Here is a 118,332-nt window from a genome sequence, read left to right on the forward strand (position 1 = left end):
ACACTCAATATTTAACTGCTAGACTCGCAGTATATTTTGTGACATCCTCAACAAGTCCCAAACTCCAGCAGAACCATGAGATCAGTAGTACAGTAATCTTTGCATAAATGTCACATTTTCTGAAGTACAAGTAGTTTAGGTGATATTTAGCAACTAAATGTAACTGGAACACTCGCAATGTGTCTCATGACGCATAAGTAAACATTCTTATCAAATATCAACTTTGTCTAGTCAAATGCTGTTCTGTGCACTTTCTTGTTACTTATCCTAAGTGCTCAGGGGAATGTATAATTGTAACATTACCATAAGACATGTAAAGAGAGAGAAGCAAACACATGAACTTTGAGAGATCAGTTGAAGTGTAGTCCAACAGAACTGGTGACATAAATAGCATTAAAATGCATAAAACAGTGCGGTTGGCTACAGAACTGCTTGTTTCCAGACTTCCAGAAGATGACACAGCAACCTGCAAAATACTTTTACAGAAAATTGATCTTTTTTTAAAAGAAACCTAAAGGCAACCGTTTCCAATAATAACTACTAAGTCTTAAAAGAATTCAAGAAACATTCTTTAACTTGAAGGCAAATTGTTTTGTTGTCATTATCATGTCCACAGTGTGTTGAGGACTATGATGTCAGATATCTATACTTTGAAAATGAGTACATGCATGTGTTCAAACACCTACAGGCTGTATTAAAGTGTGGTTCTGTACTGTAAAGCTGCAGAAGTGGCTGCACTAAGTGGTATTAATGACCCTGTGGAGTGTGTACCCAGCGGGACTTGTGTGTAAGGAGCGTGCGTACGTGTGTGTTTTGAATGGTGCCAGAGGTCAGAGCAGAATCCAGTTAAACAAGCTTGCTTCTTGCTGGAGATTACCTCCACGTTCCTGCTCTGTATACTCCTCTTATTCTCAGCTTTTTACTGTTTATTAGTGAGATTGACCAGCTGCAAGTGAGGATGTCCTAAATGACATTGCAGGTCTTGTCACATACTGCTGTGTGTTTCATTAGCACGGTTGTGCTTGGGGCCTTTGACAGAGTGTGAAAAAGAATACCTTGTTTGGATACTTTGTGTGCTTATATTAAAAATGACTTGTCACTCGCGGCTCATTTCCATCACTGCCATTGGGGACTCTCAGAATGGGTGCCATTGGCAGAAACTGGTCAGTAAGTTTCTGATATGATGGTGGTTGGTGTCTCAGTGCACAATTAAAATGACTGAGTATAGAGGTGGTCTCAGTCATGAAAGCTGCTTCTCTTGTCTTTTACAGATATTAACAGGCATGAAAACTCTACTTACCCTCATTTTGCAATATATGTCTGCCTCTTGGCGTGACTCTGTTTTTCTATAAACACAGTTGTGTTGCTCAACAGCTTGCTGACATTGTTAACAGTTAATGCCACACCAGGTCACAGCTAAACTATAAACTACTACTGTATGATATGTGTTCTTATGCGTTGTCATGGCTGCTATATTTCTGTTACAAGTAATTGTTTCTGTAAGGTGTTGTGAGTTAGTGTTGCTGTTTGTTTAACTGTTAATTATTTCTCCCTGGCTGTTTTCAATTCCTGTTTTGTCCTTCTTTTCACCTGCAAATTCTAAGCATACAGTATCTCTCACTTTGGAATACATGATTCATTGACAGAATGAGTTAATGCCTAGATAGGACTCAATCATTGGATTTAATTATCTGAGAATTAAGACTTCTAAGAAATACGTTTTGTTAATACTCATTCCATCTCTGTCCATATTTTTCAAACCTCTGCTTCCTTTGAAACCTGTATTCTCACTCTTTTACATCTAGTATTTTACTCCATTACCGTGGTTGTTCCTCGCACCAGGTGTTTGTGTTGGCTTTGTAACACAGGTGTAATTTACTGAGATGTTTAATTTAAATTCAAAGGCCCTGAACGATTCAGAGTGCTGGGTTAGGGATGTTGCCACATTGTCAGCAAGTCTCCCTTGTCAGTGGCTGCATACTGCTCAGCAGCCTAAATAGAGCTGTCTCCTCTTTACTCTGCTACCTCTGCACCAGAGCTGTTATTTAAAGGCCATGAGTCATAAAATTTGATTTCAAATGAAACACTGTTTATGGAAATATATGATGAGAAATGGGCATATTTACAAAAAAATGTGCAGGGGGGAATATTGGCTTTTTTCTTGAAATAGTGCTAGTCGTTCTCATTGTAGCTTGCAGATGAAGATACCCAGTGTAATAACTGTATGCATTGCTGATAGTTTTATAGTTTCATAGCATGGTCATAATCTGCACTGGCGTAGTTTCACACAGCAGTCATTTGAATAATGTACAAGTGGCACTAAAATTGCCGTGATGTATTGCACACGGTTTTATTTGGTTGTTTGTTTTTGAAATCTAATGAGACTTATACGTTTCAAAGCTTTTTGACATGTTGTCTACAGTTTTACTGTCGGTTTTCAACCGGTTTGTCCACTGTTATATGAATTACTAAGGCACACCACAGCAGTAGAACCTTGTTAACCCCACATTATAATTGTGGGAGGGACTATAGTGTGGCTTGTCTGCCCATCAATCTGTCACACACATAGCTGACATAGTGGTAATCAAATTTAAAGACACCTTTAGGGAATACCGCATGCCATTATTCATTTCTGGCATTCTCTAAATTACACTGATTGGCCTAAGGGGGCACTGCAATGCTTGTTTAATTGTCTATATGTCATGCTCAATATATTGGATGCTGCTGTTTAGATCTAAATGCAGTGTTTGGAAGCAGAGGCCCATAGTATTTATTCAGTTTGGTTTTTCATATCTCAATGTATATTTTACTCCATATCAATTTAATTTCGACCACAATATATGTATTATTGTCAGCACAATACAACATGTTGGATACCACTGAATGAGAACTCACATACACTTCCCCTGTCACACTAATGCTGACACCTTTTGTACTGTCTTTCCCTCTATACAGCTGCGTCCTTGTATACCATTTACTTCATGTGAGCTGACGGGTGACTCTGTTATTCCATAGTGGGACATTTTTCCTTTTTATGTTGTAACTCATTTGTCTGGACATAAACCACAATTCAATACACGCTTGACCATTTGGAAGGTTGATAGATGTGAGAAAAAGATTTGTCTAACATGCATATGGTCCCTGACTGTAAGGCTACACAAGCACAGAGACAGACAGCAAGCAGTAAACAATATTGCAGGCACTTGGACCGCCATTGGATGTGTTGGACTTGTCTTCTCTATGGTCTCAGATAGTCTGTCTCCAGCTTCTTTCCCATTCAAGGTCAAAGACGATCTGCAAAGGAGAGTGTTTTCTCTCTGTCAGCACTCTTCTCTTCTCTTCTCTTCTCTTCTCTTCTCTTCTCTTCTCTTCTCTTCTCTTCTCTTCTCTTTTCTTCTCTTCTCCTTCCTCTTCCTCTCTGTCTCTGCCTGTCTGTCCTGCAGTGGAGAGAGCTGGCAATCGTTCAGTGTAACAACTTGGCTCTGATTAACTGGCTGTTAAAAAAACAAACAAAAAAACTCCAAAACATGGTCCTTGAAAAGTTCCTCGCACTTTAAAGCAACTAATTTTAGATGGAGTTTGAAGTGCGAAAGTGCATTCGTGTTTATTCTTGGATAGTGAGCACAGTCAGTTCTCCTGTTAATTGTATTGGACACTGAGGTTGAGGCAATTCCAAAGTGTCGTACTCTGTCTGTACTGAACATACTCTTTTAAACCTCCTCGCTGTCAACTGTATTAGGACACTCTAGAGATGATTTACAAAATGCTGTTCCCTATTTAATCAAACCCCAACCACCGTGGTGTCAGTTAAACAACGGCGTTTAACTAAAAGGTGGGTTCCTTTCACAAGCCCTTAGTTTTGTCATGCCACCTGTGCATTTTTTTTTTTTTTTTTTTTTTTTTTTTGTTATTTTATTTTTCTTCTGTTTTGGTTAATTTATATATATATATATATATATATTTACAAAATGCATTCTGCATCGTATTTTAAGATGCATCGCCTCACAGATAAAGCAAGTGACCAGTTGTCCTTTTTAGAGATGACAAAGTTAAGACAAGGGTATTAAGATTGCCTATATTGTCATTGAGCATGGACATGTCAACGAAATTTGCATTGCAACCCCTGTGTTAGAAACAAGATAATAAGAAAGATAAGAAAGATAATGAAATAAAATAAAGATAATAAAATAAAATAAACATGCAGTAAAAAATCTGCGTAAATGCAATAAAAATATGCCAGAAATAAAAATATACAAAGACAATAAAAATATACAAAGACAATAAAAATAAACTAAAACAATAACATATACCAACAACAGCTGAAATATACTAAAATGTATATATTGAGTGCAGCTGACAATTTAGGTAAGCGTGTGTATACTTAAATGTTAACTACACAGAAGGTGCAGGTGAAGGTGGAGGTTAAGGTGGTTAAAGTGGCTCATAGTTCTCACAGTCTCTCACTGCAGTGAGGGGTTGCTGGGGGTGAAGCTGTTCCTCAGTCTGTTGGTGGTGGTGCGGATGTTCCTGTACCGCTTTCCTGATGGAAGTGGTACAAACAGTCTGTGGCCCGGATGGTTGGGGTCTGTGGTGATGGATCTTGCCCTCTTCCTGAACCGCCCTGCATATATAGAGTCTAAGTCAGGGGGGGGCAGCCCACGATGCCCTGTGCAGTTTTAACCACCCGTGCCAGTTGTTTCCTCTCCTGTGCCGTGCAGCTGCCATACCACACTGTCACACTAAGGCAAAGGATACTTTCAATTGTGGCCCTGTAGAAGTTGACGAGCAACTGAGAGGAGAGTCCAGCCCGTTTCAGTTTCCTGAGGAAGAAGAGCCTTTGTTGTGCCTTCTTCACCAGGATGGAGGTGTTCATGGACCAGGAGAGATCAGATGAGATGTGGAGGCCCAGGAACATGATGTTGTCAACACGCTCCACCACTTCTCTATCCATGAGGAGGGGGGCGTGATCTGTCTTTCTGGACCTCCTGAAGTCCACAATGACCTCCTTGGTCTTCCCTGTGTTCAGCACCAGGTTGTTGGCTGAACACCACTGGGTGAGCTGGTGTATCTCCTCTCTGTCGTGGGTCTCGTTGTTATCTGATATGAGACCCACTACTGTAGTGTCGTCCGCAAACTTCACGACTGTGTTGGTGGGGTGGATGGCAGCACAGTCATGAGTGAACAGGGTAAAGAGGGCTGGGCTGAGCACACAACCCTGTGGCGTGCCTGTGCTGAGGACCAGAGGGGATGATGTTGCGGCCCCTATTCTCACCACCTGAGGCTTGTTAGTGAGAAAGTCTCTGATCCAGTGGCACAGTGACGCAGGCAGACCCGCTGCGTGTAACTTCAGCGCCAGCTTGTCTGGCTCTGCACATATTCTCAAAGTCTTGCCTGACACCTTATCCGGTCCTGTAGCTTTGCAGGTGTTGATCCTCCTCAGGATGTCACCTGGTGCAGGAGGAGGGGCTGTTGCTGCTCCTCCTGCCAGGGTAGGTGTATGGCTTCTCTGCTGCCTGATGTATCGAAGCGGGCAAAGAAGCTGTTTAAGTAGTTGAAACTATTGAAGCTGTATCTCAGTAGTTGAAACTATCAAACAAGCAGACTCATTACTGTTTATGTTTTTGTATTCCAATGGCAAGAGTCTCAACTCAAGAAGTTATTGCTAGCTGATGAAAGCTTATGGTTAAGGATCCAACTGGTGGCTCTAACTGTCCATGTAAAGAATGGGATCTGGCTGAGCTGAACTGGCCTGAACTGATTACATAATGTAAGTATTTTCAGTTGCTTTAATGATTTAACAGACCTAACAGAATAGTCTACTGCCATACTGTGTCTGCCATGTCTATGAGGCTATACTCTCACCATGTTCAGCAGATATAATGTTAACCAGGTTCACCATGTTATTTTAGCATGCTAACATTTGTTAATTTCACTAGACACTGAGACTGATGCTGATGAGGATATCATTAGTTTTGACGTATTGACTTGATCATGGTGCTCGATGAAAAGTCATGGAATCACCAAAATTATTATAATTCATTAAGAGGGGTCCATGAATGTTTGTACCAAATATAATGGTAATCTATCCAATGGTTGTCGAGTCATTACACTCACACTCCAAATGTCACTCCCACGGGGGCGTTAGAGGAAAAGTCATGGCATAGACAAAGTCATTAGGATACACTGTGTGTAAACAAGGAATATCTATGTAAACTTTGACCTGCTGTTGGCACTGGATAAAAAGTCAGAGGACCGCCAAAGTCATTAAAGTGGGGTGATGTAGTGAAAAGCTCACTGAGAATATGAATATGTTGGCCAACAGTAGAAAAATTAGAGTAGTATAAAATGCAGAGTTCAATGTGTTTTCTCTCGTCTATGAAAAAAGGAAGTCAGAGTGCACATTTTGCTGCATGAATCTGACACAGGAGGTGGTAGATATTTATTGCAGATGGCTCTACTGTAGGTTCATGGATTAAACCCTGACTTGCAGTCTAGTATTCACTGAAGGGTGAAAGACAAGCTGATGAAGGTAAAGCTATGACCAGTATATTGTAGCCAGTTTCAAACTCTTTCGTTGCTTTAATTTTGGCATGGCGACGAAGTGACTTGATAGAATTTACTTTGCCATGTATTTGCATAGTAAATTACTTCCTTATTTGCCTCCAGCTAAACTGACAGACCATGCTCAATATGGACTGAAACATAATCATAGTGTGGTCAGATTCCACACTGCCTCAGAAAACCTGTCACTGCTGACCTCAACAGAACCGAGTTGTGTTATAAAATGTAGAGGGACGGCACCTTGAACCTGACACCTTTAAGGGAAATGATGACTGTTACTCTTAAGAGGCGCTAAGTCATAATCACCTTAACTTACCAAATGGTCTTGTGAGTGTGTCAATGTCATTATCTGACAACCTGTTTTAATATTAATTTAACAAGAAAGTTATGTAATTACACCTTATGATGAAAATAATAAGCACTCCATAAAAATGTATTTAAAAGACAGTACATGTCCCGTCTTGTCCCGAGAAGACTATTGTATTCCACTGTAAATTAACTATATTCACTTAAAATTGGCTGTATCTATTCATACGTATGTTCTAGTCTTTTTATAAACTATGGAATTGTCCAGCTTACAGACATGCAAGACTGATTAATCCTCTGCCACAGCTTAATCCTCACACCTCACCTCAACCAGGCATTAATTTCCCCTGGAAATGGGGGAATAAGAACTCAATATATGGCTATTTAGGAGGGAGTGTATGTGTCGAGAGGGAGAGGAGATAAATGAAAAAGAGGGAGGGCGAGGAAGCCAGGGTAGATTAATGGCTTTGGACACCCAGCTTTTCTCGTCTGTACCTCACTGAATCCCCTACCAGCCGAACAGATTTTAGAGGCAGGCAGCTTTGTTAGATTAACAGTACAACAATGTGTTTTTTTAAAGAATCAGCTCTTCTCCCAGGGGTCAGCCAATCAGGAACAAAGACCCCCACCAGCAAGGTTGATGGGTATCCCCTGCCAGCATTGGGGGGGGGGTTCTATGTGCTTCCATCTAAACCTACACGTAAGGATCGCTTGGAGAAATAAAATTAAAATCACCCCTTTTCTTATCTCCTGTCTGCACCTGACTAGAATAGTAAAAGCTCTACGTTGTAATGACTGTAGTTCTGAGAAAATAAATCAGATTTAAAAATACTGTTAGATCATAACTGACTTTTAATTATCTAAAATTAGGAAAAGAGAAGTTACGTGTTTTTGGTTTCTTTTGGTCAGTCTACTCTTGTTTAAACACTAGAATTTTAATGCCAGGTGTCAGTAGAGAGCAAAGCTAATCCAATCACACCTTCCATGTGCAATTTAACTGTGTCAGTCAATTACCGACACAAGGAAGAGGAAAAGTAAAAGCCCTGTTTGACATGGATGTCTCAACAGTGAGCCTTAGTCCTCCACCCACACATACAATTATTCCTCACCAGACTCTTTACAACCTTCTAAAACCTCTGCGTTTGCACTTGTTGTTAGGTGATATGAATGGACCATGTGGTCATTCATTAATATTTCAGCACCATCACAAATGCAGAGCCACCAACCTCTCTGCACAGTTTCTTCGCTGCTGCTCAGCCCGTTAACATTTTGTTCAGATTTAACAAGGGACATTCTGGTGAGATACAAAAAAGGTGCTCTTACTGAATCCAGTGAAGTAAGGATTAGGTAATTATTGCATTTATATAGCTACATTAGCCTTGTGACGTCTGAGTTCTGGCTGTCAGTACCACTTAGAAATCTATCCAACCTGCAGTATCCTGTGTGCTGGTCCAAGCAGACACGTGAAACATTTTATTTGAATTTAAGTTACTGTATCTCATATGAATAGTGGACCAGGAAGAAAAATTATTTATTTATTTGTTATGATTTAATTGGACCTGTACGCAACAAAAATCAGAATCTATTAAAATCACACTTAATAATCACATATTTGCCATCAGTGTGATTTAATGCTAATTTGTGCAGTGCCAGTGGGATAAAATCAGTAGTTACGGTGCATACGGTACTAATGTTTTTTCCTCACCCTTATATAAATAGCCCAGTGTGTTAAATTAATTTGTAAGTCCAGTCGTTACCTGGCCGTTTGCCCAGGTAGTCTCCAGTCATTATCCTTTTGTCCCCTGGAAGCATAAAAGCATATTTTTTTTGTCATGTAATCAATGTGCTGTCCCTGCCATCTATGACATTTCATCTCCTCTACAGAACATGTCTGCTTGTACTGTAACAACACAAATTGTTTGAATGCTCCCTGTTTATATTTTGAAGCATCTCGCTGCATTTATTTTAATATGTAAAAAAAAAATCCTGAGGCTACTGTGATTTCCTCTTACCTTGAGTTTGTGTCAAAAACGAATTGTGTGTTATGAATACAAATATTTTGACACAAATAGCATTAATCGTAAACTTATTTGAGGTTGACGTTATGACTGCGACAACAGCGTGAAGCACTTGTTCTTCATCTCCTTTGTGGATTGCAAACCAACCAACTTTAAACATGCTTACTGCCACCTACTGTATCTGAGTGTGTAGATTCTGCACTTAATAAGTCAATGAAAACAATTTGGCATGTTAGTTCATATTATTGGCTCTATTGCTGAGCAGTAAAAAACAAGCAGAAACACTCGGTAAAAAGGGAGGGTTTGACAACAGTACCATATGGGACCATGGACCGCTGGCACATATGACTGCACAAATTCAACCGTCTAACAAAACTCCTATATTTGACAGCCTCAATTGAAAAAGGTAGAGTGCCGCTGTTATATGTACTGCCTGCACTGTCTGTCATTGTGTAATATCCCCTTCTCCTCTGTTTACCCTTGCCTCTGGGTTTGGTATGCAGGAAGCTTAGCTAAAGAGAATTTGACTGAGTTCACCCCAACTGTCGGACGATGTCTCCCTGTCTGCTGGCTCTGTGTGTGGGTGTGTGTACGTGGATGTACGCACAGGTGTCTGAGTCCTTTTGCGACTATCAGGCTTGTGTGTGTGTGTGTGTCAGTGTGTTTGTGTGTGTGTGTTTCCATTAGTCTTATGGCTTATGGCTGTCCTTGGGGAGTTTGATGAAGCTCTCCATCACTCTCAGAACAAGGACTAAGAAAAGAGAAAAAGGGACATAGCAGTGTAGAGATGTATAAGAGAAGAAAATCGGATGGGATGATGAGGCCGTCATAGTAGCGTATTGCCTGTTGTGGTGGTTGTGATTGTATGAGTCACAGTATGATTGCCCACATATTAAATAACCAGATTCTTTTGTTTTCTTTGTTTCAAAGCAACAGGGAGACACAGGAGTGTTGCATGAATTTTTGAGTGGAATGGTGCTCAGTATTTACCAACAAATTTAACATACATGCATCATATTCTCAAGTAGAGCTCAAGCAACCAATTGATCAACAGAAATTTAATTGGCAATTCTTTAGTAATTGATTGCTTGTATTTCTCTTACATGATGGTGAACAGAATATCTTTCGGTTTTGTACTATTGGTCAGACGAAACAAACAATTTGAAGATGTGCCCTTGTGCTCTCAGATATTGTAATGGACATTTTTCATTATTCTGTATTCTATTGCTCAATTGACTAATCGATTTATTGAGAAAATAATTTGTAAATTACTCAATAATGAAATAATCATCAGTGTCCGGGGCCCTAACCTGGAAGTGGATCGGTACAGTTAATGCAGAATATGATTGTGCAGCGTTGTAAGGAAAGCCCTGTATTTATGGTTAGATATGGTCTTTATCTTCCTTTTTTTTATTTTAGTAATAAATTGTTCGCTCTTCTTTCTGTACAGTGTATAAAGCTCAACTAAAGGCATAGCTGTGAATGACTGATTTTGGAGCACAAATAAAACTTATTTACTGCAGGTAGGAGAAGGGCAGCAAAAAATATGATTGGATTTGAGATTTACATGATGGAGACATGTTAACATGTTAGTTTTGAGTCTTAGTTTTGATCTTATTCGGGATATATTGTTTACATGAAATATGAGAAACCTGGTTATTTATATCCCTTTTTACATGATTCTAACATTATCCAGGTTTCGGATTATCTTTGAGCAGTTGTGTTTCCATTTCTCACCATCTCAGCCACTATGTTCTATACCAATGAAGGATGTCCATAAACCTGAATTAGGTGTTTACATGCCACAGCATCCTGGTTTCTCCAGGTAGCATATAAGTGTTTCTCAAAACCAGGATAAGATGTCTACATGCCCTACACATAACCGGGAACCTGATCATTACTGAGATGCTAGTGCACATGTGAACTAATTTTTAATTCTTTAGTCATTTAGACATTCTTGTGTTTCAGGGGCTCTTTTCGCAAGTTACACATTAACTTATGTGTTCTACATTTGGCACTTGTCTTGATTAGTGAAACATGTGAAAGAAAACGATCTCATGTTGCACACTGCGTGTTGCAGGCCCCACACTCTTGACACACAGTTTTAGAATTGGCACTGGGCTTTCACTCTTCATTACTGTCTGAGATTATTGCTACGAGGAAGTACAGACATGCAGTGTGTGAGTAATATATTAGATAAGAAGGATCGTGTGTGATGGTGACCTCTCAGAGAAGGGTTAGAGACCTTTTCGGAGCCATCTCATTAGCTGCATGTCTGCATGCAGACACTGTGCGTGGTCTTATTTTACTGCAGCACTCAGGAGATGATCTAAGGCTTCCACAATTAATAAAGCTAATGGTTATTGGCTGGTGGCTAGTGACCAGGATATGAGATCTCTGATTGACCTGAGGTAAACATGGCACTTTATGGGTTAACAGATCCCTCCTGGAAGGAAATGGAGCTTTTATGGAAAGGAGGGAAGAGGCCATTTATAGAGAGGAGGACAAAGAGGATGAGGAGCCTTATACTAATGTGTCTAATAAGCTTCTTGAATGACTGTCATTTAATTAAGATGGATGGCATGATTTTTTTCTTAAGCTGAATATATGTGCGTGTGTTTTCTTGATTGTGAAGGCGTGCCTGCAGCATCTATTTAAAATTGGCCTACCTGTAGGGTTTGGGGGGGGGGGGCTGACTTTCATGTTAATGAGACAAGTACTATAATTTTTTCCCACAACAACAAAAAAAGAGGTGCTGCATTCTACTTTTTAGCAGGAAAGCTGTACAGCAGTATCTATCTGAACATCTGAGTTCACAAACTTTTTCAACTATCCTTTTATTTAAACCTATGTGACAGTTTTACATGTGAAATCAGCGGATGTCACATTGGTGTTATAAGTCATGGGTGTGGAGCAGCATGGTGATTTTGTATGGGTGGTCTTAACTGTGCAGGAGTGATACCTCCAGCTCTGGCTCTGGCATGCTCTTTCTCCCAGGTTTTGGTGCACTGCAGCCCTGAATTCTCTCTGACGTGCTGCATTGATATTCAGGGCCTGTTTCTGATCCCGATCACTGCTCTCTCTCTCTTTTTCTCTCTCTCTTCTCTCTCTCCCGCTGTATGGCTTCCTCCATCAGAAGCTCTCTCTCTCTCTCTCTCTCTGTTTCCCTACCTGTCCAATTGTCTTAGCACTTGTTCTTGAATACTTTTTGTCCAAACGCCACTGTAGGCTTCCTCACTAAACACAATCATTATATATGAACTAAAATGCTCAGAGTTGGTACAAAGTTATCCAGTGTCACCACAATAATGTAAAGGCCTATTTCAGGCCTGCCAAACATCTGCACGTTTGTTTTATTCTGTTCTGTTCAACTCTATTACACTTAGCTTCACCTGCATTGCTGCAGCTACTGTGGCAACTCTCTCCTGGTGATGCTAGAGTCAAGGTCTTGCTTTGCTTCACTAAACTGATTGTGATTTGAAGTTTTATCTTATCAGATTAATTCAAAAATATGCATAATGTCCTGAAATAGACTGATTCACCTGCACAACATATATGAACGAATTATATAATATTTATCTCTGTACAAAAATCCAAAGAGCAACATCAAACTACTTTAAAATTAACAACTCAAGTATGCTGGTTGGAGTCTAAGTTTCTTTGAAGTGATCCTCTGCAGTGAAAGTTCAGTGCAAGAAGTGGTATCTCAGATTAACGCCAGCTACAGTGGGGTGTTTGCAGTAGTTGAGGCTTGCTAAGCGAGCAAGCAAGCCTGATATCTTGACATTAACCATGGCAGTCTGTCTTTGAACAGCCACACTGTAGCCCCGTTTTTCTTTTTGTGCTGAATGCTTCATTTTGTGACTCAAAACTTGTCAGAGAACTGGGGATGGACTTCAAGTGGAACAATCCTGCAGCAGCAGTACTACAGTACAGCAAGCGAAAAACTGAGACCTCTACAATACTGTAGGTTTGTCAGCACATGCTGTGTATTGTTTCAGCTGTCCCAGCCCAGCTTAGATATGCACCGCTCAGCTCTGCGTAACATGCCTTCATCTTAGTGGGAATAACCTAAAGTGGGGGGATGCTACTAGTGATGCTGGTACTGTTGAAAATCTGATATTTATATAATACACCTATGGCACAACATGGTAGAGAGAGGGAAAGTGTGCTACACAGTGAGAGAAACCTGGAAAAAAAAAGACACGAAGAGAAAGAAATAAACAAGACGAATAAGAGAGAGAGGGATAGCATCGTGACACAGTAAAGCTCTGGCTCCCCTTCTCCCCCCCTTCTCTCCCTGCAACCTGTGACAGGATGGGATGTGGGATAGTGACGTGACGGCAACATGACACAAAGCTGTTATCCTCTCCTGTCGTGGCTGGCTTGCTGGATAGCCAGATGACTGGCTTGGGCAGAACAGGTGTGTTTGTGCGTATGTGTGTGTGTCGTGGAAGAGCCACACACACAGACACACTCACACACTCACTGGCACAGGCACAGCAAGGCATTATGCCCTGCAGCCATCATGTACACTGGGGTGGGCTGTCGTCGTATGGGTATCCCGATCTACAGAGACAAGAATGAGCCTGAAAATGATCTATGCCCTTGAAAGTTACTCTGCCCTCCTCTTCTTCACTCCCCTCCATCTTTTCTAATGCACATGCTCCTATTTTACCTCAACATCTGTCATTCTTGTTGCTGCTTTCACTGCCTCCCCAGTGTTCTCCATTTAGGACCTCTTTCTGTCGCTCTCTCTCTGCTCCTTTCACCTTTTCTTGCTCCAGTGTTACTCTTCCCCTTATCCTCTTCAACATCTATCTAGTCTATCTATCTCCCTCTTTTTTCTCCATCTTTCTTCCTTCGCCAGTCATTTCTGAATCCAGGTTGCGTGCATGTCTGCAGTGGGCCTCCTGCTCTGCTGTGAGGCAAAAATGTCACACAGAGGGAATAAGAAAGAGCAACAGAGAAGGAGAGATGTAGAGAATATCTGTCATATCTGTTCCTTCTTTATTTTCTCACCCCATGCTGCCAGCCTCTCATCCCTCTCTATCCTCATCAGTCCATCAATTTAACTTTCCATCTGTCCATCTGTATTCCTCTATGCAGTTAAAGGACAGCTTTGTCAAGTGAAGAGCAGCCTCTCTGCTATGCAGCACCGTTTACACACACACACACACACACACACCCACACAGGCAGTGACACACACACGCCCACCCCTGCTGCCTGCCGACATGGTACAGGCTGTGCATTGAGACAGCCCCAGCTGAGGCAGTAGCGGTGAGTGTGCAGCTTTGCGAGTCTCCACACACACACGCACACCTACACTCACTCACACACACATACACACACACACACACCGGACACGGCTGTGGTGGTTAGTCCACTGCTGCATGTGCCGTTGCAATATCATTTTTAGGTGGGAGGATTTTCACGTAACAGTGATGGTGGTGATAACCCTGCTGCCATGTAAGTATACATTCTCTGTGGGAGTGAATGAACAGCGTGTCTGTGTTTGCGGGTTTCGTTAGTCACTTTTGATCCTGTTGCCGTAAATCATCTGCATGTCGGGAGGCTCTGATGTGTGAATATGAATGTGTACGCATTGTTCCATGTGTATCTGTGTTTGATGGATACAGAATATGGATAGTGTTGTAGCCCAGTGTTCTGTGTGTAGGCAAGGTAGTCAAGAAGCAGGTGATCTGTTGGAGATGTAGAGGAGAGATGAGAATGATCTGTGGTAGAAGTAATTCTCCTGCAGAATGGATTTATGTTTGGCGATCTGTTTGATCTCCGTGCATCTATTTAAGTATGCATGATATCTTTTTCCAAGCATCAGAATATGCATATATCTGCATGCACATACTGTACATATCGTACATGTTGTGTAGGTCCATTTTTTGGAGAAATCAAATCCCCTCGTCTTTGAATTTCTGAAGATGAAGATGTTTCAGGCCATCTGTTGGCAGATTGTCTGCAGTCTCTCTTCTCCGTCACACTTACTGACTGGTTCTGTTATAGCAGCAGCCTTCACTGCCGTAACTAATCATGTGTGTTTGCTGGCCAGCTGTCTTCGCTGCATTAGGTGACTGACTGCTTAGCATGGTGACTGGATTAATAAGGAATGTTATCACCTCTCCTCCTTGATCTGTCTGATTTCTGGATGCCTGATTGTCTAGCTGATTACAGTCAGTGGCCAATGAATTGGTAATTTCACTCGCTGGTTAGTTGAATGTTTTCGTGCTTGTCCGATCAGATGACGGATCATGACACCAAGTGACTGACGGGGTCACAGGCTTGTTGTCTGGTTGGCTGACTTGTCAAGTCTGTTCAGTAGACAGCCAGTTAGTCAGTGTGTGTACCAAAAACAAAAAAGAAATCCATTCACATCAGTACTGCTCGGCAGTCAGTCAAACAACCAGTCAGCCATTTGCCTCGCCACCAGCTCGTTCAGTCATTCATGCATTCATTCACTCATGCATTTAGTCAGTCAGGCACACTGTTAGACAGGCTGTCATAGGAAATTGATTGTGCCTCTGTTGGGGCTGGGATGACTGTGTGACCTCGACCATCAGCTACACTGCACCAAGACAGCCAGACAGCTCACAAGAAGAGTGTCAGCCCTCTTTTTCCCCCCTTTCTCTCTTATTCTTTCTCTCAGTCTTTTTCTTTATGTCCCATAATATGTCTAAGCACACAAAACATATCAGTGATGAGACATTCATGAATAAAAGTAGATACTAATGTGCAAGACGGAAAGAAAGAGCATTTTGAGCAAGGGAGAAGTGAAAAGAATGATGTCCCGGCATTGTCCTCTAAACTTCATGCTCTTAAACACTATTTTATACATCTAAACCGCACATTGGATGACAATGCGGGATAGTAGTAGCAGAACAGGTCAAGCTGCAATCATACAGTGACATATTCCACCAGTCTTTTTAACTTAAGAGTAGATAATACAGGCATAAAAATTTTTAAATGTTAAAGTTTCCATTTCCACATCAGCTCAAGAGTAAACCCTATGAATACAGTATAATGGACTTCAACCAAAATGCCATGGTTCCTTTTACCTGTTAAGGCATAAAAAGCATTAAAGTATACATATATACAGAATTTAAAGTATTTCTTTATGCTCCTGAAATCTGTCATGATATTTTAAATGTGAGTTAACTATCATTAAGAATAACAACAAATGTTTACAAGAAAAACAAACAGCTTACAGAGAAAATCCATACCTTGCTCTGCTCTGTCATGTCTCATATAGTCAAGAGAGAATCTGTTAGCGTCGCAGTGCATTACATTTTGCTGTGTCATCATCACCTCTTTGTAGCATAGGGAGAAACACGGTGCTAAAGCAGACTTGACAGTTGTTTTTTCTCAAAAAAAGTCTTAAATTGGAGACTTGAGCCAAGGGCAGGTACAATTATTAATAATTTGTTTCTTCTTGTCTTGTTAATAATAGCAAGAAATGATAGATGGTGCTTGGTAGCATTATGAATGGCTCATTTTGATTTTGTAAGCTTGTCAACCAGTGGAAGAATTCGTAGAAAACACAGGAAAGTAAATAAAAGGAGCGGTGTGAAGAACGAGAGGTGAGATTAACAACTGAGAGGGAGAAGTCCGTCATGCTACTTGAGGACAGTTTAAATTCAATTTTCACTCCTAATTCAGCCTCATGTTCAAATGCAATGAGTCGGGCCTCAATTTTTTTTTTTTAAGAACTGACTAAACTGTTTAACTGTTTAAGGATAGAGGGCAGTCATATGTTTTGCAGATTATAATGCTCTTTGAGGGCAATTTGAGATTTTGGGCGATATAAATAAAACTGACTCAAAACATGTCTTATGCTTACTAATATAGTCATTTAGATGTTTTCTTTCTGCATTATTCCCCCTAGTTTTGCCCTAACACTAGGCACAGTTTTATGTAAAACCTGGGCCAAAGCTAGATTTACCATGCTATATGTGCATCTTACAAACACCTAGTGTCAATATCCACGGTTAACAGACATGTTTCCTGGGATGAAAAACGTCTTTTGGATTTTGAGAATCTGATAGCATGGAGTGTGTTTCTGGACATAAACGTGTTGGTGATGTAGATACACTGACTTTTGCTCTCGCTATTCTATCTTTCGTCTATTTTTGGTGTGTTGGCTCGTGATTGGTTGATGAGGTTTTTTAGAAAGTCTCCCAGTGATTGAGAAGTTATTTCACACTCTTTTAGCTTCCATATGTTTGAGATGCTCCTTGCCATATTTAGACTGTATGAGGGTAAATACACTTTTTTTTTTACAAGTTTGTTCAAAATGTTTTTTCCTTTCTTGATCACATCAGTATGATGGGGGAAACTGTGGGGGATTAACCTTATTGGACACTTTTGTTGAGCAGGTGCAGATATATCAGAGTCAAAGTTGAAATGCTATTTTTGGTGATTTGGTAACACAGAGTATCATTGGCAGAGTGCAACTCTGATACTCGTTTTCATCATGGAACGGCACCTGCAGTTCTACCTGCTTAGACCACCTCTCATTCAAATTATTCTTCAAAGAGCAGTTTTCTTGGCTTTACTTGGTGGATGTGCGTGCATCTCTATCACTTTGATATGCATTTTTATCTATAAACATTTAAATGCACATGAAGTCCAATTTTTAATGAGATTAAGGGGGTGTTACAGTTGAGGATTAGCATCTTGCATTGGTGTCTGCCACAGTGTCTTTTTTGATACTACCACTGGGGGCAGCAAAGTCAGAAATTTTTAAATAAATTATCATTTCCAACATTTTGGGTCTGCTAGTATTAGCTTGTTGATCAAACAGAGGAGCATATGGTAAAGCTGTAAATCCTGTAAAAGTGGTGATATCAGCTTGTATCAAGTCATCACCAGTGCACATTTTGATGACATATGCCACTATAAGCCTTTACCACCATGTGGTAGACTCTGCCCAGGAGCTGTTTGTACTTGTTAGGTATTTGTTAGAACCCAGTATATCTAGAGAAGTAGTACATATTTTTGCACTTGGGATGTTATTGGCAAACTGTCTTAAATATATCTAAGATTGAAGATAAAAAGGTAGATAAATTCTCCGCTTAACTATCTGTGCTACAACATGAGCTGATAATATGACAGTGTGATGATGTGTGGAATGAAATGCACTCTATGGAGATAAAATAATACCATTAATCTTAAGCCTGTTTTGCAGAATTTCCTATCTTCATGTTATGCGCAGCAAAGACAAGTGTTACTTGTTCACTTAAATCTGAAATTATTTTTTTGTATTTTTTCTCTCCTGTCTCCTCTCTTTAGTCCCCTTCTACACACTTAGCCTGTATGTGTTGAATTTAATTAGACCAATAACTCCCTCATGATTTCTACAGGCTCATCTTGAGCAAGGAGAGGGCAACAGCAGCCTTTTTTTTTTCTTTCTGTCTTCCAGTGACCTTGCAGCAGGAAGTTTGTGTGTGTGTGTGTGTGTTGGGGGGCATAGGAATGCCCATGTGACTGGACAGGTGTATTGAAAGGCATGAGGTGTGTGATCACGCTTTGTGAATAGTTATAAATACATAAATGTACTGTATGGATGGATAAATACATAATATAATCTTTATCTGTATACTGCATCCCCTACAAATACAAAAAGTCAGGTTGTGCTGTCTTTTTGTCTTCAGAATGTCTCATTTCTGGTATGGATGATACTTAATTTAAAATTTACAAAGAGTGTTATATTGTAATATGCTTTTTCAGTTCGTTTGAAATGTCTGAGTGTGTGAGTGTAGCTGGTGCTAATTCAGGATAAAAATGGCATAAATGTTTTCTGCTGGACTAAAATGGCTACTGGTGAGTCTTTTGTAAGCCCTCTCTTTTGTTCTGTTAACACTTAGATAGACGTGCTCTACTGCGTGCATACTGCAGCCAATGTTACACCATTTCAGTTCCTCCTTATCCCCCTGTAGACAGCTGAATTCAAAGCTAGTCTATCTTTCTAGGCCTTATGCCTGTTGTCCTATTTTTCAGTGAAACCTGGAACACCAGTATCAGGCCTTTCATTCCCGTGCCTGAACCAATGGTTTTCCTTACAAAACAATTCCACAAATGCATCACCAGAGGCAGATGTTTTGTGTGATTGTTGCAGAAGTTAGTCCTGCATGCTCGATCCCACAGATTGTTTACAGATACCAATCCCTCACATGCACATGTCAACCCCCACCCAGTATAGGATCCTTACCGACTCCAACTGTCCTCCTGTAGGAAGACTCGGGCATTATATAATGAACCGCTTGCAGGCAAAGAGGCAGGCAGGAGGCAAAGCACAAGTTCAAAGCAAGAACAGGCAGACAGGCAGGGTTGTGTATAGAAATGCAAGTAGGGAAAGTGGTAGAAATTAAAACATATGTAAAGTAGTTGCAGACAGACAAGAGTGGGACACAAACAGATCATTGAGAAAAAATAACACAAAAGCGTCAAGTAAGAATGATGAAAAATGTCTTGCTGATTTAGTGGCCATCCGCCTGGGATGAGTGATGTTGTTAACAAAGCAGACATTGTAAATGTTATCTGATTTGTTAGCCCAATTCTAGCGACATTTTGCTTATTATGACGTGTTTAGGATGTTTAGGATCAGACTGAGCCTACAATAGTTTGGAATGGTGGCAGGCAGTTGGCACAAATTAACTCGTTATTTGGAGGATTAAAGGACCAGTGTGTAGGATTTAGAGGTATCTATTCTAAGAAATGGAATATTATGTTCACAGTTGCGTTTTCATTTACGTATAGTCGAATCGTGTTTTCGTTATCTTTGTCTATCCTATGTCTACAGAGGAAGCAGGTCCCCTTCCACAGAGTCCACCACGTTGCACTGTCATGTTCCTACAGTATCCCAGAACGACAAACCACACACTGACTCTAGAGAGGGCCTTTTGCTTGCTTCATGTTTGGACCGGCCACCGTAGGGGAGGGGAGTTTCAGTTGGTTGCAGTCTGCAGCTTCACAGCTAGAGGCCACTAAATCCTAAACACTAGTCCTTTAATATCTTTATTTACTTGCTCTCCAGTTCATCTGAAAGCATCAATGTTATTTCAAACATTTCATTTTTACAACTTGATGCAGGGCAAGTCCTAAAGTCTTAGTATAATGATACTTAAGATTTCAAATCTAAAAGGAGACTGGCTGGGAACAGTCAAGGAGAGTGACTGTGTGAAAAACAAAACAGAGCAGACATGTTTCACTTCCATGTTTGTTGTTGTTGTTGTTGTTGTAGCTGCAACACAAAAGTGTGTTTTTCTGAAATTTGGGAGATGATCCTCACCTTGTAATCAAATGTATCCCCAACACATCAAAATTATCTGTAAGTGTTGCTGTGTTTGCTTATGTTTTGCACTGAAAAAATTGTAAGCGCCTGTTCAAAAGTGTAAAATTAGAAGCACGTCACCCAATCTTTCCAGTCAACTTAACTTGGGTACTCTGTTTCATTGTTTCACGCTAAAAATAAATATGCTACTGAATTCTATTTCTTAAAAATGATAAAGCAATCAACAGCCTTACTGTTTCACCTATCCATGTAGTTGCACAAGAAGAAGTAAGAAGCTGCATCATCCTTGTTGATCCCCGGGTGTTTTCTAGACACAGATTATGCAGCTTGTCATGCTGAACAGAGTGCTTCCTTGAAAAGGTTTACAAATCTAGGAACAGATGAGTAATCTGAGGTCAGGATCCTGGCCCACAGGGAAGCAAATGGAAGAAGACGGAGGGCTCAAACTCATTTCATTTTAACAACAGGGTTTTGTTTTTGTTGACACAGACAATTGCTCCAACTAATTAGCGTACATCATAAGCAGTCTTGCTATACCTATTTGTAAGCGAATAAATGCTCTCGACACCGGAAATATCATCACCATCATTACAATAAGTGATGCTCAGGCACTTGACATCGGACTGTGGTCTGAAAACACGTGTTCTGTTTTGTTTTGCATGCAAATGTCTGGGCTGGTGCATGCCAGTACTCTCATGTATGACTATGCTATGACTGTGCAGATTTATTTTTCTGTGACATTTACAGAGGTGAGTGTTGTTGCAGTCCTCCCCTCTCCTTTCATGAGAACATACTGTTGATAACCTCTTATGAAATGCCATTTTTATCAGCTGGTAACAAGATTGAAACAAAACTGACTTGGTTTTGACATAAACCAATTTTCATGTAAACCCCAGTGTACATGCTATGCTTCTCCTGGACTTTAGTGGCATTACTGATAAAGAAATACAGGATTTCAGTCTGTGTCTATGCACATGCTCACATGAGTATTCAGAGTCTCAGGTATACTATTACTGTCACGGATTTAACCCAAAACATCTACATTAAATTCACAGTCTCTGCCTCATTACACACAAGCTTTAAGCATTCAACCTTGGGAATGATGATGACTCAGTGTGTTTTGCAGGACCTTTCTTGGTTAGAAACCCTCTTAAGCAAGTGTCAGACTGAGTGCCTTACTATTCTGTGAAACATATTACATGTGGACTGCACCATGTGTCACACTGTGTGTGGATTAGTAAAATCCCCATGAGCACATTTGTCATCCACTTGTTTGATTCTGTGAATGGTGGTGAAACAGATTTAAAGAGACTCATTCTAGGTTCGACTAAGTTCAAGTGGGTCAGGTTATGATACAGAGGCTGGATGGGAGCATGAAACATGAGGGGCATCAAAGTTATAGTCATTACAAAGGGCACATTTCATGACAATCTATCAAATAGTCGTTAAAATAAATCGAGGTTTAAGCAGTGAACCATGCTTTCACCATGCCTTTTTAGCAGCTAGTGTGGCTAAAAAACATACAGTTCTCCAACTTTATGTATTTTGATATGTGTCATATCGCATTGTTTTCTGTAAGAGTAGAGAGCATGGCGTCCCATCCATTAAGTTTTCTTTGAACTAAAGTTAAAAAACTTGCTTATTTCCCTGAAACTGTCACATGCTTGGCTCTGAGCCATGAATGCTGAACTGCACTGTTTGGTCTGGTGTCATTTTACTGTTTGAAGCCTTGGCTCTAGTTACAGAAGTTACAGGAAAGAGTTCACCTATAGCAGGGTGATACCATACCACACTGACTACCCAGAACTGGATCTGAGTGAGATCAATATTAATGATAGACTTTCTGAAAAGATACTCTTGAGCCTGCAGTTTCTGATACCAGCTTTAATTCCTCCTTTTTTCCAAAAATCAGGTTGAAATGAATTTGAAATAACACGCAGTTCACATCAGATCCACCCCCTACCACCAAATAATGCTGTTGAAAACATCAAATTTACATTACATCCGTCTAACATCACATTTTTCAGGCAATTAAATGTTATTAACTTTTTTTTAACACAGGTATAAATACATAATAATGACAATAATAATAGTATATTTTATTTGTTCCTTCAAATTTTACATGGTATATCATGATATCCTGAAACCATTGTCCCTGCATATCTTTGCATTTTTCTTGCATTTAAATCTTGCATCTTATTGGTCATGATATTTTTATGACTTTCTGGCAAGGAGGCTGCTAAAACTGAGTGTGCCAAATAGTAGGCTGTCAGATGAGGTTATACACTTGGTGTTGCTTGTCGTCCCCCGCTGCCTTACTTGGGTGACAAGCTTGCAGGTGAATCTGCAAATTTTGTTGTTGTTGGAGAGTAAGGCAGCTGCTTTGTGCAAAGTCCTCCATTTTCATAGCAAACAACCTAACATCACTAGCTTCGTTTACTGGTAGGTCAACAGGGCATGCAATAGGTCAAACTGATCACAAGCCAAACTACTTCCAGTGGTCTGTTGCACTTGTAGACTGTAAATTTTGAATTCGAACAGGCCATTACTGCTCAAATATTAATCTTTTTCCCATGTTTAAACGAATGTTTAATGTGTAAATTTCAAATGAAAAGTGACAGCCCCACCTTTCTCACTGTTAATCATTTATTCTATCACCATACACTAGCCTCTGTTAATTAGAGAGGAAAATTAGAAAATTAGAAAAATACTACAGAATATCATTCCACTCCCCTGATTTCCTGTACCAGATGATTGAAGGCCCGATGCCATGCTCAGGTGGAACTGGTCTGGGAGTCTAGTTTGATTGGAGAATTCACCAGCAGATAGCAAAACTGCTACTCATTTACAGGATTTCCTCTTAAAGCACCTGAGTATCTTCAGCACTTTTAAACTAATGGTACACTACTATTCATTATTCAATCATTGTGACAATATTTGGTTTAGCTGGTTTTTCAATAATAATGACTTTCATGCTACATTTGTGTGCTGTCTTTCAGTATTCATGGTATAAAATGTAAGTATTTATTTGGTTACAGTTGTTATGTGCATCAACATTGCTGCTCCAGGCAGGATTACACTCTACATCTCCATATCTCCCTCCACAGCCTGACAGTGTGGCTTATGCTGTATAATGCCATTAGCTCATTAGGTATATCCAGGACATGGCATTCAGGTGGCCATGAATACAGCACAGCTCCTTCCAAGAGAAATAAGGACAAAGCCAACAAGTAATTTATTTGTTGCAAATTATCAGAGAACAAAGCAATGTTAATGAAAAGATGTTCCATTAAAAGAAGAAGAGAGAGGGTGGGAGCGAGCAGGCAGGTGGATATAAAGCAGTGGACCAAGGCGAGAGGAAAGGTGACATCTGTACACCAGCCAGAATCGGCATGTACACTGCAGGGGCATAAAAGCAAAGGAGGCTGGTGGAAGTAAGGAGGAGAGCGAAGGAGAGATGAGTCGCTCGCAGAGGCACAACTTAACGTATTGAGGCACTGCTTGTCCTCTTTAGGATGAGATATTTCATAGATGTAAAAGACTGGTTCCATTAGGGCTTCTCTATTTAGACTAAAGGCGTATATCGCTCAGTGCCTGGTCCTCCATCCTCTAACCCAGTCATCTCACAGCTACAGCATATCATCACCAGCTCTCACTTTCTCGCTTCTCAGTCTCACTCTGCAGTGACACACAGCAACCCCTGCAGCTATCGGGGTTGCCTGGCTTTTCTTCAAACCCCCTCACCATTTATAAGCCGACATAGGCTAAGCACACACATACACTTGGACGTACTTGTCTCTTTCTCTCTCTTTCTCACTCTGTCTCTCTCGCCTTCTCTCTGACTCATCCCCCTCTCTCTCTCCTTTATTCCTCTCCGCTTTATCTTCTCTTCAGCCTGATATGAGTTGGAGCTGCAGTCCTTTTTGAGCTCCTGCATTCGTTTCCAAAATAACCTTTTTCTTCTTTAGACTCTGTCTGCTGCGCTTAGTTAGCATGACAGCTGCTTTCAGCCCAATTACAGAGCACTGATGGTGGCTGAAAGGAGGCTCTCCATGTGGTTGTTATATAACAATTCACCTCAGAGACGATGTCAGTTGACGCGCCTTTGGATAATGCAGTGCAGTATTGCAATGCAGCTGCTATCTAATGTGAGTCTGCGTGTGTTTGGGGATTCCCTGAGTACATCCAACTGCTTCTGCTGCTTGGCTGATTTATTATTTTATGTCACAATTTTCTTTTAACTTAGACAAATTAAGTACATGAATGGTCCATTGCAGAAACAGTCTGTATAGTGCAGGTTATACCTAACATATGTTTACACAGAAAGAGAGTTTATTGACTTAATTTAACTTTGTACGGTGTACTGAAACATATATGTGCTTGAACCACTGTCGTTAGATCGTGCACAAAGTACACCTTCATTTTTGTGATCTCTGCCTTCCAAATTGTGACACCAAGAAACAATCAGCAAACATACACAAGCTGCAAGTCACCTTCTTTGTGTACTTTGTAACATACACGGACTTGATACAAATGTATCAGAACATTCACAATCTGATACAGTCCCATCCAGAAGTAGTGCTGTAAATGCTACCTTTGTGAAGCCATCATTGAAAAAAGGATTTGATCGGTGCTTTTGAACATGTTGTGAAATAATTCTCTTCCTGTCGTGATACAAACCCATGAACATTTGTAAACCTGTCATCTGAAATTATAATGTGATATTGACAGAGGTGCAGGTGTGCAGAGCAGCAGTGAAGTGTCCTGCACTATTTTTTGTCACAGGCAGGGGGGGCTGTATGCCAGTACCGGTGCTGGTGCAGTGGGCACAGCTCATGCCTCGGCTCTGCCTCACTTTGCTCAAGGACATTTCGAGGCAGACACGGAGAATGCGCATAGCTTCACTGTGGAGGACAGAAAGCTACCCACTGCTTGTCAGACCAGGAACTTTTCATCAAAGAGAAAGCAGCAATTATTCTAGAGTACCGTTTCATCATTAACACTTGTTCTTTATAATCACAGAGCAGAACAGAGAGACCCAGCAGATGAATCACTGGGCACAATACATAGAGGAATTCAAATTTAAGGTAAAATTGATGCCAAGAGAAAGACACATTATTATATTGCTCATAATGTGTGAATATGAACAAGTCCTGTCTCAAGCTGCATAGAGGGACTGTGATGATGATGTCATAAACATAATTACATAAAGCTGCCTGATGGGAGGATTTTGCTTAACAACATGATAAAACATAACCTCAAAAGTGAACCTTAGGTTGAATGGCTTAAAGTCATAACATTTGAAAATATTGATAAGACAGGACGACATCTTTTAGTCATGCATTAGTTGAGTGTACTGTATATACTTACGTTTTTAGAAATTATTGACTGAGGCTGCCAGTGTGATGCACTTAAAAGAAAACAGTGCCCCCGCAACAACACTAATAGAATAAGTACTGCAGGGTTGCTCTGTTGCTGCAGCACATTTGATTTATATTTATATTGTGCATTAACTCTAAAATGTGCCATTCAAATGAACATTGCAATCACTTTAAGTCAAAAATGTTAATAGATGGTTAAATAACTAAACAAGAAAGATGAAAAATGCATTTGTTACCACAAAAATACTACCTCTAGGTCACAATCATTGTACAACATATTTGCCCCAAGTTCTTGGCTGTATGGCGACTGGCCATTGTTCGACCGCCCATTATTCTGAAACCCCAGTCGTCAGAAAAATGTCCCATTGGACCGGGAGCCCATTTGTCCGACAGCCTGTTAACCCACAAACAAAAGCCTGCTGCACCGAAGGCCTGCTGTTGTGAAATGACATTCTCCTTGGTCCTTCATATTGTTGCTGTATTTGTTGGTGCAGCAAAAGACCAAGCCAGGTGATCAGGTAACCTGCATCCTCATGGTAAGAATAGTCTCGTGACCTTTGTTGTATAATCAAATGACTTGGTAACAATAATCAGCATGTGGTAAAAGTTTGGATAGGTTAACTTTGGCAATAGGCTCCAAAACTTCTTGGTTATGTTTAGGAAAAATTCAGGCTTTACATTTGTTACGTCAGTTAACTTATGCAGGTAAATTGGTGACACCACAGTGTGTATTTTCAGAGCCTAATGGGTGTTTGTTTTTGGGATAACGGGCTGTCAGATAAATGGGCTTTCAGTCCAACGGAACATTTTTCGGACTGTTGGGGTTTCGGAATAATGGGCCGTCGGAAAAATGGCATGACACGGGCTGTAGAGACAGCTGTTCGGTGATGCTGCGTTGGCTTTATGTAAATCAACCTTTTTGTTGATCCCTCTGTGTTTTTTCAGTAGTTTTGTCATACGGCAAACACTGTACAGTATGGTGGTCATATGGTCTTAGCATCTGGTCGTGGAGCTTCACATTTTAATGTGGATGGATCCCATATGGTGTTGAAGTTCATAAAGTCTAATTAAGTGTTCTCGCACTTCGGATAAAAAAAGCTGTTAATTATTGCAAAATCTACACTTTCTTCTTGAGTGTTTGATCATACAGTATGTTACTCATTACTCACTGTCAAGCCATGGGTAGCATGCCAACAATTATGCAGATAGACTGACAAGTAGGCAGGGAGGTAGACAGAAGAACAGCACAGCAGGGAAGTGTTTTAGTCAGCTACAGATAGACGGTTAAGCAGGATGACAACATCGAGACTGATGGGACGGTATACAGACAGACAGGTACAGAGACTAGAATGAGAGTGATGGTGATGGAAATATAGGAGATAGAAGGTATTTTGAGAGGTGCTTACAAAATCATGAAAAGACCCATATCCCCAACACTTGAGAAAAAGACATTTGCTCACCCTTTGAAGTTTAAATTATTTAACAGTGAGGAAGAACCATTTTAACACACTGCCTTCATAACGGTTTTATCTATGAGTGCATACAAAAAACCAACAATAGCTCCACTTACAGCTGCCCTCCTTTTCCAAGGAAAGAAGAAATCAATTCTTTGTGTACATTTATGCATGTTAGTGTGCCTGTCTGTGTGCACGTGTGTTTGCATTTCATAAAAACCAGAGCATTGTTTCCTTTGAAGTTACTCAGCTCAGGCTTCAGCAGTGCACTTCACCTCTATCTTACCCTTTCCCCAGCTCTTTCTTAGCTTCCCCCTGCTTTCGTCTCCGCCATCATCCATCTTTCAACTTTTGTCTTTTGCTATCTACATTCCCCCTCTCCCCCATCCTCTTTCTTTTCTAATTTTCCTCCCACATCTCCATCTCTCCCACTCCTGCGCATGTCATCGTAATTTAAAGATAGGCAGCGGCACGTCAGCAGAATATAACACCGCCGCCGCTGCTGCCAGTCACTTACATCACCAACATGATAATGTGAAGCTGGAAACACAGCGCCTTCCATAGTCTGTAGTGAACAGATGTTGTGGAGGGAGCTGTATCGACATTCTGCGTTAAATTAGTCATGAAATGTTGCATTTCTATCATTTTTTTTTCTTCGAACCAGAAAATATTGTAAAGGCTGAAACAGTGATATGCAGAGATGGTTATGAATTACATAGTGTAGCTGGCTGATGTTTCTGCTTTCCCTGATAGACTTGTGTGAAATTCATTTATGTCTTGAAGCCTGTATTACATTATAAACTATAGAGGGTAGACAGAATTAACCTTTCTGTGTTTAGAGTAATGGAAATCGATACTCAAGGTGGTGCCTTGGCATCTAATTATGTGTTTATTTAATTTTGTCTTTTTTACGATTGTTGGCAATATTGGTTTGCAAGTATGCTGACGATCTCTCTCTGTGCCTCTGTGCCATGCCAGCTCAAGTATTCAACAGCCTCAACCGTCAAGGCAGTGGGTTTTCAAACCAGTACGTGCAGGACCCAGAGCCCTGCTGGTTTCCATTTTGCCCAGTTATCTGACCGATTAAGTGATTAGCTGCAAAGGACAAGCTAGCGTGATGTAAAACCAGCATTACTCAGCACAGGTGTACCATTGTAACTAGTGATGGAGGCGGTGTTCCTCTGATGTAGTTTCTCTCCTCAACCAGACGCTTGATTAACCATTCAGGTGTACAAATACACACACACACACACATAATAATTTCCTGGGAGAGCATTTGTTTGCTTTCATTTGACAGTTTTGGAGGATCTGGCCGGCACAGATGTCTGCCTTGGCACGCAAAGAGTACCGCCAACATTGATTGGACCTGATCAGCAGGAAAGGGGGACAGAATAAAAGGTTGGAGAAAAAACAGAGAGGAAGATGCAGTCCTTCCCCGTGCTGTCCTTTTTTTTTTTTTTGTTTATTAAATAGAGAAACTAACTGAACTGAAATATGTAATGTCTTATTTAGCATATCATTATTATATTAATCTGTAGAAAAATTAACATTTGCCTTGCTTACCTTAATCCAGTTGCTGAAGACGTACTCAGATCGTTTACTTAAGTAAAATTAACATTACCATAGTGTAGAAACACACTGTTAGAAGTAAAAGTCCTGCGTTCAGAATTTGACTGAAGTGTCAAAATATATACAAATATACTCATTATATAGTAAATATAGTAAATATACTCAGTACTCATAATGTAGAATGGCCCATTTTCAGAATCATGTATGCTGTATCTTTGCATTATGGACAACTATGGATGCATTAACTTGGAAGCATTTAATGTTGCAGCCGGTAAAGGTGGGGCCAATTGTAACTACATTGTGGAGTGGAGCAGTAAAAGTATAAAGCAGCATTAAATGGAATTGCTCAAAGTAGAATTACCTCACAATTGTACTTAAATATAGTACTTGCATAAATGTACTTGGTGGTCCACCACTGCCTCAATCTGCTTTACATAAGTGTTTAGCAGGTTTGTTGGTTGCACTTGTTCAGGTGACTTTGCCAATGCTGTCTATGTTACTGCAATAAGGGTTGGAGCGCATTAGCAGCCAGGACTGGCTCCTGTGGAGTTACAGATGTGTATTCACATGTTGGCAGGGTCTCTCACCACCCTGCTGTGACAAGGTCGGTACCCCGCTGTTCCCGGGCTCACAGTTGTGTCTGGTGCTAGTCCCATCTGAATCATCACGCTTGATATTTGCAACGGGACATCATTGCTGATTGCTGTGTCAGTGAGCTCAATTTAAGCAGCTCGCGCCACCACCACCAAAAATCTGAGTGTTTATCAGCTGCCAAGTGAATGTTCTGTTTATTCCCATTGTTTTTTCCAAAGCAATGTATCTTCGAGGTAGGGTCCTATGTTCTATGAAATCCTATTTTATTTTTTCCACATTTCGCTTTATTTTTTCACAAATTCTGTTTTCCGCTTAAATTTTTCTGAATTCTGTTTTTTCATGATTGAACCGCATTTTGTCATCAGAAAGAATGTCTAATCTTGTGGTGGGTGAATAGAATTTCAACAATTCAATAAGACAGTATTTAAAATTTCATGAATATCAATGAATTTGACGTAACACAACATTGCTGCATTGTCTATCATTTGGATCTTCTGCAGGATGGCCTCCATATGCAGCTCAGACACACAGGGTGACGTGGTCTCACGGAGGCTACTCTCACAGGGCAGCGCTCCTCCATGATTACAGTGCTTGACCAGAAACAGATGTAGCTTTTTGATTTTTTCCAACAGAATATCAATGCGGTCTTCAAAAAACATAAGACTGGGTAGATCCATTATCTCTGCTCTACATATAGATTACAGTCACAGCAGCAGTCACAAGGGACATGCTTCAGCTAAACGTAAGCAATTCACAAGAATGTAGCTTTTTGCTCTATGCTAGTTTCACTTCTGATTTACTTGTTCCTATTCATACTAAACAAGATTATATTTTGTAGATTCAGTTATAGTGTATAAAGCAACCCTTTGGTGTGTTATGTAAAGCAAAGGTGAACCCTTCAAGGGCAGAATGTACATGAGGAGTCTTCACTTGCCACTTTTTTTGTTTTTTATTTTATTTTATTTTATTTTATTTTTTGCAGCTTTATACCTCCATTATGATTCCTTGGGGACCTCATAGAAGAATTCTTCAACAGTGTGAATTTCAGATGACAGAGTGCGTTAGTGTTAATTTACTGTAGCATTCAACTTGATGCAATACAGTGGCACTCAGGTCTCCCCCCTGAGTGGGTAGGTAGTGATGAAGGGCAGCTGTAAGCCAGAGGTTCACTTTGGGGGTCACTGATTTCATTGACTGAAAATGGATGTGCACAGGTAAAATATTGATGACAGATCAATAGTGTACTGTTTTGTGATATTAGGTGTTTTTGTATTTGTGTGGAGGTGGGTAGATTGTGAGGAAAACCACCATCAACAAATCTAATTGAAAGAGTAACAATGAGTTGATCCTATTAACAAGTTTTGTTTGTGTTGCTCATTCCTCTGTACCACCGACTTCTGTTGTTTTCCAAAGACGATTAAACACACAACGAGCCACACCATTTCACTGGGTGACACATGTGACTTTGTTACAATAAGCCTGAGCACTGTCGTTTACTTTGAGTCCTGGTGCTCAAAATACCCACCAGAGCACCAAATGTCTGTTCAACTGTTTGAGTAACCTGCTCTTAACCATAGTGCCCAACAGGTTTCTTGATCTTGAATGAACCCATCTCTTTTTGAATATATACAACTTCAGTAGGGGTGAATGTGCATGGGCCTGAATGCCACAGAGGGGTCCTGACGATAGCCGTGGACAGATGCAATGCGTTCTTGGGTTGTCCCTCTGTCCGTCCCATTCTTGTGAACGTGCCAGTTGTGAAATCTCAGGAACGCTTTGAGGGAATTTCATTAAATTTGGCACAAACATTCACTTGGACTCAAGGGTGAACAGGTTAGATTTTGATAGTCAAAGCTCACAGGTCACTCTAACCTCATAAAACACATTTTTGGCTATAACTCAAGAATTCATGCAGCAATTACGACAGAATTTTCCATAAATGTCTTATAGGATGAAATGATGAGGTAATGACATTTTATATCCGAAAGGTCAAAGGCTAACTTCACTGTGACATCATAATGTTCTGCAAAAACTATTTTCTGGAAATTATTCAACACACTCAGCAACAGAAGGAGAAATTGTGACCAAATTTCACCTGTGGTCAGATGCTGAATTGGTGGTACTAATCTTAGGGTCTAACTTGAAACTGTGACGATTGTAGAGATCTTCTGTGCTGTTTCTACATTTGTAGCTTCTTTGCAGCAACATCCATATTTGAGGCATTGTCTATTGTCCTGGCGACTAGTTTGTGTCCTATCAGAATTAGTTTTATTGGCCAAGCATGTGAACACACACACTGAATTTGACTCTGTTTTTAGTTTCTCTCGATGAACCTCCACGCTAATAGACATACAGCAATAGTTCACCAGAAGCTCATTGGTTTCGCTGATATTTAGCTTCAAGTGATTGTTGTTGCACAGTGTGATAACCCTTTCTGTCATTCCTCTGTACTCCTCTGTGAAAATAGTCTCTGTGAAGACAGCATGATTCTCACTGGAAATTATTCACTGGAATCATAAATATCAATATAGTGAGAACTTCTATTTTGCATATTACACATAATATCTTTTCTTCAGTTTCTTCCAAGTCATTTAATTCATCATTTAATGTATGTAATTATTTTTTTTTCTAAAACCAAATAATGTGGTGGCAATTTACTTTCAATTGATGTAAACTGGTCAGAGATTTCTTAACCCCGTAAATTGCAGTGTGGCACCTTAACAATGTAGACATGTCTTCTCTGAACTGAGCGTAGTCCTCAGGTGAGAGGGCGGGAGACATGGACCGAAATCATTGATGCTCGGCACTACAAGACAGCAGGCAGAGAGGAATGGATCAGTGGGATAAGGTGACTGCATAGGAGAGGTCACTTACTGTAGAATGAGAGAGAGCTAGTGGTGAGATAGCAGCAGCAGCAGCTCCACAGCTCAGCCCATCCTCCCCGTGACAGCGCAGCGTTACGTGCTGCCTCTCCGCTTTGTCGTCAGAGCAGCCCCAGCCTCCCGCCCGCGCACAACTCCTCTCTGCTCTGCAGCAGAAAGGAGCATCCTCTTCTCTTCGCCCTCCCTCTCTTTCGTATCCTCTCTCCCTCTCTCTCTTTCCCTCTGTCAGTCGGTGTGTCCTCAGAATGAGGTTAGCAGCAGCAGCAGTAGATAGAGACAGCAGAGCCACAGTTACTGCAGCAGCCAGGAGAGGCTGTCCTTCAGCCGTGCACCATCTACCACTGCATTCACCCCTGCCCTGAGAACGCAACGCTCATTCCTGTGCTCTTTTTCTCTGTCTCTCCCTCCTCCTCCCTCACCTTCTGTCCTCTTTGAATTCATCTCTCGGATTCGTCTCTCTCTCTCTCTCTCTCTCTCTCTCTCTCTCTCTCTCTTTTTCTCTCTCTGTAGCAGTGATGGGGAAGACCACCATGTAGAGACAGAGAGGCAGCGGAGGCAACAGCAGAATAGCAGCAATGGGAAGCCACACATGGAGCGGGTCTGGACTGCAGCCGTGGTGAGCCTGAGACCGACAGGACTTGTAACCACCATCATTGCCCTTCTCAGGACCTGACCACTGGGGCTGTCCAACGCTCACCTTGATGCTCCCCACTTGTGTTTCGTCATCCCCTCCTCTCCTTGTTCTCTGCTGCTTTTTCTCCTCTTCTGTTTCTTCTCTTTGACGGTTTTGGGTCGACTGATATCTGACAGTCTCTTCTAAAAGAGCGAAGCTCATCGATTTGTCCCTTCGGATTTTTCCCCCCTTTTTAATCTCTCTCTCTGCCTCCTTTACCTACAAGTGGCATTCTTTTTTCCCCCTTTTTGGGTTGTTGCTGCCTGCGTGATTCCTATTTTGGATTTTTTTTGGATGAGACTGAGCTCATCTTTCTGTTGTGCAAGTTTTTTGATTGACCTATAAGCAATAACAAACACTAATCTAACTGACTTGACAAGCTGACATCATGGGGGACATGTCCAACAGCGATTTTTATGCCAAGAACCAAAGAAACGAGGACAACCATGCAGCAGGCTTCGGCTGCTCGCTCATGGAGCTGCGCTCGCTCATGGAGCTGCGTGGCACAGAGGCGGTGGTCAAGCTCCAGGAGGACTACGGGGGCGTAGAGGGACTGTGCAAACGACTGAAAACCTCACCCACAGAAGGTGAGTCCACATGCTCAAATGTGTATGTGTTTGGATGTGAATGTGTGTGTACTGGTGTGTATCGCATGACGATCTCATGTTGAGGAATGTGCTCTGCCACTGTCTGTTGAGCCAATCATAAGACTGATGATGTATGGTAGATTTTGGTTGTATTTACTGTTGCATTGCATGCACAGCGCTTGTAATGCACCTGGAGAAATGCATACGCACAGCATCAGAACAGCAGACAGGAGGGAGTCCTGTTTGAAGAGACTAATGAAAATTCTTCTCAGCCAGCGAGTCTTAGACCTGTTTAGTATGCATAGAAATCTCTCTGGACAGTTTAGCCCCCCTATCACTCCCCCTTCTCCACACAAGCCCCCCACCCTCCCTTGTCATTCCCTTCTTCTCATCCTGTCAGCCAATCAGCCTTAGCTTTATTAAGGAGCGGGTCTCTGGGGCAACACGGTAGAGGTTTTGGCCACGTGGGATGTACTGTGGCTTCTGCAAATATGCACTGGGCATGAGTGGAATGAGAAAGCAAAAAACACAATAACAATAATAAATAACAGCTAAATAGGTGCAACACCGAACAATTGTCACAAACACTACATATATACCATTTCTGAAGTGCAAATACCAGATACTTTCTGTTTGTTTGTTTAGATGAAGGTTAGTTTTGCTATAAGACTTTTTTTCTTCATGTAGGGAATAAAAATGTGAGAATTTCATTCAAGCACAGCATGTGGTGCCAGAAAACCCCTTTTTATGCATTCTATCAGATACCTGTCTAGCTAGGTCGGTTAATCAAATATTTAACCAGGCATCTATTGTTAAAACAGCTCAGCCTTTACTTTATCTATAAATTACATAAACGTAGGATTTTGCATTTGCATTGCTACATCCCCAGCTACATTAAAGTGAGCATCCAAAAAACCAACCTCTCTAATGGCTTTATCTGTATATTGAATATTTATAACAGTGTTGAAATCATCCACCTGCCTTGATGTAGGGATCATTGATCAGTATTCACGCAGTGTCACCTGTGTGACATCAGAGGTAACCTGTAACCTTAGAGGCTGAAGATTGTGTTCCCTGGTCTTCTCATCCAGTAGCACCACTTCTAGGTCAGCTGGTGGTAAGACTTGCAGCCGGGCAGCACCAGAGTAAGATAGACAAATTCAGAGAATCACACAAGTCTCAGAGTTGAATTAAGACTGAATACAGAGCAAAACAAAATGGGATGGAATAGAATAAAAGCGCTGATGAACACTGAGTAAGATGTGGTGCTCGTCACCATATTTGCAGCATAAGTGCGAAACAATGCCTGCAGTGTTACAACGATACTGGAATGAAACCGAATTTCAACTAGCAATAAAATTATCATAACAGACATAAAATTTTAATTTCATTTCCCCATTCTCACGAGCATCTTGATTAGATGCACCAACATTACATTTCATCAGTTTGCTAAACACTAACCCAGGATCGCAGCCTGCAGACTTTCAATAAAACTAAAATTAAAGTAATTAAACGTGTGATATGTAAACAGGAATATTGTAATTATTAACATGCTTTCTGTTACTGGTAATCTGATTTGTTGAGCCTAACATTTCACCAGTGCCACTGTATGAGCAACACTTTTTCTGACACTAAGTGGAAAGCACATTTTACACTCTCTCATCTTACCTCAAAACATTAAAAAGACAAAAACAATAAAAAGTACATGAACGTTTGCCTTCTTTTCTTACAGGTTGAGTTATAATTGCATGATAGAACTTTAACATTGAAAATTGTCACATTAGAAGTGCATTAGTGCAAAAGTCGTATTTTGATTGACTTCCACTGTAACATTATTCTGGATCACAGTGCAAATTATACTTCCTCCTTGTTAATATGCCCAGTGGGTAAAATAGTAATCATAAAAAGACGAAAAGAAGCGAACAAAAGTTGCTCTGATGAGCAAATCAGAATGTATGTAAATGCAGTGCCCTAAGGCTGCAGTATTCAAAACACTACAATCTCACGTGTGTGTGTGTGTGCGTGTGTGTGCAATTAATTATTTGAGCATTTATTGGCTTTAAGAGAATGCACTCTGCAGTATTCTGGGTGAATCCGGTGCTTCCACGTCATAGTTTGTCAACATTATCAGTGGGTAAACCCATTTACCAAGTCCCTAGCTTATGGTTGAGATCTTGCCCCACTGCTAACAAGCAGGATGCTCCTCTTCTCTCATCCCTGGTTATAATTATTAATTGTTATAATTAATTATTTTCTCTCTCACTGGAACATTCACTAAGTAATGGTATCTGGTGCTATTCGCAAGTGATCCCCAGTGTTTCTATGTTTATGCTTGTGTGCTGTGTGGTTGCTCCAGAGAACATATGTTACCTCAGAAATATGATCATGGTAATTATCCTTGAAGGTATTCTGTATTGCTTACTGTCATCATGTGTGGTGTGTGTAATGTGTATGGGTCCCAGGGGCCTGCGCTTGATGGTAAGAGGCCCTGAGCACGGTTGACCTATTAGCCCCATATACTGTCGCCCATGCCTGCCCTTTCACATGATACCAACAGTTCATGAATGGCTATAGGCCATTATGCAGCATTAATGTATAATGGTTCTGTGACTATAGAAATGCAGTCAGTGAAGAGGTTGAGTTCATAACCGCATACACTGAGACACAGACAGCCGACTCCTTCTGCATTGTTACTACGTATGCCAGAGTATACAGCACTCAATGTATTTCCAAGTCGAGTAATTGGAGAACACATGAGAGATTTAGAACTGCTACAATAGCTCCTTCACATGATACACGTTAGCTATAAAGAAAACAGATTAACGTAATAGCTCTGTTTTGGGGAAACATCTCTGTTGTTAACAATCTAAACATTTCCAGAGCTAAAAGAAGCTTTAACATATTTTCATCAGGGATTGTGATTTTTATCAATTCTTGACAAAAACAAACAAAAAAGCAAAAATATGGAGGAAATATTACTTGAAATAAGCAAAATGATCAGGGTAATTCACCTCCCAAAATTATTTTTTAAAAAAAGTAAACCTTTTCTCATCTTAAAGAACCCACGGGTAGATGAAAAATGGTGTGTCCAGGCTAAAAACAAGTACATCTGTCTGCATACAAAGTAATTCTGACATCAGCGAAGCAGTTTTGTACCTGTTAGGTTCAAGTATTTATCCTCTGAGTGAGGCCAACCCCCAAAACCAATGATGGTATCACTCTATTGTGAGGCAAACAATCCCCCATTAAGGCGGGGTAGGGTGCAACCCTTGGGTGTCAACGACAGTAGACAGAGTCCAATTCTTGTCATTGGGAGGCTCCTTGAGCCATGTGTGTGGTCCTTGGTTTTGGGGTTTGGCCTCACTCAGAGGATAAATACTTGAACCTAACACCATTCCATTGGACTAGAGCTGTCCTATCTAGTCTGGTGCGCATGAACTGATGAAGCCTGCTCGGATGAGAGGCGAAACGTCTTCTAAGTAAAAACTGACGAGGTCCAGTTGCGAACGATTGAATGCCCTAAAGCTTACAATGACCTGGATGAATGAGAATATTCACAGGCATGTTTCTGAACTCAGTGAGAAGTTACAATATCTCATTAAGATAATTAAGGACAAAAAGCTTGAAACAAGTCAAACCCTCTAACATAAAAACTGCCTGGTTTTTACAGCGTGAGGGTTTCATGCCTCAAAGGAGGAAGAATTTTCTAAACCCATAGAGGAGGAATATAAAACATATATTGAGGTTAAAACATAAACGGGAAGTAAAATTCCTTTTTTCAAATCAAAATTGCATGAGATACCTGATGATGATGACGAGGATGAAATGAATGGTGATTCAGTGGTACACCTAATTCTGCAACATGCCTTGATCCTTGATTCTCTACTTCTTACCCTTCGGTTTTTTCAGCAACCTGCTTCCTTGTACTGTATACCTGTCCCCAGGATGTAGTTACCTATGTGTTGCCTTGTAGGTGACTGTGGGGTGAAGAAGCTAGCGTTTCCCTCAGGCAGCCAGCGGGTGAATGGCATGAGTCATTCAGGGGCCAGATGGGATGTCAGGCTACAGTTAAGTTTCTGAGTAGGGACGGCTGGAAGCTGCTCTGGGTATGGGAGAAAAGATGGCCGGTGGGTGCTCGCAGTCTAACTATTCTGGAGAGACTGTAGAAAGCTGCAGTACATGGGAAGGTCCTCCTGGGTCGGGGGGGTAAGGAATTGAGAGAGAGTGCTCAGGGCAGAGCCGTTCCTCAAGGGTCAGGAGGATGAAGAGGTGCTCAGGGCATCAATAGTCTTTGATGATGTCAGAAAGGGAGGGCAGGAGGGTGCTTATCGAGCTCATGTGGAAGAGGAGGAGTAAATATAGATACATGGGGAAACCACATTATAAACAAGCAGTCTTTCCAGTCACAAACCACTGTAAGCTCCTCATGCAATTTAGATATGACTGCACATTTGGATAAAGTAACATATCTTTAAAAAGGAAGCAGTGAACATTTTAAAATATGCATCACTACAAACTGACACTAAATTGTATGTAATACCAGTCAGCTCTGGCTAATATACATTGATCCAAAGCGAGAAGTCCACCAGAGCCCCTAAAAGATCTACCTCATAACATCTTTGGTCTTTTTTTTATAATTTCCACTTGCTATGTGGAGTATGACTTTACACACCAAGGTGATGGTATGAAGCGCTATCTCATGCATGCTGATGAGAGATAGCACTAAATACTAATTAATATCAGTAGGGCCTTTGAATAGGCAATGCGAATTCAATCTAAGAGTAAAATTCAGCAGTATCTAGGACTGAGCTATTTTGTTTTCAATGAAGATTTCCTCAATTTCATATCCTAACCCTTGCCCCTTTTCTGTTGAATATTTTTTAACAATATCTCCACATCTCATTACTGCCTCCGTCTTCTCTGCACCTCCCCTTGGCCTCCAGTTTCCCTGATCTGACTCCCACTGCACATACTGTACACACATTTTCACCACCACCTACAAATCTCCCTCGACATCACCTTCCCCCAACCTTAGAGACAGTTTAACACAAGTCCATACAAGAGCCTTACCGATATTATTACCACACCAAAACTATGCATATCTAGAATGTAACCTAATATAAAAATGTATATTTTAAATGTATATAATAATCTGTTTCCAGACTAAAATGGCAATGGTTCTCCATGTCTACAGGTAATTGTATTGATACTTCCACCTCCATCTGTCTCCCATCCACCATTTTCTCCTCTTCTTAACCCCACAGATTGTTAAATGGGAAGGATTATTTCAGGCTTGCATAGGAAGTCACATTAATTTTCTGCATAGTCAATGGCAGGTTATTCAGGCTTGGGCGTGCAGAAAAACTCATGCAGTTAAATGGTCAGTGCAAAAGATGTGTAACTGTGTTCAAAAATGTTTGGTCTGTGCACATACAAATGTATGAAGAGAGGTTAACTGTGACTCCCATGGTGCATTTTGCAAATGGGATGGACATTTTTGTAAAGGCTTTGTCGAAGCCAGGTAACGTTGTATTTTCGGTTCACTTTCACAGTTTGATGTTTCGTTCAAAATAGAAACAGCAAAGCATTTTGAATTTGCTACAGGTGTGATTCACGACTGACTGAGTTCGTCTGCGTAGCGATAGCAGCTTTGGTGTTTCAGTGTTTAGAAAGCAGAAGGAAACATGATTTCTCAGAAAAGTTGAAATAATTCAAACTAATGGCCATAAAGTGTTAAAATATTGCATATACAGATCAAATACTTCAAGATTTTAATCTAATTCATCTAATTCAGCTTCTTGCCAAAAGTTAGATGACAAGATTGATACAGAGTAAGTAAGAAATGGTTCAACAAATAAACCTTTGTTCCACTTCACAGCTCTATTATAGATGTACTCTCACTTAAACCACTTACCTACCTTTGTTTTGCCCAATGTCTCCTTCCTGTCCCCTCCAGACTTCCTCCTCATCAACCCTTCCACCTGCCCTTACTCTCTCCCTCTACGTCCCACTCCTCTGTCTCACCACACCTTACCTCTCCTCCTTTCTCTCCCCTCTGCTCCCATTTCTATTTCGGTGTGCTGGTCGGTCGCTGGCATCCCAGCGGGCCAGTGTACAGCATAGCCTAAATAGACCTGCTCCACATCTCTAACCTTCATCGTCTCTCTTTTACTCTCACTTCTTTTACTGAGTTAGTGACAATGTAACGGTGGTGCAAAAGTAGCACACCTTTTATGAACTTCTGTTTGTCCCTCAACTATTGAAAAATATATTACCATCAAGTGTAGACTTGATACAATACTTAACAATGAAGACGACAAATATAACACGACAGTTATTTTGGCATTAAACTGATGCACCTCGACCAACATAGGCTGCAGTGGGCTTTGACAAGCGTAAAAATAACGGCTTGCAGAAATGCCGGTGCCAATCAGTTGATTGAGGACAGTTGTGTTTATAGCAGATCCCTGAGGGGAATGCTCCTCCATTGCTTTTTGTGGCAGTAATGACAGGAGTGGATGGTCGCCAGATGATACATCAGACGCGCTGCCTGTATTGCTTATGGGAGGATGTTGTTGATGGTTCTTGTGTTAACAGTCCACTCACTGAGGTGAACACTTGACTTGTTTATCTAAATGTGATTTGATACCATACGCACACAGCGGACCCTGAATGCACACACAAACACACACACACGCACATCATAGTGTCTCACATACAGTATGACTATTGATTTGTAGCCTGTTATTTGGATGCTTGCATCTATTTTTCTTTAGTGACATTGCCTTGATGTCAAGGACACAGATGTAGTGACACGTGTGTGTGTGGTTGGCAGAATATATAGAAAGAGAACAAAAAGAAAAAATGGAGGTGTAGCAGGAGAAAGACAACATGGGATGAATGATGGATCTTGTTAGATGTATAAAGGTTAATAAACTAACAGGTAATTTTCTTACTTGTGTTTCTTTTCTAGTCTGCTGCTACCTTTTCTCTTTCTGATACAGCTGTCCATCTATTATCTACATATCATTGTAGTTTTCCTCTGTAATATCAAGACTTTGCTACTATTCCTCTTCTTATTCCTCCTACATATCTCAATCGCTATGTTCAGTACTGCTCCCATGACGAGGCCTTTATGAATTCTATACATAACTCAGGAAACTGGTTGCCCCACGCATCTGTCATCCGCCTCTTCCCACCTTCTCTCCATCTACTCCTCTTCTTCTTCTTCTACCCTATCTGTGACTGCAGAGTTTAGTTGAAACACCTCTGCTGCTCCTCCATTTCATCTTGTTTCTTTCTCATTTCCCTGCATTCTCACCCAGCTTCTGCCTGTTTCCCTTCTTATCTTTTTTTTTTCTCCCATGAAATAAAGTCCACATTTCAGTCTGGGTGCTGCTGCATTTCTTTACATTCCTCTTCTAATCTTCACCCTGTTGATCCTCCCTCCCCTCCCTTCTCCTCTCCTGTCATCTCCTCTCCTCCATTCTTCTCATCTGCTTGTCCCTCATCCCACCTCTCCTCCTTGCTCCCTTTTCTTTTCCTCCCTCCCTCCCTGATGATCATACTTATCGCGTCCTCCAGTCGCAGCACCACAAGCGCGTTCCCTTCTGACGCAGTCTATTTAATCTCTGTCCCACAAGGGATCTCTCCGTCTCTTTAAAAAAAGGACAATTTCTCCTGCTCTGCAACTCCTCTCCTCCTCCTCCTCCCTTCCTCCTCCTCTCCCTCTCTCTTCTCTGCCCTCCCCTCTCCTCTCCTCCCCTCCCGTAGTGGCTCTGTAAAAGGGATAGAAGAGGTAGAAAAAGAGAGAGAGTGAAATAGGAGGCAGTGAGGAAGAGAGAGGGAGATGGCTCTCGGAGGACAGATTATAAATGATACACAGCCATTTTGCTCCGTGAAGGAGCAAAACCACATCGTGGGCACTCACACACACACACACTCACACACACACACACACACACACACACACATACCACTACTCACACAGGTGTTCCTCTGCAGTGTAGTAGCAGTGACCTTGAGGCAAGCTTAAGCAGTGTTGTGGCACAGTGGTCAATCACTCTGCAGCAGCATTTTACATGCAATACTAAGAAGATTTAGTCGGGAAAGGAATGTGCTGAAGTCTCAAGGAGCCGTTCAGCTAATACATGTCTGTAAAGAAATTTAGCAATGGTCAGTTAATGTTTTATTGAAGCTTCTAGATCAGTAATAGGCACTAATCAAATGAAAATTTGACATTTTGAATTGCCAGAGTGTACACAAAAATGTAAAATAAGGATCTCTGGCTGACGTAGATCCTCTGCCAAAGGACCTTGCTTTATCTTTTTTTTCTTTATCTTTAAATCTGTAATCTGTAACACTAGATGACAAAGCATCTAGCGTTGTGTATGACTAGACAAACCTGCTCAGTATTTGATCTGTACGCTGTGTCTGTTTCATTGCAGTCAACCATAGAGGTGGATGTAGCATTCCAGTGCGTTGGTTAAAAAGCAATGCAGATTTTGGCATTAATTAGTCATAAAGAAGCAATGCCACAAACTGCAAACTTGATGTCTTACTGTAAAAAGCCCTCCACCCTTCATCAGTGACTTGCTAACAATTACAGCTGCAGAATTAATGTCTTGATGTAAAACAGGATGTTGCTCCAATCTGCAACCCAAAAGGTTTTTTTTTTTTTTTTTGCTGTTAAGCATTCACAAAAAATTAACCATTACTGAAGTTGTCAATGACAACTGGTTTAATGAACCATTTGTAGGCCTTACTACAAAGTGTGCCTTGTTGCAAAGCTGTGCCAATGTCTTAATAAAAAAAGATGGGCAGGTGTAGGGAGAAAATAATAATAATGGCTTGTGAACATTTCCGCTAGGACATGTTATGAAGTGCAATCACTTCTCGAATGCTTAGACTTTTAAATCAGGGTTTCATTGCTGTCTCTGGAGAAGTACACTGTGGGCTGGTTTCCCAGACAGGGATTGAACAAGGTCTAAAACAAAATGTATATCCATTAGATGTCCACTGCAATGCACCCCCAGTCTAGAACAAGCCTAATTTCTTTTTCAGAAATTGTCCTTCGGTGTACAAATGATTAGGAACCTGTACCACTTTTCATCAATAGCAGAGCATATTGGCTGAAAAGCCAGTATACCTATTGATTTCACTCATGACAAATATACGAGTTACAATGGGAGGGAGAATCAGATGAGCTAGAGAAGCATTTTTATGTGTTGACACAGTTTGCAGTGAAAAGAACAGCTGTCATTGTATTTTGTGTGCAGCACATTAAGTGTATTTATTTATTTTTCTGTCTTGTTTTAGAAGACATTGGTCAAAACAAAGCAAGTGAAAAAATTTGAGGGAGTGAAAACTCTCTTCTGTTAAATCATCTTGTCATAGAGACTGTCAGACAGATATGTAGACACGCACACATGCGTGCACACACACACACACAAACACACACACACGCAGATGCCGGACATGGCCGGCAGTGAAGTCAGCTGTCCCGAGAGATGCCTGACTGAATTAAGAGGACAGATGCCAAAAACCAGACTCTACTGGCCTGCTCCCATGGAGCCTGGTGCTGACTCACAACAGTATACAGTTTGTCTGCCTGTGTGAGTGGATACTATAGAGTACAGATTAGTATTCAGTAGAAATAACAAAAAATGTAAAAAATTTAATAATAATAAATGTGGTCATATGAGTATATTCCAGATATAAAACTGGCTGTAAAGAAAGCCAGTGCTGAAAAAAAAACAACTAACAATATTATGAAAGAATCCAGTATTCAGTTCGGCTGGTGGGTGAGGTTCCTGGAGGGTGTGGGCAGAGGGGCTGGGCCTTGGGCGGGGTTAGGGTTAGGCCTGGGTCTGCTGGAGTACTGTGTAGGCTGGCTATAGGCTAATGGGTTAAGAGTAAGGGCTGAGAGCAAGTGTAGCTATTTCACATCTGATCTCACATCTTACCTAATTATGATCTAATCTTGTTGTTATTGTCATTTTTTAAGCATGAGACAACACTGAATGACTGTCCAGTCTTTTTTTTTTTCCTGTCGGACTACATTGGCTTTGAAGTACTTTGTGATGTAAAGCATGTTATCAAGGCCTTGTTTTTCATACTTTGAATTTTAACCTATACGTTATAGCTGGTAGTCTTGTAATATGCAATGAGTGTACAGGTTGGGGTGTGGTGTCCTTGGATAAGTGAATCACTAAAAAATACAGTGCCAGACCATGACATCTCCAAATGCTTTTCTCTCCCAGGTTGCTGTCATACATCTAAATCCAGTTCTTGTCCTCTGAAATGTTCTGAATCTGAACTGGCTGCTGGAAGCCAGCAGTATGGATAACAAGTTGACAGGCGTGGTGATGCGTTTAGCTGAATATGCAGAGTCCCAGGCTATAACTGGCTTGTTTCTCTCCATGTCAGCTCTTTTCCTGAGTTGACCTCTCTCCTCTCTCTTCTCCCGCTGTGGGGCAAAACAAGGGTGGTACCACTGCTGCCAACACAGACAGACAGCATTTCCTTCTCAAGGGCACATATTCCACACAGTCTTGGACCGGATCCATCCTTGCCTTGCTCGAGGGTGCAAATCAGCTATCACTCAAATTTGAGTTTACACATACGGTAGAGGGAAATAATCCATAACATCCCAGCAGCAGCACAAAATGGGGGCAGGAACATGGATCCCTTCTTGCTTTATCTTAGAAATAAAACTTTAATATGTGTCCCTCCATGCTTTGCCCAGTGGCATAAAGGAAGCAGAAACTAAACCTGTTTAGTCTCAGAGTAATGGAGATACTGTCACAGAGATTTCCCAAGGGCACAAGATCAAATCACCAAAATCAGCATCTACACACCAACCACTTATTTTGTGTCAATTACATTTTTATCCTGTAATTCCATGTGCAACAGCAGGTTTGGATTTAACCCCTTAACGCTGATTGTCGCGAATTTGCATCATATCGCTTTAATCCACATTGCAGCCGAATCGTGCATGCATTCCTCCAATGACGGTTTGTGCATATTCAACACACACCTAGGAACCTTTTGCAAGCACCGGTTTCTCGTCGGACCGGCCAAAGTGAAAAGTGAAAACTGAGTTAACGTGTAACGCCTGTCGCTAATTTGCATCATACCTAAAATATGTGCTGCAGAAAAATTAACAAACTCCTCTTAATTTAGGATCAATTTGAAAGCAAAAACACAAAGAATTATTTTTTAATATAATTTTAAATAAATTCAGGTGTCAAGGGGTTAAATGACTTTTCATTCAGGAATGTTGTACATAACCTTAAATCAAACCGTCAGTGGTGGAAGAAGTAGTCAGATCCTTTAATTAAGAGCACCAGTACACTGCTGCTTTTCCCTGTTTTATATCATCATAAATATCTGCAAACATCTTTAGACTGTGGACTGCTGATCAACATCATGTCGGGCTCTGGGAACTTGTGAGGGACGTTTTTCTCTATTCTAATCTTTGCCAAATAATCTACTATTACAACTAGTGCTAGTATTGTAGTGTTTCTTTACAGCACATAAATATGACCCTGCCAACACCAAATGACGAGCCTTACATGAGCGGCATATGGAAAAATCAATTGTGCTGAATACCATGTAAGTGCATCTGTTTCATGTCAGGGATATTAAAGGAGATGCATCCATTTGTGCAGCAGATGGAACTTTTCAGACGGGTTTTCATGGGCTCAGTCGCATTCTGACTGAACCGTGATGCGACAGTGCAAGCACAGATCAATTCTCTTTCAACTTTGCACTGTAAAGTCCCTACAGTGTTAGTGTTTGGAAACTCCTGTAGCAAGAATAGGTGGAGTGTCTAAAAGCTTATACGTATATGCTTGTGAATCCATTGCACATATTTTTCATATTGATATACAAATATGTTTAAAAATTATATTGAATAATGCCTAATTACTGTTAGAATTATTAGTATATATTTAATTCAGTTGGCATTTGACCAACACAGTCAGCAGCACTTCTCTTGCTGTACCTCAAACAGTGTATTTTCCATGCAGTTCCAAGCAGCCAGATAATAAGGGGCACATTAGAGTGTGTAGATTTCCCTTACCTGTCATGACTATTTCATGACTCTCTCTGGTAGTTTGAATTTTAATAGCTGTCCCTATTGTGTCCGGAGCTTATCTGAGCCCCTGGGCGAAACCAGAGACTGACACCCAGATGGGAGACTGCAGATAGACCACTGTCACTCTCCCTTTCAGCCTCCTGGCCCTGGACACTCTCCCTTTTCACTCCCAAGGGGGGAGGGTTTGCTGATTTGTGTGAGTGTGCATCCACTGTGCAAATGTGTGTGTGTGAAAGAGTGTGTGTGTGTGTGTGTGTGTGCGTGTGTGTGTGTGTGTGTTTGTGTGAGTGAGCATGAGGGAAAATACAACAGCTTCTTATCGCCATGGTTGGCACAAGCCATGGAGTCAAAATTACAGTTTTGGGACTGTTTGAAATAGCATTCTTCAAATTAGATTTTTTTCTATGCAATGAATATTTCACTGGGAAATTATTTGAAATGAACCAGTATTTTTTGATTCAGACTTTTTGATTTGTAAATGGAAATGTACAGTATGTTCTAAAAATTTAGTAGTTTAAAGCTGTCAACATATTCCTGCATACTTGCAGTCAATAGTCCCTTTCTAAACATACTAACAGTCAAACATGAAGGAGTAGGAAACAGGTGTGTTTCCTCCACCTATGCATGTATGTGCAAAGAGGAAGTGAGAGACAAACAGATAAAAAACAATAGGTGCTGCATTGTTGCAGCTACTGACAGCTACTGCTCTTATTAATCACAGAGTCTGTGAGGTAAATCACAATTCAATACCAATGACATTACATCAATAGTCAGGAATTGACTGACTTTATGTTTACTTGATAATTAGCTGAATAACAGATGGATAGATTAATAAAAGACATTGTGATGATGGATGGATGTATGGATGGATATATGAATGGATGGAAGGCAGAATAGATTGATATATGGGTAGACTGACTGATTGAATGAATGGTTGAACAGTCTGGAATTACAGGATGAGGTAACTGACCCCGTTACACTTTACCCTTATCACTAAGCAGTTGTGTCTAAACATGCTCACACACTCTCACTATCTCTTTCTTTGCCACACGCACACCCACCAGCACACACGCACACTCACACACACACACACACACACACACACACACACACACACACACACACACATCATTCCTCCCCACACACAGAAGCTGTAAACAGATGTCTCATTAATGTTGTGTCCACATCTAGGGCAGTCGGGCCAGCTCACATTACAGTGTTTGAGGCTCAGATGGTGGAACAGATAACAATAAATGACTCATAAGTTCAGTTTTTTTCAGTTGTTTTTCACTTACAGCACATTAAATAAGTACAGTTCTACAGTCACATGGATGCGTGCACACCAGCTCTGCACAAGTCAGGTCAAAATGAGAATACATTTTTTTCCACAAATGTTTCTTGTGCAATGCTTAGTGACTCCGTCTCTTTTCAAGGCTTCCACTGTGGATGTTTTATTGGTCGGGTGACAGGAATTTTAACTTTTACCTGCAGCTTTTCTTGGTTTGATGAAGTGGATCTCCCCACCAATGCAAACACAGCAGAATCACACAAGAATGACATTGCACAGAGGTGCAATCTCAATATGATTAAACGTGCAACCCTAATTCCCATACGCATGATTTATTTAAATGTGGGTCGCATGCACCCGGGGTGGCACAGACCAGTGGGTGCATAATATGAACTGGACCTCACCCATGCACAGAATTTTAACACGATAATAACTGTTTCATGAATTTTGATGAGGACCATATGCACTGAAGCCTTCGTCCTACATGAGTCACTGTCAGCTTGTTTCTGTTTTTTCCCACTGTGCTGCTCTTGATGTGCTATTTGCCAGGTCTCCAAAAAAGATTCCTCAGAGGTGTAAATTAAACCTTTGGGTATTCAAAATCTGTGATATGAGCAGCATACACCAACCACATCTATGGGTTATTTTGTTGTTGCTTGTTTCTTGCATAACGTTACATAATCAGCTATTTTCACAACATTATAGAATTTTAAAAAACTACCAGAAGAATCGTCATAGAAACCGAAGAGCATGTGTACTTTGGGTCAGAACATCAGAACATAATAGCTAAAAAATAACGTGGGATGCAATATTCAGTCTTTTAGACGTAAAGACTTTCATGCAGCTGTCTTCGTCCAAGTCACCTCTGCGCAAGACTGCAACATTTGTGTGTGTGTGAGTGTGTGTGTATATAAAGTAGGAATTCTAAGTAATAATAAGTTATCCTATGGAGTGAGTGGCATGTGTGTTTGCGTGTTTGTGTGTATGTGTACGTGACAGTGAGAGAGAGAGAGAGAGCTGTGAGCTGTGTTCTCTCACTCCACTCTCGCATGAGTCAGACTCATGGAGCACAGTGCATGACAGCAAAACTCACCCACATGCACAGCTGCCCCCACAAACTCATGCACACACACACACACGCAATTGCATATTTTATTTTCAGCATTGCAACATACATTTCATTTGGGTTGTTGGGAGACCATTAAAACTGCCCTGGCATTTGTGCCTTTTTATAGAAAACACAAATTATGTGACATCAGAGAATAAATTAGATGCAGTGTCTTCTTTGTCTTAATATTGAAAGATCTGTAATACCAACCCAAAATATTTTTTTAGAGGTTGCATTACAGCGTTGTCACAATTAAACATAATTCAGCTTTGTAGGATGTGCAACGCCTCCAAAGGTGACAAAATTCACCTGCCAGCACCTCTAAAGCTCGCTAATTAACACACTATATCTGAAATAGGAAAACAATTTGCTGTTTAATAGGGGGTTATGTGCAAGACTATTTCTTGGCCAGGACCAGTAACTTCCTTGAGTCTCCGCTGGTTGCCTGGCAACTAGTCCCCCCGTCTCATCTAACTCTCAGCAGCAACACAAGTAAGTGTGTTTCCCAAAATGTCAAACTGTTGCTTTAAGTATTTTTCCAGTAAAAGCAGCAACTGTGAACAGAGCCTCTCTGAGCTCTCTGTTACCTGATAAACATGAAAATCTGCCACTGATCCTGTTCCCAGAGTTTGTTTCTCTTAGATGTAGCACAGTGCATCTGCAGTATTATCCTGATCTGTCATTTTGTCTGCACAGGCAGAAAGCGTAATAAGTTGTGGTATGGTGTCACACGCACACACGCACACTCACACACACACACATACTGCACATGTGTGATAGGAAAGACATGGTGTCAGAAATTGCTCAGTGACACTTTCCAGTCCATTACCTTTTAGATGGGCCTGTCCGTGGGGAAGTGGATGATAGATCTGCGTGTGTATTTGTGTTATCTTGACCCCGTGAAATGAGAGAATGTATTTTCTCAGTTGTTTGTTTACATACAGTATAGTATGTCTGCTTGCCTGTTTTGCGACACTGATGTCACATCAACTCGTCCTCACAGAGAGAGTGTGCCTCCCGTCGTGCGCTCTTACGCTCTCAATCCTGATAGGGTGTGCCGTACCGAGAACCAGCACGCAAGACCACATTTTAGGCTGAGCAAAGAGATTCATCTATAAAGTAAAGACAGCACCAAATAAGACAAATCAACACTCCTTTAAACTGGAGAAACCCACCCTGAACACAGGACAGGGGTTGAGACACCCCTCCCCTGCTGTTTTGATCACTGCACTAACATCAAGCCCCCGCTGTTTCCCCAAAAACATCCAGCCCCACCGTGATTAAGTGAGAAAAAGGGTTTCCTTTCTTTAATTATGTCTTCATTTCACAGTGGGTGGACCTGCTGTTCAATTTAGTTATATTCCCCACTGTCATCTTAAAGTAAAGAAGCTGTTTATATGAAAACAGTGTGTTGAAATGTCTTCAACCTAAAGTTCAATCCAGTGACTTGGACTTGGATTGCCCCACGTTCAACTGCAATGAAATGTGCGTAACATTGTGTATGATAGGATTGTATACTATCTGGCTTTCTTTCAATTAAATACCAATTTAGGTGAATCTCATGGTGTCCTCTATGCTGGAAGCAGAGACGGGGGGGAGGGGGGGGGTGGGGGGGGGGGTTGGCACATTTGACATGGGTCAGCACATCTAAACCTTTGCAGTTTACAAGATTATGCATAAATCAGGTTTTCCTACTTCTGTCTCTCTCCCAGCTGTGGTGAATACCTTGACATTTTTTTTGCTATGCTCCCTCACTACTGTGGAAAATGTATCACCCTAGGAACTGAACATTGTCCGTAAACCGTGAACCTTTTTGCAACACTGTTTGCACACATGTATTACACGGATTGGCCGAGTATTTTTAAGCATACAAGGACTTAGACTCTATCTCTCAGTGTACTTACATAGAGTGCAAAGAACAAATGTGCGGTGAGATACACATAGTCATACAGCTAAAAACAAGGACTGCAAGTAGAAGGCTAAAGCACCTAGTACTTGCCTCCCCTGAACTAGCACCACAGTAATAACGGACAGTATGTAGTGCTGTAATATCTTCCTATGTAACAGACACAAGCCCACCGCCTTCATAGCATAACCCCAAAAGCATACAGTGGTTATTGTTTTTGTGTTTCATTTTCCTTTGCTTGCCTTTGTGTGTACCTCCTGTTATTGTCTGAATCTTTTCACACTCCTCTCCATCCCACTCCCTCCTCCTATGTATGTCATTTACGTACACGTAACACAGTACATTGTTTTTTTTTACATCATCCTTGAGAACATCAGCCCTTTTGGATCTACTATATTCTGCCTTTGCACGCACAGCAACAAACCTCTGAGTCTTTTACAGCACAAAATGGTGTCATTATTATGGAGGTCATTCTCAAGGACACTGTGACACATTTCTCCATCACTCCATCTTCTAATAAGAGCACGATAATTATCCACCTTTTAGCCGCTGATGGGTTATTATTCATAGAGTTACTCTACATCCAGCCTACTCTCGTTCTCACTCTCTCTCTCTCTTTTTCTCACTCTCTTGTGCTCTCTGAGTCACACTTCAACCCTCTCTGTCTTCCCTCTTCATTCGCTCTCTTTTTAAAATGGTGAAAGCTGAGAATACATGTTGAAGCTATTGATTTGCTGCAGAAAAAAAAAGCATCAGTATTTGTACGTCGTTATGATCATTATCATCATAATCATAGGACCCTGTTGCCATGGTGACTTGTTTTGGACAGCGTAGCACACAGGATTGTGAGGAAAGAAAAAAAGTTCAGACAGATCCTGCGTAGATCTAGTCACACACGTTAAAATGCTGTTCACTCCATTATGTGAAGATTATTTTTCTAATATATGAATGTGATTTGTTTGCTGCTACACTATGACATGTCTGTTAAACAAGGTCATTTAGAGGTCATCACATCATTTCATCCGTTACTGTCTTTTCTTTGTTGAAACACATACCTGAGCACACACATAGACATGCATGCATTCTCTTGGACACAAAACACACATGCAAAACACATATACACACACACACACACACACACACACACACACACACACACACACACTTACTTACATATTCACACATGCTTCAAGGTTCAGAGTTGCGGGTATTTCCACTCAATGAGTGGGATGCATAGTGTTTCCATGGAGATCTATTTTAAGCCGCGGACAAAAAAGGGCCAACTGTTAAAATATGCCATCATGTTCCCTCTGACTGAAAAAAAAATCCCATTTCCTCTCATGCAGAAAGGATGGTGTAAAGTTTTTTTTCTTGTTATTTTTTTCATGTCCCTTTCTATTTTCTATTTGGAAACAGGATGTTAGGTAGGAACCATTTGTCAAACCCGATTTAAATCACAGATCCTGCTGTGTTTGACAGTGCATTACTAGCCATAAATTATAGAGTAAGAAGAGTGACGAAGAGGAGGAGAGAAATTCAAAGTTTTATCTTCATCAAGTTTTTAAAAAATGTCTGGAAATCTTTGGTCATGCATAATAATTCTAAATGTATAATCTAGTCAAACAATTTGACGGTTGACAGGAAATTAACTGACTGCAGTTTTGAGTCACTTAAGTCATGCTAGCAATGTTAGCATTTGAACCCAGATGCCCAACCTGATCATGCGGGGTGCAGTCCTTTTAATGATTAATGCCATAATCATAAGTTTTCTAATGGGCATTGACAATTCTAACTCTTTCTAATGCTCACAATCAAGTATGTCCACATGTGGCTTATTATTAAGCATATCTGCTTTATTAGCAAGAATTCAGTGGAAAATGATGGAAAATACAGAAGAGTGATTTGATGGCAGGCAACCAGATTCATAAAATAGATTAAAACGCAGGATACATTTCTGGTACAGTAAATGGCTTTTACTTAATCTGCTGAGTCACCAGGATGCCCACTGTTTGTTTTAAGTCCATCAGCTGACGGATCTAAAAAGGAACTGCAATCTAACGCTAATGTTGGTGCATTATCTCTCATTTCATTTCTCATTTTTCATAGGGGGACCTCTCCAAAAAGCTTTTACCATTTGAACCGCCACTCGAACAATTACAATGAGCTTTGAAATTAATTGCCCGTTATACAGTACCGGGACTTCCTTATCTATTCCCATCTATTGCTCATGTGCATTTCATATGTAGTTTGCTTGTATGTTACTCTTTTTGAGCTTCACTACTTGGTAATGAGCTCTAGCACTTCCTTGCAATCACCCTTAATCCTCTGTGAGATTGTTGTGACTCATCTGTGTATGCCACAGCTTTTCTGCCCTCTCGCTGCCTCCTCAAAATCTTTGTCCAGAGCCGTTAGGTGCGCTGACAGTATTCAAACTACAATATTTCATAATCTGGCAAATGAATCCTAAGCAGCATTGCAATCAGCAATCCAGGAAGGAATGCTAATGTAGAAAAAGACTTTCCAGGAAGCAATGATGATGATTCATTCAGATTGATTATAGCGTCACTTACATCTCAAGGGCATTTAAGGAGAAGGCAGTTAAAACACTTCACAAGGTAAAATGTCATGCTGAACTGATGCACCATCTCATATACAGAGGTACCTATGTGAAATGATTGCTGCCCTTATGCAGAATGGTGAATCTGCATACAACCCCATCTCTGGAAAGATGCAAGAAATGGGGAGCAGGAGGATTAGCATATGTATTTTTTGTGTTTACAAATTCTGTGGATGCAGTATTTAGTATAAATATAAGTGGATTGCAGCATTTGACCTGCACCTGACCTAGCTAAAAAGATGCGGGGGGTTCTACACAAGCTGAATTTGGATATGTAGAAATATGTGCATCTCCACTTGTGTGTGCATATATATGTGTACCTTTGTGTGTGTGTGTGTGTGTGTGTGTGTGTGTAACTGGAACTCGCTAAAGCCTGATTATATGAGCTCTGGTTTTGCCGTGTGATAGTGCAAGCAACCGCAGGCATTCTTGGCCAGCCTTGTTACACACACACACACACACACACACACACACACACACACACACACACACACAGAGCACGTGCAGGCGACCATGACTCACAGACCCGTGCACACACACACACACACACACACATGCGCGCACACACAGACATGTTTGTGTGTAATGTGATGTAGGGTGCTGTGGAGATCAATGGGAGAGCATGATAGGTTCTCTCACAGAGACAATTAAAAGAGAATGGATAATGAGGCTATTTATAGACTGATCTATTTGTAACCAGGGCATTCTCCTACGTAGGAGCTGGGAATTGTTCTCTTTTCAGCCTGCCCTCCTTATGTCCTCTCCTTCTCCCTCCCTGTTGTTCTATCCCTCTTTTACAAGCAAGTGAAACTGATCTCTTTTCTCTATTTTCTCCTATTTTTTCCTGCCAGTCTCTTTCTTTGTTCCTCTTTCTCCCATATCGGTTGCGGCGGATCATCCACTGCAGATGTTAATAAGTCATCGCCCAGTCATAAGCATGTGAAACAGTGTCATGCAGCAGTGATGTTATCAGGTGCAATCCAGGGCCACTCCTGGGAGACCCAGTGACGCACCATGCATGACATAATGCTGTGGTAATGTCTGTGGTTGTGAGGGAGAGAGGGACACACAGAGACAGACAGAGACGGTTAATACACACTGTGCTCGTGTGTGCGCTCAGCAGCCAGATAATGGTAGCACACTGAAAAGCAGCCAGATAGAAACCAATAATGTGGCTTGATAGAAATATTTTATGAATCATTTTTACTGACAATACAGAGCACACATCTTCATTGCCATTATTACACTTAATGTTACCTCCATAGCCGAATATGAAGGTTTAATGTAGATACAGTACATGCAGTGATGCCAGATTTTATTGTAGCTGTAATGAATGTGATCTATGTATGAACATTTATTAATATAAAGTACAATAGTTTGAGTTGTACTCAAGTTTAAGGCCCATTATATAAGAATGGAATACAGATAAAATATATATTTCAACCACAGTACAATTCCACCAAATTAGGTAATTTAATCCCCTGAAAAAATTGATACATCAAAGATTAAAGACTCAATATAATAATTATACTAATAACTTGATAAGTGAAGTCTGCTCGTTACGCTTTCTGACATGTGAGAATTTGCTGCTTTTTTTCTACTTTATGTCGTCATAAAGTAGAAATGTCGAAGAACAATAGTTAAAGCAAAGTAGCCTCAATTTTTAAGGTCCATTAGTGATGACTGGAAAAGAAAATAGAAGATACACGATCAGCCACAGACTCAACCCTAAATTAAGTCCATATTCAACATGCTGAATTTAAAGTACCACTTACACAATGCATCTTTAAAAGAAAAAAAATGTCAAAAAAGACAATTTCTCAAAAAAACTACTCACTTGTAGTAATCCTATTTGTATTACGATGTTCAACCTCTTGTGCAAGCACTACATCTGATGTAATTTACCCTTTTTCCACAATATATGAGCGACGGTTTGAGAATAATTTTCTGGACAGTATTCTAAAAGTAAATTGTGCCTCGAGCCTGTATTCAGATGAAAGAGCCAAAGATATTTGTGTACATGGTGTATGAGGAGGTGGAGGAGGTCAAAGCACAAGGCCCTCATCTCTTGAACAGAATTATATAAGAAACGCAGAGCTGTGGCCCACCATGACTCAAACTGGTAATTAGAGATGGTTTGTGTGTGGTGTGAGAGTGAAGAGAACAAGAAAGTAAGAGATAAAAGATTGATCACAAAGCTGGCTGTAGATCGCTTTTAGCATTAAAACATATTAATATAAAAAGAAAAAAAAGTGAACCATTTCCACCTGTTTATTTAAACTGTGTTAAACTGAGCGTGAGGGTAAAAATGGTGACTTGGATCTAACGTAGAAATAAAGCAGATCGTTGTTTGTTACCATGATGTTGACCCTTAATATATAAAACAGAAAACTCACTGCAACACATCAGCAAGAATATTATTCACACATTGATGATCATCATACAGACATGCGATCTAACTCTTTGCTCCTCTCTCCTCCTCTTTCTCTGTCTTCGTCTCTCAGGTCTCGCAGGTGCCCTACCTGACCTGGACAAGAGAAAAGAACTATATGGTAAAAACCTGATACCTCCAAAGAAGCCAAAAACCTTCCTGCAGCTGGTATGGGAGGCCCTGCAGGACGTCACCCTCATCATCCTGGAGATCGCTGCCCTGATCTCCCTGGGCCTCTCCTTCTACCACCCTCCCGGAGAGAGCGGCGGAGAGAGTGAGTGAAGTAGCCCTCGTGACATCACTTCCTTTAAAATTCTCTCTTGCCGTTCATGTCAACGTCTTGAGACAGACACACACTCCCACAGTTATATCTGGTGTCTCCACTATTGCTGAGGACAGCAAAGGGTTATAATTGCATTGGCCCACTGACATCACTTCCTCTTACCTCTTACTGGCACTTGCTGACACACTTGCACCTACTGTACATGTCCTGCATGCACACACACTTTTTAATTGGTGAGGCAGGTCGCACTGGGTTTGTAACCTGCCGTTAGAGATCAAGTGACTCATGGGGCATAGGGGTCATTTTTGTGTATGTGCATGCACATTATGAACGTGTTAAATGTGCATATAAAAGGTACCGGGAAGGTTAATGAAGTGTTGAGTAGAGAAATAACCTTGAGCTCCCATTGCCCATACATCAGCCCTGTGAGCCGTGAAACAGGAAACGAAGACAGAGACCATAACGAGGTGCTGAGTCAGCAACATCAGTCATTGCTCCCAGCATTATCACAGTAATGGAATTCAGCCTGCCAAAGGGACCAGTCATCATTTCAAAGGGTAAAAAGGTAGAAATACCAGAGAAAGAAGGAATAGTTACCATTGTCTTACTTGCATGGGTAGCTAATCAAATAATGTCTTTGAGTTCACACGGTTTTAGTTGGTTGGTTAAGATTAAGAGAGGATTCATAAGTGAGTGTATAAATGATGTGCTCAGCCAAATAGTTAGGCAGTTAAATTATTGGTTAATTGCCCAGCACTTTTCCCTCCATGGTTTGCTTCCTTTCTTTGCATCTTTTGAGCTCCAAAGAAAGCTATAAATGTGAAATGTTGTGCTAAAAACCGGGTCCATCTGCAGACACATAATCAAGCTTCCCTTTAACTTGAGGCAAAAACGGTACCAATATCCAAGTCTCGTCTCATATTTGAATGCTATGAATGCCATACCTGCTATCATTGGGATTTGAAAATAAGGGAAATTTTGCGGCTCGACTACCTGGGCCATCCCACCACCCTCACCACTGTCCACATAACCCTGACATTTAGATGAGGTGACACACAGTGAATCCTAAAACCACTCCTAGGCTCCTTGCTTTAAAATATCAGAGCAACATGGATCATGTTAACCAGTTCCTACACTAAGTGAAATGAAAGCACAAAAGGACATATAAAGTCAGCACTTTATTTATGCATGTATTTATGTATTACTTGAACAATATGTCACCATTACGTACACATTATGATTCAAGGCAGAAACAGTTTAAATGCAGTCATTGGTGGAGCAGATTTCTGCCCTTATGTTTGGCTGAACGCTGCTCTTCATTAAGTTCGGGTAAGCCTCCTCCCATTTGGTGAGATAATTACAAAGCTTATAGCCTTTCAGGCAGGTAGTCAATCCTTCTTACTTTCATCCCTCTTTTTTTATTGGTGGGTGGCCTTTGAATGAATGACTCCTCATCAGTAGATGTTACAGCCACCTGCAGGAATAATCGAAGGGTTGACAGGTATGGAATAGTAGCGGAGTGATTCAGAGAGATAGGCATGCTTACCAGCTTGAATCACCTTATTCAGAAATAACACCAAATGTGATATATTGACATATTGACCAGTAGTACTTTTCCACACAAACAATTCTTAAAATTTGGCTGGTAAAGAGTTGCAAAAAAGATGTGTACCACGGCAAGATTTTTTACAGCTGACATTATGGTCTTGGGACACCCTTAAAAATTAGATGACACATCTCAACTCTTACACTCTAAATAACAGTAAATCTGGAAATCATTAAACTGGATGACTCTATATATGATGCAACAATAATGCAGCTAAAATATTTAAAATATATGTGGAAGAAGAACCCATTAAATTGCAGCATATAAAACATTTATGAACTGAAAAGTCTGCATAGCTAATATCACATCACATGCAGACACAAGCGCACATCTCTCACTGCTGATTTACTCTTTTATTTATTAATAGGTCAAAAAAAGATCAACAGTCCAGAAATAGAAAGTGGTGGGATGACTTAATACTCATTTACATATGAAACACCCTGGCTGCAGTTGAATGAGGAGGCTCCTAATTGAGTCTGCATCAAACACATAACATGCATATAAACAAAACCCTGAAATGTACAAAGGAAATACTATAAGTAGCCATAGAAACCAGCATTGTTTGGCAAAGTGTCCAAACCAATTTGTTAAACTGCCTTTGAAGCCTCTATTTATTCATATACATGCCACCCAGTTGTAAAAGTTTCTCAGAGAGCAGCATCAGTTAGGATATTTTGTGGTTGGTGTGCGGCTGCACAGCGTTGGCACTTCAGTACCATGGACAGCTACAACATGCCTGCATGATTGTATTTGTGTGTCTTTCTGAGAGAGAGACAAGAGTGCACACATTTGCATTTACATGCCTGAATCCCGAGAGCTGTATAATAAGAAGAAATGCCAGCTTCAGCACTCACTGTACTACAGTGCTGCAGTGACCAAGCAGGACAGGCTGAATTATTTACAGGCTAAATACTGAGCTATTGCTTGTCAAAGTCAGGAACTCATTTTCCCTGACAGAACATGATTAACTAAAGAAAACATCTCTTACTTATCTTCGCAGGACAATGTTAAAAAAAGAATACATAAAAATAGCATATGAATGCATACAAAGAGATAATATGCAGTACATTATATGAAATCAATTATTAAATCGGACTGTTTGTTTATTATTATTTATTTATTTGTTTGTGCTCTGGTACTGGCAGTCTCACAGTACAAGGAGGGTATGTCCTGTTACTGTATGCAGTGTATCCACTAAATGAAATCATATTGATTGGAACCTCTTTGTAGTGCACCAGTGTGTCCAAATTGCTTCTTGGAGTCTAGTTCTTGGTTTAACCAGACCCTGCATATGTAATGTCTACAATATGAGGTCTGCACTGGTTCCCTTGTGAGCTGCAAGCGTTTTATAGTCCAAAGCAAATCACACCACCGGGGGCTTTTGAAGTCGGCTAGCCGGGGGTGTAGGCCACAATGGCTCCCAGAGAATGATATGAAGCAGCACGAGGAGGACTGGGAATAGGCCTTGTTTCATTCCCAAATATATCCCAGTCTGTGAGTGAACAGCCAGAACACTGCTGGGCATTCGTCTGAAGTAGAGCAAATGAATGAAGCGGCGAGGAGAAGTGAATTCTCTGAAGGTCATTTCAGCCAGAGTTAATTTTATTTCAGTTGTCTGTCATATCGCACACACACACACACACTTATTGCACACGCAGTCACAGCTGTCACTGTGTGAATGTGAGCTTTGATTACATTGATTACATACATTTTGTGGCTGTTTTATTAAGAAGTGCTCACACTTTACCTTAGTAATAAGCATATACACCTACATAAAATATGGAAGTTGGCTTCTTGTGTGTACTTTAAGTGTGTATCAACAGAATACTTGTTCATGTATGAAAACACAGTGCGCTTGCAAATATATGACGTCTGTATAACGTTCCTCTTCTCCTTCCTGTCACCGTTACCAAACTGTAGCGTGCGGCATGGCAGCCGGTGGGGTCGAGGATGAGGGCGAGGCGGATGCTGGCTGGATCGAGGGCGCAGCTATCCTGTTGTCTGTTGTGTGCGTGGTGCTGGTGACGGCCTTCAACGACTGGTCGAAGGAGAAGCAGTTCCGTGGGCTGCAGAGCCGCATCGAGCAGGAGCAGAAATTCCAGGTTGTCCGTGGTAGCCAGGTCATACAGCTGCCCGTGGCTGACATAGTGGTGGGGGATATCGCACAGGTCAAATACGGTAGGTGCTAGGAGATTGTCAACTGTGTATGTGTGTTAGAGATTACCAGTAATGTTGCCTACATTTTCCTTACATCTTTACATAGACAAAAAGGTGAAACATGTACCTTTTGTTTTTCATGCACCATCTGTCTTGCATTTCAAAGATTCTACATTACTTTGCAGCAAAACATTCAGTAATACTAACTCTGTTTTATCTGTTTAGACTATTGATTGATATTTGATGCATTGTCATCTATCCAGTTTGTCTTTTCTTACTTTTATAAACTGTTGCACCAATTAATTGCGTGCAACTCACGTGTTCCCTCTTTTGCGATGTGATTACAGACCAAATTTGAGCAGCACATTTTGATAAGTTTGATGCGGTTGGACATGCACACTCGCTACCTCGTTTGGCTTGTCCATTGTTCTGTATAAAGTAATTTCCATGGTTAGGTAGCTGAAAATAGACTTCCACCTCATTTCCCGAGGGGGATTAAAGTTATGAAGTGCACTTTAAGCAATTAAATATATTTAAGCTACAGTATGTTAATGCTGAGAAATTAATTTGCTGCAGACAAACGTATACATGGAGAAACACGCACACATCCTGTCCCAATGTTGTCTTGCACCAAAAATATGCTTCAGTGGTCATTAGTTAAAACCCATGTTAAACTTGAATGAATCTTTGAAGATAGCTGCACTGTTTTGCTGTGCAAGGTAATATCAATCAATTCCACAAACGTGAGTAGCAACTCTACCATTTCTATCGGTGCAGGTGATCTTCTTCCTGCTGATGGAGTGCTGATCCAGGGCAATGACATGAAGATTGATGAGTCATCACTGACTGGAGAGTCCGACCATGTCAGGAAGTCTGCAGACAAGGACCCCATGCTGTTGTCTGGTAAGTTGCCAGTTGATGAATGTGTTTATACTGCATGTCTCAGTTGTTTTCTGGAATGTAGTGTTGTTTAAAGAAGAGGAGAATCAAAGAGCATTAATAAATCTTTAAAACAAGCTCACATGTCTGGCATTTTTTAACCAGTGGGCTGGTTCAAATTTGTCATCCTGCACCAGAACTCAAGGTGAGGGGAAAAAAGTGGGTCGGTTTGTTACACCTACTAGTCTAATGTCGCAACCATTTATTTCCATCCACTGCCCGCAAATAAATGACCAAAATGAAAATACTAAATGTTTATATAAAAATCATGACTGTCTGTTATTTTAGAAGCAACCATATCATGTTGACAGCCAATGGAAACATCTCAGAGAAACAGGCTTAGGTTTGGTCTACGTATCTCCTTTTAGCTCCTGGTTTGTAAGCCGCTGTCCCTCTTTAGTGAGACCAGAATTTGCAGCTGTAGGATTCTTAGAAATGAAGAATATCACAGATAACAGAAACGTGGGTTAATCTGATCTCACATCTTAGTGTTTTTTTCCTGTGGATAATTAGCTGTGTGCCTTTTTGCTGCCTTCTTTAATTAGCCTCATATTCACCCACATCGACTTACTCTTCCAAAGGTTAATAATGTTCTGTGCGTGTACTGTACATATACACATCCACAAAAGCATAGAGCCGTCTGCACATATTTGTGTGGCACGTTTTTACTGCCTTTGGCTCACTACTCCAGCGCATTCGATTTAAAATAAAACTGTCAATGAGAATGAAGTGCTGACTTTTGCTTTAATGATGTTGGAGGTGCTCTCTCCATAAGGTGGAGTGTTGAAATTGTGGTCCTTTTGACACATGCAGTAGTCCCCCAATTTAAGGTCAGTGCAGCAGGACAAGGAGCCTAAATATAGAACCAAAGTTTTCTGGAGAAAACAACTGAATGTTCTTTGAGTCACTCAGAGGTGTTGTTGGCACAGGAGTGAGCTGTTTTAGTGTATACTGTACTATGAAATTGGAACACACTTTAAGCCAATTAATACTTTCACACTTTCTCACTGTACAAAAATGATTCGAGGAAAAATAGCACCAGCAGGGCAACAATCACCATTTGGTGTGATTTCACCATTATGTGTAGGGGTGATGAGTTTAGTTTGTTGTTAGGAATGGGTACCCAGACAGGTCAATTCATTAATCTCTATATAAATCAGCTCTGTCAGAGTAGCTTGAGATGGAGGCTGGAATATCTTATAACGCTGTGCTGCTCTTTCTCCAGGCACCCATGTGATGGAGGGGTCAGGCCGCATGGTGGTTACTGCGGTCGGTGTCAACTCCCAGACTGGAATCATCTTCACCCTGCTGGGGGCCGGCACAGAGGAAGAAGAGAAGAAAGAAAAGAAAGGTCAGATCATTATATTGTAGAGTCATCTTCTTTTATATACATGCTCCGTAAGATTTTTTTGCAGTTGCTACAGCAATACTGAGGTAATTCGGTTTTTGTTGTCAGTGTTGCCCAGCAACGTACCCTTGAAAAAGCTTTTGTCGTTTCATTACCTTATGTCCTGAAAGTGTAACTGTGTACACTCATTGCATAATATCAGTGGCTGTTCTTGTTATCAGGGTTATAAGGGTTACATATAACAAAAAACTGTCCACCTGTTTAACTCATGTGAACCATATTAACCTTTTGTAGGTATTTGTAGTACAGTGCACTTTGATGAATGTGTATAAATACTGTATGAAATGAGTATTGGTGGGAAACTTGTGAGCTGCAGTATCCAGGTTCTGTGGGTTCAGGTGCATTATTGTCCTTACTCTCTTATCCTTACAAATTCACCTCGAAGGAGGGGCAGTGGAAGACGGACACCAGAACACAGGTAGAGTATCACCTTTCTCTGACCCCTGGGAGTGGTGCTTGATCCTTTTTACCTTTAACCCCTACTGATCCCCAATAAACCACCGCTACTCTTCAACCCTTTTCTGTAGCCCAGCACCCTTGCCCCAATTAAATTCCTCACTTAAAAAGAGAAGCCTCATCATCACAACACTGCATCTTTTTAAGTGCTGACAGGTGACACATTTCACAATGCATAATCCTCCCCCCTTATAACAGGCGCTGCACTCATCAAACTAACTAGCTAGCATTCAACATTGGTCCTGTTTCATAGACATATTGAATGCCATGAATAAAGAAAGCCTGTCAGACTCATCTCATTTCTGTGTTGCAGAACAATGACATGAGAGTGACAGCCTTGCAGGTGTGCAGCACATGTACCAGCAGTAGAGAGTAGAATATAAGCCTTTGTATGACATAAGAACATCTCACATACGTATATATACACATTTTTTTTTTTATCATTTTCATTAGCAACTTGTTGCCACTGTTACCAGTGCCTCTGACAGCTATATAGCTTTATTGAGCACATACCCCAGTGATCTGCCAAATTAAGTAATCTGCATGGATAGCATACTCTGTGTTTTGAGGCATTTTGCTTCATTGCTGTCTCAGAATTGTCACGTATTCAACGTAACAGTAAAACATGTCATTCTCTGTGGACAGTGCTTTCCATCTCTGATCTAAACTTCAAATACTATATGAGTTCGTGTTTTGACTAGTAAGTGTAGGACTTCAGCAGCATACTTTTGATCTGGCTGTAGCACTGTGGCCATATGTGTTATTTTCCAGGTGCAACAAAACTGATCACATTGATCAAACCAAGAACAATAATCCCAGGTGTCCAATCATCCAACAACAAAGTGTATGGTGTAACACATAATCTGGTCGCAGGGAAGCAGTCAGCGCACTATCCAAACTCACTGAAAAGGCCTTCATGTTGATACATCCTTGATCATCATCCATTCTTTATTTTAAGTTGTTTATTTGATCAAAATTGGTATTTTCAAAGTTTCACTGGTAGATGTGACCATACATCATGCAGTCAATATTGGCCTAATCAGCACAGCTTCAACAGCTTAATTTAAAGTTGTATTAAGACTGTATGAATATAAATTGTTAAAGTGAAGATTACCTTTAAGCATCTAAGCATGAAGGGTCCCATCAGCCAAAAGTGCCTTTCTTCAGATGGATTTGCTGTCAAAACACGTCTTGTGATTGTAAAGTCATCTATAGTTTGAACTAAAATCACTCGGGTGCTGTGTCATTACACAAACTGCTTCTTATTTAGATAATAAATGAACTATACAACTGTGATAAAACCTTCAAACTAACAAAAATCATAGCCGTTTTGTGACACAGTACCCAGAAGGACACAGGATAATAATTCCTCCATTGAATTTCCTTTCTCTGTAAGTAAAAGCTGTCGAAGATGAACAAGAAATCCTTGCTCCAGGCTCATATTCACTAGCCCCATTACTGAACTGGTTGGCACATGTGTATTTCCGTGGCTAATACATTTTTGTTTACTTTGCAGGACAGGTTTAATTTCAGATTGGCTGTGCAACACCTTTTTAGCATATTTGTTTCAGATTTTCTGCTCTGATTATGATTTTGTGATGCTAAAAGATACATGAATAACATGGTTTAAATGAACTTCACTTTGCAACAAATTAAGAAAAAAACAAAAAATAACAATGAGCAGTATGATGCAGTATATGAGACAGAAGATTATATGCAGTACATGCAGCACATTGCAAATATATAACAAATATGTGTAAAATCAACCAACAGTTGGTTTGTCTAATTTGTAGTTCTGGTTTGTTATTTCCATATGTGTTATGTTCAGATTTCATGTTTCATGTTTGTCCAGTGTTACACTTTATTTTATTGACATAACATTCAGTAAATCACATTAGTAACATACAATACAGTTTTTACGAACACCAGACTTCAGTATTCATCACAGTCTGGATATGCTGAATCTCTTAAATGTGCTATAACCATGTTATTTCTGTTCATTGTCTTGTTTGTGCACGTGCGTGTGAATGTGTGTGTGTATGTGTGTGTGTGGGCGCGTGCGTGCCTGTTTTTGTTCGTTCATGTTTGGCCTTCATTGTTACTGGCTAGACTGCTCCCATCCCCCTATCCACCCCATCGCAACTATAGCCACGGATGGGGCTGCAGGCATTAATGCCCCTGGCAGTGCCAGCCTAATTAATGGTAGGTTGATAAAACCTCTGATCTCTGACCTCTTTCTGTTGTGACTTTTGACTCCTCCTACCTTCTCCATCTTCCAGCTCCCTCCTATCATGGGTGCTCACCTTCTGCTCTGCTCTACGTTTTCTTTCAGTTGTATCAGACCCTTTTGTATTCATGCTGTCAGTGCATGTCCAGTGTAGTGGTAGAAATTAGTCTTGTGTTTCTTTTTCTTCTCTTTATGCTATCATTTCTCTTGTACTGCTTTTAACGTATATTCTTCATGTTCTTCTTAATCGAAAACTAAAACAAGCTCGTTGAGCCTTTTGAGCCTTTTTATATCCACTTAGAAAAACGTTTTTGTGAATTATTGCAAGGTTAACATTTGTGAAGTCTTGCATCGTTTGGAGTGTGGCGTCTTTAAAGGAATAGATCAATATTTTGGGAAATAGAGTTAGATTTGGGAGTTAGATGAGAGTAGCCTGGCAGTCAGTAGCCTGGCATATAACCCCAAAAAGTGTCATTTTTACACTTTGGTTTCTGTACAGAACAAACAAGATATAATGCGTTAAGTAATGAGCTGTAGAGGAGGTGGTAGGTGGATTTTGTTACCGGCAGATAGAGCCAGACTAGCTGTTTCCCTTGTTTCCAGACTTTATGCTAAGCTAAGATAATAGACTCCTGATGGCTGTTTAATATTTTTACCATACCAACATCAGAGTGGCATCAGTCTTCTCATTAACCTGTCAGCAAGAAAGTAAATAAAGGTACCTTCTAAAATGTAGAAAGACTCCCTTAAATGGTGCCTATTTTAGCTATTGTGTAGTAAAAGAATTGTTATATTAATTCATATTTCTGACTGTAGATAAGACACCAGCTGAACAATGGTGGCAAAATCATTCTGTAGGGCCATCTCCTTTAGTTGGGTGTCCTCTGAGATCACTTAGTGCAAATCTTCCGTTTTTGTGTTAGCTGGACAAGATGCAAAAGATTAACTGCGTTCATTGTAGCACTGGGTTCTCTCTTATCTCTGTCTCCTTGGAGAGCAGCCACAAAATGTTTGTACTCAAGGCAGGATGGGGCGTGATTTGCACTGTAATGATGACCTTGTGCCGTCCTGGGCTGGAACAGAGCAATTTGTCATCTTCAGCTTTATTGTGACTCCAGGGAACTGGCTAATGTGGAAGTGGAGGTGAAACGAGCCATTTATTCTCTCGTACATGCAGAGGATTCTGAGAGAATCTGGTCTTCCAGCTCTACCTTAGTCATTTCCTCTGTGACATTTGAGTACAGAACACTGAAAGACAGATTTTGTGCAATTTGTAGCATGCCTACCACTGAGACAAACCGAGCATATCTCTCTAATTACAGCCTGGGTAGATAATGGGATCAACACTGCAGTATATGATAAATGCCTTTTTAATTCTAATGTCTTGTTTTGTAAATACGTTATATATTGTATACATTTGGTTTGAAAGCACAAGACTAACTTTGAGTTTCATGTTTCATCATCTTGCAGGATGATATATGATGTGCAAATCAGCAAGTTGATTCTTCAGTTCAAAACAATGTCATTTGATTGAAAAACACATCTAAATTAAGTTCACTCCTTGTGCAAGCAGAATCCAACAGCATAAAAAAATTCTCTGTCCCCGAACTTAAATTTCGATTTTCCTCCAGTTGTTCTTATGTAACTGCGCCATGTGGGAGGCTTTTCCTCCAGGCTCTCTCTCTCTCTCTGTCTCTCTGTCTCTCTCTCTCTCTCTCTCCCTCTCTCTCTCTCTCTGTAGTGTTCACTGCTTCCCTCTGAGTGTGTGATCTTGCATGTGCTTTCTGAATTTTCCTCTACGCATGCCGTGTCTTGTTTGTGTGTACTGTACGTGTGTGTGTGTTTGTGTGTTTGTGGTGTACGCTCCCTCACTGTCAGTGTTCAGTGTAATGCTGTATCTACTGTATGTCTTGGTATCTCATTTTATTCCCTGATGATCTGACTCGCATTGTTGATAATGTGTGTGGAATTACCTGTGCTCATAGTGTGAGTATTTAAGTCAGGACACTATTTAAATACAGAAAACCCAGCACAGCGTGCGCACTCTTTTGAATGTACAGCATAATATTATGTTACATGCGATGTATTTAGATGTTAAAATATTTTTGTGTCAGGCCCATTAAGCACTCTAATCACCTGATTAGTTGCTTATGCAATAGAATAAAGTCTATTAAAACCTAATTTCCTCCCACTTAATAAAGAACATCTGCACACTACAGTATTGGTGTGTGACTCTCAATTACATTCTGTTTTATTAACCCCCTGTCAGTAGCTGTAGCTTCTAGTTGCATTACATCACTGACACATCACGAGCCTTTCTATGTGACAGAGACGTTGTATTAAAAGTCATTTTCCTGTCTCCCTGTTTGTGACTTTCGGTTCTCGCTGTGTGTGTCGTCTCTGTGGTGATAATTTGTTGACTTGTCTGCCTTGGTTATTTTTGTTGTTATTGTCTTGTATGTCTCCATCATAGGTAAAATGCAAGATGGCAATATGGAGAGCAACCAGATTAAAGGTAACCAAACCATATCTTTCACCCTCTCCTCCCTTGCTTTCTCCTTGTCCTCTTCCTGCCCCCTCTTCTTCTCTTCATCTTTTCCCTACTATGGTGTGTGGTGTAAACTCTGGGTCAAATGCAGATGGAAAATCCTCCACTGCTTTTTTTATTTCAACCCAGATTATAGTCTACACTCTTAACACATCACTGTCTCTAAAGTAATTGTGCAGTGCCAATTCATTGTAGGCACTATAACAAAGTCTACCACTGACAGAGTAAATCCCAGAGAACAGAAGTGTGTGACCCAGGTTTTACCTGCAGTCATATTAGGGTATAAAATCCCTCCTCTTCACTCTGTCTGTCACTGATGTGTTGTCCCTGGTCTGTTGTTCTGTTGTTGTTCTTGTTGTGTCGTTGACTTGTCGTGTTCTCTATGAGAGAACAGAAACATGTCCCTAAACTACTGTATCTGCCTCACTCTGGCTGCCCTTTTCCACCAGACACACCCCAAAATGTCCACTTGGTTCTCTCCTCGAGTAATGTGCCACACCCTGGTTCCCCTCTTCCACTGTTTCATGAAATGTGCCCGAGACAATATGCCATAAATTGTCTGGCATTAAAGGGATACTGTGACATTTATGATGGTGTAACTACAGTAAAGCTTATTATTGTTAGTCAGTGTAGTTTGTAAAATGTTAAACACAATGCTTTCCAAAGATGCCCTGAAATAGCTTATAGTGTCTGGCAAACAGCCAAAAACACAAAAGTGTTTAAAATCTCAATTATATAAAACAGAAAAGAATTTCTACATTTCAGAAGCTGTTATCAGCAAATGTTTGAATTGTTTTTTCTTCAGAAATGAAACTTTCATTAAAGGTACATTTTCTAACATTACATTACTTCACATTAATTCAGTAATTGGCTGATGCTTTACTATAGCTACTTCATGTAACCAGACCAGTACTTTTTTCAGTCATTTAAATAGTCAAACTTGTAAATTAATGGCATTCTCAACACGCTTCACTTGATTTATTTAACCAACAAGTCCACAAGTCTATGTAGCAAGTCTAAGAATTCATGTCATGTCAAAATATGTTTCCTTTCTAAAAATAAAAACATGGTGAGATGGAATAACAGATAAGCTGAAAAAGTAAAAGAAAAAAAAATCCTCAGAACAAAGGGGCAAAAGAGTAAATGAAGACTGTGTAAACATTGATATTATGATCAGAGTCTAGATCAGCACCGCTCGAATACAGAAGAAAACGCACCTTTCTGCAGATGAACCTTTGTCCTGAGCATCTGTTAGCATCAAGTGTTTGACCTTGTTCTTCTGCTGCGTACACTTACGATACCAACAGTTTCTGTCTTGAGTCATGGATGTGGAGGAACAGAATACACAACCAGACAGCATAACAAGTGTTCAACTGTTCAACGCTGAAAGCTTTTTTCCTGAGCATCAAACTCATGTGTCATTGTTATTGGAAAACTGGGCTGAAATGATTTTTGGCAATGGGCTACATTAACAGAGAAGTACTGTACTGTGTGTGTGTGTGTGTGTATGTGTGTGTGTGTGTGTGTGTGGGAGAGAGATGGAGACAGAGTGAGGTAATTGAGGGTTGGTTTTATAGTCCGAACATTATTTTTATTACAGAAAATATGGAATCTTGTTTTTGCCACACCATAAAACACTTCCCACAGTATAAAGCAGATAAAATATCAATTCATCTCAAAGTGTTAAGATACATAACATGTATGTAACTTACATAGACACACAATGTATTTTAGCAGATGAGCATTGATAACCATGGATATCAGTTTTATTTAATTTTATTTTCTGACAATCATTTCAAATGCATGTACCAGTCTGCAGCATACAATGCGTTTTGTGTGATTCAGCCTCTTCCCTGAGATCTTTTGTTTCAGTAAAATGGATGATCATATTCATATCCAAGGTTCCACTACAGTATTTGGGGATTTCATTAGTTTCCTGGCTTTATAATTATGAAAGATGAGCTTTCAACAATGTGGAGTTTATATTTTATTCTTCTAACAATTTCTCATGCAGTTCTGTGATCATATTAGTGCCAGAATCCTTCACTTTGATCTCTGCACTGTCTCCCAGTATTGGTATAAAGTTGATTTTAAAGCACTGCTGCCATCTTTACATCTACACATCGAGGTCTATACTGTACATCACTCAACGGATTAAGGTTAAAATATATTTCCAGCTGGCTTTTAGACTGTGACTCCTCTACACCTTCAAGGTCATTTGAGACTGGTCTGCAAAGTGTTCAGCTAGACAACTAAAAGTGATATTTAGTTGTTATGGTACACATTGTAACAAACCTCCAGAAGGCTTGAGACTCTGTTTTGAACAAAAAAACAATATATTCTCCACTTCAAATTATTATTATTTTTTCTAACTTCTAATCTGCTTTTTTCTCTTCATCACTTTTGTTTGTGTCTTTTCTGGTTCTTTGTATTTTCTTTATTTTTATATGAAGCACAGTGATTTGTGTGTCACCGTATATAAGGTCTCTTCGTCTTCACTTTGTGCAAATACCTGGGCCTTGGATGTAGGATCACTGAATTATTCATGACTTACTGTAAATTCAGTTTTATGATGAAAAGATAAGAAACACAGTGTTTCCCATACTACAGCAAAAGAAGACCTACGGGATCATGAATTTTTAGTTTTCATATTTAATACAGAAGGTTGGTTTTACCACAAAGACAATGCAGGGACAAACATAAACAATCCTAGTTATGGTATGTGAATGCTTTATACATACCAATTAGTTCCCATCTTGTCATGGGATGTCATGTCGTCTCTTCCTGGTTTTAAATCCTGTATGTCTGCACTGAATGTGCTGGAGCTAGTGTAACACCTGGGAGTTGAAGCCTGTCGCCCTGTTCCTCTTCGCTCCCTCGGTCTAATCCACATTACTAACGCTGCTGCTGTCTGTTTTTTTTGTGGTGTTTACAGTAAAGAAGCAGGATGGAGCAGCTGCCATGGAGATGCAGCCTCTAAAGAGTGCTGAGGGTGGAGAGGCTGATGAGAAAGAGAGGAAGAAGGTGTCCATTCCGAAGAAAGAGAAGTCTGTGCTGCAAGGGAAGCTGACCAAACTGGCTGTCCAGATTGGCAAAGCAGGTACATTAAATTGCACACTGACAAGTCCATCACTCACCCAGCCAGTTAAATTATGGACAACAAGGTACTGAACCATCATCCTGTCCATCAAAGCAAGACGTTGCACTAATAAGACTCACTTCTTGGTTGCTTTAAACAATCAGAGCAGTTTAGAAGAATGCTTAAGTGTCTGAATTATGAAGAAGAGCCTGTTTGATTTATCTTCTAAATGACCTGTCCTCTAGGGACTCGCTGAGCCATTGTAGCGAGAACAACTTAGACTACATTATGCAGCTTGTTCACTTTTGCAATTTTACAATCATTACATTAATTACACTTATTAAACATAATAAGTGCACACAGTCCACACCATGATCAATTGCCTGTAATGTAATTTCAAAGCAGTTCATGGCACCAAGGAGTTGACGTCTAAAATACTTGCAGTGGGTCTGTACCAGCCACCTTTTTTAGTAGCAGATGCCCACATGCCAGTATGCCCACACTGTGGGTGTCTTCCCAGCAGCAACATAGTAGGATTACTGAACAACTGACAGCCATGACCATAACATACCTAAAATACTTCATGCAAAAATGCAAGGGCTTCTGGTCCAGTCTGGAGGAACTGGTCACAAACATCTTGCCAAGGCTTTCTTTGTGGGGCTATCTCTTTGTGTGTGTGTGTGTGTGTGTGTGTGCATGCGTGCGTGCGTGCTTGTGTGTGTATGTGTGTGTGTCTTTTCATGTGTCATACTAAAAAAGTTAAGGGTTTCTCATTTTCTGTGAAACCCTCAAAAAAGTCCTTGTTTTTGCAGTGTGCTGTTACGTCAGACTGTTGGTCTGAGTGATGGAATGAGGACATGGTGTCAGAACAATGAAATACCGTGGCTGGATTAACATACAAGCAGCAATTTAAGATCATATGGCCCTCCTGCAGGCCTGGCAGAAAGTGTTTGGACTTAATACACTCCAGGGCCTGTGACCCTCTAGCATGTGTACCTGTTTTTATGTCACTGTGGCTTATCTGATCTCTCTACACTCTCAATAAGCCATTTGCTTTCAGAGAAGGAATGAAGACCCCTGATATACTTGAACACGAAACTTGTATAGTTTACTTGACTGCATTGCAGTGACACTATGCATCTTAATGACACATAGTATTAAAGCAGCAAGTGTCACATGGACACCTGTGTATGGATACACAAACAGAGCCAGGAGAGGTGTGACAGAAATCTACCTGCCATCTTTGAAGATAAATACTGACTGTCCACCCTCTGCAGATATTTCCTTATCTTTATCTGTGACAAATTAAAACCCATCATCCACACGTGACTGTTTTTCTAACCGAAGAAGAATGATAGATGTAACAAATCGTAGCCTCTCCAGGTTAGAATGTTCAGTTTTTGTTGACAGGTAATTTATAGGCTGTGGTTTATGGTGCTGTTGCATTATATTGTGTTATGCATGGATGTGTTTCCAATAGTTTGTCAATTGGTGCTTTAAAAAACTATTCGTAAGCATAAACAGATATCCTCTTCCTAAAATAGTAGAGTAGAGTAGTCAGATTACTGTTGTCCTTTAATGAGACTTTGGTTTGTTTACCCCCTAAAGTAGTATGATGTTGACTTTTCTCACAGACAAATGCTGTCTTTGTTCTGTTTAGGTGTGTAAGTGTGCTATCCAAGTGAGCCAGCTTACTCAAAATCCTGATACTGGCACACATACATGTAAAGCAGACAACAAATTTGACTAATTCCAGGAATGCTTGACACACATTAAGTGACACTCCAATCACACCCCCCCTCTGTATCATCATCAGTTCTGTTTTTAAACCCACTTTCATTATACGTCATTCGGCTGCTCAGTTGATGACCTTTTGTATCTTTTTTCAGGTTTGCTCATGTCAGCCATCACAGTCATCATCCTGGTCCTGTACTTTGCCATTGACAACTTTGTGATGCAGAAGCGCCCCTGGTTGCCGGAGTGCACTCCCATCTACATCCAGTACTTTGTCAAGTTCTTCATCATCGGTGTGACTGTGTTGGTAGTGGCCGTGCCGGAGGGGCTGCCGCTGGCCGTCACTATCTCCCTGGCCTACTCTGTTAAGGTGAGAAAGATCGGACAAATGCCTTGCATACTTTGAGGCACTGTTCTACTTCTACTGTAAGTGCTGTCCATTTACACATTGTATGCATTTAGCAGGGTGTACATCTATGCATTGTACGGCACACATTTTTCATGGATGCATTCATTTATATATATATGCATTTAGTTTTTTTGCTACTTTCATTTGCTTGTGCAAACTTCTGAACCTCATACAGAGTGAAAAATGTGATTTGCTAGCCTATGTGAGGATTGGGTGTAGTTAATGGTCATCCTATGTGAAAAGTTTATTTGATTTAAAGCAGCAATCACAGAAACCAATTCTGATGAAGACCAAGTATGGAAAGCATGTTGCCTGTTTATCTAATTTGGCTGTCAATTTAAATATTTTCATATTTATTGAAACTCATCCTGATCATGTTTTCCTACCAACAGAAAATGATGAAAGACAACAACCTGGTGCGTCACCTGGACGCATGTGAAACAATGGGTAATGCTACTGCGATCTGCTCTGACAAGACAGGCACGCTAACCACCAACCGCATGACAGCTGTGCAATGTTACGTCGGAGATATGCACTACAAAGAAATCCCAGACCCTGGAGCTCTGCCACCCAAATCACTGGAGTTACTGGTCAATGCCATCTCCATCAACAGCGCCTATACCACCAAGATACTGGTAAGCCACCTGTATTGTAGAAGTGAATTTTAGAGGCCTTTCTTCTAGGGGTTGAACATGAAATTAAAGACATAATGTTACTGCATCAAATTCATTACTTATCTCCTACAAAATGGTAACCAAGTCTTTTTCATGGAATTTGAAACATCGTACTTTATACCCTTTATAGTGAACATCATATATGAGACTCTCTATGAACTCTCTATCGGATTATTTAAGATATTCTACAACACAAAAGCCCATTTAGTTAAAGAGACTTAAATATCTTGGGTTAGCTGCATAGATTTCGGCTCCCTCTCTGTGACAATGAGACCATATGATGAGAGCAGCCCTGAAACAGTGAGACAGTTCTGCAGTGCTTTCTTTTTGGCGAAGCAGGCAGTCTGTGTCCTTGGCTGCTGCTTTAGATTCATCAGGCATTCACTCAACTTATCACCTTTAGAACGATTGTGTAATTTTGTCTTATCTGATATTCAGAGCATAGCAGACTGTAATTGAATTCAGTCGGTCTAAGTGCTTGAGATGATCTCTTGTTTGCAGTGAATGCAGCGTTGAGAGATTTTCTCTAAGCCAATTAGACCTGTTTGCAAAAAGAAATTGATATATAGATAGATAGATTTGTAAATATGTAGACAGATGGACGGTTGGATTTTCTTATCTCAGAATCTGAAACCTGTTTGCAGTGATATTCCTTCAGGCCACATGTTTGATACATAATAAAGCTCTTGGCAAAGATGTTTTTGTCAAAGCAAAGATTGCCAAGATCAGGATGTCTTCAGACTGGTAGAGCAACATGCCTGAGTAATAATTTTCCTGGCATGACCATGTGTACTCACCTGCACGCACACACGCACACACACACACACACACACACACACACACACACACACACACACACACACACACACACACGCACGCTGTACCATTTGTACCCGTCTGTGTATCACTATCCTTGTAAACCCCTGTAGAGTCTATTCATTGATGGCTGACGAACTGACAAATGCCCTGATGGACCTTGCATGGGAAATGAGCTGAGCAGGCAGGACATCTGCGATAGAAGGATCCCACAGATTTCACTTCCTACCCCTCAAGGCATGATCGCAGTCTTAGGTTTTTAAGATGGAGAGTTACATATTTTGTGTCCACTCTGGTTTAACTCATCTTTGAAACACAGTAGATACATTTTGGCAATGCAGTTATTTCTGGCATACAAGTAGCATAATTGTGCCTTCCAGGCTTTACACCAGTGAGTACAATGATTTTTAAAAATCTTTTCAACAGGGTTCACGGAGCACCTATCTAAATATGTAAAACAATGACAACAATGAACATGGCGTATTTATTCCCATTTAGCCCTACTTTTCCCTGTGTTTCTAAAGCAGGCCCTTTACCACAGAGAATGTTCCTGTTTAAATAAAGGTTTTGTTGTCTCATCTTGGCCAGATCTGACCTCACACCCCACATTCTACTGTTTCTAGCTACTGTCAGTATACTAATAGAGTACTTTGATTTACAGTGGATCTTGCAGTTGCATCTTTCCTCCTTTTTCCAAAACCCAAAATTGTGACTCTGCATTTGACCCAGACTTATAGCCTAGGTTGTAGTCAGGACCACTCAAGTCCTGTCCAAGACAAGTCAAAACCAAAGCAGTCTCGAGATTATGTTAGAGTCCAGATGCAGGTGGAGCTCAAATGAACACTGACAGCCAAGAAACAAAATAGTGGCCATTTAATGTCAGTCTATATATCTATTTCTTACAGAGTGGAACAAGTTAACTATGAAAGTAAGATATATGTTATGTGAAAAACCAGCAGAACAGGGCAATTAAGTATTTTGTGTCTCTAGTGGGAACTACCTGTAATAGGCGAGTGCAGTGGCCAAGAAAAAAATGTGAATCTTTTACATTATTAAAAACTTTGTGAACGTTGTGTTTAGCCACATGGTTCAAATAGTGATTTAGTTTGCTGAACTGTGAGGTTGCCTCAGTTCCCCTTTTCCCTCAGCATTTCTTTACCAAGACATGCTACATTAACAAGCTGTTATCCCCCTTAGAAAAACCTGGAGGAATGCATTGCAGCATTACATCAGACTATTGTACCTCCATAGCTGCTTAGCTCAACGGAATTAAACACCGGCAGAGCGCAGCTTAGACTTTGTGGATTAAATGGCACATTTATTCTGTTTTATAATCTCTTCATTCATAAAAGAGGTTACCTCATGCATCAAAGTCGAAGTTAAACTTAGGGTAAACTTTGAATGATGTTAGCTTAAATACTGTACCTGTATTGTTTGCTACCTTCCATCCACAGTAATTACCTACAGCATGTGTGCTGCACTGCAGCTAGCACTTAGCTACCCAGCTACTACACCGCATTCATATTCATACATCCTTATACATACATTAATTTATCCATGCCCATGCATAAGTAAGTACACAGTACATACATGAATAAATGTAGAAAACAGTAGATAGTACAGTACTTGTCGGCATGGATGTGTTTATTTACTGAGAGCTCTTATTAGAATGAAAGAAAGGAACAAAGGCAAAGCAGGACAGAGAAGGACAGAAGTAATTAAGGAGTGAAGTGAGCTCCGAAAGCAGGATGCAAAGGGAAATTTCTGAGGAATATTTAGTGCATCCCTCTCTCCCTCCCCCAGCCGCCCCCACTCCTTCAGCACCACTCTAGCCCTGCAGTATGCTGGCTGGTGTGTTCTTATATAAGTGGCCAATCCTGTGGGATGCCAGGATGGCTATGGAAGTCTTTGATGGCCACCACACAAAGGCACAAAGGCAAAGAGGCAGGCTTTGATACCCATATCAGTCCCCCTACTGCCTCTCTGGCCTCATAATACAGCCAGTGGTATAGCTCTACTTCTTCTGTCAGCACATACAGAGTCTAAAGTGAAGAAGCCTCATCCTCGAGGGAGAAATTCACACACATTTACACAATGAATCCATGCACACGTACAGTATACGCACGCTCAAAGTGTCCATGCACATGCTCATAGATACTACAGCCATGTGCACACATGCAGTTATTTCTTTGTTCTGGAAAGACCTGGCATGCATGCATACAAATAAGCAGATTCTTAACACTGGATTCTTAACAGACCAGTTTGCCTTGGATATCTCTTGCGGACAAATCAAGTGTGATACAAAGTCATTTTTGAACTGCATTCGGTGACGTCAGTACATACACTGACGTCATTTCAAAGGAACATGCGTCATTGCCAGTGGCAAAAGCCTCATAGCAAGCAGTCGCCCCATTGACTTAGCCCTACTTTTATTCATTTATTTTTCTCTTAACTTTCACTCAGCATTCTGAGTTTTTTCCATTATATATGTGGCATATTAACATTGTCGCCAAGAAGGCTTCACTGTGTAACTTACACTGTGTAACTAGCGCGGTGCAGATGCACACAAATACACACATCTGTCATATCAGGCATACTCACTCTGTAGGAGGTATTCAGATCACAGGTGTATGTTCTCGCAGCACAGCAGCGTGTGTTTAGCATGGCTGTGTGAGTATCCTGGGAGATCAGTCTCATGTTGCTTCAACCACCTGCTCAGGTCATTATTCCGGTCAGGGACAAGAGAGGTAGATAATACACACACACACACGCACACAGACACACACCTATACACACACAGATGGCTTTAATTGCCAGGGATAGGTGCTTGGGGAAAGGGAAAGACATCTACAGTAGCTCAGTATCTAGTTAAAAAAGATGAACTCAACTGAACGTGCCTGATGTTGCAACCTAGATTCAGTTCATGTCAAACAGGAATACACTCCATTTATCATTGTTATTGTTTGTGATTAAAAATGAACCGCCTCGTTTTTGTTCAGTTGCGAGAGGCGAGGTCCTGATATAATTGGCTTTGGCTCACAGTGCTTTTGTCATCTGGACATTGCGTGCTTGTTTGCACAACATGGAGGAAAGACGAGAGTGTCTTGAATGTCTTTAGCTTGAAGCGCCCAGTGTCCCCATGAAATAATTTTGGACACTGAGAAGGAGAAAGAGATGGAGAATCAGTGGAGGCAGCAGGGACAGAGAAATCTTCAGCAGATTTCTGTCCTTCTCTTCTCTTGTTCTCTCATCGTGTGTTCAGCACTTGCTTACAGACTTGACAGTGGTGCTGAGATGGCAGTGAAAGAGAAGTCGTCATCACATTAGAATGACAATGCTTTGATGTTTCAGAGACACGAAGCTCAATGGGTTCCCTGCATCTCCCTCACACATGACATGAATGATTTGATGCTTTCAGTGACTGTTTTTTTAGTTTTTTTCTAGACCAGTTAATTACACAGAAGATTTATGTAGAGAATGCGAACACTTTAATTTGGCAAGATTATTTTATCAAACATGTATAATCTATAGTATAGCATAGAATTAATGCTTGTGTAGCCTTTAACCCCTTGACGCCTGAATTTATTTAGAATTATATTAAAAAAATCTTGTGTTTTTGCTTTCAAATTGATCATAAATTAAGAGGAGTTTGTTAATTTTTCTGTAGCACATACAATAGATATAAATTTTGGTATGATGCAAATTAGCGACAACAGGCGTTAATGCTTAAATGCAATAAAAGTACTTTTTTTCAAAATTCATAATTTCTCTTTGGAGATTAATAAAGTATCTATCTATCTATCTATCTATCTATCTATCTATCTAAAAGCCACAAAATTGTTTACAACTATTTACATTATAGCACCAACTAGAATAGGGTTTCACATTTTTTTTGTCTTGAAAATTCATTTATTTCATCAAAAGAGCCACAAATTGGCTTACAACCATTACATTGTAACAACAACACAACGGATGTAGTTTTCACTTTGACTGGTCCGACGAGAAACCAGTGCTTGCAAAAGGTTCGTAGGTGTGTGTTGAATATGCACAAACCAGCATTAGAGGAATGCATGCGCGATTCGGCTGCAATGCGGATTAAAGTGGGATGATGCGAATTTGCGACAATCAGCGTTAAGGGGTTAACAAATATCCATGATTTGTTACATATAACCAGTTAAACCTACAGTCTGGTCACAATACCAGACTTTGTCTTAACTTTACTCAACCCTAAAGTAAATTTACACACAACACATACACAACTTGTGCAGCTTTGGAAGTAGCAGAAATCCCACAGCCATGAACTGTATGTAAATGCATGTGTCGCTGTGAATGCTGGCGAGACCAGGTAATGATTCTACTGCAGCTACATCTTTCCTCTCTCAACTCTAACCAGCTAATTAATAAGCCGCCAGTCACACAACAAAGGCAACGCCCAGGGTAGAGCAGCTTTCTGTATTTGGAGCTTTGCAAGTCTGTGATGCCAGAATTTGCAACTGTTCGAAACCAGAAAGTAACAATTATGATGTTAAAGTAAGACACAGGGAATCTTAAATGGTGGCAAGAGCCGCAACACAATCAAAATCTATGTAGGTACAAGTTCCTGTTGCTTTGTTATTAGCACCATGGAGAGATTAGATCACTACATGGCAACTCTCGCTCTTTGATGCAGAGAAAAATAGACGCTCAGACATGCACAGATTTTGTTATAGCAATTATATAGTTACTGTATTTTCTAAAGATTGATATAAATTACCTGCCGATATTCATTTATAGGTTAAAAAACGTATACAAGGAAGTGTTATTGTTGTTATAAGATATTATTGAAAAGACAGATTTGATACAACACTATGAAATTAGATTTGGTATTAATTTACATTGGAGACGCATGTCTTGTCCTGTTGTTTTTGAAAAATCAAATGCCTGCAGCAGAAGGGCAAATAAAAGATAAAAAGAGAAATAAAGGAAATAAAGGCTTAATGATCGAGGCTGAAAACAAATTTGGCAAATTATGTAGCAAAGAGGGAAAGAGAGGAAGGGATAAGTGCAAAAAAATGATGAAAGAAGATGGGAAAATTATACAAGAAGAGGAGAGAGGAACCACACTCGCGTGACAAGTGTCCTCATCATGGACTGGAAGACTGTATTACTGCCCTCCAGCATGCCTCCAGGCCTTAGCCCAGTTGGTGGGTACAGTCATGTGGAGAGCTAGGATATCATCCACGCCTACATGCAAAGAGGGAATGAGAAGGAAGGAGGAGGCAGGGGGGAGGTGGGCTGCCTTGTAAGAAACAAGAGAAACTTACAGTGAGGAAGAGGAGGTCATCCTGAGCAAGGAAGGAGGATTCTGATACACGGGACTTAGAGAGGGAAAGACAGGATAGAAAGTGTAAAATCAGGGACAGGAAGAGACAGACAGAGGAGTGAAAGGGTGGAGTGGATTTGTGAAGAGATGAGGAAGAAAATGGAAAAGAAGGAGAAGGAACAGGAGGGTTGGATTAAGGAGAGCCCCAGGTGGAATAGGAAGTAAAGTTGCCAGCTCTCCCTCTGGCATATGTCCTCGCCTGCGGGAGCACCCAAGGACCAGGGAGAGGGCAGCTGGTCCTAAGCCACGTCCAGGTCAGGACGTGCCAACCATAGCCCAGTCATGCCAACATTTGGCGTCCCGTGCCAGCAACTGTCCTTGTGCGTAGAAACCCACGTCAAGCTAAACCTCTGCGGATTCTCTGAGAATAAAAGGCAGCGGCGTTGCTGTCTGCCTTTTGTTTATCTTCTCTTTCTTCATTGCTCTTTTCCTGCTATGATTTGTTTTTGCAGCAGCAGCAGCCTCTGTGTTTTCCCACAAAGCGGCAGGAGTTGTGCCAAATTAATTTTAGTGACGTGTCCTTGATTCAAAATCTGCTTTGTGATACAAAATGTGCACACAGTTTGTGCTTTGATGTAATGTGTGAATGCTGTAATGTGTAGCTCCCTTTTGTATATTTGTATACTTTCAAAAATTACAAATTTTAATTCCCACAAAAAACAAAAAACAAAAAAAAAAACCCTCAAAGGCATTGTTTAGTCATATGATTGAGTTTTGGCTCAAGGAGCACTTAAACAGCCCAAATGTAAGATGAGCTTGATTATAAGAAGAACCTTTGCAGCACCTGTTTTGGAAGGACTCTCTGAATGATGAATACATAATGTAGTTTATGTGCTTAATGAGAGACGGGCCCACGAATGAAATGTCAAGAAAACAGACATTGTCTTAGAGAACATTTGGGCCTGAATAGTGATTAAATCCCATATGACAGGAAATTTTTATCGTATTGGAAGTAAAACCTTTATTTCAGAAACAAGCCACAGAATTAATTCAGAGAGCAGAATTCATCTTAATTTGTATAGACATCACAAACTAAGGGAAACTGCATAGTTAACAATTGGGATTACTGACAGCCATTGGCCAAATAGCTTCTTTTTGGAATAAAATGGGTTGAATGTTAAATGTATGACTGAAATGAAATTTGTCCTCTTAAGTTCAGTTCAGAGTGGAAGTACTGAATTACTTCTTTTCTAAAAGTTCTGAAGTTATGACATGCAAAGCAAAAATAATGCTAGCATCTTTGAATTTGTTTTATAGAGCAAACACCTCTTATTACCTGAAGTTTTTAAGAATAATACTTCCTGTATCATTTCCAGCAGGTCGTTTCCATTTAGTTGTTTAGTGTGGTGTTTTTCTGTTGCTGGGAGCCTATTCTCCCAAACACTTAGCAGCCCGTGGAGATGAGACCATTTGTTCCATCCCCTCATTAGCCAATGACAGGCAGTGTCTTCCTGATGTAATCATTGGTCATTAGGAAGAGGCATTAATTCTGTTATTTACTGCAAACTCGGTATAAAGTATTTATACTCATGTCTGTATCTGTGAGACACACAGCTGAACATTAACCAGATATGTCCAATTACTAGGTGAACATGGGCCAGCAGTCTGATTGGGTTTTAATGATTAATGAGATTTTAGCTGACTTTCTCTCGAGCTCTCAGCTGGAACCCCGGGCTCATAGCAGCTGCATCGAAACGGACATGTAAAATATGTCTGAGCCTGAATCGATCAATAGTCATTGTTTCTCAAGAAATTGGGGTTTCAAAATATCGAGCTGCTTAAGCAAACATTGAAAGCAGATATATCACCCAGTAGACAGATGAATTAAGCTTTTATAGAGGTGCGCAATGTCTAAGCCACATTTCCACAGATCCCTCAGAATGCCTCCGTAGTATTTGCTTCATTTATTGTAGGATTTACTGGGAAAAAACACACAGGAAAGCGAAAGTTAAGACAAGTCATGTCAATTTAAAATTATTTAGCCCAACATTTGTCTCAAAGAGCTTTACAGTCTATGCAGCATACAGTACGACAGCATACAGGTCTATCCTTAGACCCGGTTCAGATAAGGAACAAACAGCAGCAGAGGAGGGATAACTTCTACACAACAAACAAACATGCAAAGAGTGTCCAGTGCACAGAGTAGACTGAGAAAAAAGCAACAGTAAGTTAATTTAAACACAAGATACTTGTGCTCAAAAAGAGGATTCATTCTCAGTGAAGAACCTTGGAGCTCTAATCTGCCTCTATACCTGCCAAAGAGCAGTGATTCCTAACACGTCTCTGGGGGTCGTCAGGTGGAAACCTCCCTTCAACAGTGTTTCGCCTACTTAGTCCCACTACACCTCCAGGAGGTTAGGCGGTGAACTCCGGCGTCCCAGAGTCACCCCCCCTAGTGCCAGTTCACACTGCTCCTACACAATCCAAACAGCACCGCCACGTTCAACTGACCCAGAGATGCTCCAGGTAGTGGCCAGTACCGATGCTACCATTTAACTATTGCTAATGCTAATGCTAACCGCTAAGAAGAACAGAAGAAGACAATACAGTTCCGATGCTACCATTTAGCTAATGTTACGTGCTAACCGCTACCTGCTAAGAGGAACAGAAGAAGACAATAAAGCTAGATTCACCTATACTGTTAATGTTAATTGCTAGCTACCAATACTAACTGCTAAGATACTATCATACTCTCACCGCTTTAGCTATTGTTAGCTGCTACAATGCTACCACAGGCCTAGATGCCACATGTAACTGCCGATTGCCACACTACCATCATCTACACCTGCCTCTCACCAACTGCACCAAAAAAGCGGGGTGGGAATACAAACCCTGGTTCGGGTAGGGGGTGGAAAATAAAGAGGTAGAGTGAAAAGATGAAAGTAGGGATTGGATACAGACCCTTGTTCGGGTAGGGGGTGGAAAATTTAGAGGGTGCTGAAGGTAGAGGCCTAAACCACAGACTAGATTTAACAGCCTCTTCTAACATTTCCTTCAAGAAGCAACAAACCCTACCATTTCCTTCAAGAAGCAAACAAAACAGGAAAACAGCCAAAAAGATCAAAAAACAAGCCAACTCTGTATCTTACCACGCAAACTCACCAAACTCACCGCATGGTCCCAAAGAGAGACTCTAGCTGGCCACACCCCCACCTTATCTAAACTTCCTCTTCCTGGTTCTCTTCCTATTGGCAGGGGGAGAAGATGGGGCGGGGAAAGCAGAGCAGAGGAGAGGTGTCTTGTTCAGACTTTAACCTCTGCCCCCCCCCCCCCCCCACTGTCCCTATTTCACCCCCCAACTACTATTATTTCTCCTGATACATATCCACTGACTAGACCTCGCAGCCTCATCTGACATCTCCCTCACTGTCTTCCTTAAATTTTGCCCTTGCACTCCCAGCTCCCTCAACAGTGAAACAGCTGACCCTGCAACAAAACCTCTACACCCCACTTCAACCGGACAGACCCTGGTCTTCCATCCCCTCTGCTCAGATTCTGTCTTTAAATCTGCATACTTAGTCTTCTTCCTTTCATAAGCTGCCTCCACTGAATTTTCCCAAGGGACTGTTAACTCAATAAAAAACACAGTCTTTTTACTCATGGACCATAAGACAATGTCCGGCCTCAGATTACTATAAACTATTTCCTGGGGCACAACTAGCTTTCCTCCCAAGTCGACCTGCATTTGCCAATCATCAGCCCCTACCAGGCAGCCACCTACCTGCCTTCTCCCTGACTTAGCAGCTCTATTTTTCTCCCCCTCTCGAACAAACTGCACACCTAACCTCTCCTTTCTAGAACTTCCAGAATTCACCTGCTTCCTTCTCTCTTCAATGCCTGCGGCTAAGCTTCTCAGCACCTGATTATGCCGCCATGTATACCGGCCTTGTGATAAGCTAATTCTACAACCTGACAAAATGTGCTTTAAACTTGCTGTACCTGAGCAGAGTGGGCACGATTGATCGCCCTGTACCCAGAGGCTTAGGTTCTGCGGGGTTGGCAACACATCGTATGTCGCCCCTATCAGAAATTTAATACGGCCTTCCTCCATATTCCACAGGTCCCTCCAAAATTACACTATGGGGATTAAATGACAGTATTAAGTGAATAATCAGTCACCTTAAAACAGTTTATTAGCATTATCTATCAAAGCCTCGTTAGCAGGTGGACAAGAACAGTTCATTAGATGGAGAACGTGAGCGTGCCAATTCCTACAAACCATTAATGTGAGTATGAATGTGAACTGCACTGCCGATGCGGAATCTCTCTCAACACATTTTTGCAAGTGCTGAGCGAAGAAAACAACAAGACAAAATGTCATGCTATCCTTCTAAATCTAATCCTGGTCGGAGGCTTGTTTAGACGCAGAACAGCAAGCCTGCAGTAGGTCTATTTTGGGGCAAATAGCACAGACTGAAGGTGTCTGCTTTGCAGCAAGTCAGAAGCACTATGTTCACCGTGCTTTTGAGATGCCGTGCTGTGGGTGTACGTGTATGTGCATGTGTGTTAGAGAGAGAGAGTGTACCTGACAAGCTGTTCTTTAGCTGTGAGTGTAGGTGTCAAGTGTACTCTTGGTACTATATAGCAAGACCCCAGGGAGACTAGTGCCAGCAAATAGGGAACCAAATGTAACCAGTCAGGACTGTACTCCACAGGTCTGATTAACAGCAACACTGACTTGCTATTTGCCATCAAACATTTGATTTACTTTGCCCAAATTGTGCTTATTTCCTTTTATCAAGCCAAAATGAATATCAGCTTGAGTGTGTGTGACTATGTGATGAGGCACGTTATGAGTAATGACAGTAAGAATTGCACACTCTCACATGTGTCAGGGCTTATGATCATCAGTGTCACCACAGTGGTCAGTGTGTGAGTGTGTGCAGGATATTGACGATAATGAGATTTGTTGTATCGCAGTGGCTTGAATAGAAAACAGTGCATTTTCAAAAAAACAAAAAACCATTACGAGTCACATTATATGCTTTATTGCTTGTATTGCTGTGTGATTTGACGGTTGAGAGAGAGTGAGTAAATAGAGGGAGGCTCAGGATATGCTAATAAATAAGGACTGGGAAAAGATGAAAAGGGGCGATGGAAAGACTCGAGGACATGTGTGAAGTGAGATGAGTGAAAATCCTGTAAGAGAATCAGAGCCAAAGAGTAAGAATCCCCAAGTGGCAGGGAGAGCACCCTCACCCCCCCCCCCCCCCCCCCCCCCGCCCAAGTCTCTCCTTCCAAGTATGCTTTGCCCAGTGTTACCATGGCAACGCTGAGTCTTCCACAAGCTGACCACATGCACACAGTCACACACTTGCGCATACAGTTAGTGTGTGTTCAATTTCACACGTAAATTGTTGCACCTGCACAGCTTTGAACAGGCGCATGCATGAACTACAGTTAAAGGCTCCACTGATGATAACCACACTCGAGATAAGAGAGGCTGAAACATCACCAACTGTGCAACATTTCCTTGCTGCTAAACGCATTTAAATATCATCAGCAAATTAATCAGAAACAGGTTTGATAACTGAATGGTTGTTTTTTCAAGCAAAAAAATTGACATTCTCTCTGGTTCCAACCTTTTTCTTTGTTTTCTATGACGGTAAATTGACAGTCTGTTGCATAGTTGCTTGGCTCTTTACTAGTCATTATAAAGCTCTTTTTAAAGCCTTTTTCTGGGTTAGAGTTATTAAGAGTTAGTGTTAGGTTACAAGATCATAATTCAGATCAAGTTCCCTATGACCAAAAGTAGTTATTAGGAGGTTATTGAGGGAAAACTCTTAGTTAATGGCCTAGAAGTTGCAGAGTGTGGTCATGCAGAATGGGATATGAATAAGTGTTTCATAATGACTAATAAACAGCCAAGAGCCAGCAACTAATATGCATGCTAATAAGAAAATAGTTAATGATGAATATTTGTACCTTAATATAAAGTGTCATCCAAGAAAATAATCTGCATGTTAATTTAGAATTTAAAAAAAATCTAAACATCATATTAGAAATATATTTCATGCATTTTATCTAAAACAAACTGACTCCACGTTTCCACACACACAGTCCACGCAGTCATGTAGAAATGTGGACACTGAAATGCTCACTGAACCGGAGAAAAACACAGTTCCAAATGTACAATTAAATGTCCAAATTTACCAAATGTCCAGATTGCACTGGGTTGAGCCGTATGCCTGAAATAAGAACATTCAAATTTGATTCCATCTATCTCATCTCCTGCCCTCCCACACAGAGCAACCCCTTCACCTGCTAGCTGGGTAATTACTGCTAGCAGCTATTTCAAGCCTTACATTGGTCGCACTGCGCTGAAGAAAAGAGAATCTCATTGATTGAATAGGTCACAGAACAAACAGCATAATCTATTTGTTCCTAAAACGTGTTCAACTGAATGATCTCTGCGCCAGGATTGTCTTTCTTTACAATATGAGAAAGCACAACTAAAGAATAGAATGTAATTATGTATGCGTAAAAGTACAGTTTTGTACAGTGAGAAAAAAATATAATATAGCTTTAAATCATCAAAACTGGGAAGTTAAGAGAACAACAACCAGAAATTAAAAAATAGGCACATTTATTAAAATCTCTTCCTCTGCCTCTCCAGCCCCCAGATAAGGAAGGCGGTCTGCCGAAGCAGGTGGGAAACAAGACAGAGTGTGGCCTGCTGGGATTGGTCTTGGACCTGAAGCGGGATTACCAGCCAATAAGAAACCAGATCCCAGAGGAGAAGCTTTACAAAGTCTACACCTTCAACTCTGTCAGGAAGTCCATGAGCACTGTCATCAAATTGTCTGACGGGAGCTTCCGCATGTACAGCAAGGGAGCCTCGGAGATCGTCCTCAAAAAGTGAGTCTGCTTCTCAAATGAGTCTGATAATGACTGCAGCACATAACCTTGTTGTACGGTAATATGATATAATCAAGTGCTGAAGTATTACCAAATGTATAGAAAATCCATTCTGAGTGCATAATGTACTTGAGGGTATAAGCTGTGCAGTGAGAGTGGGCTAGACTTTCCACTGAAAGGTCACATAATTGTGACACTTCACATTACATTACAATAACAGCACGGTAACAAATGAGTAGCTCTGAGAAAAACATCAGAGGCAGGTATAAAGCCTCCTCCGCCCACTGGAGGAAGGAGCAGAAATTGCCTTTTCACAATGAACGACATAAAGATGTAACATTAAATTGTAAAATTAAAAATAATATCTGGTGGGTTTGGTAGACATTGTGGATTTAACACATTGAACATGAATACAGATAAAGCTTAATTGAAGATTATATGCAAGGCTATATACACATTGTTGCCAAAACTGACTAAAGTCCTAAAATGACTTCATAAATGAGAGTTAATTTGCTTTTTTAGCTGTCTTACAGGAGGTTATTTCAATCCAGGTCTTTGTCTTGCACTTTATTTCAGTACACATGTTTATTATTTAGCCAATGGGATGTCCACTTACCGTAAATAAGCACTGATCAGCAGCAGTTGATTAAACAAGCTCACCTCAAGCCCCCTTTAGTCACTGCTCTTGATCTCATGATCCTCATCATAACATGGAGTTAGAAATAGTTGGACTTTTTGGATTTGCCCTTATTCGCTTTCTCGCCAAAAGTTACGTGAGAAGACCAACACCACTCTCATATGTGTCTGTGAAATACAAAGCTGCAGCCAACAGCTAGTTAGCTTAGCTTAGCCTAGAGTGGTGAATTGTTGTTAATTTATCCAACACTGATGAATCACTAGTCATGATCATGAAGAGCAAAATGTTTTCTGTTCGTTCAAAGTCACTGATTTAAAAACTGCATTCAACGCTAAATACTGTATAAAGCGGATGCATAGGCAGGGATTCTTCTGCTGTGTATTTGGCTTTCCATGTTTGCTCTTTTTGACAAGACAGAAGTTACAATACACAATATAAAATGCCCCCATTCCGCCACTCCACCCTCGCTTACAGATGCAGCCATGTCCTGAACGAGGTGGGCGAGCCCAGGGTTTTCCGTCCACGGGACAAGGACGAGATGGTGAAGAAGGTGATCGAGCCCATGGCGTGTGATGGCCTGAGGACCATCTGTGTGGGGTACCGTGACTTCAGCGGTGATCCTGAGCCCAACTGGGATGATGAGAACAGCATCCTCAATGACCTCACAGCCATCTGTGTTGTTGGGATCGAGGACCCTGTCAGGCCAGAGGTAGGAGCCAGTCAGATATTTTGGCGACTGAGAGGAGTGAGTGTCAAACGGGTTATAAATACTTGCTGCAGTATCAGCAACTTGGCCGCTGGTGCATCTTCACCATAACTTTTACCTTAAGATTTTATATATTTATGAGATCTTGTCTGTCCTTACAATGGTGTTAATATTTTCTAGACATATTAAGATTTCACATGTCTCTACTGTGCTACTAGTGTACGCTGCCCCAGGAATGAATTAAGTACTATACATCAACCATCTCTCCTTTGTACTGTATTTACTGTCTAATATCGTTACAGTTTTCATATCTACATTTGTGGGTATTTTGGCTTTTCTACATACAGTTCTACAATATCTGAGACCTTTGACTGAGACCTAAAAATGTCAGTTGCATTTCATAGATCAAAACTTTGTCAGTAGAAAATTTTCATTTGAGTAATAGCATAGATGATATCTTGCTGTTACAAGAGCAGATATTCTGTACAGCTGTTCATTAATATATCCATAAATTAAGAGACATGACATTGGTCTGGATTATTATTTCCAAAATTTTGAATTTCTTTCATAAAATGTAAGAATTAAACTGAGGAGGTAAAGGGTTTACTTAAAAAAGTAACATAAACATAAATATTCATTTAAAGATTTCTTCCACTGGGAGAAAGGTGCATGTGCTTTTTAATGTAGTCCAGTTTGATGGAAGTATTAACAGAAAGAAGCAACGCTGACCCCAAATTACTATTATGAGTAAGCCTCTTAAGGAACTGTAAGTGTGTGAAGTTGGAGAATTAAATCAGCAAAACTATATATGTTGTATACAGTGTACAGTTTTACAATGTAAGAGTTTTGGTAAAAAGCTGCTATTAGAACAGAATCTCTGATATTTACTGTGTGCCACTCTGTTGAAATTCAGTTTTCAGTATGTAACAACCCTCAACCCTCAAATCTGTGATTGTTAATATTCAGTTGGAGAAGTTAACTCAGTTTTTTTTTTCCTGGAAAGCCCAGCTTTAGACACATAAACAGTTTTATGGATGTTGGTTACATCAGACCAGCTCCTGTGATCGCTTCCATGAAATGAGCCGCTTGTTTATATCAAGCTGGAGCTGTGGGGACAAAGAGTGAACAAAGCAGCAAGACTCTGGTGACAGCAGCAGCCAGCGCAGTTAGCTGACAGAGAGGGTTCATGTGTCATTGTGAAGACTTGACGTTCGAGCGTGTGTATGATCAGTTGCTTCACTGATGATTATTGATTCATGAAAGGTACACCTCAGCCTGGCTCAGTCAGCTTTAGCTGAACTGAATGTGTGTTGCTCGGTTTTCGGACGTTGCTAGTGTTTTTCACATGTAGTTGCTACTTATATATGTTGCAGTTACAATGTTGCATGCTGTGAATATATAATTTATTATATATGCTATTTCAATATATTAATTTATTTTATTAGGTCCTGAAATTTGCAGCTTCTGGGTGAGACACAGCTCTAGGACATAACTGTGCAGATGCCAATCAAGACACTGCACTATACAGATAGAAAAAGGTCTTCTGATGTTGCTGCTTTACTTGAGTATTTCCATTTTATGCTTTAAATCCTCTGCAGAGGAGTTGAATTTGATTTGCAGTGACAATGTCATGCATTGCTAGTTTTAACTCCCAAACTGCATTAAAGCGTAAGACTAGTAGCCTCACCCAGGCCACTGTTTGTTAAAAAAATAAATGTATATAGGCTCCGGCATCATTAATTCACTTCAATCATTCTTTACAATAATGATAATAACTCCACTACTCTTTAGTAATTTACTGTAATATGATTGGAGGATTTTCACTTGTAATTCAGTATATCTCCTGATATAGATATAGAAGAAAGTAATACATCAAGATATGTTTTCTGCCGCAGCACAAGTCTTTTATGATAAATTTCATTTGAAGAAACGCAGGAATACAGAAAGACGGTCTGGTGGAAAGAGGTATCTGTGTACAGTAGGAAAACTGACCTCACTTGACAGCTCCTGTGCAGGTACAGGGAGGCAGGAAGCTAACTGACTACTGCATTATTCAACTTCCTCCTTTAATCTTTTCCACCCCCTCCTCAATCTGTAACATGGTCTCTTTTTCAACCTCTCCCAATCACGTTTTCTCGTTTCCACCTTTCTCCATATTGCAGGGTTTGACTTTCACCTTTCTCTGGTGTCTCTCTTTCTCTTTTGACTTTCTCTGCACCTGCCTTTCTTCTTCACTATCCTTTTTCTCTCCTTCTCTGTCTGGAGCCGAGTGTATGTAAGCAGCCAAACAGACCTAGATAAAAATAAATAAGGGAAAAGAGAAACCATTGTGCTTAAAGTGAATAAGTTAACAATCTTAGGGACAACTGGACAGCCTAACGAGAAACCTCTTTTGTATTACAGTGTTTTTTAAGGTTGTATATTTAAGCAAACTACAGAGTCATCCTGAAAACATGAACATAAAAAAAACAGAAATAGCAAAAAATGTGCAGCAGAAAGCCAAATACTGCACATTGGACATGCGCCAAAGCAGATTCAAGCAGATCCTGCAACATTTGTGATATTCATTCATACTTCAGGTGTTAATACAGTCCCTTGCATTGCTCCAAGCCTGGCAGTTTGCTGCACTTCAGTTTTCTTCCACCGCAGAAGTCACTTAACATCTGACATTTTCAATAACTGGTGTAGAAAAGCCTTGCCCTGAACACTGCTGCACTCCACTAGCATCTTTCCAGGTCTCTTCGCAAGACTGGCTAATATTGGAAATTAGATGACTTTCCGCTCTGCTAAAAAGGTCACACAGAGCGGTAAACATGTTTTTGGTTTGTTTATTAGTCTCCGATATCTTCCTCCAGAATGCAATGTCCTTTTAATAACTGGCTGCTCTGTAGGGTCACTCCCAAAGAGACGGGAGGGGAGAGAACGAGAGAGAAAAGGGAGAAGAAAAAGAAGAGGGAAAGATAGAGAAAGGAAAGCAGATTCAGAATCAGATTCATGTCAAAAGGAATAACGGACAGCAGGAGAAGGAAGGCTGGTAAGGATGGAAACAGGAGGAAAACGAGTGTGTAACCAGATCTGCAGATCTGGAAAGAGATGCGAGAGGCTTGTTTTTCAGTCTCACCTGCTAGCCTCCTACCCCCTCCCTCTGACGGGCCAGATTGTATTTTTAATAAGCCTCCACTCTTGTCTCCTCCTCTCTCCACCTCCTCTTTCGGGTGACCAGTCAACTAGAGCAGTGGGAATTCAAAGGAAAGGAGAGTGAAACGGACAGAAGGGATGACAGATAGGCAGACGGGAACTTGATATCTTGATAACAATGACTTGGTGAGAGCAGGATGTAATAACTTGCCTCACTTGCCACAGTATTTGCTGCAAGAGCTTCATTATTTTGATCACATTACTTAAAACTAATGAATTAATGTACTTGTGCACTGTGTCTTTTTTGTGTTTACTATGTAACACATTACCAACTTTGCTCATGTATGAATACTGATGTTAATCGACCTCCAAGTGGACATTTGGGAATAATATTGTCATAATTTTCAGGGTACATTCAGCCTCCTTGCCCTTGTTCTCATTAGGAAATTGGTGCAAAATTCTAGCCACAAGTCACATTTTTTAAATTTACTATTTTATTTTGTGTAAATGATATGATGCAAAGCTAACTTGACCTCATTGACTTTTTCCATGTATCATATCTGGTGTTTTTTTTCTAATTTTTCTAATTCTAGCATTTCTATGATTTGACTGGTATCCATTGAACAATCGAATATGTTTGGTTTGATTAATTTGAACTACTTTTTAAAACTTTTTTCAATTTTACAAGTGAAATGTTCAATTCAGAAGCAAAGAAACACACCCATGTTTACTTCAATACACTCAGCACTGTTATAGCTAATGTAAGCTGTAAGCTGTAAACTGTAATTTATCAAACCTAAGGTAAATATTCCTGTATAACTGTCATACTTGCCATATAAGTTTTAGCCTTTAGCATTAAATCATAATTTTCACATGTGGCAGCTGTGGAGCTTGCGTTACTCTGTACACAGTCTCGCTTTCAAGCGATCTCTGATGAGCTATACAATAGGATCATAAGATGTGAAATTCATTAAGTCAGATGAAACTATATGTTTGTTTGTTTAACCTCCAGCTCATTAAAGACCCGCCCTTCTCCACTGTATAAATTCATTATCTGCTCCCTTCAAACAAATTAAATCCTCCATGTTTTACATGCACGAGCGGCTTGATTCGTTTAATGGGCCAATATGTTTTCACATTGCGGTGGTGGATTCATTTGGTCTTCCATCCTATGTTGTACTTTGCGTGTGGATTTGTGAGTACAAGCATGCTCCCATGTGTATGTGCAATATGCCCAAGTGTGTGTGAGTGTGAAGTGGAAAATGTATATTCCTGCCTCTGTGTGTGTGTGTTTGTGCGTCAGGCCTGTGTGTGTGTGTGCAAATGGATACGAGCTGCTGTTACTGTATGTGTGCACACGTTTGTTTATGTGTGGGTTTGGAGAGCAGTGCTCGCCCACACTGACCTTTGTCAGGAAGAAGATGTTTCTGAATTAATACTGTGCTTTTTCTAGCTGGTTTCAACACAGATCAATCTCCATACAGTAATATCTCCCAGTTATTCTACTCTAGACTACTATCTGGATGGAAACGAGCTCAGATAAAATGCTTCATTATATATCTCATTAATACAAAAACGGACAGAGGCCTCAGAATATTGTTCAGATGAAGTATAGTGAAATTAGATTTGTTTTGTACATGTGTACTTGTACATATGTGTTTTTTCTGTCGAAGATAGCAATATTGTTGCCTCTGGTATGTTCTTTAAGCCACTATGATCAATATGTTTACAGACAATGGCTCACATGACTACTTTCATGTGAAAGGGATTGCACAAAGTGACAAAAAGAATTAGCAAAATGACTACACGCTAATATGTGTTTACAGCGATGCCCCCAAGTGGCCAAAACATTACTGCAGGTTGAAGTGATTTGTGTGTTGACTAGCTATACACATATCCTTGTATATATTTCTGTTGTACCACATTGTTTTTACGCATGTCTGTGTGCATCACTGTTTAGGTGCCCGATGCTATCCAGAAGTGCCAGCGTGCCGGCATCACAGTACGCATGGTGACAGGAGACAACATAAACACAGCCAGGGCCATAGCCATCAAGTGTGGCATCATCCACCCCGGAGAGGACTTCCTTTGCATCGATGGCAAAGAGTTTAACCGGAGGATCCGCAATGAGAAAGGAGAGGTACAGTAACTACTGTCAGAGTGAGAGAGGCTGAGCTCGGGAGAAAGAAAGATACCTCTCTAAACCTATGTCAATACCTGTCCTTTTATTTCTCTTCATGTGTGTTTGTCCAGGTGGAGCAGGAGCGTATTGACAAGGTTTGGCCTAAACTCAGAGTTCTGGCCAGATCTTCCCCAACCGACAAACACACACTCGTCAAAGGTGAGCTGGTTACTGTATGTTATACTGAAAGATCATTTCAGATACTGGATTCAATGTATGTGGGCTCCTGCATGCGCTGCTTTGTTTATAAGTGTGTGTGTTTAACAGGCATTATCGACAGTACAATGGTAGACCAGAGGCAGGTGGTGGCCGTGACAGGAGATGGGACCAACGATGGACCTGCACTGAAGAAAGCTGATGTCGGCTTCGCCATGGTGATTAAACCCTGTTTTCTTTTCTCTGCTTTTTTTTTCTCTTCCTTTTCTGCCTGCTTGCTGCCTTTTGTCATTGATTTCAGTCAACATCTGCAGATATCTTCTTCACCTCTGCAGTATTTAAGGTTTATTCTCAGACACTCCTCCTCTGGCTGTGTAGATGAGGAGCTCCCCCTACTGGATTTCTGCACTCACACAGTTTCTCTGCAGTGCATTATGCTTTTCAGACTTCAGATTAATGCCAACAAAAACCAAACAGTACTCTTTCTGTTTTTCTTGCACAGCTATATATTAATTTGCTACCTCACAAATTAAATAATTTGTCTGGTCCAGAGCACAATTTCCTCCTCTGTCAATAACGTAAGGCCGTGGTTACCAACCTGTTTGCCATGACTCCACAGCCCTATCACATGAGTGTCACACATCAACACACAACCATTAAGGCCTGACTTTTAGCTCTGTATTTTGACTTCTGCAAGCTTCTTAACTGCTTTTTACACACAGTCACTTAATGTGCTGTTAGTACTGGCTAACAGTAGTGTGTCCTGTGCAGTTGTGGCTGCTAGTCATCTTTTGATTTGTTGGATCTACGCTGCTGGGAGGTCATTGACTCAGGCTGATATTTCAACCCTACTCAAATTCTTCTACATGGGTTAAATGAATGGAACACACAACCATGTCGTCACATGTGTCATTTCATCCATCACCACTATTGAGTAAGGTTGTCTGAATATGTTGATGAGGCGCCGCACCCTGCCAGTCATCATACCACTCAACAGAACACGACAGACTGTCTTGAAAGACGTCCTGCTCCTCCCGTAAATATGGATCCTCCTGTCATCAAACCACCAGCACACACTCACTGGCTCCTTAATTAGTCTCCATCGTCATTATACATAATCAGAGCTGATTGTCCAATGCATGGAGAGATGACATATACAAATTGATTTCATTTTTTATGTTGTAGATTGAGGTGCTGTGCAGTATGAAGCAATAGATGATCAGCAAATATAGAAATCACTAGAGTTGTGTATTAGAATACCTAGTTTCTTTCTGACAGCACCTTTTCTGCACTCTTCCAGGGTATTGCTGGTACAGATGTGGCCAAGGAGGCATCAGATATCATTCTGACTGATGATAACTTCAGCAGCATCGTCAAGGCAGTAATGTGGGGCCGTAACGTCTATGACAGCATCTCCAAGTTCCTTCAGTTCCAGCTTACTGTCAACGTCGTGGCCGTCATAGTGGCTTTCACTGGCGCCTGCATCACACAGGTCAGAGGGGAGTGTGTGTGTGTGTGTGTGTGTGTGTGTGTTTGTGTGTGTGTGTGTGCGCGCGCCCGCGCACCTGTGCGTGTGTCTGGGCATCTGCATGACAGACAGACAAACCACTAAATAAGCACCACCATATTGTCACACAGTACACATACGGTACATATGGTACACATGTTTATGCTTTACACTAAGATAAGATAAAGATAAGGTTGACTTTATTGAGAAATAACAGGAGAAATTCTCTTGTTGCTGCAGCAGTTACTCTGTTACTTACATGGAAAGCCCAGTCACTCATCAGGCATCTAACAAAACAATGGTTTATCTACAGACATACAGGTGTGGGAAAAAGCGTTACAATAAGGAAAATACTGGTTATCGGTTACATTCCGCCTCTGTTTGTACTGAAGTTATCGGTTCTTAATTGTGCTTTCCGTCACATCTCCCCAGGACTCTCCCCTGAAGGCGGTGCAGATGTTGTGGGTGAACCTGATCATGGATACTTTTGCATCTCTGGCGCTGGCGACAGAGCCTCCCACAGAGTCTCTGCTGAGGAGGAAGCCATACGGTCGCAACAAGCCTCTCATCTCCAGCACCATGACAAAGAACATCCTCGGACACGGAGTCTATCAGCTCATCATCATCTTCACGCTGCTCTTTGTTGGTATGGACTGCTATTTTCCTCGGCTGGACACTCTGGGCTCTGAACCAAAGTTCATCACTTCATAATAATTGCCTATTCTTTTCCCGCTGCAGGTGAGCAGATCTTTGACATCGACAGCGGCCGTGATGCTCCTCTCCACTCTCCTCCATCTGAGCACTACACCATCATCTTCAACACCTTCGTCATGATGCAGCTCTTTAACGAGATAAACGCCCGCAAAATCCATGGAGAGAGGAACGTTTTCGATGGCATCTTCAGGAACCCCATCTTCTGCTCTATTGTTTTTGGCACCTTTGCTGTGCAGGTAAGCAGACTGATTTTATTAATGATGGATTTTTGCTTGGTTATTATATAGAGAAGAAGAACATGACAAACTGAGTTGAACAACTAAAGAAGTGAAAGTCGTTTTTTTTTTTTGAGACGCTTTTTGTGTTTTCATGTTTGTGCTTTGCTCTGTGTAGATTGTGATCGTGCAGTTTGGAGGGAAGCCGTTCAGCTGTCAACCTCTGGACCTGGAAAAGTGGATGTGGTGCGTTTTCCTCGGGCTGGGAGAGCTTGTCTGGGGACAGGTAACATGCAAACTTATCTGTTTCTCTGTTTTTCTATTTCTCTTTGCTTGTTTTCCTGCATTTAGTCCAGTTTACCGTGTTTTACTCTTTCTCTGTGTATCTCTTCTGTGCCATGAGCTTGTCACCTCTCCTTTTGACCCAGTGCTCTTTTTTCTGTGCTGGTTAGGTGATCGCCTCCGTACCCAATAGCAGGTTGCGCTTCCTGCGGAGGGCAGGCCAGTTAACGCAGAAGGACGAGTTACCAGAGGAGGACGTGAATGAAGAAAATGAGGAGATCGACCACGCAGAGAGGGAGCTGAGGAGGGGACAGATCCTCTGGTTCAGAGGACTCAACCGCATTCAGACTCAGGTGAGGACACGAGAGGGACACAAATTCAACCTCCATGTTGCAATTTGCGGTTTCATTTCACAGAGAGATTTGGCCTGATTAATTTTTCCTGAAAGAAATAATATACAGGAATATTTAAAATTTTGATTCAAACAGGGTTAATCTGTTTAGTCAGAGAAGCAGCAATTAACACCAACAAGATTAAATTTGAAGCTTTCTGTTTGTCTGTCTTCGTCATGTCATCAGTTTTCAGTAGGATGTCGCAATAGTCAGTAACAGCCTTAAAGTAATTTTATCTGAAGATGATTTATTTAGGTTCACGAAGATGCAGCTTTCTCTCGCTGGACTGAGGCGATCACCGGCGTGCACCTGTGGAAGATCGACACTCAGACCTCGGGGTTAAACACAACCAGACAGAGTCACTGAGTCGTTCTCACTGTGACCGGCGCTGCACACCGTTATCACTGTGATAATTGAGACAGTTTGGCCTGTGTGTTGGATTTGATTTCATCTCACTGATGTGTCTCTGATGGTCCAGGGTGAAGCTATCCCACAACATGATACCGTGGACCCGCATCCTACAGAGTCAGCCAAACATGTTCAGAGATGGTAGAAATGCAGGTTTTCATTATTAAAGGAAAACTGTGGTTTATTTCAACTGATCGTCAGAGCTCCGGCTATCGGTTTGATAACATACTCGCCCACAACCAGAGCGAGCAGATGATCAAACTGGTGATGACGGATTGTTAGACACAATATACAGAAGGTAGCCAATCTCCCAAACCAGTCAAACTTCTTTACAACCTGTCTAATTGTCTGAGCACTTGTGTTCGTTGCCCTGTTAGAACTTTTCTTTAGCTTTTTTCAGCAATGTCACCACCCTCCAAGATTTCAGTTATTTTCTAGTGAGTACACTGTTGTCTTAAACAATAGAATCAATCACCAGAGCTTCCAAAATGAAACCCAAGTTGATCTAAACCATAGTTCTTCTCTAATAACTGAAGTAAAATGAGTGGATACCTTGAGTGATGTAAATGGCTGCATCTGTATGCTATACGTCGACCAGCCAGTCTTTTTAAATGGTCGCATCACCCAAATTAGCAAACTCTAACCGTGCAGCTAATTTTGGCTTCATTTGTTTAGATTTTGAGATTTCTGCTTCCAAGCAGCCAGCACAAAGGAGGTAAACTGAATTTAGTTCTGTGGTGCTGAACAATGATAAATAGCTCTGAAAATGTTCAACAATAACACCTACTTTCAGATATAATGTCCCAGTTATTCTGGATAATCCACCCAATGCACTGCACTGTCAGTGGTTTCCTCAGTAAAGTGGGACATTTGACTTTTTTAAAGCAATTTGTCAACGCTGTGAGCACCACAACTGAAAATCCATTCACCTACATTGTCTTTGGTTGGGGGCAGAAATCTTGAACATGATCCCTTTCAGTCAAATTCAGCATTTCGTTGAGGGGAAACTACACCCTGACCTTTCGTAGCCCCGCCCCATCGTGTCATGATTGACCACCAAAGCCACCCAGCCAGTCAGCCTGTGTTGCCATTTGGTCTCTGTCACTCTGAGCAGCCATTTGTCCTCTCCTGTCCCGCTCTCCTCCCACAGATTGAAGTAGTCAACACCTTCAAGAGTGGCACCTCCTTTCAGGGGGCGGGGGCTCTGAGACGGCAATCATCCACCACCAGCCAGACCCAGGATGTAACCAATGTTTCTAGTCCTAGTCACGTGTCCTTGTCCAATGCCCTTTCCTCTCCTACAAGCACTACTGCTGCTACTGCTCCTCCCACTACTGGCCGTGAGTCAGATCTCTGTCAGTCTGCTTCTGTGCTCTCTTTGCTTCAGGGGTGCCATCATGTCAGGAACAAAAAGTTATCTTTCTCCACTCTCGAGAAGTATTCTCAAAACAAATTACCAAGACAGTCTCCATTTTGGGGTTGGCATCTCTGAAGAACCTTTTTCTTTCTTGCTATATACTTTTTTCATTTCCTCTCTTCTCTTCTTCTGTCTTTTTTTGCTGTTCATACTGGATTTCAAATTCATCTTGATATCTCCGCCCATGCTTGGTTGTACTGTCCTCTCATTGGTGAATGTGTGTTTGTTTCCTCAGAGTGCTAGGAGCGCAGGACTAAGGGTGATACCCACGGCGTGACATTTCAGGTTGTGAGTTTGTCTCCCTCTGCTCACCCCCCCTCCCATCCATCCATCATCCCATCCTCCCATCCTTCCATTTTTATGTCTTGACAGACATTAATGTGAACTAATTCCAATCAACTCACCAAGGGACTGGGTAAACATTCAAGTATAAGACGCAGTGTTGTCTTATTTCGTCTGTGAGTTTGCCCTCTGATGAGGCAGATCACACTGAACTGAGCTGAAGCAAAGTTTACCTGCTATTTGATGTATCCTCCAGCTGACACATCATCTGCAGTGACAAGAAAACATAAAGGAAGCTACAGCAGAGCAGCAGAAAAAAAAATCTTTGAAATGGGGATCCCAAATGGTGCAACTAAAATCTACCATGAGGGAAGACTGTCAGTATCAGGGACTATCTCTACTTTTGTCCACCTCCATCTCCTCTTTCTTTCTATCCCTTTAACACACACACACACTCACACCCACACGCACACACACACACATACACACACACATCTCTAATCTTGTCTTACTTGATGAAAATCAAATGTAAAAACTCTGCTCAGGGTGTGTGGACAAAAATGGAGGGGACAGGAGAATCACCATAAAGCAGTACTACACCACTAATTCATCCCGTCTTGTCGCTTCATACTGTCGGTGTAGTTGACTGTCATGTTGCCATAGTTACGGACATAGATCCTCTGCAGCACCAGCGATGTAAATTCAACCCCCCACCCGTTTCTGACACCCCATCAGTGTTACTTGTCAGACATCCTGTCACATGCACTCATCCAGACAGGCCCCTCTTATTATTTTTCTTTGTCTGTTTTGTCTCCTTATTCCCCACTCTGCCACACTTACAACAGTAGCAGTGCTACAATATTTACAGTATGTACAGTATTCATATAACATATCATATCTTTGTAAGTCTTAAAGCAAAATAATACACTCGAGTGAGTAATTTATATTAATTTACTAAAGTGGCATTTAAGTGCAGCTTCCCATGGAAAAACTATAATAACGATATTCTAATATTTTTGGGACATTTACAATCTGAAAATGTTTTTACACACTTCGAATGAATTTAGATCTAAATCTTATAGTGATGAGAAACCTATTTTGATAACTGCTAAAGTCATTTATCGACCAAAAACATGAAACATTGTTAAAGCTTGTGCGAGGATTTACTGTGTTCTCCTCTGCTTTGTATTGATATAAATGGCTGGGGAAAACAAGCAAATTGATGACGTCACCTTTACATCTTGGAAATGGTGAATGGCATTTTTGCAATTATTATATGCACTAAACATGAAATCTGAAATATACTCAGTAATAAGAATTGTCATCAGTTACACGCCTGAAAACATTTGTGTCCGCTGATTCATAGATTCTTCCAGTTGTGGTCCAATGATTTAACTATTGTTTCATTTACAATTTTAAGATTAGAGAATTAGCATTTTCACTGTCCTCTCAGTATTTGTTAGATTTGTATATGATGGGATGAAAGTTGCTATAATAACATTATATTTTTATGGCTTCAGCTCATAAAAATCTCAAAAACGAGGTGAAATTTACACAGAATAATCCTGCAGAAGTAGTTTGTGATTCAACGCAAACATTATTAATGCAGCCGCGATGACGTGATACCTCTGTTCTGTTTACCCCAGTGTGCTGATATGAGTCAATGTCCTGTTAAAGCATCAAATAATATCTTTTTAACTATCAGATTGTGCACGTAAATCCTAAATTTCAGCAGACATTGTACATTGGGCTGTGATCACTTTCCTTTAATGGACTAATTGAATGAACTGACATATAGATACCACTAGTTTGGGGCCTATACTTGAGTGTTTACTTAGATGTGCATGGAGTTGAGGACATGCTTTGACCGTCAGACCTGACAGCAAACATATTATTTTCATTGTTCACTTCCACATGTTTCGTGTCAGCAGTCTGTGTGCTGGTGTCCACTTCTTCACCACCGTCCTGTCTTGTTGCATGTGGTTTGTGTTTACCTCTTGTTTACTTCCTGTGTTCATGATATCTAAACCTGCTGTGTTCGCTCTAAATGCCAATGTTTTGTTTTTGTTTGTTTGTTTTTTTTTTGAAAGTGTGGTTTTCTACACTGCAATGCTCATGTCGAACCAACCTCCCCATGCAGGCTTGAGTTTGACGGTCTCCATTGCCCTGTTTGGGACCATGCTTTACCCACCCTGTGCTATATCCGTGTGTTTGTGTGTCCCATTCAGAGTCTGTGTGGATATTTTCCCAGACAGTGCTCTGGTACCTCCAGAAGTTTTTAAACCACCTGATTGGATCTCTCAGATCTAACCTCCTTCCTTCTTACTGACCTCGTCCACCAGATTTCTTCAAACTTGCATGTGATATTCTCCTTTAATTTTTTCTGTGAGCATTCCATTTATTAACGTGGCTTGTTTCTAGGTATACAGCACATTGGACTAAAGCGTATACTTACAACGAGCGTTTGTGTTGCTTTGGTATTTGTTTTTCTGGAAATGTATGATTTTGTTGTGTTTTTTTTATGATTGTGTTCCACACGGCTTTTCTTAGTGCACGCCAAAACTGAGTGACTTGTGAACTGTAGTCATCTTGTGTGAAAGCAGAACACAGACTACAGTTGCCTTCTTCTCCTCCTCCTCACCCCAATTAAGAGGTTCTCTCCTTCCCCTCTGCCCCTTTCTCTCTCCCACTTCCCTCTTTCCTCTCATCCCGAGGGTCCCTCCAACCCTTCCTTTTTTGTCTCTGGCATCATCTCTCATCGTTCTTCTTCCCTTTCCCTCCCTTTTTTACGGCAGATCCGCGTTGTGAATGCATTCCGTAGCTCCCTCTATGAAGGCCTGGAAAAACCAGACTCCAGATCATCCATCCACAACTTCATGACACACCCCGAGTTTAGGATAGAAGACTCCACGCCCAACATCCCCCTCATTGACGACACAGATGATGATTCTGCTCGGAGGAGGGGGAAGTACTCCAGCCAGCCCTCGTCCCCCAACAAGAATAACAACGCCATCGACAGTGGCATCAATCTCACCATCGACACCAGTAAATCAGCCGCTTCCTCCAGCCCCGCCAGCCCTCTTCACAGCTTGGAGACCAGCCTCTAACCCTGATCCTAACCCCAGCTCTTCACCGCTAATACCATTTCCTTGCAGTCTGGGGGCGCCTCCTCCAATTCCTCCAGACCTTTAACTGCAACCTTACACCTTGTCACCCTCAAAATTTCACCCAGTCCAGCTCAATTCTCATTCTCCAGCCCCCACCAACCCCCCCACCCATTTACCACCTACACAGGACAGGTCCTGTGGCAAAATCTCCATCTTTCCCCCGTAAACCTGGAGCTCTTAAAGCTCTCCGCTCCTCTCAAAATGGAGAAAATCTTAAAGTAATATGGCAAGGTGAAAAGAAAAACAAACTTTAACATACAATCAAAAAAGCGCAACAAAGCCACAAAACCTACACAGCCATCCTGCTTTTGTGGTTGTATGTGTACGGTGGCGGCGGCGGCGGCGGTGGTGTGTATGACTATATGCGTGTAAAGCATGTACTGTGTTAGCGTGCCGCTGACTGCACACATGTATGAACTGTGTCTTTAGTGGCACCGGGTGGAGGACGATGAGGAGGGAGACACTGCTGAGGAGTAAAAATCACAAAACAGGACAGACTCGAAACTCCCCTTACACTCCCTCTCCTCAACAATAACATTGTCAATACTGATAATAGTTTAAATTAAATTGAAAAGCATTGTTATTATTCTGATTCTCATTCTGATTATTATTGTTATTATTATTATTGCTCCTGCATGAATGTACATTACCCAAGTTTTATTTAAAAGGGTTTTAATTTTATTGGAGTTTTCGTTGTGATGGGCTAGGCCTCAAGGCGGACTACTACTTTAAAGACAGCTTCTCTGAGTTCCTGGCCTGCAAAGTTCCCTCTTCTGTGTGGCATGAACATGTACCCAACTGTAAAAATTTATTTCATCCATAAACAGAAATGTGTTACGAGGTGGTGGGGCTCAACTTGCACAGTAGTTTTGCACCTGTCGGAAAAGAGGAACGCAAAATAATATTGATGATGATAGCATTTATGGGATATATTCTATAAATATAAATACATACTATAAATATATTTAGAGAGAGTTTATCTTTGTTTGTCGGCATGTTGCCTTGTTCCTGCTTCAATGGCTCAAAATACTTTGACTTATTTATGTCTTAAAGAGAATGTAATTTGTTTACAACCTCGTAGAGATAAACTTCCTGGTTTCTAGAAGGAGAAAAGGTGAAGCTGGAGCGCAGAAGGACCAGAGCTGTGTTGGTGTGTTATTACTGAAAAACCGTGTGCTGGAATTTGCCTGCTATCTTTTCAGATATTGTAGATATTTTTAGAGGATTGACAAACAAAAAGAAACCAAAATGTAATGGGATACGTAGTAAATGTGGAATCTTAGTATTACGCTATATGATTGTTGGGATCAAGTTGGAGTGGCTTGCCTTTTCTAAACGGAAGCCTCCTTTTTGTGACAGAGGGGGAATATTTAATTCTTTTTTCACTTCTTCTTCTTCTCGTTTTTTTTTAAATTGTGTTTTTTTTTCTGTGCTTCAGCGCTGGCCTGGGGTCAGGGCTCGAGTCAAAGGCTGATATCAGGACCTTTACAGTGAACTGTCTTCTAGATAAACCTGTTTGTTCAAAGGACTTGATGTTTTAAAAATATGTGTGACCATCAAAAAGGCTGCAATCGAGTCATGCTAGAAATCTGCAAAGTTATATTTGGCTTATCTGTGCCGCACGGAAATCAGACTTATTTCGTTTTTGTTTAAAATTTGGAATATATTGTGTTGTTTATTTTTTATTTGATTTTGATTTATCTTTGGTTGAAAAGATTTTCCTTTTCCTCTCGCAGAGGGACACACGCAGCCCCACAAAGCTGTTGGCATTTTTAACATCTGGAAAAAAAAAAGGAAAAACTGACAAAAAAAACAAAACAAATTACAACAAAAATGGAATGTTGCTTTGACTCTTTTTCTATATATAAAAAAAGATGATCCTTTTCTGCACTATCTGGTTATGAATGAAAACTTCTGTGGTGTAATTCTAGATGTGCTTTTGTGTGTTTTAACCAAGCTTGTCTTCCTGCCGTCACAGAATATACAGTACTCTAGCATCTCAACTGTACTCACTAGTTGTAAACTATTTATTGTGCTTTGACCAATCAGACATTACCAGAGAGAAGTTACATACAGAATGCACATTTACCCTGTCTTATTGCACTCAGAAGGACAAGGCCACTTAACTAGCCTGTACTATTGTTATTTCTATTACTAACCGAAGTCATTGGCAAGCATGACATGATAGGCTCATTATGCAACTTGAAAAAATTGACGGTTTTCTACTTTTAAAAAACTCCTATACACTACTACAGTATATACAATCATTTATCCGAGCATCTCTTTTCTTTTTTATATCCTCCTCCTCTGTCATTTCCTAGTCGATCCGTCCATCTGGAGAGGGTGCACAAGCTTCACCAGTCAGCTCAGGCGTGTTGAAAAAGTAACATGGACCATTTGAATAAAATCTGTCTTATTTAAGTTGAGAAAAACAGTCTGGATCCTGATATTCTGCTTAGAAGCTGTTGATTTATTTTGTTTCCTTTCCAGCGTTTCAACTTGACAATTTATTTGTTTGTCTGTAAAAAAACAATAAACAAACAGCATTTTCAATGAAAAAAAAAAAAAGACTTAAGCCAACATTCTCAAACCACTTTTACATCCAGGAGGACATTCAGCTTTAAGAGGATGCAAAGAAGACAAGTTTAAAAATAATCTTTGTAAATACAGCAACGAGTCCACTGAGGACAAAAACTCCATGCGGAGTGGTGTGAAAACAGGAACTCTTCCTGACTACATCTACCATCATGCACCACAACGAGTCATACTGCCGCAGCTGTTTGGCTGTATGTAATCAATCACCGCTCCTGTCAGAAACACATCATTACATCCAAATGATAACACGTGTTGTAACAACCAATAATTATGTTGACAATGACACCGACAATGATGATGATGATGATGATGATAATGCTGATAATAATGATGATGATAATGATGATGATATCAATGATACTCCTTGCAATATATTCTCACCTGCCTCGATGTACTGTATTTAGCAGCATGCAGTTTGTGGAACAAAGAAAAAGAGAAATGCCAACAGATAACTTTATGGCATACTTAGCCATTTATGGGTAAGTGATTTAAGTGTTCATCTTGTTTTTATGATATTTTTTTTATCTATACAATAATTGTAAATAAAGAACTCAATGTCTTTGTTCATTTAATACTATGCAAAAAGTCATGCTTTTCTGATTGTTACCCACCCTTAATCCTAGAGTGTGTTGCTGGAATGTTTGTGGTCTCAAAAGTCAGTGAAAACATGTGATGTAAATTATTTTCTAGCTTGGGGAAAAAGTTAAATGATGATGAAAATTATTATTATGATACCATGAGGAGGATGATAACAATGGTGGTGACAGTGATGATGATGATAATGATGATGATGATGATGAACTGTGACTCTTGCTGCTTGACTGTCCCATTTACCACACTCCTGACAGGAGCGCAAGTGAAAAACATAATAAAAACAAAAAAACGAAAAATCACTAAATAAATCTCCCAGAGCAGCATGACCCAGCATGGTGTGTCCTGGCCCCGTGTGACATGTCCTGTTCTGATTCGTTATGCTACACCTACCAGTGTCCACTCTGACTGTTGTTCCATTTTCATTGATTTGTCGCAAACAGTTCTGCTCATAGCAAATGTCAGGGATTTTCAGGTTGATCAAAAGCCCTTGATGTAACACACCTTCAACCAGTTGGTCCCAACCTTTTTACCTTATGACCTCTTAAAATGAGACAGTACTGGGGGATGCTGATGGCCATGGGGTTTAAGGCGACAGCCATGTAATTGCAGCATCCCTGGTTCAAGTCTGGCTGAGGACCCCACTTGCATGTCATGTCCATCTTTCTATCCTTTTCCTCTCTGTCTGTACTGTCTGTTCTCCAATAAGGGCATAAAAAAGATAAGACAAAGCAGATGCCACAGAGTTCCAGCAAGACGTGAATTTCAGATTGTTAACGTTATCCAGTATTTAATTAAAAAACATTAAATAGATTAAAAGTCTGCCGTCATACTAACCGTTCTGTGAGGCTGTACTGGCATACTGGCTTTGAGCTACATGCTAACGCCGCATGCTAACATGCTCAGAATGTTAACATGCTGAAGTTCAGCAGATGAAAGTTTTTACCATGTTCACCATCTTCACGCAGCTGAGGCTGACGGGAATGTCATTAGTTTTGCAGGTATTTTCTCATAAACTGTTGAACAAGTTGAAACTTTGACTAAAGTTGGTGCTAGAGGAAAAGTCAGGGGGTCACCAAAGTCAGTAGGATTCATCCTCTGGGGGCCGAGAACATCTGTATGAAATTTTATGGCAATCCCTCTTATTCATCAATTCCAGTTGTTGAGACAGTGAGAGCATGGCGAAAAAATGCGGGAGGGGCAAGCATATGTCTTTCACATGTTCAACCACTGCCTCAAACAACCATGTTCTTTTAATAAGTTACTGTTAGCGTGCTCCACATCTCACTATAGTGGTTACAGTACATTTCAACTATTGTGATCATTACACTCCTAAAGGGGTTACAAACAACACTGTGCTTTTCACTCACTTGACAACACTTTATTTGAAAGCTTCTCTGAGATTTTCAAGAACTGCACATCAACATGGGAAATGTGTCCCCGTGACGTCAATTTGCTGATGCCTGCAGCATGCTGAAGTAGGTTTGTGCAGGATTGATCCCATCCAGTTTTGATGGGGAGGGTGGCGTCTGAAAAACATCACAGCACTGACTTAATCTCTGTGTTAGTTGAAAATGGGACTGTGCCTGCCAGTATCAGAATGACTCATTTGAGATGGGAAAGCATTGCACAATGTGCTCAGCATGTTGGGTTGACTTAGATGAGATGGATGAAGGGCCAACCCAACACTCCTGTAGTCAGTGGAGACATGATTACTGAATATCTAAGTGATGAATGGGGCTTGCTGTATAATAAAAAAGTTATCGACTATGTTTTCTCTAATGCCTATGTCCACTGGAGGGCAGTATTTTACTAGAGATAACAGAATACACCAATACATTTCTGTAAGGATCCCTGTAAAGTGTCTCCTCAGCATCATTGTTTCTTGGTATTACAACAAAGGTCGTCATGAAGTAAGTAGTGCAAAGAAAAGAAAAAAGCAAGCTTTAAATAAGAATTGAGACGTACAAATTAAGTTTCTGGCATCACTTTTCTCTCCCTGTTGAATAATGTCTGACAAAATAAGCATTGTTACAAGAAAAGAAGCCTTAAGATTTGAGGATGGATTTTCACTGTCGACCTTTAGAAACAGTTTTACATCGATCTTAGATGCTCTTTACCATAAACGTGTAGCTGTTAGCAGTAGTGTTTGCTAAACCACAAACGAATAATTTACAGTTCAAGTAAGGTCAAATGTATTCATATAGCACATTACACACAATGTAAAATCAGTGTGCTTCACACTCAACAAATATGAGCAAAGTAAAATTCAACATGAGTAAACACTTAAATACATATAAAGGACATTTCATAAAAAATGTCCATTCACTGGTCATCCACCAACATAAACATACTCACTCACACAAGCCCAAAGAAAGACAGAGAGACAGACAGATGGAGGCCACAGGCCTGAGAGAACAGGTAGGTCTTGAGCTTGCTTTGAAAAGATGCCACAGTTGTGGCAAACCTTATATTATCAGGCAGTTTGTTCCAGAGAGTGGGCCCACAAAAACTGAAAACACCTTCATCAGAGTTACTTCTGATCATTGGTACAGTTAAGATACTGATGATCTGGGTGTTTTGGAGGGTTTGTAAGCAGGTTGGGGATTTATTTAGGAACTAGACCATTAAGTGATTTACATTTAACTTTGGAAATGTTCTTTAGATGGTAAAATGATGCCCTAGTTATATTTGTAATGTGGCTTATGAAGTTGAGTTCAGAATCCAGATACAGTGCAATCAGTTTGGAGTGGATCTCCTGTCTTTGACCTCCTGCACCTCCCAAAAGGATCTCAGTCTTTCATTGTTTAACTGCAGAAAGTGTCTAATGTCAGTGATACAGTTGACAGGGTCATCTATGGGGCTGAGGTTATTGTGTGATGGTGAAATATGCAATAGTGTATCATCAGCATAAGAGTGGTCAGATATATTGTGCTTCTGTCTTATGAAAGAGGTAAAAATCAGTCTTTCTTTGTGTCCGTCAGACAGTGATAAAAAAAAAAACAGATTATAGCCAAATTTCAGGAATAAAAGTCTCCATCCAATGATAAATATATTAGTTTTCAAATGAAGAGTACTGTTTGCCTGAGGTACCATTATGAAGATGCAAGCTATTTGTTTGCGGTGCTACCAGTGCAAAATAGGATAGAGATTATTAATTGACCACCGCCTTGTTGAACACAGTGAGCAGAAATAGATCCAGGCTCAGAACATTGTAAATGAGGCAGAAAAGAGGGTCAGCGTACAGCTATAATGAATGCTGCATGTCTGCTGGTCGATAGCCGGCAATGACTGTCACTCATTACTTGATTAATCCTCATCCCCAGAATTAAGTATGCACTGGACCTGTGTGTTTGTATGTATTGTTCGTGTTGGGTCATTTAAAGCCCCCGTGTGTGTGTGCATTTTTCACACATCACTAGGCCAAGCAGCATATCACTACCTGATATAATCATGTTCATAAAGAAACCCTGGTTCATGATACAGCACATTGTGCAGTATTTCTTATGATAGTCCTGGTGCTGCTACAGCTATAGCAGCTTTGAAGCTAACGTTAGCGCTTCCTCTTTAATGGATTTAGGGATATTTAAACTCCAGCAACTCCAGCCAAACACGGTATCCAAGATGGCGTTACACTTGACAGATTGGTTAGTGATAGCTTTCCTCAAAAGAGAAATGTCAGCGCATAATTTGAAAATACAAACAAAAGCATCTAATCTGTGTTTTACTGTCCAAGTCTGTGAGCCAAGTGGCCAAAGAGCGTCACGTTTGGCTTAAATAATGTTTTTTTCTTTATACAAGACGCTTTAGCCAAGCACAATATCATGTATGTAGCTATCGAGTTCACAAACCCTTTTACAGGATTCTCTTTTTAAAACAAGTCAGCTGGAAACAATAAAAAAAAAATCATTTGGCGTTTTAACAACTCATGGAGCTAATGTTAGCTAAAGTAGCTAGCTAGCTAGCTACAGATGACAAAATCCGCAGTTTTTATTTCAGCTAGCAAAATGAGCTGCTGCTCTTGTCTGTTTATATCTGAAATCAGGAACCTGTTGTTTCAAAAATTACTAAGAATTTCGAGTAGTAGCTGCCTGTTACCAGCCTTCACTTTTATATAAGATTAGTTTTGCTTTCCAGGCGCAGGAAGACTCCAGGTCATCTCAGTGAATTGCATTCAATCAATAGAAAGTGTGCAAATTTTGCACTTTGCTTTTGCCGACAGTTCGTTCCAAATTGAGTGTTTTTTTCAAGCGAGCATGTTTTTTTTTTATATATATATATGGGTGACCTGACCCTTAACCAGTTATATAAGATGTACAGAAGCAGACATTTCCGACATATAGACAAACAAACTGTACAATGCAGGTGCAAAACACTTGTCTCAAACATTCAGCGTGATAAGGACAAACACAGAAAACAATCAGACACACAAACCCAGAGATTTCAGGACATTAGCATTAACCCTGTGCTAGCTTTAGCATTAGCCTGGCAGTGTGGGTAATAGCATCAGCATGCGGGGCTGTGCCTGCTGGGGTGGCACAGCCTGTGAATATAGAGTGGGCTCCCACAGCTCGGAAGATTAGCGCTCGAGTGCATTCAAGTCCATGTGCGAGGGCCGATTTCCAGGAAGAATAGCCCTTTATTGGGCCCCAAGTTGAATCCTGCTGCTTCCCTTTGGCCCAATAGAAGGCTGCAGTAACTGACAGTCCTTTACAATCAGCCAACACTGGTGGAGGTTTTGGGGCTCTCTTTCTTTTTTTTCACTCTTTTTCTCCAAAAGGATTGATTTTGAAATTACTCTTTCTCTGCCCAGTGTCTGTATGGGTTGGTATATTTGTGTGCATTCGTCCGTATGTGTGGGTTTGTGTGTGTGTTTGCACGCAAACGCACATGCATGCACACACACACACACACACACACACACACACACACGTGCACATGTTTGAATGCCAGTCTTGGCAATTGTCTTAATGGGATAAGGGGAGACTATGGTTCCTGTTGGGGGGATGGGACTGTGGGAATAACACGGGAAAACACACACACACACACACACACACACACACACACACACACACGTTGCATTCATGGCACTAACAGCTATGTTGTCGGATGATTCAAAGCAAAGGTGATATGTGGAGCCTTGTTATCTCCCCAAAACACCTCAGGGCTGAAAATGGTCTGCACACAAGCCAAAAAAAGATATGACACACCTTTTGGCAGGGCTGAGACTTTTTTTGCAAAACAAAATACAACCATAGTCAAAAAAGATAATGACTCACGCACTCAGTGTGCATGAGTGAGTGCATTCATAGTTTCAAAATCAAAGATCTTTTTGTCGATGTTTTTGTTTTATTTCCCACAATGCAAAAATAAAGGTCATTTCATGGGAGCAAAAAAATGACATTATAGATTACTGAAGGAGAGGTATGTAGAGATGCAGTGTCTAGTTCTGACCAGTAGGGGTCATCTGTGGCATAATATTCATGAAAGCCCTCACGCTAACAAGCCTGCTACAGTATGTCAGCTTTTCCCAACCTTTTTGGCTTGTGACCAATGAAACAAATCATTATCAACTTACAGCCTCTTGTCACATGACATAGGCTCGCTGTGCACAATAACTGTGAACAGCTCTAGTAGAGGGTGTGTTTTCCTGCTTTGATTGAGCTCAAGAGACCATCCATATACTGTTTGACTACCTGGTATACAAACTAAACCAGCTCCATGACAAGTGTCTGAAAGCTTCTGGAGAACCTTTTGATGTAGATAATCAGAGGTTAGTTCTAAGATTAGAGAGGAATGATTGGCTGATACACTGAACCGTCTCACTGAACTGTTCATACTCAGTAATATTTCCCTTTAAAGTGAGAGTGCAGGCAAATGGGAGAGCCACAGATTCAGTTTTCTGCTAGGCATAGCAACAGATAATTATTTTTTATCATAGAGTAATCTATGTCTAAGGTGTTTTTTGTCTGACCAACAACAACTCAAAGATTTATTTTATATTATTCCTCATTTACTGTCACATGACATAAGCTCACTGTGCACGATAACTGTAATAGAGAGTGTGTTTTCCTGCTTTGATTGATTCATCTGAAGGACCTTTAGAGGCCTGAAGAGAGGAAAGTATCCAATGTCAGAAACAGATTTTTTCTCATCTTTTTTTCTGCCTTTATCTATATTGTAAAGCCCCTCAGATTTATCTTGGGACTCTATGAAGGTTAGGAATCACAAATCTCTGTTTATCAGCTCAGATCATATCTAGAGCAGATAATAGTGACAAAATGACTAATTAATCACTAAAATACTTACATTGCTGTTGTTGAATCTGCTGTCTTTGAACTAATTCTAAACAAAACTGCACTAATCTTATTGCATTAATGTCCTGTCCATCATTAAAACCTGTCCGGTTTGTTAACCTTGCACCCAATTGTTTTCAACCAGTGTTTTGCTTGTAGTTTTGTCATATCATGCAAAATAATGTTCAGTGGTGATGCAGCTACCTTAGAGGTTTATTCTTGACTTCGGAAATATTAGTTCAACTAAAAGATTGTCAGTGTAAGGTCCACTTATTTGTTTTTAAGAAGTTTTAAGAAGATGGGCTTGAAATGAAATTTCTGTGTCATTGCAGGTGGCTGAAAACAGCCAACCTGCTGAGGAGTGTTGTTGGACATCATGTGTGCCAGCTGTGGGGGAAACAGTGAAACAGCAAGGACCGGGATTGAGAGACTGAATGAAAAACACCAAACCACAGGCAGCATCGACTGAGAGGAGGTCAAAGGTCATCGATTTATAAAGGTCACCAACCGTTCACACCCAACTCAAGAGACCATCCATATATGATTACCTGGCATATAAATGTAAAGGGATAACTAAACCAGCTCCATGACAACCGTCTGAGAGCTTCCGGAGAACCTTTTGATGCAGAAAGTCAGAGGTTAGTCGTAAGGTTAGAGAGGAACGATTGGCTAATACACTGAACCGTCTCACTGTTAATGAATTCATTTGAACTGTTCATACTCAGTAATATTTCCCTTTAAAGTGTCTCCGGCTACCACAGTCAACATGCTTTTAACCATGACCACTGCAGTTCCATCATGGTTATTACTGTAACCATGACGATGAAGGTCTCCTAAACTACAATCTTTCCCTAAACCTCAAACAGCAATAGATCTGAAAATGCTTCTAAGTGTTATTCTGGATGACAGAGACAAACACAGTTTTCTGGTGTTGAAAGAACATTTGTGTGCGCTCATAAAATTCAACTAGGATCTGCTTCCACCAGTTAATTCACACTTCTGACCAGACTGGGACGAATTAATTAGTGAAACAACAGTGAAACTGACTGAACTGAAAGCCGCTTGGATGACAGACGATATAAACAGCAGTGGTGTAAAAGATCTTGGCGACGAGGCTCCAGGAGTCACATTCCTCCCCCTGAAGTGAGATGCATAGCCTGGGGCCGTGCACGTGCACAAAGTTATACGCCACATTATCACACGCAAACACGTTGGCTTGCTTTGCTCTCTTTCTGTCTCTCACGCCCACAGACACAATCACACTCTGTTCTCTGGTGGCGGCAGATGGACAGGTGTGTGATTACCGTCCCACCTCTAAACCTCACAGGTATTATATCCCCGTTCCCCGGCTCATTGTGTCGATACTGAGATGTCAGCCGGCGATAAGTGAAATGAGAAATTCAGAGGACGATGCGGGGGCGTCATATTTTCCAGACTGATCGACATTTCATCTTGAGGTAAGGATGAGCTGAAGAGGGGGAGGTGGATGGATGACAGCGAGAGAGAACAAGACCACCGGCAGACATTATTTGTAAGATATCTCCAGTTTGTCTTCATTACCCATGGTCCATTGCACTCCAGGATGTACTAATAGCTCATGCATCAAAAGGCTGTCTGGCAGGTGAGCATGGAGACAGATAGAACCAAGAATAGCTGAATGTATAATTGCCCATCAGGTTTAATATTATCAGTCTCCCGTGAGAAATCTGCAGGGTGAAGGGCTTGAATGTAATTATTACCTTGGCGCTCATCAAGGCAGTGACTGTGAGTGAGAATGAAAGTCATCAATATTGACACTTTAGTCTGCATTTGGCATTTCTGTGAGAAAAGTGGTGAAAAAACCCCCACAAAATCCTTTCAGAAAATTGTAAAATATTGACATTTTGTCACTGAATGCCAAAGACTCATATTAGCATTTTTGATATTTTGGAGAAAATTTACATTAAAGTTTGTCTGTTCCTCCCAGTGAATCCACAAAATGGTTCATATAGGTTTGGTTTTGGCACAAAGTAACTTGCTTAATGTAAGAAAAAGGTTCTTCTTTGGGTAAGAGTCAAAACAAGACTCAGGGTTTCTAGCCATTCTAATGGTGCTCCAAGACTGTTCTTTGGGTCAGTGGTGCTTGCTCAAAACACCATTTATTCCTTTATGAGACAGTGATAATGGAAAGATGAGAGAGATGCAACAAAGGTCCCCAGATGCATCTGAAATGAGTGTGTAACAGTTAAGGGGCAGTGATGATGGTGCTAAATGAAATTAAGGGATTACTTCAAGTGTCTGATCAGCCAGCAGTGGCCAGCAAAGGCGTGCAGCATTTTTTAAACATGCAGCTTGTGTACTGCACGGTTATGTCGCAAGGTATGATTAGCCTTTTGTTTTGCCTTGTTTACCCCTTCTGCCATATCCAGAAGGAAGGTCTGGTCAGTGTGACCATTCAGCTATCAGAGAATCAGACAGACACGGCGCCAACAACTCAACAGAAGAACAGGACAAACCGGTGAAGGTGACTGCAGCAAATGAAGAGCTCCCTCTTATTGCTCACACTCTTGCATTTAGTAATGACTTATTAAGTCTCATGTACTCAATTTTTTTTATTGGTATTTATCAAATTAAACCAGATAGTAAGCTTTATTATACCTCATATTACTTTTGGATAAAAGTTCAAAGCTGTGTAGTGAGATTCAGCTTGTAAAGTGTGGTGTCGGCCTGTGTTGTGTCTTTATTAAAGTGCATGCTGTTACACTGGTATTAATATTCAGCATACCAATATCAGCCTTCTCAGCTCTATTGGCATGTGCGCGGGGGTGTTGTTGGCAGGTCTCATTCACTACTGGGTGGCCTGGTTGGTAGCTACTCAACGCTCCCCTCTTGCCAAGCAGAGAAAGCTATTGGACTCTCCGTGGAAAGCAGTAAGGTGGGGTCAGTGTGTGTGTGTGTGTGTGTGTGTGTGTGTGTGTGTGTGTGTGTGTGTGTGCCCACGTGTATGTTTGTGACTCAAGCTTAATTATCACACCCTCATACTATTATCTGATACTGTCACACTATTGTTGTGAATGTAAATACTACCTTTTGTCGGGCACCAGACTCATTGTCGCACAGGGATAAAAGGAACGCTGAATTCAAATGGGCTGAATAGACGCAGTGGATTGGCTGCAGCTAGTTTGTTGAACCTGAGTTTGGGATCTGTTGCGCTGGGCTCTTTGTCTTGCATTTCCCCTAGCTTCTTTTCTCTTCACTTTCCCTAGCAGTTTCTTTTTGTTGTTGGTCAAAATTGTGCATCAATGCAGTCTAAAGCTTTCTCAGTGAAGTGACCCGTGTTTAAATGTTCTCGGGGCGTCTGGTTGAATTGCTCAAACAAATTGCTGTTGATATGAAGATGTGGGGTGGTGTCTCTATTGAGCTGCAGGTTTATACACTTGGCAAAACATTAGCATTGCGAGGCTCTGAATGGCAGGTCTGGCTGAAGTTATGACTTTGTCTTTTGTCAGTCAGTTTGGGTTCTTCCAGCGAGTGGGCACGGTTCCAAAATGTTAAACATATCAAAGTAGATTTTTCAGAGACTATTTCAAACAAAAATCTTCTTATAGAATGAAGCATAGCAGAAGTTTATATCACCATCTTCATGGTTACTCTAAATGTTTAAGTTTTTCCGCTTTCACCTCCAAATCAAACTTTTGCCAAGTACTCTGTCAACCAATCATCTTGCTGCTATCAGAAGGTTCAAATCTGTTCCCTTCTTTGCTGCAGTTAGCTTCCGTTTCACTGTTAGCCTGAGAAAACCCACCTTCACCCCTCCAACTACAGGATTTGGAGCTATGCCTGCTGGTTAATCGCTAATAAATAACAGGAAGCTAAGTGATAACATGGTTTATTTGGCTATTAAGATAATGTCACCTACTCACCCTTTTCTACCACCAACTACACAGAATACTTTAAATCTCCAACCAGAAAAGCACACCCTAAAAGATAAGCTTATTAAATCTCACGCCTTTTCTCAGAGTGAAAAAAAAGCCCAACGATCACAATTTCAGAAATGTTCACCAAATGATTGCCAACCTGCTAAATCCATCAACAAATAACATTTTGTGATATTATAAGCACCCGTGAGAATATTTAGTGTGACCTTTGGTGATTTTGTTTCCTTCCCTGCCTCAGTGTTGTGTCATCCTAGATGGTTCCATACATAAAGAAAATATTTTACTTGATTTATATGCTTTGATTTGGTCGTATGTTGATGATACCCTGTTGTTTGTTTAAAGCTCAAAGTCTTACACTGGACAAAGTCTTATACTCCTTTAACACCACCTTGCTTAAACTGAACACTGAAAAGCTAGTGACAATGGAGAGTCAGTCAAACTGCTGCTTCCAATTGATTTTCTACAGTCACTCTAATTTTCACTTGGATATGCAGCAGGACGTTCAGTGTAGAGTCTGGCTGTTGCAAGGAGAGCAGGTCTGCAGCACTCGCATGCTCAGGTAAACAAAACGCTGTATATTGAAGAAAGGATTGTAATTTTATTCAATGTAGTTTTAGGAATTGATGAGAAGGCACACAAAGCCATAACTGACATGTTTTTCACAAAAAAACTAAAACTTTTATTGGAATTATTAAAATAATCAAATAGGCAAGCACTGGAACCCATTTTAAAAGGCTTTAAAGCAAGATCTAAGCGCAAATCTCAACAATATGGCACTTTTCTTTTTGTATTAAAGAACTAATACAAAAAGAAACCATCCATTTGGTTCAACAGTACAGATAAAAAGAACCATAACTCAAGCAAAACAAGCAACAAGGAGCAAAACAGCAGCAGGTGAACCCACAAAGGGAAAACAGGAATTAACAGGACCCACCATCACCAACAGTGGGGTTCCAGCACACAATATGCTCAGCCAACAAGTTACATCAAAGCTAGAACAGAGGGCAATCAACAGAGTATGCAGGATAAAAAAGGATGACTTGTGTATGTAAAGAACATATTTAACTACATATCTGTAATATCGAACACTAAGAGCCACACGAGCCAAAGGAGTGATCGCAGGCTGGCAGGGGCCTCATATAAACCGGACCCGGAGCACTCTGTCCTGGGGCTGCGTTCACTAACACTACACCTGACATGGTGTTCACCTGCACCAGGGGAGCAGTCCCCAGCACAGGACTCAGCTCATGACATCTCCATATCTTATTAGTGCAGCTCAAATGACGTCATGTCTGAAAGGGCTTTTACTCAGCTCAACTGATTTCACCATTTATACATCAATTGACATTTTGAGTTTATTCACGCCTTTTCAGCTGACATTTCATTTCCTTTCACTGCTTACACCTCGAGTGTCAAACCCTTTTAGGTCTCAAGTCATCACCTTTGATCAACAACAACAAAAAAACACTCCTTCAGCTCCTCTAACTTCCACGAGCTCCACTACTCATGCACAGTTTACTTCGGCTGCTCAGCGTCCACTTCAGCCGACTCTTTCACGTCGGGACTGATGCTTCCAGCTCGTTTGTCACCTACGATACAGTTGAACTGCCTTTTTAGCTCCTTTCAGTGTTTTCCTTCAACTTCATTCAGTGCTAACCTCGAAACTTCATCTTTCAGCACGTTTATTTTAACGTCTTTTTTCAGTATTTGTATTTCAACTGCAACATCAACTTTTTCTTCAGAAAATTCATTTATTTTTATCCATCATCAAAAATATGTCAAGTTCCTGTTCATAACTGTCACAGCAGGACATTTCATACTCATGACACATACTTATAAGACCTGTACAGTTCCTGTACTGGTGAATAATGAGTGTCCAAGTAAATTTGAATCTATACTTGATAAGCCCTGAGAAGTGGATTTGTGCATTTTGAGTCCAACACAAAAACTGTGTAGGTTTGTTTTCTTGTCTGCTTTTGTAGTCCCTGCTCATGTGGAATAATGTGGAAGACATTGTGCTGCTGAGGTTGTTGTTACAGTTTGTTGTAAAATGAGTGAGAAGTAGCCCTGTACTGTGAAAAGAGCAAAGCGGTTCAAAGCACTTTTCAGTCCTGAATGAAAAGATATTTGCTGTAGAGAGTTTCAGAGACAAATTGAGCAGCGTTCACAAACTATTAAAAACCTGCCACTGTTACATAACATCACGTGAGAAGCAGAAGAGGGATGTGCCGACAGACAGCTTTATTCACTCTCACTGTCCTTCCTTTGCATCTTTCTGCATGTTCTTCAACCACTTATCCCTTTCTATTTCTTCCGCCTCGGCCTCTAACATACAACAGTTCTTTCTTATCTATACTCTTATATTCTGTCTCACTCGCAGCACCTTTTAAAAGACTGATGACAGGTATCCTAGCAACAAGTCTTTTTTCTAGTGTCCTAACTGGACAGCAAAGTGACTGTTCCTCCCGACTCCAACAACCGATGGAACAACAAGTTTGCCGTCCCTCAGGAGCGAGGCGGCCAATCACTTTCAAGCATCTTGCTTGTTCTGGTGTCAGTAGGCCAGAAGGACAATTGTTGAAGAGAATGACCTGGAGCCAACAGACCATCCAGTGCTGGAGTGAGAGGTTTTCTATTTCTAACGCATGTCTTCTGGAGGCAGTCCCTCTCACGTCAAAGTCCACAACTCACTCTCGACCTTCCTAAAGTTTGACAGTGCAATCTGTCCCTGCATTAGACCGGATCAGAGGTTAGTTTTGTACACTCATATCAGCACATTCACTGCCCTGTAGCTACATGCAGCACTTTCTAGAGAAATAAATCTGACACTTCTTACGAAGCCTACAAAGAGCAAAAGGGCATGAAAGCAGGAGCATGAGCCTCTGAAGAAGCTCCATACCTGCAAGAAATAATCCAAGTTATATCCTCATCAGGCATTCCCCCTCTGATAATGTTGTACAGGGAAACACAAATAAAGGACTTGACTTTGCCTGAAAAGCACAGTGAGTGTTTGCCAGCCGCTTTGGGTGGCCATACTTTTTATGCAGAGCACTTCCTTTAAGCTTCTAATGACGAGTGACCCTTGCGTGAAGGGATTCTTAGAGACTAGGTCAGGCTTTTAGAGTCAGGGGAGTTCCTAGTGCACCGAGTCAATCACGCCTGGAAACCAGGCAATCAGCTTGTGTATGAACAAACCCTACAAGCCCTACAAACTCCTTCTTTAAGTCCATAAGGAATAATTGTTCCTCAAGCAGCATGCGTTATTAACACTTTATGACAGGCTGGTCATTCATCATTAGCGAGTGGCAACAGCGACCCAATGCTTTAAAGTGAGGAAGTCCATTCATATTGTATGCTCGGGCGCAGAGTGACTTCTAGGGGGGAACAAAGAGGTGTGAGTTGGTATGCTGCGAGCAAAGCCCCAGGAGCAACTGCTTTGACAAAGGGGACCAGACTGTTGACATCAATTCATAAATCAAACGGGGTCACTGCCTCTTTGAAGATCGAGACTTGACTTCCCACAAGTCCTCAACCAACAAACACCTCAGGTGAAAGGAAGCCTTTAGCCTTTCATTGTGTGCAGAGGATTTTTAACGTCATTTCTGTGTTGTTCATGCAGACTGATGCCTGCTACATTATTCAGGCTGATACTTGTACCAATATTGAGAGAAGAAGAATTCTAATGGTTTTCATTTATTTAACAAAAACAGGTAAATTTTTGATAAGAATCCCTTAAGTGAAGCTATTAAAGAATTTTGATGAAAAATATGCACCGATTGAAACATTTTACAGGTGAAAAATAAACTTGTTTAGTGTTCACTAGTGGACAAACAGACATTAATTTACCTCAAAAATAATGTCATTTTGGCATTTATGTACCACAGTTTCTTGACATGTAACAGCTGACCTGCATCCTGATACCGATATATCAGTGAGAAGCTAATATTTGCTGATAATATCCATGCTGATATACCGGCCGGGCTCTAATGCAAACTTGACATCAATCTTTTGTCATGTTGTTTATGTTGCAGACTTTCATCCATTATTCATTATTAATTTCTGAAAAATGAAGTGTAATTCTCTATTCACCCTGAAAATGTAAAAGCTGAGTTAAAGTGAAGGAAAACCTGTAAAGGGAAATTCCAGTATTTCTCAAGATTTGCATGATTGTGAAAATTCTGACATTGGGTCACGCTAACTTTGCTAACTTGCCATGTGTGTCTACATATTAGCGTCCTGCATAATGCTCTATACTTGCCCACTTTGCAGCTAACCAAACTATTTGCCCATTCAGCTGCACACACAGGTTTGTTTACATATGAGGCTGCAGCTCTTTGTTGATTCAGTGTGTGTTATTATGACACAGGGTCAGAATATGAGAGTAATTATGAGA

General features: G+C 40.7%; 1 protein-coding gene across 7 annotated transcripts; it reads left to right on the forward strand.

Annotated features, from left to right (window-relative positions):
* Positions 1 to 33,132: 33,132 nt before the first annotated feature.
* On the forward strand, positions 33,133 to 100,480 carry atp2b2 (ATPase plasma membrane Ca2+ transporting 2). 7 transcript variants are annotated; one of them, XM_041945912.1, is made up of 22 exons: positions 33,133 to 33,331; positions 54,855 to 55,055; positions 58,591 to 58,848; positions 59,605 to 59,730; positions 60,992 to 61,117; positions 61,560 to 61,592; positions 63,740 to 63,832; positions 66,331 to 66,372; positions 69,341 to 69,505; positions 71,374 to 71,588; positions 72,020 to 72,262; positions 85,096 to 85,337; positions 86,449 to 86,683; positions 91,779 to 91,958; positions 92,072 to 92,159; positions 92,268 to 92,374; positions 93,457 to 93,648; positions 94,096 to 94,309; positions 94,402 to 94,613; positions 94,771 to 94,878; positions 95,045 to 95,227; positions 100,169 to 100,480. In XM_041945912.1, exons 1-22 carry the CDS (start codon positions 33,133 to 33,135, stop codon positions 100,478 to 100,480), a joined length of 3,774 nt encoding a protein of 1,257 aa, XP_041801846.1. The 7 variants fall into 7 exon arrangements, with proteins under 7 accessions (XP_041801846.1, XP_041801828.1, XP_041801854.1 ...); XM_041945894.1 differs by lacking the exon at positions 63,740 to 63,832 and adding an exon at positions 96,825 to 96,917; XM_041945920.1 differs by lacking the exon at positions 61,560 to 61,592.
* Positions 100,481 to 118,332: the final 17,852 nt, after the last annotated feature.

This window comes from Chelmon rostratus, chromosome 2, assembly GCF_017976325.1.
Source record: "Chelmon rostratus isolate fCheRos1 chromosome 2, fCheRos1.pri, whole genome shotgun sequence".
Classification (NCBI taxonomy): Eukaryota; Metazoa; Chordata; class Actinopteri; order Chaetodontiformes; family Chaetodontidae; genus Chelmon; species Chelmon rostratus.

Excerpts from the sequence above, each read along its gene's own strand:
- atp2b2 (XM_041945912.1), top strand. The coding sequence starts at position 33,133 with ATGGGGGACATGTCCAACAGCGATTTTTATGCCAAGAACCAAAGAAAC. Across the intron at positions 72,263-85,095 it reads CCTATACCACCAAGATACTG|CCCCCAGATAAGGAAGGCGG; the intron begins GTAAGCCACCTG and ends CTGCCTCTCCAG. Across the intron at positions 94,879-95,044 it reads GAGAGCTTGTCTGGGGACAG|GTGATCGCCTCCGTACCCAA; the intron begins GTAACATGCAAA and ends TGTGCTGGTTAG.